Here is a 130,403-nt window from a genome sequence, read left to right on the forward strand (position 1 = left end):
GGCTTATTCCTTGAAATAATAGCTCATATTGAGACACAAGCAAAAGGTTATAGGTCACAGTCCTCTCAAATAAAACATGAAGTTGATCCTCAAAAGATTCAGACATGAAGACGTGCAGATAAGGCAAACCAAGGGGAAATTTAATTAAACCTGAGAATAAACTTAAGACACTGAAGGGTTCAAGAAGGAAAATCAACCAATGTCCAAAATGAATCCAAAAACTGACAACAAAAAATTAATTATTGGAAAGATATGCAGGGGAGGCTGGTGGACAGCAGATAAATTACCGACTGAAAATAAAAAGGAAAATAATTGTGAAAGAATACTCAGGTAAAATGAAATGCTGTGAGAGAGGGAATGTCAAAAACAGGAAAAATACACAAAAAAGAAATGAAATAAAACACGACAGAAAACAGGAAGAAGTACAAAGAACTGGGATACACAGGAATCACAGGAGACACAGGATAAAGTTAAACACACAGAAATATGAGGGTCTCCAACTTCCAGGGGGAAAAAAAAATCAACCAATAAAAACTACAAAAAGAAAAAAACAACAATATACATTTAAAATAAAAATATTTTTTGAATATTTGATCCTTTCAGTAAAACATTTAGAAACTCTATCATATGATTATTTTATTGTCTGTATGCAGGAGCCTCCGTCACGGATGCTCTCTACTGATGTGACTGGTTAGTTCATGAACATGCCTCTCTGTCAGGGGAGTTTCATTCAGAATAAAACTGTAAAATCTCTGTCAGCTGTGCCTGGGTTAAAATTTCATAAGAATGACAAACCAGCCAAGCGCTGTCTCTATGTCTCTTTTTCTGCCACTCACCAACCCCCCCCAATAAAAACATGCACAGTCATGCCCATGCACTGTACACATGTGTAAACACACACTAAAGTACACAAACACGCACAGACTTATAGAGAGACGATCTCTGTCTCACGAGAAATGTTATTAATACCTGGCAGCCTTTAAAATGTCAGCCGATCTCAAACAAGACCCAGGTTATTTATGGATCTATCGCTTCTCATGCCTTTCTGGACTCAGGATATTTTTACTTTCAAAGTGTGTCTTTAGAAGTAGGAGAAAGAGGAGGAGGAAAAGGAGGAGGAGGAGGAGGAAGGGGGAGATGAAGATGCAGTCAGACAGAACGGTCAAATGCTAGGAAAGGTGTGCGAGCCAGCAGCCAAAGAGATCAGCCAGTCAAACCCTGAGGAGGTGGTATTTTAGACAACACTCGGGGAAAAATGTCCCTTAAGATGATTCTTCCACTTCTGACACATGGCTGCGATCAAAGAGTTGCATTCAGAGATAAAAATACCACAAATGTGGGCTAATCACAAATCTGCATTCAGCCCTGATGGCTGCTCTCTAATATGAGCTGATAGGCTTTATTTACTCCTCCACCTCTTGTGTACTACTCTTGTCTTTGCACTCCCTGTCCTCCTTTCTTGGTATTCACCTCCAGTCAGACACACACACACACACACACACACACACACACACACACACACACACACACACACACACACACACACACACACACACACACACAAGCTCAATCTCCAGAGCCGTTTACTCATTGAGTGATGATTGCCTGTTTAAACATCTGTCTTCACCAGTGTACACAGCTACACACACATACAAAACACACACACACAACTGGTTGTCTATGTGGAGCCTTGTCATCCAATGGGCTCTATGGATTAAAGATATATACTTGAGATATTCTCTTTCAGTAAATCTAGTAAATCTTCAGTACAATTAGACACATAGTCGGGTATTTGATTCTTGAATGCAGCTGATCTGTTTATTGCTATAATTCTTCCATGTTGTGTTCCTATCTATCTCTCTCTCTCTCTATATATATATAAGTCAGATTGAAAAAAATATATATATAACAAGTGAATGCTTAATAAATGCACCGCTTATGACTTGAAATATTCCACAATGCTCCCTGCAGCTCTATGGGAATTTTCTTATCTGTTTAGTGTTACAGGGGTAGGACTCTCATTGGTAGTGACAGGCTGCAAGTAGAAAAGTTCAGATAATCTCATTATACAATACCTGCCCAACACAAGATGACAGAAAGTCGAAGGCACTGACTAATGGGAGAATGTTGAAAGTTTTAGGCTGCAAGTTGACAGTGTGCAGCCATTTTCGCACATGTAGCAAAGTCCCGAACTTTTCTACTATTGTTACCACATGTTGGTGCATGTGAGAGAGTACATTTCCAACTCAGTTGGACTGGATATTAAATGGTTCTTACCCAGCAGACCACCTACCACAAAAGTCAGTGGAATTTCTGATTTAGCTGTGAGAACAGCGCAAGTAATATCTGGTGAATCCACAGCCACAGAGTGAGCACCATGTGCGTCACTCTGACCTCATGTCTGAAAACAGCTTTGGTCACACTTGCTCACTCTGAGCTATCAGAGAGGGTTCATTTATTAAAATCAATTATTAATTCATTTTCAAAAATTCTTCATTTCACAGATTCAACAAGTACTGGAAATATTCATGACATCAACAAGGTATTTTCTCCCAAAGAACTGCCACTCATTGGAGATTTTCTCTTTTTCATACCACTCTTTGTTAACCCTTGATCAGCAGTTTTTGAAGGACTGCCTGAACCAACTTAAAAGCATTGTTAATTTTGACAGCAAATTGGTTTTAGTCACAGTCTTTTGACTAGAACGTTTTAGTTTTAGTCGTAGTTTAGGCATCTATAGACTTTTAGTTTTAGTCTTAAAGAGTCGCTTAGATATCTTAAGATTACAGCAGATTAAATCTCAAGTTGACTCAAATATAAAGCATAAAGGTTTGTCATGTTTTCAACATTTTATTTTCCTTGATGTCAGATGTGAAAGATGTGCCAACCTGATGCATGTCCACATGTCTACACTTCTCGTCCTCCCAAGAGTTGACATTTTGTTGTGTTTTTATGCAAAACAGGGAGTGAGGGAGCTAGTTGTGCTTTTCTAACCTGCAGATTAGTTCTGATTGGATCAATTCTTATCCTGCCTTAATTAGTTCTGATTGGATCTTGCCTCTCCAGAATATTTCTATCTCGTTTTTATTTGTTAACAAAAGTGTCTGTACATTTCATCATAGTTTTTGTCCTTGTGCATTAGGTCATTAACAAAAACTATGATGTAAATTGTTGGTCAGCTAAATTAAAACTGTTTCAAAGCAACTTAAATCACCTTTCTTCTTCATTCTGATGCAGGTTTGAAGTTCAGAAGATCATCTACATGCCTACTGGCATTGCTGCCCATATCACAGATTTGAAATTTGAGCTGAGCAGTTTAACAGGTGTACCTAATGAAGTGACCAGTGGGTGTAAATGCAAATAGTAAAGTGCTTTGGATATAAGTAGAAAAAGGAAGCCCATTCACAATTCTATCTAACTTTGAGGACGAGACTCCCAGTACTCCTAATTAAGAGTTGTTAATACTTCCATTCCTTCTGAATGTGAGTAACACACACTGTAAAAAAAAAAAAAAAAAGTAATATAAATGTATTTTACTGTGTATTTTACAGTTTTGTACTGTTTTTCTAGAATATCATTAAATTTACATAAATAGACTGTGATTTTACATTTCAAATGTAAATTAACGTAACATCACTGTAAATGTAATAAAACATAATTTTCTTGTTTTTTAAATGTATTTGTCTGTACATATGCATATTTAGATTGTTAAAAACATTCACAAATGTATCATAATTTCACAAATATTTGTCTGTTATTTGAAAGATTGAACTGTTAAATTAATTAATTAATTTTTGTAATAATTAATAAAATGATTGATTCGCCTTGTAATCAGAAGGTTGCCGGTTCGAGCCCCGGCTCGGACATGCTCGGTTGTTGTGTCCTTGGGCAAGACACTTCACCTTCCACCTACTGGTGTTGGCCAGAGGGGCCGATGGCGCGATATGGCAGCCTCGCCTCTGTCAGTCTGTCCCAGGGCAGCTGTGGCTACGACTGTAGCTTGTCTCCACCAGTGTGTGAATGTGAGAGTGAATGAATAGTAGAATTGTAAAGCGCTTTGAGGTTTCTCGAAAAGCGCTAAATGAATGCAATCCATTATTATTATTTAAACCAACTGTTAACTCTATATTTCTGTACATTTAAGTATTATTATTCATATTGCCACATTCATTGACCTTGTTTATAGGTAATTTCATTGTTTAATCACATTAAAATGTTCCTAATTTAATGTTTAAAAGCACATGAAAAAGGCAAAATCCCATGTAAAATTAGGGCAACAAACTGTATTGTCATTACTGAAAATAACCGTATTTTTACGAGAAAGGTTTTTTTTTTTTTTTTTACAGTGCAATCTATAGCTCCTAAGTGTGTGAAAGAAAGACAAAATAAACTTATAGCAAAGGAGGAAAATAAGCTTAACCTGAAACCCAACTAAAAGGAAACTAGCCTTTGGATCTGAGTAATTTGCAACAACTTGGAAGCGAAGTTTTCCTTTTCTTGTTGCAGTTTCATTTCAAATGTGATACTCATTTCTGAAATATTTGAGCATGCAATGTCATGCTATGAATAAAAATCACTAACTTGATAAATTCCACTCAGAAGCCTCTCCACACTCCTGAAACTGCTCTCATTAACGTTTCCAGAGATCTTCTGATTGCTGCTTAATCATTCAGTTTAATGCCACTGCTGCCCTTACAATCTACAAAACAACTGGCTGACCACACAGACTTTAACTTCTAGTGGACACATTTCTGTTAAAAAGCATTTTGACATGTGAGTTCTTCTCTTGCTCTGCTCGTCCTGTTATGTCTTTGTTCTACAGGGCTCTTTTTTGGGTTGCTTTCTTTTAATTTTGCATTTTTCCTTCAGGGCGCATAATTTGCAAGCATGATCATTTGTAAACGTAAAATTGCATCTAATTGCTATGCAGACGACACAGCTTTGTGTCTCAGTGGAACACAGAGATGCTGGCAACTTCACTGACACTGTGACCCGGATATTACTTCCTCCAGCAAAGCAAATTAAATTAAAGATTTAGATCACTTCTAACAACATTATCAGTACAAAGTATATGCGGCAGTCTCAATGGCAAAGGCTCTATTTTCATTCTAGTCTCGGAGCGGTGTTTTTTAATCATATTGGTATTTTTGCTTAGTCCACTTTTAGCTAAAACATCTCTGAAGGTTACTTGTGTTTCAGTCTTTAAACAGTTATTCTAACTCCTGCCATTTATTTTGCGCAAGCCGTTTCATCCTTGTGAAGTATTTATCTAAATTTGGGTGGATGACTGAATGTAGTGTAAAGCGCTTTGGGGTCCCTAGGGACTAAGTAAAGCGCTATTCAAATACAAGCCATTTACCATTTAAATTTATATAGATAATATTATCTGGTTTCGAGGTAGGTTTAGAGTCGAGAGTGGCTCAAGTTTAGCTGGTGGAGTATTATTGTAGTTCTTCATTTTTCCTCCAATTAAGTCATTTTAAAGTATATTTAGGTTTTTTTTTAAATTTACCCACATGTCTGTGGTGTTGTATTACTGTAGGCTTGTTATTATTACAAAACACTTCGCTGAGCTTTTTCAAGTTTTTAGCGCATAAGCTCCTACGCTTGAGGCTGTACTCAATTTGTAAAGGTATTTCTGTCTTTAATACAATGTTAAGTCTGAAAAGATTATTGATATGACAATAGCACACAGCAGAACAGTTAGTAGTGGGTGTCTTGGTGTTGACCTAATCACACCCTGAAGCATGAATGCAATCCTACGCACAGTAAGAGAGAGATTGAGTGATGATAACAGATGTCTTTCTCCCAAGACTACTGGAACATACATGAGGATGCTGATGGAGGTGGAGCTGATTAATGTTAAGCAAACAGCTAAGAGAAGTGGGGAGAGCAATGAGCGGTATCGGCAGAATACAGCAAGTTTTATGTCGCATTAGTCATTTGTTCAAATACTCGAAAGGACCGGTGCTTAAATTAACCTGACAAAGACTTGGCCACCTAAATTGTGCCTTTTGAATGCTTATATCTGCCTTATAAAGATGCAGGAAATTAGCTCGGTAGTTACATTAGACCCCAAATGACATTAGAGGTAAAAAAGGAAACTGCTTCATGCCACATCCCATTTGCAGATCTATACTCTGCTACATGTGCTGCCAGCAGTGCCGGCAATGTCGTCTTATTAGTATATATATTCAATCCAGTTCAGTTACATTTAAATAGCACCAAATCAAAACAACAGTTGGCTGAAGGTGCTTTATATTGTCAAGTAAAGACCCGTTAATAATACTGAGAAAACCCCAACAACAAACGATTGGCGCATTTGTCGCATTTGGCGACAGTGGTAAGGAAAAACTCCTGTTTAACAGAAAGAAACCTCCGACAGAACCAGGCTCAGGGAGGGACTGCCATCTGCCACGACCAGTTAGGGGTGATGGGAGGAAGACAGGACAAAAGACAGACTGGGAGAGAGTCAGTGGTTATTAATAACTAACGATTAAATGCAGAGTGGTGTAAACACAAACGGAAGTGAAAGAAGAAAATGCTCAGTAAATCACAGGTAGCCCACAGCAGGTTTGGCTTATTACAGCATAACTAAGAGAAGAATCAGAGGTTCAGAGAATTTCTAATATAACAGTGAAGTCTCACTCTGATGTTTTTGATAGAAGACAGTAGATACAATTCTACTCTTAGAAGGATTTTTTAGGAGTTTTGTTTGTAGTAGAATAGTAGAATACCTCTTTGCAAGTATGATGGCAATGATCTGTTTTCCTACACATAGATGTTTCTGTTTTGGTTTAACTACGCTTATATTAATTTAGTTATTGTATATAAATGGGTGCCACTGAAAAAAGTCCTTCCTCGTTTTAAATTCTTAATCAACCAATCAGCATGCATTAGTCAGATGCTAGTGTTTTATAGTGTTTTATTTATTCCATATAAGAAAAAAATAAAGAACACATTATTGATGCTTTACTTACAAAGTTGCTTTTTTATTGATACCAGTATAAATAATGATTTTAGCTTCATTCTCATGTGAGTGCCCAGTATTAGCTGGAAATATCAGCTAATCGATGTATCATTCAGGCTCAAGCAAAAACCCTAACAAAGTGTATGATTTTCGCAGGGAAACATATTTTTTGGAAGTACACTTATTAGCTTTTAGAGTTAAGTGGTGAATGGACTGGAAATTACATAATTCCTTTTTATTCTAACTGAGCACCCAATGTGCTTTTAACCAGAATTCATGTTCACCAAGCCACGCAGCTCTTTATACTATGCCTTTGAGTGCTTTATAACTATGATGCACACACTCGCATAGACGAATCAGGGATAATCTGGGGTTCACTGTCTTGCCGAAGGACACTTAAACATGGGCGTCCAAAACACAGACCTTTTGATTAGTAGATGGTCAGCTCTACTGGCAGAGAATGCTTGACTATTATCTGCTCGGCTGTTTCTTAAGCCAGTGCAATACTTTCAGCATTTTGGTGGTGTTTCAGGATCCACTTATCATGAGAAGGTGTACATGATGGTCTGGGTGGATAGTCCACATGTACAGTGGATATGTGCTGCAGATAGTAGAGTGTGTCATTTATGAAAGTAGCTCCACAGCTTGAGTTGAGTGCATCAAGTGACTCACAGGCTTGGCTCTATAACTAAATATCTATTCTGCTTTTTATAGAGCGTCATTGAAAAACAAGTTGCACAACTAACCCCCAAAACTGTTTGGCCTCCAGCACAAAAAGAAAATTTTCAGTGAAGACCCTGATTCACCAAACCTGCAGAGACCTTGGGATTGTTGCCCTTTTTCAGGTCTTTTTTTTAAGAGCGCTGTCCAAGGTGCTTCAGTGTTTTCTAGTTTTCTTTCAACATGATGACTACTACGGGTAAAGACATTTTCATAATGGTATGGATTCTCCTGGAAATTGCTGAAAACCAACAGACAGTGAAACTGTTCAATGAGCCTTTAAAATTATACAACAAACTATATTGCATATGGCCTTCTGATATGCTAACCCCTCCATCTATTTTCTTCTGCTTATCCAAGTTAGGCTTGCAGGCTAGACTCTTCTAGTTATCATAGGGAAAGAGATGGGGTACATCCTGGGCAGGTTGCCAGTCTGATGCACATTCACACCTATAGCCAATTTGGAATCACCAACTTACCTAACACCCATGTTTTTGCAGTATGGGGGTAAAAACCAGAGAGAACCTATTCAGATAAGGCGAGAATGTGCAGATTTGACAAAGAAAGGCCCCAGCCTGGATTTGAAAACAACAGTCTGATGTCACGGTGTTAACTGCATCACCATGCCACCCTATATCTATCCCATTGGTAAAAAAAAACAAAACTACCTGACAATAAAGTTCATGCAAGGTTTAAATCAGATTAAAACAGTTTTATTAATTATGACGAAAAAATATGTAAACGGTCTTTATTGCTGATAATTTGGCTCATGAGATTAATAATAATAATAATAACAGTACCTAAAGATGGCAGCTTATTTTCACCACTTATAGCCACAGTTGTTTTTCTTTCTGTCAGTACCCACTGCTCAGAGATTTACGCTTCACTCAGCATCCTCATCACTGTTGATACCACACCAATCCATCTGTCAGTCTCCAATTTCAACTCCGCTCACTCATGACCACAAGATACCTAAACTCCTCCACTTGGGGTAAAAGCTCATCCCCACTCCAAAGTGGGCACTCCACCTTTTTCTGGCTGAGAGACTTGGAGAGGCTAATTTTGATTCCTATCACTTCATACTCGACTGGAAACCACAGGAGTGATAAGGGGAAGTCGCCTTCTGGTAAAGCCAAAAAGCAGAGGTGATCCTCACGCCACCATAGCGGAGACCCTCTGTCTCTTGGCTACATGTAGAAACTGTGTCCATAAAAATTATGAGGAGAATCTGTGACAAAGGGCATCCCTGGCAGAGTCCAACTCCTACCGGGACCAAGTCTGACTTACTGCTGGTGATGCGAACTAATCTGTCACCATACAGGGAGAGAACAGCTTCAAACAACGGGCCAAGTACCCCATTCTCCCACAGAACGCCCCACAGGACACCCCAAGGGGACTTGGTTAAAGGCCCTTTCCGAGTACACAAAACACAAGTAGACTTGTTGTGCAAACTCCCACATTTCCTTTAAAATCTTCTGACAGATATAGAGCTTTAAATGATCTATGTTCATTTGATGAGCAAACTAGTGTATTCATGCCATTCCCAATCCCGGATAAGTGGGAGGTTTGCATCAGGAAGGGCATCCAGCATAAAAAAATGTGCCAAATCAAAAATGTGAATCCATCCACTGTGACGACCGTTTGGGAAATAACAGAGCAGTTGAAAGTACCACAATGAATTAATCTGTTACTAAAGAGTCTATATAATCGGTCTGTTGAGTACTGTATTAGAAAAAACTGCATATAACATAAATCCTCCATGGCAACACACCAAATAGTAGAATTAATTATTTGCTTTGTCAGCCAGCAAGCTTTTCTCTTTCAGTAAACACAATTTTGTTACTCACTGAATCAATCTGAGATAATCTGATGGCCTGATCAAGCTGCTGTCCAGAGAACATATGTTCCCAACTGGCTGGTTTACACACTGTCCAGCTGCTCACAGACAGACTATCCTTTAAAACATCTGTCAGCTATTGTCTCTTTCCATTTACCAGAGGTATCGCTGTATCTGCTACACACATCCCGAACAGATATAAACACCTCTGTCACCCGTCTTACATCTGAAGCACTCTATTTTAACACTTGTCTGTATTTATAGAGCAGAGTCGAAAGGCTTGTCACCTGACCAAGCTGCCGAGTGAGGAAAAAGAAGAAAACGGCTTTTATTAGAAGTGATGGTAACCTGCAGAAGACGGCACTCTGTAAAACTATGAAACGCCTGTCCCACAGCGTGAGTGAGAGAAGGGAGGCGGGGGCACAGTGAAATTGTTTCTCCTTCCTCTGCTGAAGTAATGTCAAAAGTAAGCCATGAAGAAGGGAAGACGTAAGAGGCAATCAGACTGTTTTCCCTCTATCTCTCCGGCCCTCAGCATTATTCACTACTTTCTCCTGTTGGCACAGCGAGACACACTTATGCGTGTCAACATGATTCCATTCAACATAACTTAAAGTGTTTTCCTCTAGCAGAACGAAAGGTCTGAGAATTATGATGGATTGATTTTTTTTTCTCTTTTCTCTTCTGCTTTTCAGTCTAATTGCAGGCAGATGATTGCCTTTGTAGCATGCTCTTTAATCTGCGAATGAGACGCACAGCAAATAATCCTGAAAACCATATTTGTATGGGTGTAGCACTTCCAGGTCCATTGTCCGATTTGGTGCGCCTCTTTTATTTTTACTGGCTTTTGTGTTTATCTATTGATGTGGATCAAAAATGATCAGACATCCATCTATTAATTGAAGTTTCAAGATGTGGTGGTGAAAAACAGAGCAACAAATGCAAAAACTACTGAGAGTATAACAGACACAAGTGAATGCTAAGAGTTTTGAGGAGAAACTAAAAATACATGCCAGTAATTAAGTGAAGCAATATCCAGCCCGTGCGTTATCATTCCCAAGGTATCAAATATAGCCTTTTTTTTGGCATCTCTAAATTACTAACAGAAGGTGTCCTTTGGCATCTGTGCGTGATGCACTCTCAACACATCACATATATGCAGTGTTGGGAAGGTTACTTTTAAAGTGTATTCCATTACAGAATACAGAATACATGCCCCAAAATGTATTCTGTAACGTATTCAGTTACGTTACTCAATGAGAGTAACGTATTCTGAATACTTTGGATTACTTAATATATTATCATGCTGTTTACAAATACATGAATGTACTATTGCTGTGATTTATTACTGTTACTGAAGGTCCGCGGCTCCGAACCGTAGTAAAGGGACCTCTGGCTAATACGTCGGGTTCGTGTCGGGCTCGTAGCCGAAAACTAGCTTTACTTTGTTGTCTGGGTCAACTTTGCTAGCAGAGACAGAGAGAGGCGTTGAAAGGCTGCTCCAACGGAACTTATTGTTTCGGAGGAAAACACGAACACGGTGTACAGTCGAGTCTTAATAGCTTACTTACAACTGGACTCGTCAGGCTCTCTTCTTGGCTGCAGTGGTTATTATTATATTTACATGCTTCCAGCTCCCGTTTTTGCTCGATGACAGCTCGTACTTTTCCTTTTTCTCCCTCCCTCGCTCACAGACACATAACGTGTATGGCAGTCCATTCTCCCTGCAGCACGGACTACACTGCCTATGATGCTACATTCTTTAGAGCTATACCGGTAGCATTCTGCCTATTAGCTTAGCACAACAACAACAGGCGCTCTCTCACCCAGGAAACACGCAGAGAGAGAGCGTCACCCTGTAACCATGGCAACCGTAACGCTGCCACCTGGAGCAACAGAACGTAGCTGTCAAACAAAACCCAAACAGTCCTGACCCGCCACATTATGAAACAGAGAAGTACCGCCGTGTAATCCATTTATTTCAACAAAGTAACTGTATTCTAAATACCACCTTTTTAAACGGTAACTGTAACGGAATACAGTTACTCATATTTTGTATTTTAAATTCGTAACGGCGGTACATGTATTCCGTTACTCCCCAACACTGCATATATGTGATAATAAAGGACTTCCTAACACAACATTTAAGCACACTGGGTAAACTACAGGTGCAGGGGACATATTTTAATCCAAAATTCAACTTTTCTAAACCTAACAAGCAAGTCAGAGTGAAAATAAAAAAACATGTGACAATGAAAAAAAAAAATCAGCAATCTTCCATCCATCTCTAAATGTTCAACATTGCTGCAGCAGGTCCGTCACTGCACGGACGCCGAATGACACCTTGCCTGTAATTCCACCTGACAGTGGTTATAAAGGTGAAGACGGAACATAAAAGTGGGAGAGGAAAGTAAACTGAGGGAAAATCTGACAGAAAGGCAGCTTTGACAGCCAACTCAAACTGAGCAATAGTAGCAAAACAATTTTTACTCAGGTGTGCACTTGTCAGATTTTGGAGCCTTTTAATGGTTTGCACATTTTCCAACAGCAGCCTGTCTGTATATGCAATGCGTTTGCAATACTAAGCAAATATATTTATGTAGTTGAATTCATAGATATATATTTTAAAGTTATATAAAAACATTTATCTGGGAACAAGTAGAAAAATGATATCCAAATGTTTTTCTTGGCCACTTCTTTTATTCAGTTAATATTGATAACAAGGAGCTGCTCCACACATTTGGGATAGTTATAAAAGGAAAAGCCCCAAACCGATAGCATCGTTCATTAAGGCGGGTTTGAAAGCTAAGAAAACAAATCCTTACTCTGCAGCTCTGTGAATTTACTTCATGAACATAATGAGATGGGAACACAAAACGCGAGATCCTGGAAGACAAAGCTGGATTCCCTGGTGGGTTCTGATATCAAAAACACTTCAGCCACCTACAGTGTGTCCATATGTTTCGAGCTAATGCCTGTACAGCTGGTTCATGAGTTGATTATACACAGACACAGACTATATTACAAAGCAAAGATTTGCTTTCTCTGCTACTTGGAATATTTGCATTCATTTAAATTTGCAGGACTCCAGACAGTTAAAAAAAACAAAACCCCTCTTTCAATTATTTTCACCACCTGAGCAGTACGGCTGGTAATTAAACTGAACAAATCTAAAATAGGTGCACAGTCCCTTTACTGGAGTATTTGCTTCAACACTTTATATGCTTGTTTAAAAGCTGCGAGCTTGTATGGTGGTCTGTTGGCTTATTGACATTTTAAAACTGTATTCCCACTGATAAACAACAGGCACAGGCTCTGGGCTCCTGACCAGGAAAACAAAACTGTGATGGGATTCATTTTGGACCTGTTGATGGTGGAAAACAGGGGGGGAAAGGCAAAAGGAGGGAGTGAAGTGACTGAGCTATACACTGAGGTGATTAGGGAAAAGACGACAGGATATGTGACAGGATGAAGGTGAATAATACCGAGAAAACGGGAGCAAAAGTGGGCTGGGAGAGGAGGAGGGGTTGGTCTGAAGTGAGCGAGAGGGAGGAGAGGAAGGGAGGCAGGCTAAATCCTCACACCATTATTATCAGGACTCACAGGCAGCCCCTCCTGTGATGGAGTGAGAAGAGATAGAGAGAGAGATACAGAAAAGATGGAGTTATAGAGGGAATGGAAAGCAGGATTACTGGTGTGGCAGCAAAGGCAGATGAGCGGCAGCACAACGCTGAGAGAGAGAAAGAGAGAGAGAGAAACTCTGGTGGGAAAAAAAAAAAATCAGTGCAACAGGATGAGGACCTGCTAGTGCACAGCCGGCCCGACCCCACAGACCTGCCATCTGCCCCGCTGTTCTCTCCGTGTTCCAGACGCTCCCATCAGCCAACATCTGGATCACCTCTCATCCATATGGCAAAGGGGGCGAGGGGGGGAGGCAAGCCAACACAAATCTTATCCTTCTTTCCTCACCCTTTCTGATCGCACAGGACCTGAGGAGAGTCATCATCACTCGGGAGGGGGATCCCTTACAGTGGAGTACCATCTCTGAGGGAATTGATAACTGGACCGGAGGAGGGAAAAACTTTTGCTTCAAAGATGCAGATGCGTGCACAGGACCCTACCTTATAAGTCTGTGAGATTTACTAACTTCCCGTGGATCTGTCATGTTTCTCACTCCTCAGCAGGGAGAGGGAAAAACAGAACGAGGAGGCGGAGGGGGGGAGGAAGGACAAGACGGCGGGGAAGCGTCACCGTCTCTTCTGCTGAAGTGTTACCGGCGTCTGTGCCCCTTTCACTGAAGAGGCATTTTATCACTCTCCCCCCTCCTCTTTTGCTTTTCTTCTCATCTGAACAGCGGGAAGCCTGAGGGATATAGACAGAGAGCTAAACACAGTGGGTTTATGCACATATGCACACAAACGCACGCACACACACAGGCTTGCTGCTCATCTAGGGGCTCCCACACCTCTCGTCTTCTTTCACCCTCCTTCTCCTTCACTTTCCTTTCCTGTCCCACTTTGATGTCCTGTCTTCACCTTCATGACCACTCGCGAATGCGTTGACTGTGACACATGCAGAACAGGAGAAGGAGAGAAGTGAGAGGAGAAGTCGAGCAGTTTCAAAGAGAGATTTTTGGAAAATTGGGGATATCACATACACTTACTGTCACGTTGTGAAGTCCTCCAGGGGAGTGTGCAGACATCCAAAGCTGCCAAATACACTCACAGACACAGAAGCACTGATAACCTGCTCTGGCTTGCACTCACACGGGGACTTGGTCTAAATGCATACTCCTACAGGTGCTGCGAGGAGAGAGAGGCAGGTGCAAAGCAGGTGAAAAGGAAAGCAACAGAAAAAGACACTTGGAGGAAAACATCTGGGAAAAGATGGAGCAGCAGGAGTTCACCCAGAGCAGAAAGCACAGGTAAGTCTGCAAGTCACACATACTCGCTGACACTCATGTCTCTTAATCTGATCCTCTGACAGAAAAATGGAAGTGGCAGGGATGTATGTGGGGCAACAGATAGATACATTGGAAGAAAGCTTGGAGCAAGTGAGAGTGTAGACACACTGCATGGATGCAGGAATACTATGATAAGTGAAGAGTTTCCTTGAGAGAAAGCTCCTGTTTGCTGCTGACAGAAACAGAGCAGCCAGTTGTTACTATAAGAAGAAATACTGTAAGAGGACTTATTAGCATTTTTCACTCTGGGGTTTGGCGGTTAGCAGCTTTGTAGATGTGCACGTGCGTGCGCATGTGTTTGTGTGTACTTGTGTGTGTGTGTGTGTGCAATTCCTCCCCACCTGTGTGCAAGCTTCCTCAAAATGACTCATTTACTTATGGATTATGAATGTTTCACTTGCAGAGTTTTGCTGCTGTGTCACTTATTTGGTAATGCTCATTGGTTTGTGTCATAAGCCGTAGGTAGAGACTCATTCTTCTACATTAGTGACAGAGGCTTTCTGCTCCAGTTTGCATTCAGTTTATCGTGGAGCAGCACAATCTAGCATAGTTTGTTTAAAACTACTTAGTCCACAGGCTAGTGGTTCCCCAAACAGGGGTTTGAGGCCCTCCGAAAGCTCACAAATTTAATCTGACGGCCACAAGATGTTTAATCGGACAATAAAATGGTTTTTTTTCCTGCTATTAATATTGATTCGCTGGGTCTATAAATACAATGCTGGCATATGGTTTTTGAGCTATATATATATATATATATATATATATATATACCTGTCCTCAGCATGGCATCTCTGAATTTGGAAGAGTTCTACAGACAAATTTAATGGATCACAAGCTCCTGGAAAGTAAATAAAATGTATGTTAATAATGTATTATCATGATTTTTACTCGACTGGTGGTACTCAGGGGTCTTTGACCAATCTGAGGACCACAGTGTGGCAAGAGACATTTTAAACAAGTACAAACAGAAGTAATAATAAAATAAAGTATTTCTGAAATACTATAATTCTTCTGAAAAAGGTTGGGTAAAACACTACATTACAAAGTTTGTGTTGCGAACAGTTACCGCTGTGGTTCCTTTTTGGGGGTTTGGGCCACAAGAGGACCCTAAAAGTTCCATACTACTGTAATATTTCTTGTGATTTTTGAAAAATCTTTTTATGTAAATATTAATATATACAATTTCATGTATGGTTTTGTGAGAGTGACAGTGTCTCTTTTAAGAAGGTGTGGCATGCAGATTGGGTGTCTCTGAGGTTTTGATTGCTATACATTTGAGCAGCTGAGGGCTAAGCAGATTTAGACGCGCTCTTAACATGTCAGCGTCAGTCACGTCTGCCGATACATCTGGCTTGCAACGATTTCCTTTTAAAGCTGTCAAATCTTTATGTGCGAAATCGGGAACCTACTGAGAAATGAGGCTCCGAAGCTAGCCGTTAAAATCCTTATTATGATAATTTTAAGTGGCAGACATGTGATGTGTTTTATAATAAGCTCAGAGGTTAAGCATGACACACTAATTTATTCATATTGTGAGCTTGGTTTGTATGTGGAAGGCTGATTGGCTGTAGTAACTGTATGCAAACATGAGGATGAGAGAGCTCATGTATCAACTTAACTTCTTTAAGTCATTCAGACGGAGGAATGAAGGGATAAGGGTAAGGATGTTGACAGAGTGGCTGTGCCCAGTGGACAGTTATTGGTCATATACATAGCTGTTACTTCAGGAAATGGTAATGGAAGTGCTTCATTGAGTGGATTTTCAATAATCTGCACATGACTGAGTCCCTCAAGTCTTTCCACTTGGCAGCCATGTTTTTGTTAACACTTCATTTCCCTTTCAGATTTACACAAAAGATGGAGAGTAACAAAACAAACCAATAAAAATCACCACATCACCCCACGAACAGTCTGATTTACTTTGTCTCTGCAGTCTGTTTCTGTGACATCAGTATTTCAGCCTTCACCTTGTCATTATCATGTGAACATGGTCCATTTCTTCCGTTTCTCTCAACACAGTTCCTCATGAAGTGGTACCTTATGAGTCAATTACTCCATAACATGTATTTCACTCGCTACTTTCAGCCATTTACAGGCTGATAACATTTTAAACAAATATGTGTCTTCTCTTGGCACAGTATTTTGCTATCTTACCTAACCACAACACCATATGTGACCATAGAATATCGTAACCCAGAATGTTGATAATAACCAAAAAATTTACATTTACCGCTCCAGCATGGTTGCGTTACTGATGTGTTTTCCCAACAGTGTTTTCTCCAACTACGTGATGATGTAGTAGATTGTTGTTTTCGCCATATGTGCAACTATTCAGAAATATTCATACCCATTTCTTTTTTCCATTTCTATTCAACATGAAGTGCTGCATCCCTTTTCTTTTCCATAACTCTTGATGTAATGTAGATATTGCCCAACATTGCTTGAATTGTAGACTTCTAATATGGTTGTAATTATGCCATTTTTCTCAAAACATTTATAAGAGGGACGCTTTACATCCCGCTTATAAAAATCTCTTAGTTGTACATATCTTAAAGGGTACTGGTTGTCTTATTACGTTACACACTGTTGTTATTCGGTTTGGTATCCATTGTTTCATGCTTTTGTCCAAAGTATTTGGAGTAAAATAATTGTCATAAGGTACCCATTGGAATTATTTCTCTAACTTATATTTTTTCTATTATAATTTTAGTGTAAATGATGTGAATCTTTTATCTTCTCCATTTTCAACTTTTACATTTTTACACCTTGGCTCATAATCCTGAGCACACCAACAGATTACAGGTGGAATTTGTGTGTCATCAAAATATTCCCTAAGTTTTAACAATGCCATACCTCTTATACAGTTTCAAAGCTGCAGAGTTTCAAATTGGCAGCCATCATGGGCTTGATATGCTTTCTGATTTAGGGGGATTGGGGATATGATGTGTGTCATGCTGCAAGCATCATTTTACCTATTTTACACTGGCTAATTCCTATCTGCCTAATCTAGAATTGGAAATACAGGGTTACTTGTTTCACGTGAGAAAACATAGCTTATCCAAATAAACTGTATGTGATGCAAACATGTAAAATCCACAACAGTACATAATGTCTTTCTGAGAGTGGGCATAGCCACTCTGTACACCACTGAAAAGCCATAACATCACGCCCCAAATATTTTCTAGATTGTCCTTTGATCGACCATTTGGGGCATGGCCATGGGAACTCTGGGAGTGTGCCGTGGTTTCTGGCACCAGGTTGTTGACAGAACATCCAGTGGGATGTCCTGTCCTGTGGGTTGCAGGACAGCGTCTCTGCGGATCGAGCTTTTTTGATCGGATTGGGATCTGAGGAGTTCAGGAGCTGGGTCAAAGCCTTGGGTCTCTGTTGTATTCCAGAGCACTTGTGTGATTGGGCGGGGGCATTGTCCCACTTAATGAGGCCAGTGCTGAGGTTGCAGAGATACTACCATGGCAGATATGCTTGGTCTACAGCAACACATAGTCAATGTCAGGACCCAAGGTTTTCTAGTATTTCATGTAACAAAAGTTTCGCGTTTATTAAGTTCACTTGTCAGTGGTGTTGCAATTAGAGCAATCAATATTGCATCTAAAATTCGTTGAATCAGGTATTCACTGGGAATTTCCACTGTCAGAATATCAGTATCAGGAAATGAAATAACTCTGCAGAATAAAGGCTCATTTTGGGATTTCTTGGACCCTAGCTCTGTATAAATGGGCTCTAGAGATTCCTAACGTTTCCTGCAGCTGTCAGAGCACCGTGCATGCTGTATGTTGATGAGAGGATGTTCGTTTTTACTACATCAATTTTACCCACTAATTCAGGCTCCCTAATTAGTGCCGTGGAACTTTTTCTTCAACAACACCGTTGAAACTAAGGCTTTTATTTTTATTTTATTTTTTTATAATTCTCACATACTAATCAGTAATGCTGTGTTCCAACAACACTGAAGTATCAGTTATCATAAGTGTTAACCACAAGCCAGTGTTCTCCTAGTTATGGTGTTGGTCCCAAGCCCAGATAACTGGGATGTTTGCATCACTAAGAACATCTGGTATAAAATCTTTGCCAAATCAAACATACAGATACAAATTGCTATGGAAGGTCCTGTAGAAGTAAGTGAACAGCTGAAAGTATCTTTATCCAATAACCACATTAGCTGTCAAGTTATCATTAGGCAGTGCCTGATGGCTGCGGCCAAAAACAAATGAGCTAGGCAAAAATGCTATCAGTGCTACCCACTGGTAACGTTAATTTAAAAAAATAATTTTTTTTTGCCCCTGTGGTATCAAAACATATTAAACATTGAATAATTTCCTGGGTATCAGTATTGAGCTTGGATTTCTTGTATTATGAGAACCCTCCAAACAAGGCATGCTGATAATTTTCTGATGATGATGATCCTCATCCCATCAACTAGTTCCAATCTGCTTATTCCCCTCGAGAATAGAGGGAGGCTGTCACATCCCAGCTGAGAGAGAGAAGTGACTTACACATCAGCTTAACATGTAGTCCAGTATTTGATTGATAATGTTAAAAACAAACATTACTGCAGACTGTGAAACAAGCCCACTTATAGGCTTATGAGAACTCAGATGTGTGTCAGTGTTTTCCCCATTGTTATAGAGAAATTACATAGAAAAATAACATTTTAATTTGTGATGACAGATTGTGCAGCAATTAATCGGCTAAAAGGCCACATGAGAGTTTTGATTGTTCCACTATTGTAGCATCAGCAGAGAGGTGAAAAGTTCAGTACAAAAAGTAGCTTCCTACTTTAGCTGTGATTAATTTGATCAGTTCTCAGAGGGCAGCAGGCTTGAAATATTCTGTACTTATTAGGCAAAGGTATTACAAAAAACAACAACAGTAAAAAAAACAAAAAAACAAAAAAAAACACCCCCAATGATTATTTTATATGAGACACTGTATATTAGGTATGTTGTTTGTTTTTGTTTGTTTGTTTAATAGTCAAATTAACCAGAAACCATTATTTTTATACTTCTCATTGTTCTTGTATTTTGCAGCTGTTTGATAGTTTTTTTTATTAACAGTGAATGGCAAGAGGAATTTGGATTCACGTTGTCGTGTTGATGCTGAAGCATGCCTACCTAAGTCCCAGTGAGAGAGTTTATCACACATGAAGAGCTGCACTCCATCTGGAAATTTCCATAATAATAAAAAAACCCCGTGCATGCACTACCATGCTTATTCGCTCAAACTGTGCATGTGAATATAAACCTTAAAAAAAAGGCAAAACATCCAAGGATTTGGGGGAAATGTGTGTACACACTTACTGACACTCTGACATCTTCACATTTTCACATTTATCTTTCAGTGACTGCATCTTCTCTAAAACAAGCCATGTGATTTTTATAATTCATTTAAAAAGACCACAAGTCAGTTGTTGTGTGTTAAGTTTAGACACATTGTGGCCTTCTCTTATGTTCACATCCTCTGTGTGTCATAATCATACCCTTGCTGCCAATCTAGAGCAGAGACACCCACTCCCTCAACTTCCTACCCACATGTACACACAGACACTCGCACACAAACACACTGCTAATCTCTTTTTCCAGAGATTACACTGGTAAATGAACACTTGACCTGCTCTCTAGTCATATGATCCAAACAGGCTATTTCCATCTTTTGCAGATATCCTCATGGTTTCCCCTCCACCACGTTTAACATTTTGAGGTATATTTACATTAAACCCATTACTGACTTTGTGTGTGTGAGCTTGAATTAATATCATTTCAAGCAAAATTCAGCAAGCATTGTGTAAACAGTTTATTATTCACTCTGGTAGAAGAAAATGAAAAAGTAAATTATGAAAGTTTATGACAGATTTGCAAGTTAATTTCACATTCATGCATAAAGCATTGAGTTATGGCAAAACTAAGAGTTAAAGAATTGTTAATTTTCACAACAAACAACCTTTATTTGTCATATACACAATTATACGGAGTACAACATGTAGTGAAATTCTTGTGTCCGAGCTGCGGACAGGCTGCAGGGCTTGTTTTGTTGTTGTTGTTTTTTGTTTTGCATGGGGGGTCTAGCCAGGACCCTTACTAGATACTGGGTGGGCATTGAACTTGTGACTCCCGCTCCGAAGGTGTGTAGTCTTACCAATACACTATCCAGCTGCACAATTTTACTTCTGATTTTCCCTTTTAATCCTCTAGAGATGCGGTGTAATTTCTTTTAGATGACAAATATGCGCCAGAATATGAATGTCTTTTGATCCACAGGCTTTAATAATGTTACGCAAAAAACAGCTCTTACCCTTGAAGATATAACATTTTCTCTCAGTACAATGTTAATCTTACTGTGTAACATCAAAATTGTAAAATGAACATTATGTGTGATAATTGGGAATGTTGCCTACATTTTCTGCTTCAGATATTAACGTAGGTCAGTATGTGTTTGTTTATTATATATATATATATATATATATATATATATATATATATATATATATTTTTTTTTTTTTTTTTTTTTTTTTTTTTTTTTTTTTTTCAGTTGAAGTATGCTGCTTGGGGGACTAAAGTGCTAGTTTTTAGTATCCAAATAACATAACAATTTACATTAACATATAATTATTCACTGGAAACAAAGGGCCCTTTTCTACTACTGCCTAATCGGATTGACTCGCCACTGATCGATTGCTTTTTCATTACAATCCACTGATACCTAACCTGCGTGGCTGTTGCGAAAGCAATGCGTCCCAGCCATTGACTCTACAGTCAATGGTCCCAGCCCCACCGACGTCATTAATATGCGACACGAACGCTACAAAAAAGGTGAACGTCAGGGCAAGAATATCCCTGCTGCTCGGTCTGTGGCTTTTCGTTAGACTCAGATGAACACTGCGTTGTTTTTTGTGGCTATTTCGCTTGTTGTTGGGCCTAAAAAAATTGTGAAGGAGAAGCTCTCATGACTTATCAAGTGAGGCTACTGTCCAACCAATCGGTGGCATGCAGCCTGACGACGTCACATTTTAATACCTGCTCTGATTGCTTGGAGCACACGGCGAGCAGGTACTAAGAAAGTACCTGGTGCCGGGTAATGGAAAACGCCCCAAACTGTGGCGAGCAGCACTGAGTTGATCCAAATAGTGTAGGGTTTTTTATGATAGAGAAAACAAATATGCTCCAATTATAAATATTCACATTTTATTTTAAAAATAAACGAATTTCAAATTCGTTTTTAATGGCGCCACGGACCTCAACTCTCTGGCAAAGAGATAAAAGGCTGCTGCGCCCAGGCGATAAGCACTTTTCTTTGCAGGCCATAGAAACTGAATGTTAACATGATTGGCTGAAAGATTTGAGGGTGGCTTTAGGTCTGATACCGGCTCATATTTCACCTCCTGTAGCTTTCTGGGCATCTCCAGAAAACTGGAGAGGTTGGATTTGTTAAATTGTTGACCTAGCTAAAATGAACTGACAAAATGTCACAATATGCAGATGACATTCGATAATAATTTTCTAATATGTGCTGCACAAATTAAAAACATGCAGCATCGCAGAGCTTTTGAAGCTTAGACAATGTCAGTAAAATGGCCAGTGTGGGACTGCTGACCATTACAATCAATAGAATAAAAGAAAACTGACAAATATAAAGCAAAACTTGAAGAAAAAAAGTCTCATTGTCCATCAGTCCCATTTTAAACACAATGGTTTATTTCTGGAATAAATCTAATAAGGATAAATTGCCTTTCAAGGGGTCAAACTGCATATTTATTGCTATGGGCACCTAAAACCCAGGAGCCAACAAACTTATTAAGATGAATGATTGATATGCCAGGAGCATAAAGTGTGTTGGAGAGATGGGACATATTTAACCCAGTGTTGCTTTGAATCAAAGCTGAGAGGTGCTGTTAATTATCAGGGTGTCTCTGATGGCCGCAGATGAAACCAACACACTATCTATTCTGTCCTACCTATTAAGTACTGGGTGAGTGTTTGTGTGGAGATCCTTATTTGCTATATGAAAGCCCACCTGGTTTAATCAAAGGCTCAATGTTATTGATTAAATAGGAAATGATCTTCAAACAGCAAATGCAAAGTTGAGTTGTACTGTGAATGCATGCCAAACCTTAGGCTTTAATTAAAGCGACGACCATTTTAGAAGACCAAGTGCAAAGAAATATAATGTTTTTTACATTTGTTTATTTTTTTTAATTTTTACTTTCAAAAAAGTTACACACCCCTTTGCCTTCCAAACATCCTTAATTCTTTGTGATTGCTCTGCACAGTTGTTCCCTGAGCCTGGAAGCGCCAGAGGTTTCTCCCTGTTAAAAGAGAGTTTTTCCTTCCTACTGTTGCCAAGAGTTTGCTCAAAGGGCATTGTTTGACCGCTGGAGTTTTCTCTCTATCATTATATGGTCTATACCTTACAATTTATAGATCATTGATGCGACTATTGTTGTGATTTAGTGCTATATAAATAAAACTTATTTGAACTGAATTGATTTGTGCATCCATAAGGTGACTCTCCTGTTCCATCACATCCCAAAGGTGCTCTTTGGGACTGTTCAAGAAGATGATGTGAAATTTGAGATTGGCTTGTTTTTCTGCTGTAACCAGTCATCGGAAGATGAGTACGCTATGTTCATAAAGAAATGGACAACAATCCTTAGGTAGGCTGTGGTGTTTAAACAATGTTCAGTTGTTACTAAGGAGCCCATCCTGTATCGAGAAAATCGAAGTTGAGAAAATCGAAAAATGCTGGTGTTAAACCAACAGCCTTTTAGCTTGAACTGTTCACACAAAGCAGGATGAATCATGTTTTTTGTCTCTAAGTTCTCACCCTGCTGTACCACTTAATGTCCTGGCAGAAATTGAGACTAATCATACCTAGCAATGTTTCTTCAATCTTCTATTGTCCAATTTTGTTGAGCTTGTGTGAACTATAGCCTAATTTTCCTGTTCTTAGCTGACAGGAGAGATGCTTCAAGGTTCGATATGTTGTGCATTCAGAGATGCTCTTCTGCATACCTTGGTTGTAACGAGTGGTTATTTGATTAACATTGATTATCTTATCAGCTCAAAGCAGTCTGACTCTGACATAGGCAATGTTTTTTTCAGCAAGAGAACCGCTGCTCACTGGATATTTTCTCTTTTTTGTACCATTCTCTGTCAACCCTTACGATGATTGTGTGGGACAATAAATTAAATCTGCACTTTCTATAATGATAAAAATCAGCCAGTCTGTCACCAACAACCATGCATTGTTCAAGGTAATTTAAATGACATTTCTTCCCCATTTTAAATCATGGTTTAGAATGGGAACGTCAACAGGCCACCTTGAGCATTTCTTCATACCTAAATGCACTGAGTTGCTGGCATGTGACTGAGCAGTTGAACAGATGTACCTAACAAAATGATGAATGAGTGTATTTCAACACTTTTGGATTATATTATATGTATTGCTTTTATTACTCTTCCTTGTAATGACAATATGCATAAATGAAGAGTTTGATGTAATTTCAGTTCTATGGCTTTATTTTATCAGTTCATTTTAGGCTAATATTGGACATAATTAAAAACAAAATGCCAGTTTTTGACTTTCTTATTTTTAATCTGCCTGTATCTTAATGGGAAGGGGGCAACATCCCACGTTTTCTGAATTAAAATCATATATCAATCCAGGTCAATGGTCAATATTTCAAACGTGCTTAGTGACGATGTGCTGTTGAAATAAGTGCATTATTTGAAATCCACTCAAGAGTTATTGTAGCAGTTTCACATCGTGCATTTCTGGGGTTAGTCTGATGACATCACACCACATGGAGAGAGGTTGGCTGAAGTAATGTGGTGCAACGTAATGTAATCCCAGTAATGAGAGTTGAGGACATGTGTGACAGTTTTGGAATCCTGCTTGCAGTGTGTGTGTGTGTGTGTGTGTGTGTCTGTGTGTCTGTGTTTATGTGTGTGCTCCAAATCAGAAATGTATAGAGATGGGGAGGTGATTACAGTCATGACACTGGGGATTGGATTTTGGAGGATTACATGCACGCACACTCTGACACACACAGACACAGTTTTCCTGACGACACAAGTCTAAATGCAGGGCTAATACTGTCATACAAAGGGGTCAGAGAGGGAGACAGACCAGGAGAGGGAAGTAAGGGATGGATATGTACTGAGGGATCATGAGGCATTATGTCAAAAGCTTCACAAAAGTAAAGCAGCTTGTATATTTGACTGCTGCTCTCTTCCCTTTCCTTTTCTCTTCTTCTCCCACCCTCCTTTCCAGGCAGTAGCCTGCCAGCATGGCCCTTCCCAGGGGACATCCTCCTCCTTCCCCCTGGCCCCCTCTCTTCCTCCTTCTCCTCTTCCTTCTCCTCCTTATCTCCTCCCCGCTTCCTCTGCAGGCTCGGCCGCTCCTCCTGCACCCGTCCATCAATGTCGCGGTGGTGTTCAGCGGCTCTAGCTACCAGAATGAGGTTAGAGGTCGTCTCAGTGGAGAGAATTTTGTCGACCTTCCCGTAGTGGTCAGCCCTGTAACGGTGCTGGTCAATGACACCAACCCTCGTGACCTGCTGACACGTCTCTGCGATACCATGGCTACGGAAAAACTGCACGGTGTGGTGTTTGAGGATGATGTGGGCTCGGGTACCGGCGCTCAGGTAAGAATAATTTATGCACTTTTGTGTTTTCTGATCCGACATCCTCTCCAGAGTCATGGTGTTCAGTCACCCAGATCCATTTCCTAAAGCTGCACGAGGCAAGACTTTATGTAAAAAAGCATGTGTCCTGTCCTAAATCACAAAGAGGAACAAATTGAGATGCCAAGCGCGTACTACATGCTTACTTTTACTTGCTGTCTTTGCAGAAATTAAATTATGGTGTCGGTAGGGTTTCAGATCGTAAAGGCGAAGAGATGTTGCATTAAATCAAAGCAGTATTTTAGAGGATTTATTAACCTGAAAAAGGCATTGTTCTCAGCTTAAATCAAGTCGTAGGAAAAAGTATAGCTAGCATAGAGTTACCAAAAACATCATCCAAAGATTTGTTTTATCACTGAAATCTCCTAAAAAGAATTTTGCTGAAAAAAGTGAAATGTTTCATGAGTACATTTAAACATTAGAAGTAAAACGCTTGAAACAGGTTTATTATTTGATATGCCTTTTAATGTTAATACCATAGAATTAAAGCTTGCATTTAATTGTTAGCACATATTCTTTTACTAATAAAGAGCAAGGTCTCTCATTTACCATTAAACTATTGCCATAACTCCAACAACAGCCAGTAAAAACCAGACACCTCAAAGAAAACTGTGGCAATAGAGAATCTACTATGGAAGCACGCATGGGTAGAAGTGGTACATGTAGGTTTTGGCTGCTACATGCTCTGTTTTGGATTTTGTTGCTGCTATTTTAATGCAACAATCCAAAACTGGAGCTCTACAAGTTTTGAAACCATTACCCTTTTAAAACATCTGAAAGAATTTATTTTTCATTTATTTTATTTTATTTTCATTTTATTATGTTTTATGTATTATGTTATTAATGCCTGTTCAGGTTTGCCTGACAAAATTGTTGCTTTTCAAATGCTGTTTTGATTTAAACAAAAAAAGGTGCTTAGTTTGCCATTAAACTGGCAATCGATCAGTTTCTGGATTGAATATGAATTTCACATCCTGGTCCTTCGACCACTACTAATTGGTAGAACTATATTAATGAATATGAGTTATTCTGGTGCAACACTTTCATCTTCTTTTATTCAGATATGAAATCTGTTTGTTTTAATCTTTCAGGTGGCAGAAGTAGCACAGATCTTGGACTTCCTCTCCACACAGACAGCTCTGCCAATTGTGGGCATCAGTGGTGGGTCTGCAGTCGTCATACCGTATAAGGTAATGTGAAAACAATGAGACTTTCAACCTTCTCAACGCTGTCCCACCACCAGGATCGAGCCTAAATTGGACGTTCGCACCACACTCGTTTCACTCAGAGGTATCAAAATAATACTAGTCACATATGTATAATGAGGGAAAAACAACTTCTTGATATAAGATGAACAACAACCTGCAATATAAATCCTGTCAGCAGCAGCACTCGCTCTTCACAGCCTCCTGTCTTAGTCAGAACTCTTTTGCACCGGCATCACTCAGCTTAAAACAACTTAAGTAGGTCAGAGCGGTGAAACCTACTTTGGCAAGCAACTCGCTGCATGCAAATATTTGGATATGAGCAATACAGATGGGTGAATTATCAGCGATGACTAGAGCCTTCGACCCTCATCATCTCGTCTAATCCGTGGCTGGGAAAAGTCTTGAGTTGTGGGAAAGGAAACTTCGTAAGGGGAGACAAGTGCTACGGGTGATCTGTGCTTCAATCAATCATGTCTACACAGTTGAACACCAGCAGGTTTTTCCTGCTATGATTTAGCATGTATCTCATTGATGAATAGAAATGGAGAGCAGCGAGCTGTGTAGTTAGATTGTAAAGAAGAGATTGATGTCGCCAGATGGATTCTTAATCTTTACTTTTTCTCCACTTTGTGGTGGGAATGTGGCTCCGTCTCTTCTTCCTTTCACACTCTAAGCTTTCGGCTCATCTCCCCTTCCTTCCTTTAATTGCTTAACTGCTATCTCCAACACCTTGTATTTATAGAAACAACTCTCAAACACATGCAAATGAATACTGTCACATATGAGAAGTACACACACACACACACACACAGAGTCAAATGGGTTCATTTCTACACCTATCAACCAATCAAAACTTGTATAGCCCTGTGGCTATAAATTCCACCCCCAGCAACATTTTGTAAACCACAGTAATTGTTTTTATCATCTTCCTGTTGATGTCACGTCATAGATAGGCATTAAACAGGAGGAGTTGTAACTGCAGGAGAGTGATTGATTTGCTGTATTTTGATGGCAGAGTGAGTGAATAAGAGACAGACAGAAGAGAAAGATGCCTCGATGAAGCTTGGCTGACAGGTGCCCAAAGGCAGTGTTTTACTGTCTCATAGCGGAGTCTCTTTTGTCAGTGAAATAGTCCTCCTTGTTTCCATAATTCTCTCTCTTCCTCCCCCCCCTGTTGGTTAGTTCACTTCTAACCCTGTCTCTTTCCCCCATGCATTTCATATTTTGCTTTGGTCTCTCTCCACCTTCACTGCTTTCTTCTCTTCCTCTATCACCTTCGCTCCTTGAATCTACTTTTTTTTTGCATGCTGGCAGAGTCTATTAAGACTGTGGCTTGAAGTAAGCCAGAGGCCTGTGTTCCTTTTTGCTCACTTGGAGCTCTAGGACAGCATTAAACTATTAATTAGAGCCTTCAGGAGGCTGAAGCACCCTGTAGCGCTTACCATTTATCCCCGAATCCAAACCATTCACTCATCTTTTCCCTCAATTTTTTTCTGTCTCTCTGAAAACTTCTCCAAGCCATTTACCTCAGATCTGCTTTTAACACACATCTCACACAGTTCTTCTGCTGCCTCCAGAATATTTTTGTCAAATTTCATCATCGATCACTGGTCTCTGGTTGGTAATTTGCAGAGCCAATCACAAAACCTGTCAACTTGACAGCGAGAAAACACAAACAAGCAGGTGTGACGTTGCCCCTGAGAAGTCCAAAGTGTTGAGTGGTGGTTCTCTGTAGAGCACAAAGAGATTTTCCTGTGGCCTGCATGTCGAAGGCATTATTTTACCCTTACCCTCATACTGCTCTTCAGTCTCTCTCTCTCTTATATGCTCCTTTGTTGTCCGGAAGAAAAAAAAGGCTTGTCAGAGGTGTCTGGCACAATGGGACAGGTGGGTTGGATGGAGAAAGACAAGCCCGTGAGTGCATGATTCTGTTAAGGGATAAAAGAGCTCAATAGTGCTTGATTATCAATAGGCCTGATGATGATGAATATCTTTGATAGTGGGTTTAAAAAGAAGCAGCAGCCACCCGAGCCGCCTATTTATGGTTCCTGTCTCACTGATCTTTCTATGGTGAACAACAAGGAAGGAGGGAATGAGACAAAGATGAAAAGATTGAAGGCTGGAGAGGAAGTGTGTCTTTTGTCATACGGCACATACATCAAGCAAAAGCAAAGAAGAGGAAATTAAAGCTTAAGGAAGCGCTGAAAAACAGCATAAAGGCTGTTCAATAGGGCCTGCGAGGGAAGGAGGGAAAAAAATGTAGTGACGCGTCTCGGAGGAGTTAGAAATAAGAGATTGAGCGTGTTTTCTGTTTGTGTGTTCTTGGCTGGCTGGTTGTCAGTCACTGCAGTGTGCTGGGCGATCATTAGAGGGTGCTACTTCCAGATGTCGAGTCGTGGGAGCAGTGGAGCAGGAGGCGACAGAGAGGAGAGAGAGGAGATGAGGATGGGGGGCAGGAGCACGGTGCTGACGAGGCTGCAGGGGGAACAACAAGAAACTTTAATAACAAAACTTTAATTCAGTTGGAATAAAATTCTAACATCTGATATATGAATATTCTAATTATGATGGCAGTGATTGCGATAATAACTGTATTCAGTCTGAGGAAAAGATGCATCTTCAGAGTTGATGGGTTTTATGTTTTCAGAAACGTCACTTGGCCAAAAGTATGCAGACAACACCAAATATCAGACAATCCAAGTGTTAAACACGGGTTTTGTTAAGGGTGTTTTATCAAAGTATGGTTATAAGTACCCCAAAACATAGGGTTGTGTGTAATGCATTACACATTAATCTTTTCTTAAAAGTAATGGAGTATGTCATTTAATTACTTACCAGAGAAAGCAATTTGTTAAACTATCTTTTACAGTGTAAAGCGTATGAACAAAAGGGCAACAAAGCAAAGATGAAAACTAGCTCAAAGAGAAGTTCAGGGTCTGGGTGCTGGGCCGCAGTCGGCATGCACTCAGCTTTACAATGGCTTTGAGCTCTCAGCTAGCTTTGCATTAGCATCCTGTCTGTGCAGATGGCTATAAAGAGCCAATGTGTTAGCAGTATAATGCAGTTGTTTCTGTTCTGGATGCAGTTTGCACGCTCTGATCCTTTTGGGCAATAGAAATAAAAGTAATGTCAGTATCTCCAATCCTCAATAGCTGCAAATGTCTGACTTTTTTCTCTTTCTATCTGCCCAGCATGCTGATAACTGATTAACTGATATGTAATTACTAAATTTAGTTCAGTAACGTTACTATGTTGCTAAAAATGTAATGTGATTACAGTATGTGTTACACCTAACACTGCCACTACATAAGAGTTGTATGTTAGCTGCAAATGTATATGCAACAGTAATCTGGTTTCTCCAGCTATACTCTTCAAATTTCCAGCAGCAAATTTCCATGTTTCTGAAATGCCCCCTTTGCAACAACGTGTCGTTGTTGAGAAGGGATCCACGTAAAAGCATTCTGTATTGATTATTCCACTGCAAACAATGGATCGGCTTCATAAAATAACTATTAATTGTATAGGTTAATTAATTAGCAGATCAGGAGATTAACTGTTTTGAGGATTTAGATAACATTTTGAAGCCTGGGGCAGAGGTTTGCTCCAATTGGCGTCAGTGTTACTGATGCCAGTAGAGTCTGTTGGGGGCCAAGGCAAAAATTCACAGGGGAGTCCTCCAACCATCGTCATTTGTGTTATAAATAAATACATAACTAAATAACTAACTAAATAAATAAAATAAATGTAAGGGATTTTTTTTGGCTTAACAGAAAATGACAAAAAAGCAGCATATCAGGTAATTTGGAATCTTCAGAGTGCACATATAGTATAATCAATCATTTGGAGGGGGCACCCTATCCTTCGCTTTTCCTGCTGGTGTTATAAATGTAATGATTCTGAGAAAAGATAACAAAGAGACACTGGATAAGATTCTTATACCAGTAACATATTAATACCATTAAATTATATTTGAGCACAAATTCAACTTTTGAATGTTGTTCTTGGGCACAGCATTCACAGTATAGCTCTACTTTTTGCATCTTTTTGATAGAACTGTAATAGTTCCAGTACAAAGGATACAAACTGCACTACAGATACAGAAAATACAATAATAGACACACACAACAATGTATATATATATATATAGCACTATAATTTACATGGCTAGACCTAGAAACTTACATGTCCAAATTTCTTTGCAAGTTCTGTCAAACCTTAACATTTAGCTCAAATGCAACTTTAATGTTAACTAAAAAAAGATTTCAGAAAATGTTCATTCTCCAAATCACTCAGTTACTGGTGTCCTACAGAAAAAGATGTAAAACATTACTCTACAAATGGCAGAGACCATCTTCAGTTCAGCAACAATGCCTAAGGCCAAGTTGAGTGGTTATATTGTTAGCGCTGTACTAGCGTCTATATTCTTTCACACATATTCCCATTTGGATTCAGGTGGGGCTCTATGGTGGCTCTGAACGTCATTCACTGCAAATGAAGAAGCTGCAAGCAGCTGAATGCTTTGCTGGTGGCATGCTGTGCCCCTCGTCGGAGCTCAATGCTGGCGTCTGGCTCTCAGCTGATGTTCTAGTACATCACAGAAGTGCTGGATAGGGTTGAGATCAGGGCTCAATGCCTGTTCACACTGTTGTCTATAATGAAGCAAAGCCTGCTAGCTAGGTCAGGCCGCCCGAGCTGCATTATGTCACAGACACGTAACATGCCTGACTCTCCCACTTTGGTGGTGAATTAAAGCTGCAAAATGTCCCATCCCTCTCTCTCCTGCTCCACATCACTACCTGCTATTTCAATCCCTCCACCACCCTGCAGCCACATGCAGGCACCAGGGGAGTATTTACTTACAACTCCCCAATTTCCTTCCTAATTTGCAGTAGGTATGTCACCAGAATCAGCCATTTTTATACTTGATACAATTTAATACCAAAATTCTAAAATCACAACTGTACATTTTTTAATCACCTGCCAGTGTTCTCGTCTGTCATCACTGCATTCACAAGAAATACTAGACGTAACCATAGCAAAATCCCCAGTGGAAGATTGTAACCAGCGTGCCATGATACACCGTAAAAACAAATCCTAAAAAAACAGTTATATTCCGGCAGCTGGGGCGCCAAAATAATACCAGAAAATAACTTTCTCATAAAAATACGGTTATTTTCAGTAATGACAATATAGTTTGTTGCCCTAATTTTACATGGGATTTTGCCTTTTCCAAGTGCTTTTAAACATTAAATTGGGAACATTTTAATGTGATTAAACAGTGAAATTACCTATAAACAAGGTCAATGAATGCGGCAATATGAATAATAATACTTAAATGTACAAAAATATACAGTTAACAGTTGGTTTAAATAATAATAATAATAATAATAATAATAATAATAATAATAATAACAACAATAATAACAGCAACAACAACAACAACAATAATAATAATAATGGATTGCATTTATATAGTGCTTTTGAGACCCTCAAAGCACTTTACAATTCCACCATTCATTCACTCTCACATTCACACACTGGTGGAGGCAGCTACAGTCGTAGCCACAGCTGCCCTGGGACAGACTGACAGAGCCGAGGCTGCCAAATCGCACCATCTGGCCATCACCAGTAGGTGATCCACTATTTCTGGTATCATCACATCTCTAACATTACTTTAATTATTATTTAATATTATTTCCTGTTATTTAATATTATTAAATCCCCATAATGTAATTTACTTAACCATTAATTCTCCAAGTTTCTTGAAATCTACTGAAAGGATGACACTGAAAAGATGATAGTAGAGCGCATGCAATAACAATATTCACTTTTAATCACTTACAGTTATTTATTCACCTTTCAGTCACTTTAATTTTAAAACTGTGTAATTTTAAAACTGTATATACTGTATATTCTGTGTATTTGTTATCTCACTCTCATTGCCTGTTCTTATTGTCCTTATCTTCAACGTTATGCTTCTCTGTTGTATGTTAATTGCCCCTTGGGGATAAATAAAGTCTTTCTGATTCTGATTCTGATAATAAGTCAGTTCAAAATCCACTATGGGTGTTAATGGGTTAGAATCTGGCTAATGTGTAGGCTACATATATGATTCACGTAATTTTCAGAACCTTTAAATTGATCCAAGAAGCAAACAAAAGACAATTACTTCTTACAAAGAAAAGACTTAAGCAGTTGAAGAGATAAAGATTAAAAAAAACATGAGGCATAGGAACATATTACGTCCACAGCAAAGTGGACATAATAGCAATGACGTGATAGAAAAACTACCTCATCACCTCACCTCATCTCAAAAAATGTCTTTCTGAAAAAAACAACAAAACAAATAGTTTTCACTTGACATAAATATAAAGAGCATCATTGCTTTTGTAAATTGGGTTGAGTTCACTCTTAAAATAATGACAGAGGATAGTAAATTATTTTAATAGCCGCCGTGAAACATTTTGGGAAAGGAGGAATTAATTAACTGCAGATGACAGCTCTTATCTGCTCTCGTGAAGCACTATTAAATCTCTCTGTTTTGCGCCATAAATGTTTGATCACTCACAAACAAGCTTTTGTTTGTTACAGTTACAAACATCAAATAATGAGCGACTGCGCTGGCAGGCGATGATACTGTCTGGAGTTTAAAAAAAAGGAAAAGCTGACAGCTTTATGTGGATGCCAGTAAACACGGACAAAAGTGCCTTTTAACTGTGAACATGATGGATTTTTGAAGCAAAGAAAGCGTTGAGTTCGAGCATTCGAGCATATAAGATCATCTATTACAATTTGAGGCTGTCAGTGGAAGATTATATTCAAGGGTTACCGTCTGAGGACTGGCTGCAGTCTAAGGTCACACGCTGGTCGTGATTTTGGTTCAAAGTGATGATGTGAGCCAGACAACTGTCACTGGATCACAGTGTACGTTTCTTTTTTAGGGGTTTGTTTCTGCTGCCAGACTGACCCGCTTTCTCTGTCTGTCCTTCTGCACCTCTGTTTCCTCTCTCCACCGCCTCCCTCCTGGCTCTCCCTCGGCCTCATGATCCAGAAACCACAGCACTCTATAAACAGGTCACGAGAAGCGCAGAGCTGCTGCATTCACGCTGGATACAGTTTCCCATTGCTGGGAATAAAATCACATTAATGGCCAAATTTAACGAGTATGACCCAATAATTTCTAAAAGGCAGTCGGTCAAAGTAGTAATAAAAGTATTTCAGTAGTTTAATACTTTTCCTGACATCATGAAGAGATAAATGTCACTATATAAAGGACAAGTAAGTCCCCTAAAAACATTTCCATCAACTTCCATCGAATGTGCTAACGGTGCTTGATTTCTTCCACCAACCCCAATGCACCAAAAGATAATCTGATTCTGTCTCTAATGCTCAAGTCATCACAACTACTTTTGAAATACTGCCTGAGATAATTTCTTTTGAAGATATAGTCCCTTTCAAGAGAGAAGCTGTCACCAAGACCATGTCTTCAAAAATATATCTGTGATTATCGTGGCTTTAATGTCGGATAACTTGATGAAAAAAAAAAATTGACGAGAGCCTCCTTTCTTTCCTTTTTTTGTTTGTGCATCGGCCTTAGCATATTTAGAAAGATGCATCAATTTTTACCTTCTTACAATAAACAATTTTTCAGTGTCAAAGACCCAAAGGTGTAGACTCAAATGATCATGGTTGAAAAACACATTTACGCTTTGTCAAAACTTTACACCCAGACAAGAGGGTGTTAAATGTTGCCACATTTTTTAACCAACTTCGAGCAAAAGTACCATGGTATGTATCATAAATTCAGGGAGTCAGGTAGGAACTAATTTTTCATGGAATGAAAAATGAAACAAAAAATGCGAAATCTTTGCAGTTTACTGGCGCGATTTGTGCCTGTTTGTCCTTTCATACGCACGGCTCACTCATTACAAAGTTGTCTGTTTTTTTGGTGATGAATGTTTTTTTAATCATTCTAGAGGGTATGAATTTCAGATTTCAGAAATAATGTAAATTATATGCCATTGTCTTTGGAGTCAACATGTTAGAAAGCACATTTTATCACTAATGCATCATTAAAATGCCAAAAGAGGGAATATCTCATACCCCCAGTGACACTGCAGAGACTTGGAGAATCATTGGATTGTGTGGAGCTGGTTGTTCACTAATTGCAGGGTTAGTGGTTAAATCCCAGGCCTCTCCATGTGCCAACGTAAGTGTCCTTGGGCTAGATATATAGGCCCATGTTGCTCCTGCTAACACGCAAGCACCTTTTATCACGGGCATGTTGTTATTGCCCTTTGAAAGGGTGGATGAGAATCACATTTTATAATCTAGCTAGGGTTTAAAGATGGTGTTTGACAGCGAACCATTTACAGAAACACCATTTTTGGGTTTTCCTGTTAAATTGTCACATTCAGTATATTACACATTTGGTGTACCTCCAGAAAAGTGCCTTTATTTTTACTGTAGTTTTTATATTGTTAAGCACTTTGTGCAGCATCGGCTGTTTGAATAAATAAATTTGACCTTTGACTTTGACCTTTAAAAAATATAGATTTTGTGGGGAGAGCTGGCTTTCATGCCTCATTTTTGTTAAGCTTTGCACTATACACTCACCGGCCACTTTATTAGATTCACCTTCAGTTCCTGGGTTGGACTGGGTTGTGCAATTTTGGTGAGGTATGTGAATTGCAGCCTCAGTTTCCTGTTTTTTTCTTTAGTTGACAGAAGTGGTCTTTTGCTGCTTCATGGTTTAAGCTGTTGTGCATTCAGCGATGCTCTTCTGCATACCTTGATTGTAATGCGTGGTTATTTGAGGTACTGTTGTCCTCCTTTTGGCTCAAAGTAGTCTGCCCTCGCTGGATATTTTCTCCTTTTTTTTTGGACCATTCTCTGTAAAGCCTAAAAATGTTTGTGTGGGAAAATCCCAAGAGACCAGCAGTTTCTAAAAGGTCAGCCTATGGAACACCAGGAACCAGGCCATGTTCAAAGTCAGTTAAATCCCATTTCTACCCCCATCTGAATTTCAGCAGATTGTCTTGACCATGTCTCGAGTCTCTGCTATGTGATTGGCTGATTAGATGTTTGCGTTAATGGGCAGTTGAACACATAATAAAGTGGCTTGTGAGTGTAAATACATGCTTAGAATATCATTATTTTTATACATATTGATGTAATTTGTGAACTAACTGTGGCCATCCGATCATTAAGGGATGCTAATATTTGGCTGTGATATGTGGTAGGGGGCTTTGCTAAGCAATTAAAATGGTAAATCTAGCAGACCTGTCTGGGTATTACTGTGTAATACATTTGTGTCCATATGTGAATGAGCGTCTGTGTGTGCTTGACTGACACCAGTCACTCCTCTGAGGGACGGTACAGTACAAAGTTCTCCCCCGTGGAAGGAGAGGAGTGTGTGAGCAGCCACCATGTCCACAGTCTCCCTGTCATATTACCATACGCTGCTGCAGTAGGACTTCTAATTACGCTTGTGTGTGACAGCCGCACTGCCAAGGTGGTGAGAACAAGACGGCTGGGAAGTGGAGGATGAAAAGAGGGAGGGTGAACTCTGTCTCTTTGTGTGGGTGTGTCAGAGAGTTAGTCGAGAAGAGGATTTTGTTGTAATTCTCATTTGATTTCACTATGGAGGAGAAAGTGAATGTCTTCAAACATGTTTGATTCTGATGTGACAAACTGAACAGTGATGAAGCACCGACTTGACCGAGGAGGTCACCGTGTTATTAGCTTGTTTAATAGCTCGGACACAACTAATTGTATTTTTCTCTTCTAATGATGCACCTCACCGCTGCATAGACATACTAGCTGAAGTGGGGCACTATAGCTAACCAGGACTGCCAATCCACAGCCATTTTTTATTCATTCACTGACAGCCTCAGTATTGCTATTTTTATAGCTATTTTGATGCCTAGCCCAGTCCCATGTCTGGTAGCATTTCAACTCTGGATAGAGGTGAGTTTCAAACAAGCACAGACAGAGATAAAACTGGTAGAAATTGAGTGAAAGAGTCTGGCTGTGATACTTCTGTGGTATTCCTCAGGCTGCAGAACTCTCTTGGGCTTTGCAGAGGCTCTGAGCTGTGAGAGAGGGAAAAGCAACAGGAAGGAGCGATGACAGTTAGTCACCTCTGAGACGAGAACAGACTGAAAAGATCTGAGACCTGGTCCCTAATGGCACTTGACAGTTTAACAGTAGCTCTTCTCTCTCTCATTCATTCTGTTTGCCTTCTTCTCTTGTGCGTTACATAGCATATGTACATGTACTATACCATGTACATATTTTAAAAAGACAATATTGCCCTGATCTGCGTTTCTTGCACCAACCTCCCCATCTCCACCCATTATTAAATTAAAACATATCACTACTTGTGTCAAGACCCTGCATATTCTTGCACCTGCTTACATCACAGGTCTGCTTATGCCCTGCAGCACCATTAGGCCCCTTAGATCTCCAACTTCTTTTAACTATCACAGATGCGGGTCTAAAAAAAGATAGGGGCACAGTGTCCAGACTGTGGAAATTTTTGGTTAACTCTTTTGTCTGGTTTGGCTGTTTGAATCAAAGTGCAGCCAATGCTTAGTCTGTGTATGAGTTCACTGCTAAGAGGGATTTTGTTCATTTGGAAGTAAACTTAAGTTACGTGTGAAAATGTATGCTAACGCCTAAAACATAAAGAGAGCAGCAGGACTGAATATTTCCACTTCAGAGCCAATTTGGGGAATCAAAGCCCTGGAAAAAACAAAAGCATTTTTTCCTTATAGAACATTTATTCCTATAGGGTGCAGGTATATTTGACAGCTATCTGGTGTTAAGGAGCTATTACTAACTAGTTGCTGTCATATGTGTAAAACTATAAAGGTGTGCTTCTGGTCACTTTTTAAACTGCCCAATTAAGGTTTTTTAAAGACACTGCTGAAATCTCTAAAGATCTTTTAATTCAAATGCAATCACCCGTGCATCACCCACTTAAAATGTAGTCCTGTCTTTGTCTTTATTGGCTCTTAATTAATTGGTTATGTAAGACTGTTCCATGGTGACTTTTAACATGGACCGTTTCACAGCTGAACAAGGGAACTAATTATTTAAATAGACTGTTCTGCAGCTGTAACAGTGTTAAGATGTTGCTAAAATGAGGACAAGCGAGCAAGTTCATGTGAATATCTTGTTAGTTTGGCTTCTGTTGTGACAGGTTCAGCACTGTACCAGGATTTTTTTGTGTGCTGATTTACTCAGAATATTTTAGGGTTTTTTTTCCCCATGGTGAAAATATTTCACAACACAAATGAAATGAAACCCGTCGGGTACTCGATCTCAACACTTTTTTAAACCTCTGTGACAGCAAGCATGGGCCCCGCTAAAGAAGTCTGCTCTGAGCTGCTGTTGCATCATCCACCTTCAGAACCATGACAACCACAAGCATTGAATGAAGCACTCTTTTTCATTGCAGGCGGAAGGATCCTCTTTCTTGCAGATGGGAGTCTCCCTGGAGCAGCAGGTCAACTGCATATTCAAGGTATGGAAGTGCATCATGTTAAAGCTGGCAAAAACTTAATTCTTTCAGTTTTGGGGAAAGAAAATTCTAGTTCATTAAATCATAAGAGGGATGAGGCTGACAAGTATATTTTTTGATTGATGTTGTCATTACTGTCTTGATGTCAAACCCAAAGTTAGGCTCGATACGTTTCTAAATAAAAAGAGGAATCACTTCTGCCGTACAATCAAAACCAATCTTGGTGTTTTGAAACCTGTAGACCTTATTTTCACCAGGTGACCTTAAAGTCGTGTGTTTACTAAGGTTACAGAGCAGGCATCTGAGGGCCGTTTTACCATAGACTTCTGTACACCCAGAAGTCAGATGACAACCTTTCTGCACCTCTGAAGCTTACTAGTTAACACTTTGTCTTAGTTGTTTAATCGAAATGGTAGTAAACTAAAGTTTTAGCCACAAGGAATAATTTCATAGGGAATGGAAACACTAGAAAAAAACAGGCGAAATCACAGGGAAGCATAGAGCAATGAGAAGTGAATACACGAACAAGAAGACTGAGGTAATGAGCCCAGGGGAAACAAGTACACAGCAGGAACAAATAAAAGAGACAAGTGAAGAAGAACTCAACAAAAAGCACGGGTGAAAACAGACTATCAAAAGAAAACACAGAAAGAACCAGAAACTGAAACATCGAGGAATCAAGATACTTAGTTTTTTCATTCTTGTTGCCACATTTCTGAAAACCAACATAATGTTAAACAACAACAACAACAAGAATTCAGAGTTCACAACAGAAAAACCTTTGTCCAAAAAACAGCTCCATGACACTTTGTGCAATCAATTGCCTTTACCCCTTGTAATCAGTGGTTGCTGAGGGTAAAAGAAAAAGCCTCCTTGTGATTGCTTTGGTCACTTGCAACTTGCAGCAGTTGCACCTATCATGCATAGATCATGTTTGCAGACACGCATAAGGTACTCGCCAAACAATATTGAGACTGAAAAATGAAAAACCAGAAACGGAGAATGTTTGTCTACAGAGCAAAAGTTGTGTTTTTGGAAACGTGTTGGCTGCAGCAGATTTTATTAACCTTTAGCCTTTCAAAAGTGTTTTCAGACATGTCAGCACCTTTATGCAAATTACAGCTGACTGCTGCAATCTGCTAGCGACTGAAGCAGCACCCTCTTTGTGACCCGTTTCACCTAGCAACAGCTCCAGGGCCCACTCACCAACTGTAACTGTACCTTTTTTCCCTTGTGATTGGTAGCTCAATGAGGAGAGATCATTTGGAAGAACTGAACATGATTTTTTAAGATGCAAAATTCAGACATTGATGACCCATAATAGCAGAACGGAATTCCAGGAATGGATATTAGGACAGTAGATATATTAATCTACTCTTTAAAAAATAATATATTTGTCTAAGTTAGGCTTTACCATTTACTCTACTTCTTTACTTTTACTGCACCTTAGAGGATGTGACAATATTTTTTCTTGCAGCAGATATTGATAATTCTGCATGCGTCTGTTTCAGATGATGGAGGAGTATGACTGGGGCGAATTTGCTGTGATCACCAGCCTAATGCCGGGCTACGACACTTTTGTGGATATAGTTCAGTCCTACACAGATACTTCCTACTTCTTGTGGAATGTGCAGGATATCCTGTCTCTGGAAATGTCCGTTGGAGCAAATAACATGAAGCTCAAACGCATGCTTCAGCAGGTACGACAAGTCACTTTGAAATGTTAAGGGATTATATTATCTGGGAGATTAAATCACAAGCTACTGTTTTTCTGTTTTAATGGGCAGTATGCATGAAACGCAGGGGCAGGAGGCAAGTAGCAATTTTAGGAAATTTAATAAATGTAGATGTAATATTTAGATCTCCATAAGGAAGAGAGAAATATAGTTTGATTACTGGGATTTTGGGGGGTTTGAGCCTATCCCAGGTGTCATAGGATGAGAGATGGGGTAGACCGTGGCCAGGTCACCAATCTGTTGTAAGGCTTTCACACAGAGATAGACTAAAATGTTATTAGCTTTGTCTGTTGGCAGACGGCTATGACATTTTGTCTCTGTTCAAAGTAATGGCACTGGTTCAGGGTGGGTACCATGAAGTATAATGGTGCAGCACTAATCTTTTTAACATTAACGTGTAATTTAACACAAAACACTATGTTTTTGGAGTCGTTTTCAGTGCTCAGAACTGACCAGATAGTGAGTAAAAAGTGAAAAGTACAAAATGAGTAAAAGGAAAGTAATCAGCCTGTGAGAACAAAGCAAAACACAAACCTCCCAAATGGGAAACAAGCTGTGTTCTGGTGGCAGACTTGGAAAAATTGCCACAGGCATCCCTCCTGCCTCCATATGTAGATCCTAATATTGCTTAAAACAGGGAAGTTAGCTCTAGGTGTTCAATATTGCAGCAGCTGGGGAGACGAGGCATCTTGTGGACACCGTGAGCTTTCCTCTTTAATGAGAGCTGCTTCTTTTGTTGTATGCAAACTTAGTAAACGTCTATGTTATCCAAGTTAGCTACTTCTGATGACTTAGTAGTGCAGCGTGCTCAGGATATTCTGATTTATCGTCCGTCTGCAGTTGGACTCCCAGGTTCTGCTGGCGTACTGCTCACACGAAGAGGCGCAGTACCTTTTTAAAAATGCCGCTGAGGTTGGTCTGTTGGGGCCAGGCTACATCTGGATCCTCCCCAGTCTGGCCGTGGGCAACCCTGACAGCTCTCCACCTGCCAGCTTTCCTATAGGTGTAATCGGTGTGATTACCGACCAGTGGAGGAAAAGCTTGCGGCAGAGAGTGAGGGAGGGTGTCGCCATCGTAGCCAAAGGGGCAGACAGTTTCAAGCGGCAATATGGTTTCATCCCCGAGGGACACGGTGACTGCAACAAGCCGGCTAAACACTCAGACAACTACACTCTGTTCAGGTGAAGCAACACTATGCAGGTGTTACTTGTTTTCCTTATGTTCCCAAAAGCTTCAATATGTATCATAGTAGTTATTTTTTTGTGATTGCAGATTTTAATAAGCAGAATTTAATCCGCTGATGATTGATGTAAAGCCTGTCTGTATGACTTTTTCATTAGTATTGCCCGGAATCTTTATAACGTTTAACTTATTTAACTTCTAGAGGAATTAACAGCTTTGTTACTCATTGAAATTTGTGCGCATACATCACGGACCGAGTATAGTGCCTCTTTAGCATGTGGTCTGAAATGCTAATTAATTTGGATTCCTTATAAACAGTCTAGTCTGTCATGGATTAATGTATTAAGAGACAGTGAAATCACTCAGTGGGAACACTAGGCTGTCAGACCAATCACCTGCCGCTATCATCGCCTAATGAGCTACTTCCAGTCTCCTACATTAGATTAAGCTCTCAGGGGAGCTTTAGATTTAATTAGCAGGTGATCATTGTATGTGCATGCATCCGTGTGAATGAATATGCATATTTTGATTTCTAGAAAGCAGAAGTCAAACTTCCTTGATTGCACATAAACACTGTTTATGTTTCTGTTGGGATTAGACACATGCTGAATGTGACTTGGGAGAGAAGAGATCTGTCGTTCAACAACCAAGGCTTCCTCTCAAACCCTTCTATGGTTATCATTTCTTTGGACCGGGACAGAATCTGGGACAAGGTACTGAGAAGCTTTAACTGAATTACACGCACTGGCACAGAAACACACCATGAGCAGGGCAAGACAAAATGCATTTAAAATAAAATCTGGGATTTTGTTTCTCCTTCAAAATGTTCGCACTTTTTAACAGACATCATAAGAGTTGGTGTGGGTATGTGTATCATGCCTGTGTGCTCAGGCTTGTCATGACATGAGAAGAGCACAGTTTTTTAGCAAAAATGATGGACATTACTTCCATAGGCTCAGAATCACAGCCTCTAAGTGTGAAAGCATCCAACTCAAACATCTAATCTGGATAAACGCTGATAGTTTACACCTGAAAAACTGCATCAGACTTGAAGTTTGACATCATTATTTCAGATCAATAGAAGTGTGCATCTTTGTTTCCTGGTGAGGATGGATCCTTCTTTCTGTTTCCTCATAACCATGCCTCGCAGCCTAGGGAGTGTTTTCAATCCCTTTTACGCACACAAGCGCACACACGCAGTCGAAGCCTGAGGGTGTATTGAAAAACAGAGAGACCTAAACGTAATCTCACAGCTACAGTTGAACTCATTTATTTCTGCCCTGGAAAGACCAACCTACTTTATCAATGTCACCTCCTGGCTGGTGTGTGCATGCGTGTATATGTGTATGAACATGGACATGTCATTGTGCTGAAGTGGGGTTAGGATCGTCTGTGCTTGTAGATCCTAAAATCACATATTCTCCCTCCCCATGTTAGTCCCCGAGCACAGGTATTGACATTCACACAAGTTACAGATAACAAGACATCTCACAAGATGCCATACAAGCATCTAAATTTTGCCTCTCCCTCCTTTTCAATCCCATCTCATTACAGCCCGATCTCTCACCGTTCTCCCTCTCCTCTTTGTGTCAGGTATCTCATCCGTTATAACGACATGTCGTGGAGTATTTGCTCTTTTCAAGCTTCTCTCTTTTCATTGTGACAGCCTGACAGTTTAACATGCTGTTATTCCTTATCATCATCTGAAGAGTGCTGCTGGGTGACATTTTGTCCCCTTTCACTGCCAGGATCCTCTCCCAGGTCTTATCTTGTATCAACTTTACACCTATAGACTTAACACAGTAAATACAAGGCAGCGATAATCAATAAAATTATATACATGGGAGATGTGAATTGTCACACAGCTCTGCCTTTTATTTTTATTAACAACAGAGCTGCAATGTTTAAAAGAAAAACAGACTTCTTGCCCAACCCCAAAGAGTAGACAAGAGGGGTATGAGTGAGGTAAGTCGAATATAAAGTGGAGGAGGATCTCTTTTCTTCCTCTTTCCTTTGTTTTAACATGGCTAGATCACCATGGTAACTTACAGCGAACACATAATCTGATCTGGAGCTGATTATCCTCAGAGTTTCAGTTTAAAATTGGCTGGGAGGCCAAAATTTTCCATATTGTTTCATTTACAGTATCCTGTTGGTATGATACTTGTCAAGGGAGTAGGGTTTTTTTTGTGCAACCTGTAGAGCTTAACCCCTCTGTTACAGTAGTGTAAACTGCTGGTATCCCAGTGTCTCAGGAATTTAAAGGACTTTGAATTAAAGGATTTACGTTTAGTCCTAAACTAATATTTTTCACATTGCTGCATCTGCAACTGAAATTGATCAGTTAGCTTTGTAGGCTATTTATCACTAAAAAAAAAAAAAAAAAAACCTATTCGATCAATAAAATAATTGATTTTTCTTTATTAACATATGGGACAATGTCAGAACTGAACACACCAAACAACATTCAGTGTTTAAATATATACTGTTTAGTTTTGCAGCTCTAAACTGCTGCAGCACAGAAAGCGGACACAGTAACTCACATTAATATATATATTTATTTAACTGCTCTGAAGTTTTGATTAATGATTTCCTGTAACTTTAATCTCACTTGCAGCAATAGTGTTGTATTCCTTAGAGAGCACCATCACCTTTTCCACTGATAATGTGTATGACTGGAACAGACTGTGCCCCATCAATCCATTTTGTGCATAGGAAGAGTCGAATGATGTATCGGACACCCTCATTTTATATGAGCACACAGAGCCTGAAGCTTGATAAAGGAAATTGCTATCCATTATCTCCAACTTGGGTTTTAGGTTTTGTGAAGCCAGCTATGCTGGGAAACCCTGACTACTGTATGGTGAATTTGTAGGGGTGAAGTGCCTCCTGAATATGACTTACTGGCAAAAACACAAGCTATGTGCAGTATAGCCTTTTCACTTCACCATTGTTCTGAAATTGACTCTAACTGACCTAAAGTGAGATTGTCCCACCAAAAAAAAAAACAGTTTTATGGTAGCAGAAAGTTGGAAATAAAAAACACAGGACCCAAGGCATCCAGAACCAAACCAAAAGAAACTTCTATTAAGCTAAATTTAAAACTCCACAAAGCAAACATAACAAAAGTCAACAAGCAATCATTCATCATTTGGCCAGGAAAGCAAAGCACACCCTGGGTGAGGTACACAAACAATAAAGGTAAGATGGGACTATTTATATACAGAGGGATGATTAGAGAAGTGGAAACAGGTGGGGAACAGGGTACAGGTGCACATAATCAAGATAATTAACAGAGTTAAATCAGGAAATATTTCCCAATTGACTGTGAAAATAAATGAGGAAATAACAAGAACATCGAAATTAAAATAAGACGCATGAAAAATGACAGTGAACAAGAAGATGACACAGAGGAGGCGAGAATAATAAACTACAAGGAAAACACAAGGAGCTAAACACAAATGCCAAACTCTATAACCGCGAAACAGTAACTACATTTAAATACAAGAAAGAACTAAAACACAGTTCATTTTCAGGCTCAATAAGTACCCTTTTATTTTGAAGGAACTGCAAAACAGGAAGCTCTAACAGTAGACATTTTACTGTTTAGTAGCGCCTTTTTTCTGAATTTGAAAAACTAAACAAGAAGCTTAGGATAGGGGAGAGTAATGAAAGTTTCTCTGGCTCTGTTGCAAAAAATTGAAGGATCTGTTATTCACAGCTTATTGTTATCACTCGCTCAGTGAATCCTAGAATCATGACTCTTTGGTTCTTGGCAGTGGTTTTGAATTAACAGAAGTCAGCAGAAAGGTCATTATTTGTCACTTTTCATAGACAATAAAATGTGTAAAAAAAAGAGAAAAAATAGCTGCAGAAACAGCCAAAAAGAGAGAGAAAAAAGCCACTTTTCATTGGGGTGGTGACTGACGTGTTTAAAAAAATGTATTTTCAAAGACAAAAGTAACTCCAAACATAAAGCTGCTAGTGCTGTTTTGGCATTGACAAAGAGACTCTTTTTTTTTTTTTAGCAAGGTAAATGCCTGACCGGATTGATAGAAAAGAGTGTGGCACATTCGATCATCACACCATATTTTAACCCAGTATTCAATGATTGGTCCAGTGAGTGCCCGAACGGCAGTGAAAGCACTTTGCTTAAGATGCTCAGACACACGAGGATCCCATAAATTCAAATGACTGATCTTCAAAACTGGCATTTCTGCCATTCTGTCATTCACAGATGGCGCACAGAAACAAATCACAGCCTTACGTGCTGCACCTTTATACAGATCCTTAAGTCGCCCATGTATGACGAAGGAAAACCATTAGTATGACTAAGGTGAAGAAAGAATCAAGAGTTGGTATGAAAAAGAGGTCTCATTAAATCTGTAAGGGAGTGAGTTTCATATGCAGTAAGTCAGCGCTGGCCAAGCTCAGCACGCCTCATTAGGTTGGCTGATGTGACAAACAGTCTTGCTCCTCATGGGGAGAGTTTCGTTGAGCTTAGCGCCGACATCTATGGGACTATCCATTGCGTGATGTGACATTGTACAGCAATTCTGGTGCAAAAGTGGCTTCCGTGACATTAAAATACGCAGTCTATTCCTTTCTTTCAGTAGCAATCTCGTTATCGAATCTGTCAGAATCTCAGTTTGTTCATTTATTTTCAGTTCAGTGAGCTTTACTTACACCGGCTCTACAAATGCAGCAAATCTTTTAAACACACAAAAGGCAGAAAAAACACACAAAATAAATAGCGGTAATCACTTGAACAGTTACCATTATGAATAGTGACATTTCGAAATGTTTATTAGTTTAAAAAAAGGGAGAATTATTAATTGAATAATCAGTCAACAAAATGAACACACAGCGAAAGCAGCACATGCTGGGCTGTATTATTAATGTGATACAGTTGGTTTACTCTTTAAGTTTCTGAGGGGTTTTTCCTCCCCAGTAAAAGTCTTTCTCAAACACTTTTAAGTCTCCTCAGCATGTGTTAATGAGCCCTACTCTCCTTTGATCTTCTTATCCTCTTCCTCCAGGTCAGCGCATGCATTTTTTCATTATAAAATTTTTATAAAAATTATTCATCCTGTGAAGTTAGGAATGGCAGGATAGGTGAAGAGGGAAGGTGTTGACACGAAGGTCGGGACTCACATGTGATACCAATGAGATCTTTGTCTCTCACGCTTCTTGCTCAGGTGGGTACGTATGCCCGGGGCGTCCTCCAAGTTCGCTACCCTATCTGGCCTCGGTATGGCAACTTCCTGGAGCATGTGTCTGATGATCGTCACCTGACCGTGGCTACGCTGGAGGAGCATCCGTTCGTCATGGTTGAGAATGTAGACCCAGGCACGGGTACCTGTGTCCGCAACACTGTGCCCTGCAGGCGTCAGTCCAATCACACAGATAGGTACACATGGCAACACAAACACACGCACAGCTTAATAAACACATAGATGTAAGCAAATACATGGCCACAGATGTTTATACCACAGCATTGTCTCATGAAATGTAGTGCTGTGGCTCTAAATAGATGAAAACTGTGCAATTCCAGTGACACAGTGTTGGTGGCGTTGTTTCAGTATGCGTTCAAAAAAACCCTCTGAAGCAGTGGTCTTGGCCAATGAAAAGAGGACAACATATGTCAGCATATGTTCATAAAATACAAAATAAATGGTCTAGTTTCATGTTTTTTGCTTATAGCAGAACTTTCCAGTAGTTTGACCCAGACTGAGACTGAGACACTGTGTCTCAATGTGCATGTTGGGCTACACAAGCAAAATACAACCAGCCATATGTTTTGATGACATGTTTATATATTTTATCTCCCATCTGTGAATACAAAGAATATTTCCATGTTCAAGAAACCACTTTGAGATTTGAGGTGATGCATTATTTTGCTGGTAAACTGGTGTCATAAAAGAATAGAGATTGTCAGCAACAGTTGGTACTAAAAGGCCCAAAGAGTTCCAGGAAAATATCCCCCAGACCATTGCACCGTCGGCAGCCTTAACCACTGAGATAAGGGGATGGCCCATACTTTCATGGTGTTTATGCCAAAATCTGACCCTACATCTAAGACTTGCAGCAAATACTGAGACTCGTTAGACCAGGCAATGTTTTCCCAGTCTTCACTTTTCCAATTTTGGTGAGTTATATCTCTGGTTTCCTGTTAGCTGTCAGGTGTGGCAACCAGTGTGGTCTTCTGCTGCTGTAGCCCAACATTCTTAAAGACGTTGTGTGTTCAGAGATGCTCATCTGTATATATTATCTGTAATCATGGGCTGTTTGAGTTATTTAGGGCTGGGTATCGTCACTGATTTTTAGAATCGATTCAATTCCGATTCACAAGGTCCAGAATCGATTCGATCCACGATTCGATTTAATTCGATTCGATTCGATTCACTTAGATTTGAATATGGGAAATTTTGACAGTCAGAAATATTATAATTCAGATTAGTACGTTTACATATTTTTGTATCTATAAAAAGGAAGCTGACACACGCAAGACTTTATCAAAGGTGTGAGCATCACAGCAGATGCCTTTGTGTCAAAGTAGCTGAAGATAAAACACAGAAACACATGAAGGTGATTTTTCCTGGCCTGGGATTTTATAAAAATATTCTGCAGTACATCAAAAACGAAAGAAAACCATTAATCAACATATGAACATTACCTCTGAAGTTACAGCGGTTTTATTAGAGACACGGCTAAGCATTTTGCATTTTGCATAATTTTAAAAAGTTTAAATTTGTTCAGCATTGAACGGCAGAAATTAGGTTTTCTTTTCGGAAGTATATAAAACAGAAAAAAAAAAAAAGTCGGCCGATAGCGCTGTAAACAACGGTAGACTTGTGCGTAACAAGCAAGCGAATAATGCAGAAAACCATACAGAGAGAGAGGGGGGGAGAGAGAGAGAGAGAGAGAGAGAGACAGAGAGCTGTGCATCGTGGTCGAAGCAAAACAGTAAAAGTAAGAGTGAATACATGACGATGTTTTTGTGAAGCGTAGTTTGGATCCTCTTTTGCTGCTGGTTCGGTCAATATTGTTTGGAGAGACATCAAACTAACAGCTTTAGAATCAGGGCATAAAGGGCGTGAACACAAAGCGCAGACCCGCGGACAGATCAGAATCAGCGGGCTGTCGGCTTTCAGACCCGACTGTGAGAAATTCGACATCTAACTGATTCTGATCCGCGGGCTGCGCTGTGTGTTTAAGTCTTTGTGCAGAATCCGTGTTCCTGCTCTCATTTACTGTTTTAGCTGTTTGGTGGTTGTTGAAATTTTGTGAGATTTCACCTGAGATTCTGGCATTTCGGGCAAAATAAATTTATATTAAAAAAATCGATTCAGGATTTTAATGAATCGATTTTACGTAATCCAAGCCAGAATCGATTTTAATCGATAAATCGATTATAAAAACCCACCCCTAGAGTTATTCTTCTCTTCCTTTCAGCTCAAAGCAGTCAGGTCATTCTGCTCTGCCATTAAGAAAGTATTTTAATACCAGCTTGTGAAATAGTCAGACCAGCCCAACAACCATGTCTCATTCAAAGTCCCTTAAATCACCTTACTTCCCCATTCTGGTTTAAACTTCAGCAGGCTGTCTACATGCTTATATGCATCGAGTTGATGTTGTGTGATTGGTTGATTAGATGTTTGCATTAACAAGCTATTGAAAAGCCGTACCTAAGTGTTCAATGACTCTAGATTTGAATTGATTATAGTTATGAACTTCCATCATCACATGCTCCTTTATAAAGTCATTAAATGGGCTCTTTTGTTATTGTTTTAATACTTAGTAAATAACAAAGGTATCATATTGGCACTATTTCTAGCAAATTTGCAGTCCCACACTCAGACATCTACACCCTCCCTCACTCCCTTTTCCTTTGCCCCAGTTTAGGTTTGAGTAGACACTGCATACCTCCACACTTCATTAAACTCAGAGTAATTGTGTGTGCTGAGTGTCTAAGCACTTTAAAATCACACACTCAGTGTCAAACACAGATCACAGCATGGCAGAAAACAGCCATTAAACAGCTATTACCTCTGAACTAGTGTTCATTAAGAATACACACTATCTTCATCATGTTCACACACAATAGAAATGAAACTATATCACGAGTTGTTGTTTTTTTTCACAGATATGTCTTGTAAGCAGCGTTTACCACTTTGTCATTTCACTTATCAAGTTGACAAGGGGAGAACTGAAACTATAAATATATTTACAAACACTATTTATTTTTATAAAAATCTTTCTGTGTGTCTTGGATTAGCTATTTTACACGAGCACCTATGCTACAGTGCTGGTAAATTTTATTAAGGGCCTTTGCTTGCTTACTTACCAGTTTTTCGTTGAATATAAAATTTACATCTAAGGAACATGTGTAACAGGAACAGATTATTTTTAGTTTGTTAGCTCTTAAAGTAAGATGTTTTGATTTGTTTTACTAAGTGCCAAAAAGAAAGAGAAAAAGGACTTTTTTTTCATGTTGGCTAAAAATTGGCAGGTCAATCTAATAATTCAAACCCAATAATTTAGCCATTTGGGGCATGGATGTGTTTGTGTCTTTGTTTCGTGTTCTGCTAATTCCTCTATTTCCTAAAGTTATGTTTTAATGACTAAACTGTATCTTGATCCAGCGTTTTTTCTCATAATCTGTCAGTGATGTTGATGTTTTTATTATGAGCCACAAGCATAGACTGCATTGATTGCATTTTGACTGTGGTGGGTACATAAACTGTAGGGATGCAACGGATAGATAGATATATGCTACTTAGTGCTGAACAACAAGATTAATAAAATATTAGAATTTCACCCATAAAAAACTGGAGCACAAACATCTGGACAGGCTGTATAATAAAGCAGGCTGTATTGGTGATAAGTTAATCACATTAAAAACATGCTCAGAAAGGTATAAACATATTTAGCGCACTTGTTCACTATCTATAGGTACCGACTTGCCTTTGGACTCATCTTTCACGCTACAGCCACATTTGGAAAACAGTAGCTAAAGACCACTGTACAGCCAAAGTATTGCAACTGTGTGCAATGAAGTTATGATTGATACATTTAAAAAGGTTGCCTCCCACCAGGCAACCTGTGATCAAACGTGGTTACCCAGAGATTTAAGGGGTTGCATGTCCTGCCTTTGGTTAACCAGTTTGTCATTGCAACTCCTCGCAGTTGGTCACTGACAGCAAAAATTATTTAATGCAATCATTGGGCAACCGCTGATTTGCTTTTATAGTTGTATAGCTGTTCTATTTTTACTCTGGTGGGACTGAGACAGTAGTGACAATTACATGAAGTGCAGTTTTTGGCACTTCTGCATTAGCTGTTCTGTCCTGGAAGTTATTAGTGTGTCATAAATGTCATGCTTGTTTTTGATTACAGGCATATTTATGTGTTTTCTTCAAGAATCTGCCACAATGAAACAAGTAAATAAAAACAATCTACTGAATTAAAGTCGCTTTGTTCATCATTGTTAAACTGAAATTGAAGTGTGAGACTTAAACAGCCAAACAATAGGTTAGATTATGAACTTCAAACTAAAAGGCACACAATATGCTGTTAATGTAATGACTTTTCCAGCTGCTTTCTGATATGACAGACAGAGCACCAGAGGAGAAGTGCTCGTTCAGAGGAATCTATTAATCATGTGATTTGGGGAGCATTTTGTTCAGCATACTAAAAGAATCAGGAAGCAAAGTGAGTGCAGACATCTGCTTCTGCTGGCTGTTTATTCTGCACCTTTTAATAACTAGTTCTGGCAGGATATTAAGTCAGATATTATGATGCACTATCCCAACTGACAGCAAACAAGCTACGTCAATGCATTGGTATGATAATGTATTAAAAGGATGTAACTGTAGTTTCCTTGATGTTCTTAGCCCTGTACTCTGGGAGTATTGTTATCGCTAACTGGAATCTCACTGCCTGTTATTGATTATGTTACAATTTATTCATTGTTGTATGTTTGCTTGCAGTGTTTGCTCAAGTGTAGAACCGTATTGATCGTAAGGTCTGCTCCATTTGGTAGAGGCTGACCATCAGACATGTGCTTGGTACATGGTTGAGTGCAAGAGTGCTATCCAGTTTTGAAATGATTTTCAAAACTGTATATATAGAGAGACAGAGAGAGATGGCATGGGCACGGGAGCTCTGGGTGTGTTGTGTGGCTTTTGGCATCAGGATCTTGGCAGTGGAGCTTTTGGGTCCTGCAGGTTATACGGTCGGATGTGCAGGGATTGGGCTCATTCTGGTGCATCCCATGGATGCTTAATCGGATTGGGATCTAGAGAGTTTAGAGAACAGGTCAACCCTCAGCCTCTTTGTCATGTTCCTCAAGCGGTTCCTTAGCAGTTTCTGCAGTGTGGCGGACATGATTGTCCTGCTCAGGAAGGCCACTACCATTGGGAGGTGTTATCACCGTGCTTGCATGTGTGCTTGGCCAGCCACAATGTTTAGTTGGATGGTACATGAAAGAACCCACAGTTTCCCAGCAGAAAATTGTGTTGTACCAACATCAACTTCGCCTGTCAGTGGTTTTAAGGTTTTGTTTGATCAGTTGTTTGTTTAATCTTTAAATATCCACTAAAACCAGCATTTGCTATGGTTTTAATGATGTTACGTGTCCAGCATTTACGTACTTCTTTATGCCAGTCTAAGCTAACTGGGTGCAGGTTGTAGCATAATATATACACATAAGAGCAGTGTGTATCTTCTCATCTAACTCTTAGTATTAAAGAGGAATCTGTATCTGTATATCACAGCCAAACGTGAAGATTTCTAGGTGTGATATTTGCAGTCTGCACAAACTGACCGGTCTTCAATCATCTGATTGTAAGCAGATAAACTATTTTAATTAATGCTGTGTTCATGCTCACTTCAATGACTCCACGTATGTGTGTACATGTGCCTGTGGTGCATGTATCATTTATGCAGATTGCAGATCTGGCTATGGCTGGCACATTAATTATAGAATGAGATATGTAGAGGCTGTTGTTGGGCACAATGGCACATTGATTGCTAGTAAAGAAGATTTATCTGTATAACATGGGGACATCTGTCATAGTGGGACAATGTTATCCCAGCCTACCCTCTTTCTGGTTCTCTTTCTCTACTTCTCTCTGGCTGGCGTGTCCCATTTGGACGGTGACCAAAAAATAGGGAGCAGGAAAGAGAGAGGGAGCGAGGCGACTGGTGCTCTATAAATCAGTTAATCTTGTTGTGTGGTCTGAGCGGCTTCCCTGCAGAGCAGATGTTTAGTGTGATTAAAACTTTTTGTCTTGCTCATTAAAAACCCTTTCTTTGGACAGATGATAGCTTCTTTTGCCAAAAGGCTAAGCCTACCTCTCCGGGCTGATTAAGAGTAGGAATTCCACACTAAAATCCAGCGTCTCAAATCTCAGCTGTCTGAAATAGTATGGTGTAACCCAATACTGAGCGACAAGCTGCTAATGGGAAGCAGGTCTTAAATTAGATAAGATCTGGGGCAGAAAATTAACAGATAGGAATTTAGATAATTTATTATTTAAGATAATTGATAAATAATTTAGACAACTGATTATTCAAAATTGACAAGAGTTGCTTATGTTATCTTAAGATATTTTTCTCTTATTGTATACTATATACACCTTTGAACTCTGATAGGTCACAATTTTTACAAAACGTACAAAAAAGTTGTTGTTTTTTGAAAACGCTATTTTCAAAGATTATTGTCTACAATGTCTTCACATGATGACTTCAAAGAGTCCTGTGAAAAACGGAGTACACCCTTACTGTTTCCATAGTAACTTGGAAGGTAAGTATTAGGAAGCTGGAAGGTAACTTTATGACAGTAATATCAGAAGAAGAAAGTATTAATTCTTTGGAAGGGTTGCAGAAAAGAACACGGTAGCAGGGGTTAGGTTTACAAATCTGCATCTAAATATTTCGGAACACTGTTCTTTGCAAAGATGACACCAAAGTGGAGATATTTGATCATATACACAACACAACCACCCCATACCAACTGTTAAGCCCAGTGATGGAGGCATAATCATTTTGGCTTGTTTTCTGGGCACCTAGCAGTCATTATGTCGACCATTACGTCCTCTGAATGCCAAAGTATTCTTGAGTCAAATATGAGGCCATCTGGCCTACAGCTAAAGCTTGGCCCAAAGTGGATCAGGACAGTGATCCCAAAGACAGCAGCAAATCTGCAACAGGATGGTTGAAAAATAAAGAACCAAGGTGTTGCAATGGCCCAATCAAAGTCCAGACCTCAACCTGATTGAAATGCTGTGGTGTGAGAGCTGTGCATCAACACACACCTCAATGAAATTTGGAAATATTGTAATTAAGAGGACCAGAAAAGAACTACAAGTTGTAAGAGACAGATGAAGTCATACGTGAGACTACCTCAAATTATTGCTGGTAAAAATCTACAAACTACTGAATCATAGGGTTTACTCGGTATTTCACCAGACTGCTCAGAGTACTCTGAAAACGTTCCTTTTCACATGACTGTTGGTTGTGTGCAGCAGAAGTATCTCATAATGAGGTCATTTGGAGGTGCTGGTCTTCCTCTACCTTGATGCATTTTTGCTCAAAGATAAACTGACAAATAACATTACTCTAGAATACAGGTTTTTTAGTAAACCATTCACATTTAAATTCATGGCAGCTGGCATTTACTATTATAGTACCACTCAAAGTTTAGTCCAGAAAGGAATGGTTTTCTGAGTTTGATATGAAAGAATTTACTTCTCTTGGCCTTGCGCCCATCTAACACTATAACCTGAACTGGAACATTATAGTAAACCAGTATCAGTGCAAGCTTAAAACCAGAAGAGTGAAGGCTATTACAGAGAGCCATGTCTGACTATTCCACCTCCCTCTTACTTTATGCATCCGTTCTGTCATTTGACACGTCTTTGATTTGTCTTTCTGAGAAAATGAATCCACTTTCCATTTCAAAGTTTATTAACGATTGCATAAAGAGCACACATAAAAGTACAGACGCCATCAAGACTCATAAGTAATGCGAAACAATGTTACCTCACTTGAAGTCCTTTAATTCCACATAACCTGTCAGTGCTTTTTCAGTGATACTCTGTACCTTCTAAAAAATGTTTAACCTGCAGTGACAGGGATATCAACCTGCTCCACATGCAAAAACCAGCTTCCCAAAGGGTCCAGTACTTACACCTTTTCAGTGTAAAAGAAAGCAAACATTTTTTAGGTGTTTCTTTTCTTAAAATTAAGTTATTATTCAATGTTTTTACACTTTTGAGCTCAAATTAGGCTCATTAACCAAAGCTAGTTAACAAGTCCTTGTGAGACACAGTGTTCATTGAATAGCTTTAGCTCTGCTTGAATATTCTTATATAAACGAGTAAAGTAATATAAGACAAATATTTTATTATTCATTTTAGATTAGGTCCAGCTTTCTATCCAAAGGTCTAAAATAGTAATAAAATGTTGAAGAATCACAAAGCTTTAGTATCCGTATACTTATGGTTACAAAGCGTGCCTCTGGAGTTTGACTGTTGGTTTGATAAAATATATTGTACTCTGCTTCAGGTAATCAATTAAAAGAAGACAAATGAAAAACAATGATGAGATTAATAATATAAGATTTATATTATCTGATGGAAATACAAACTTTAATAGTTTGTACTGAGCAGCAACAAGGACGATCAGTGTGGTGCAAGACTGTTGGTCATTAACTTTGTAGTGTTTTCCTCATCATTTCAATTGGATCACAGTGATGGTAATTTCACAATCTCTTCTCCTTCTTCCTCCTCCTCCATCTGTCCTCCTTTGCACTTGCCCTCATTTCCCTCAAAACTGAATCCGCTGCCCCATCGCTGCATCGTCTGGCTGTTGGTCCGTATGTTTCCTGTCTGCTGTTCAGCTGACAGTTTCCCTTTCTCTCACTCTCTCTGGTCTAACATGCTCCCCTCCACGCTGCACTAGTTTCTGGGCATTTGTGGAGACCGCACAGCACAGCACAACACAACTGCTGCTGCGCATCCCCAGGGGACATTGTACTGTATGCGTGCATATGTTCGCGTATGAAACGGAGAGAGACGGCCCAGTTTACGCGTGCTTTTGTGCGTGTTTGTGTGTGAATTGTTAGTGGAGTGTGTATAATGACGACAGGTGGCCAGCTCTTGAAGCAATTAATTAACACGGCGTTTATCAGAGCTAGACTCCCGTGAAAGAACCAAGCCCTCCAAATGCACTTAAAATGTTTCTAAAATGAACTCTTAAGATTTGGAAAATAATCACCTTGAATGTTAATTACTCACTTGACTTTTTTCATTCAATCACTTGCTCATTTATTCACTCACGTCGTCTCTTTATCGTTCTTCAGCTCGTATGCTGACTCATTGACGTGCCGAGGTTATCAGTCAGTTACGCACGCAGACAGACACACACACCGAGTGACTCAGCCCTCGTAGATTTTAGACCCTCTTCTTTGGCAGCTGAATAGATGAAAGAGTGGAGGGGGGAAAAAGAGAGTTTTTCTTTTCTCAGGAAGTGTGTCAACTCCATTTTCACTTTGTCTGATTTTAACTTTCCCTGTTTGGTGTCACTTTTTGAGGTTTCCATTATTTTTTATTCTATTATTTTTTTTCCCACAATTTCCTTTCCCTCTGTTCTCTTCTTCAACACCCCATTAAGTAGCAAGGCCACAGAGAGGAAGGGAGTGGACCCCACACATGCTACACACCTTAATGGGCTTTGATTAGAGGCCATCACAGTCAGTCAACCATTCACTGTGGCCTCTGTCACACAGTGTGCGAGTGTATTTGTGCTTGTTTGTCATTTTTAGCCGTCGCCTCCATCTCACTGAAAGACATGCTGTTAACCGACATTGATTCTAGCTAATGAAGCAGCCATTGCTTGCCCTTCACTTTGCTGCTGTAGACGATGGTGTCTGTCAGCATGAGAGCCTGCGACTATTTAGCACTCGCTCTCTGAAGCAAAGTAAGACAACAGCATTGGTCTTGATGCTAAAGATAGCAACTGTCCCAGCTGCCAGCGAGGATCTTTGATCACAGGATGGTTAAGCAAAATTGTACTAACCGTGTGTGCGACTCTGCTTTTTCTCACCCTTCTTGCAGCATTATTGGCTACTCAGAGTCCTACACAAAGCTGTGCTGTAAGGGCTTCTGCATAGACATCCTGAAGAAGCTGTCCCGCACCATCAAGTTCTCCTATGACCTTTACCTGGTTACCAATGGGAAACATGGCAAGCTGGTCCGCGGCGTTTGGAACGGGATGATTGGAGAGGTGAGACACATGGCTACTGAAACAACAAGAAGTCCCTGAATCCAGCAGACATTACAGCTTTCTTGAGCTGCCTGCTGCCGTTGAACAGACAATTATTATAAAAAAGGTGTATGAAGATGTTCAGCCACAGATCTAACCACAATAAATGGAGGTATTTAGGCTACAGCCTGCCCTAGTAACATAAATGTAAGTTATTTATGAGTAGCATATTAGACATCAGCCAAAAACAGCACTGAATATCAAATACAGCACACAGCAACAATCATTCTTTAGTTGTCTGCTCCTTTCAACCAAAGCAGTTCTGTTGAATTCAGAAATAGTCCAACTTTAAAAAGAGAGACTCCTGTATTTAGAAGCATGGCACACACAAAGTAACATTCATTTTAACCATTTAAATATGTATGAGGCTGATTTTAGGGTTACTTGCAGGAAGTGCAGAAAGCTGTAACTGACAATTATAAGTTTCCATGCCCTCCCAATACATCTAATTACAATACTCACTCTTCTTGTAGATCTACATTGATTTCTACCATCCTCCTCTTCGTTAGCTGCTAAAAAGCTGCTCCCTGGTGCACTTAGCGTATAGTGGTTATTATAAAAGCTTTTTCACTTAAAACCGGCGCTGCGTGCTAAAGCTGGAAACAAGGCTGATGAGAGTAATGAGAATAAAGTAAAAGGTTAAACCCGCAGGCTATAAAACCCGACGACTGAACCGAGACACTATAATACTCTGTGTAAGTGAATGAAAGCACAGAGAGGTTGACGATTCTTTGTGGGTTTTTCACCACAAGTCAGTCTTTTCATACTAAATACAATTTTTATTCACTGTTAATATAAAAAATAGAACTAAAAAGTGTCAAAGTATACATTTTCACTAAACAGGTACTTCAGAGTAAGTCCCATCAAGGAGAGCGGGATCAGAGTAATAATTTCCTTTCACATACTTGTCACATAATACAATTTGTGATGAAACTAAAACAAGACTGGAGAGTTTTAAATGTTTTTACACCAGGTACACTTTTTTAATATTAAAGACATTATATTTTATGTATTTTAAATTGGAAATTTTAACATTAGTCCAGCTAAAATGAAAAATGTCAGGGTAAAAGTACCTGAGAACAGTACTTGAGCATTTGTAGGCAGTGATTTCCTACTTTTGCACAAAGACAGTTTCAAGTAATGATAGTTGAGAGTCAAGAATAGTCAAGAGTTTTGGTTTTTTGGATGGGCTTTTTTTAGGTCAGTGATGTGATGTCATGCATATGCATACGGTGCTAATACATCATTTTCCCCGCACACACCAAGCCACGTCCAACACAGCTGCATCTGAAAGTGAAGCACCTGAACAGCTGTTCCTCAGGAGAGACTTTAGCTTGTGTTTTTGTGCCTGAAGGCGTCGTGCTTTGGAACTGTATAATTGCGCGCGCGTGTGTGTATGTGTGTAAAATATGCTTTACAGAAAAACTGGCTTGGATGTGAGAGCTCTTGAGATGCAGCATTTTCTCCTTGTGGATTCTGGAATGATGAAAGAAATGTTTTTCATTTATTGCTTGCTGCTTGTGGCTTCCCTGTTTTAAAAGGATTGCTTGTAAAATGTGTAAATATTTCTATTTTAAGCAGAGCACATGTAGGATAAAGACGGGGCAATTGTTGACCACTACAGCTGGCTCACTGTTGTGCTTCTGTGTTGGTTTTCTTTGCTTTCTGCTTATGTCTCTTCTCTCAGGTGCTGTACAGGCGGGCTGACATGGCCATTGGCTCTCTCACTATCAACGAGGAGCGTTCTGAAATCATCGACTTCTCCGTGCCATTTGTCGAGACGGGCATCAGCGTCATGGTTGCGCGCAGCAACGGAACAGTATCTCCGTCTGCTTTTCTTGGTGAGAAGCACATTCACATTTACAATTTCCTTTGTTCAAGCTGGTTGTATCATTTGTTATCTTTGGTGTGCGATGTTGCCATCTTTCAAACCACTTTCTTGCAGGGTGGCCTACTTAAACGAGTTCTGTCTCCGTAGACGCTTTAGGAAACTTCTCATTAAGCTTTTATCCCACCCATGACTGTAGCCTACAACTAAATCCCCTAATGCATGACACACACACACATAAATCTCTTTACCATACAACAAAATTCAGCTTCATTCTCCCTCTTGTTATCCTGTTATTACACACGTTGATCCCGCCTATTTCAGGCTGAGGTTTTGAAACAGAAGCACAAAAGAGACTCACGCCAACCCATGTTTGTTCCTTCACTTCTCCTCCTCCTCTTCCAGAGCCTTATAGCCCAGCAGTCTGGGTCATGATGTTTGTGATGTGCCTGACTGTGGTGGCTGTGACGGTGTTTGTGTTTGAATACTTCAGCCCAGCTGGCTACAATCGCAGTCTGGTGAGCGCCAAAGGTGAGTCTTACATCTTCTTACTGGAAGAATTTATGATGGAAAATACAGGACTCATAATTACTAGATTATCGTTAAAGCAGAGGCAAAGTCTGTTGTTTTCAGAGTGTAATGTGTCAAATGGAGTCAATTAGTATTTTCTTCTTTTAAAACTATCCACAGAATAGCTCAGAGCTATTCAATTTGAATCCACCAAGCATTTCAAAGTAAGCCTGCCTACAGGCCTCTAAATCCCGCCCCTCCCCGCTAGCATGTCCTGCAACCTCGAATTCCTTGACGAAATTTTGGGTTGGGTTTGGGAGGGCTAATCAATCCCAGAATTCAGCGCTGACAGAGCGTGCCTCGTCTCCAGGTCCGAAAGGTCATTTTCCTGTTTTAATTAGCATTCGTCGCTTCACTAATCGAAGTGTGATTGATGGCGGTGGCACCCTCCGTTGCTGCACATGAGCAATGGTGGCAGAGAGCGATGGAAACCGGCTGATGCTGTGAAATTGTTCTGTCATCTTGAAGTTTGTAGAAGGGCATGAGATGGCTGATGAATACTTACACAGTGAACAGTAGACATATTTTGTGTGAAGAAAGAACCCAGATAAAGAAAAAGGGCTGAACACTGTCATCAAATACTGCACTTAAAGAATCCATTCATCCACGTAAAAAGAAAACAAACAAAACTTAATTTCCCCTTAACTCTGGTGGTATTTTACCACGCAGATAATTTAGCTTTGCTTAGAGATTTCTTTTTTATATTATATTTTGGCTGAAGAAAGCCCCAATCCCCAGTGAAAACGAGACTGTTCTGCTGAGGAAATGACAGCCGCAGTGGGTTTTGTAACTGAAAAAAGCCTGGAAGCGACTGCAGGGAGTATTAGTTTCGTTTGTCAGGAGCAAAGAAGGAAAGAACATGGAAGGACAATGTCTGCAGTAAGAGGAGATCTGAAGATAGTGGCGTTTATTTGCAGCAACTGATCCAGGGACAGTTCCACAGTTTTCCCACTTTGCTGTTTATTTCTACAAATCCAATAAAGGAAGATGAGCTCAAGGTCCTACTAGTTTACTCTAAAAGAGAAAACATGCATGGTTAGATGATACTGTTTCCTGTTTCTATTTCAGCTCCCGGTGGTCCAACATTCACTATTGGGAAGTCAGTGTGGCTGCTGTGGGGCATCGTCTTCAACAACTCTGTCCCGATTGAAAACCCTAAAGGCACCACGAGTAAGATCATGGTCCTGGTGTGGGCCTTCTTTGCCGTCATCTTCCTGGCTTCTTACACCGCCAACCTGGCTGCTTTCATGATCCAGGAGCAATATATCGACACCGTGTCTGGGCTGTCAGACAAAAAGGTAAGACACTGAAAAAGTTTCACTTGGAGGAACAATGAGGTGGAACAGTTGCTCAAAACACAGAGAGCTTTTGTGGAGCTGTGAGATATGGAGAAAATCATGTATTTTTGTTCAAATCCAGCTTATACCACATCATCTGCTCGCTGTCACTCCGCATTGACTAATAAGCCGTGAATGGAGGAGAGACAAAAGACTCACAGAAAGCCTTTAAGATGAAGTCAAGTAAAAAGACATTCACTCTGATGTGAATGTCTCTGTCCTTTTCCTATCACTGGGGAGCCCAGTGGCATGAATGACTAATCAATTACTCCCTTCTGTCAATACAGATGGTGTCTGAGTCTCAACTTGTCCTGTCAGTGTTTTGGTCTGTCCATCAATATTCTCTGTGTGCCGTCTCCATCGCTCGTCTCGCTCACACTGTTAAAACAAGATCGGAAAATGTCAAATGATTTTTAAAAAAAACTAAACAGCAACAAAAAAGGGTCAATAGAAGAAAAGAACACCCACATACTTTACTTGAATGTGCATGCACATACTAAGACACACACACATGCACTCAACCTGGAAGCAGGTCCTCAGAGGAGCTTTACAAGAAAGCCTGTCTTCATACATAGCATAAACATCTCCCAGGCAGGGATCAGCAGAGCCACTTCAGTGATCTGTGGCTGTATTAACTGACTATATCAACTTTATGCAAATGCATTATGCTCCAGAACTGATATTAATTAGCCTGCACATCTTCCTTTAATTCAGCACAACAAAAGATTGGTCAGGTTTTTGATCGCACCCTCGCTAGGTTTACATGTTGCAGGTTTAAAGGACACACAATTATTTTAGATTTTTGTACAGGAGTCTTTGAAATATGTCTTGTTCTGAAAATAACATCATAATTTCCTAGAATTTCCAAAGAAAATTAATAGAAAGAAATCTGCTCTGTGGCACTAACTATGGACAAAATATGAATCTATCCAAAAGAAGAGCTTTATTTAAACCCAAATATATCTCAATATTTAGTTTCTTAGCATGCATAACTATATGATCATTCTTTATTATTTATTCTCTATCATGAGCCAATTAGACTAAATAGGGCTTAAGTTGGTCAAGTTACTTGAAAATAGTAATTAGTTACTAATTACTGATTACTTCTCCAAGAAAGTAATGCCATTACTTTACTGATTACTTATTTTCAAAAGTAATTAGTTACTTATTACTTAGTTACTTTTTAAAAACATGATACACAACCTGAATGCATAATAAAGCAATAGACGTAAATGTAATCAAATGTAATCAAATGTAATCAAATGAAAAAGTCTCTTTTTAAAACTTGTTTTATTAGTTTTAATCAATTAAATGATATGCAAATCGCTCTGACGTGAAGAAATTTGTTTAACATTTAAACCCATTTTTTTGATATTGCAACATATAAAATACACTAACTCTGAAATAGATGCAAGTAAAACACAGCAAAAAATAAATAAAATAGAAAATTCAGCAGCACCAATACTGGCGCTCTTAAATCTATTTTCACCTGTTTAGCAGGAGTGGGGCTGGTGGAGGTTTGTCACTCGGTAGATCCAGGGGTTTCTCTGTGAATTTCACAAAATTACAGTTTAGTAATGCAACATGTTAACGAAAAAGTAACAGTAATCTAATTACTGTTTTGCAATCATAATCCCTTACTTTACTTGTTACTTGAAACAAGTAATCAGATTACAGTTACTGTCCATCTCTGCTAATAGCCACAGGTGGGAAGTAATAAAGTGCAAATATTAAATAAAATTAAATAGAATTTCAGGTATCTGCACTTTATTTGAGTATTTATTTTTCAGATAACTTTTTACTGTTATTCCCTACATTTTTAAACAAATATGCGTACTTTCTACTTCTTACATTTTAAAAATGGACTTGTTACTTTTGGTTTAACTCTGGAGCTTAAGTGGGCCGGAAGAAGCGCAGGTGTCTTTTGCAGTACTCCAGAATCTAGCTAGCACTAAATTGCAGATTTAAAGCTTATGAGTAATGCCATAATTATCATCACATATTTGAATTGTATATGATGCATTTTGATAAAGTGTGTATTTTCATATTGTGAAACATCCTGCAAAACAAACTAAGCTGTAATAACTTTAAATGTTGTGTTATTTAGTGCATGATAAACAGGTTAGTTTGCAGTACTGTGGTGACTTCACAGTGATGAAAAAGATCACAAGAATTTTTTTTTTATTGAAAAATAAAGTTTTCAATTTTCTTAAACAGCTGGCTAATAATAATAAAGTGTAGCAACACTTACATAGCAGGTTTGTGGTCTTACTGTTCACTCAAAGCGCTTTACACAACAAGTCACTAAAGCCATTCATGCAGTGCTTTATCTATTACACATCTACAACTACAGTCAGTTTCGGATCACCAGTTAACCTAACAAGCATGTATTTGGACCATGGGAGGATACTGGCATCCTCAGAGAAAATCCACAGGCACAGGGAGCACAAACTACACAGAATATTTAAGGAGGACCCAGAACTTGCATGCTGTGAGGCAACAATGCTAATCACCGCACCACCTTACCACCCGTGAAGTTCTGAAATTTCTCAAATAGGATGAAATACTTTTTGGGGGGGATTATTTGTGAGCTGTGGATTTATTATACACATCACTGTAGTGTAGGTGTTTCATATTCAGGTTTGGAAAAATGTCTCCACCTCAGATGAAATGGGAATCTTCTGATGCTGAAATAAGAACAGATAATACATAAGGTAAAAGGATGATTATAATTGTGATGTGATTATAATCGCAATCATGAGGTTTTAAGTTTACCATGAGGCATTTGTACTTGATACTTGTGTGTACTTTTGATTTTTTTTTTTTAAAGGTTATAGGTTACACTGCTGAACGAGATTACTGGCTTAATCCTAATGATAGAAATTTATTTCCTAAAATTTAACCTAAAGAGTTTCCTCAGTAAGAGGACTTTTTGTACAGTCATTATGTACTAAAAAAAAAGTGTATTTTAATGCCCACATACAATATCAGACATGCATAACTGCCCTTTTTTTCTATTAAAGTAATTTCAAACTAATGGGAACAAACTCTGTAGTCCTTGATCTGTATAAAATTGCAGTAACCTTTCAAGTTCAGGAACTGTTGTGTGAAATTCTGCCCTTTGCTTCCACAGAAACTGTTTTCCAAAGCTGCAATTAGTCACTAAAAGGCTGTTGATGCTACATATTATTATTTTATTAACTTAAACACACTCTGCAATTTTGTACACAAGAAGAGCTCAGGACATCGCCGCCCCATCAATTACAATGAAATTGCTTTTAGAGGGAACCTCTTGATGGCCAGCATGGACGGGAGCAGCAATTACAGCAACCAATAATTCTTCAGTTGTATGTATGGGTGTCAAATTAAGATGTGAACCTATCCTGTAATTTCTAATCTTCTGGCTGTGATGTGGCCTTTTTTTTCCCAAATAGCTCATTATAACAAAAAGCCTCTCATCGAAAGCCATTGCAATGCAGCTAAAGCGTGATTATATGAACACACATAGACGCATCTACTCGTACGCTCACATTTTGATTGGCCCATTCATTCGTGCTCAGCGCAAAAGGTCAACGCTGTAACCAAGATGAATAGCTCTTTGCTGTTTACAGTCTAATTGAGCGTTAACAGACATATTTCGGCTTCATTCTGGTCTCTGCATCATCTAATCAAACGCGAACTTCGATCAGCCACAGATTGAACCACGCTAGGATCATCTCTGTGCAGTGAAATGATTCGAACTCATGCATGTTGATATCAGATTTTAATAACACCGAGGTGAGTGAGTGGCTTCCATTCCATTTATACAGCGTTACGTTTAGTCGCCGATAAGATCAGTTTTGGAAAAAGATGGAATGACTTTAAGATGGATTTCATTAGCAAGAACCTGACAGGCGCTAATTGAAGATGAGGCAGGGAGCTTGGGCAGAGGCTGTAGTTTGGAGAAGGCTTTACCAAGGATCGGTGGCTTCTGGGCCTAGCAAATTGCCATCATACCATTGAGAGACGTTGAGCCAGAGAAAATGACAGCAGAGACGTGGTGCCAGCAGGCATTTGTAGAAATTTAAGTGTTTGGGGTGTGGTCCAGCTCATCAAATTGAAATAGATTATTTTCAGTTCATCTAAGTAGTCCCTCATCCTTTTGACTCCTTTCTACCATGTTACTTCACACTTATGTCTGCTCTTTAGTTTATTTTTAATTCCCTCTCCATTTATTGATTCACAATTTCTTGCCTAAGATTCTTCCTAAGTTCCCTTTATGTTTCCTTTCCTCCTTTTTCCAAATTCTTCTTTTTTTCCTTTCTCCTTTCCTTCCTTTTTATTCTTTCCTCTGCACATCCTTCATCTTCTTTATCATTTTATTTCACCTGTTTCTTCTGCTCTTTCGTCTTTTGCCTCCTCTTTTCCACATCCTTTGGTCTTTCCTTTGTTTTTTGTTCTCTGACACTCCTTTAGGGCATTTATTCCCTTCAAGGACCTGAAGCTCCATAAAGCACCCCTCCAATAGCCAAACCCATCTGTTCTCTGATTGGATAGTTAAATTTATGATTGACATGACATTGACCAATCAGATGAAAGGAAGAAAAATAGGGTCAAAATTCGTACTTGCAACTTGCAGAGTTTCACACGTATTTTTTTTTTTGGCTAAGTCCACATACAAATCTTTTTTACACATACAAATCCTGATTTACAAGTACAGAATATTTATGACCACAATTTGAGCCCATACTCCTTTTTCATGTCTTCATTTTTCTTTACTCTCCTCAGTTTTCCCTGTCTACATTTTAAAATATCTTTTGCTCTTCTCCTCATCAGCATTTTTTTGTTCTCTCCCACTTCCATATTCTTCCCTGACTACCGTCAGTCTCTTGTCACTGCTTACTCCTTCTCTCTTTATGCTTTTCTCCTCACTGAAAGTCTCTTATTTCACTATGTCCCACTTATCTCATGCGTCTTCTCCCCTTTCCCTTTTCTCTCTTCCTCCGTCTCCCTGCAGTTCCAGAGACCACATGAGCATTATCCTCCTTTCCGCTTCGGGACCGTCCCAAATGGAAGCACAGAGAGAAACATCCGCAGCAACTACCCCGACATGCACACGTACATGATGAAATACAACCAGAAAGGGGTGGAGGAAGCCCTAGAAAGCCTCAAAAATGGGTAAAGTTTTAATTACATTTTAAATATATTACACATTTTGATAGAACATTATATTTAATTGGTCCTCATCCAAGTAAAAACATAGTAATAATTATTAGAATTTGTATAGTACAGTTGAGATTTCATGCTCTATGTATCTATTTCTAAATTAGGCCAATCTGATGGGTGTATTTTTAGGTTTAAAGTCATTTCTAGTAGAGCTTAATTTGTATAGAAAAGAGCTGTCGAGAATGCCAACTTCACAAAGGACCAGATCATTTTTGAAGAACCATACAGGTGACTTGGGACATTTTTTATAAACCAGTTGTGCGCTCTTTATATTTTTTTTTACTGATTTTCTTGGTTTCGCTCTGAAATAAAAATAGATTTTCAGACATCTGATCCAACATTTTCTTTCTTTCTTTCTTTCTTTCTTTCTTTTTTACCTTTAATTAGTAATGCACCTGATGGAGTGTGTTGTCAGTCAGTTCCAGATGTAAAAGGCCACCGACTTATGGACTGCTCTGAAATTCGGCAAAAGCATTTACGGTGGCGAGATGATGAAGTAATTGTATCAGATACTTTGGTGTCACGATCAAGTACAAGATAGATAGGAGGTTAATGTAGTGAGATAGATTCCATTAAATTTAGTGCAGGTATCCATGAGCCCAAGAGCATAAATCGTAACTATTGTGTTAATCCTTTGACTTTTTAATCTAATGCAATGTCCTAACTTTAAACTTTATCCAACCAACTCAATTTTGTTGCAGACAGTCACTGTCTGCAGGGAACAGATATTAGCCTGTGAATACTTGCCTGTCATTGTGAACCCGTTGACTTACCTCTTTGCCCAAAGTGTTTTTTTATCTTAATTCAGCCTCACAGAGCCTCTAGCTGTAGCTTTGGGTCCAACAATATCCTTGTATCCGACAGCCTGGGTTTCTGTTCGAGACTTTTCAGCGTGTTGTAAGAGAGAGGCTCTCAGCTGGTGCATTTAAATTTGGCATTATACTTTAAAAAAGCTGAGTAAAGCTTCTTTTTGATGAATTTCTACTATCAAGCAAGATTCAAACTAGATGATTGCTTTTTAAATTAACTGACAGTAATGTCGGACTAGAAGGCAGAATGTGGGCTGTAGTAAGTAAAATACCACATTCCTATTTGATAAGCTAAAATACCCCAAACTACACACAGAGTACACAACTCAGTAAGTACAAAAAAAATTCACTAAGGGAGAAATTCTATCGAAGCTGATGCTGGTGCTTTGTGAAAAAATACACCCAACTCTTGTTGGAACATGAATTAACTGCGATTAACCTTTTTTTGTTTTAATTTGAGTTAAATGTCACAAACCATTCTTAGGAATGATTACTGTTACACCTGTTGAAAAAGCATCATATTATGCCACCCTCTAATGACACTGAAGTCACACTGATGTCTATTACTCTGGAAAGCTTTACAAAGCAGTTTCTAAGGCTTTGATACTCCACTAAACCACAATGAGAGTGATTATCCACAAAAGGACAAAACTTGGAGCAGTGGCTGGTTTAGCAAAGTTATTCCAAGAGCCCAGAACAACAAGGGCCTCTAAGGGCCTTCAGAGACTGGGCAAAAATGATATTCATGGGAGAGCTCCAAGGCGAAAACCACTGTTGACCAAAAAGAACTCAACGCTCTTCTCACATTTGCCAAATCTTGATCATCCCTAAGAGTTTGGGGAAAATATTCAGTGGCCTGACAAGACAAACATTTTGGAAGCTCTGAGTCCTGACATGGTACCAGCAGTCAGACATGACTGTGGTAGTGCGATGGTCTGGGGCTGCTTTGCTGCTTCAAGATGCCGTCATCTATTCAATTCAATTCAATTCAAATAGCACAAAATTAATCTGTTGCCTCAAGGCGCTTTATTTATAAGATAAAGATCCTGCAATAATACAGCCAAAGACCACCGAGGAGAAAGCACTTGGCGATAGTGGGAAGGAAAAACTCATTTTAACAGGATATAAACTCCAGCAGAACCAGGCTCAAGGTGGGGCGGCCATCTGCTGCCATCAGTTGCCAGTTTTCACAAACACTTGATTGCAATTCTTGTCACAGCCAGGTTGTTAAGTTACTTACGTTTAGGATGTAACTGCTTTTCCACACAGGACCAGGTAGGTTTCGATAACTTTATTTGTTTGATAAAAGAAGTCATTATTAAAAAAAAACAACTACATTTTGTGTTTACTCTGTAATCTTTGTCTAATATTAAAATGTGTTCATGATCTAACACATGCAAATATGACAAATATGCAAAAAGGAAAAGAGAAATCAGAAGGAGGGCAAAGTTAGGCAGTGAAACACACGGTGCAGGGGATTCTGGAACAACTTCACCTACATCTGTGGTTCATGAGGACAGCTTACAGTCTGAAAAATCCAGCAGAACTTGTAATATATAGAATAACTTTATTGACTGACTGATGCATTTGGATTTGAAGCTTCATCAGGGTGGAAATAAAATCATACAGAGAACATTTTAAGTAATATATATATATATATATATATATATATTAGGGGTGGGGGAAAAAATCGATACTGTGTAGTATCATGATATTTTGTTTGCTAATAATGTATCGATACAGGGACAGCAGAAATCGATATTTTGTTACAAAAAAGGCTTTTGTGCTCTGACTTCAGAGCATGTTGATCCTTTTTCTGAGCAGGAATCCTGACATTCCTTCACTGTCCAAATGTGTTTAACTTTTTTTTGGCAGCAATAAACATGACAGTTTACTTATTTTAATTTAAGACATGTTTTATTTTAATTAAGTTTAAAACTTTTTTATTTAATGTAAAATTATATTTTGTTTTAATTTACTTTCAAATTCTTCAGTTGCTGAAGGGGCTGCATAGTTTTCATAAATTGCATAGTTCAGAATAGCTATAATTGTACCAGATGGTTGCATTCAGTTAAGTTGGACTAGACTGTAATACAAACCGTTCAGTTTGTCAACAATAAAACTGACTGAAATGAGAGAAAGACTGAGTGTGAGACTTTGATATTAGATAAAATGAATATTGATAAAGTTTACCTTTATGTACAGAATCTGAATATCGCAAAATATTTTTTGCAAAAATATCGTATCGTGCGTTAAGTATTGTGATAATATCGTATCGTGGATGTATGGTGATTCCCACCCCTAATATATATATATATATATTAGGGGTGCAACGATACAACAAAATTCACGGTTCGGTTCGGTTCGATACTTTGGTGTCACGGTTCGATATTTTTTCGATACACAAAAAAATGTTGATGCCTTTTTATTAATTTGTCATTTATTAAATTTTCACGGCTCATTCTGCACCACCTCTCTGTGCGTTCATCATTTGTTTGAAGCCAGCTCACCTCCTGCAATCACTTTTCCGAGAATACGCGCTTCTTTTGTGGTTCGGACTCCTGACATTTCTTTGGAGGTGGAGGAACACCAAAGTAATTGCTTAAAGGAGCTTCTTCGACATCTTTAAGAGTTCTAAACAAATGTCTGAAAATCTTATGTATGCAAACACGCGTTGCAACTTCTTATCTTGTGCGCGTTTTAGATTTTGACAGCGAATGCGCACCTGCGGACCACTTATGTGCAGCCCTGGTTATTTAGCTCGTCATATTGCAGCCACAGAAATTCTTTTGTCCATGAAACCATAAAGCTGCACTTTCTTTTTGCCTTATAGTCTGATTTGTCATAACTTTTCCGTTTTGTGGTAAGCTTTTCTTTGGCTGTCACGTCTTCACCCTGACTTGTCTTATTTGGCTCAGCAGGACTAAAATATATATCCTGCTGCTTTTACACACACACTCACATAACGCTCAGCGATTCTCTGCGCGATCAACCTCTCACATGTTTAAGCTGCGGGAGATTTCACTTGTCATGTTTGCATAGTAACGATTGATAAGACGACGTCAGAGGAATTGGTGCGCAAATTATCATCACTCACCAATCAGTGCTGTCGCTCTCTATACACAGTTCGCGCGATTGCAAAGTGAAAGCAAAAAACAAGCACAAATTCAAACGCTATTTCAATATGTCACATATTGACAGTGGCTCACCGATGCCAATGACATAATTACCCAGCTACATTTCCGAAAGAATGCAAAAGCATTGACATATATTTTTCCTTCGTACGATAGCCCGACGAGCAGAGCAGGGCAGCCCGACTGGAAAAATCGCTAGCCCCGGGACGTCGGGCTAGCGATTTTGCGAGCCCTGTATCTGATTGAGGAATCACTCATCTTTGGAAAAGAGAGTTTATTACAGAGAAATGTCTCTTTCCAAAATAAAAGCTATACTATACGCTTCTTCTGGGCTATATTCTCAGCAGCATATTAAACATATCAGGTCCCCATAAGGAGAATCATGTGCTAACGGCTGTCTAAATGACTCGGGTAACGTTTGTATGCGTGCTTGTTGTTTTTGTCTGCTTCCACTTGTCTTTGCACTAGGATGCTATCGGGTAAATGTGCAGTCATATTCGTTGTGTTCCCACTAGTGCTGTCAGCCTTAATCTGAAATGAGGTTAACGCCACAACACGGCAAATCTCTGTTAACGAGCTACCGTGGATCGCCCCGTGCGTGGGGCTGGACAGCGTCAACACATTAACGAGCTAACTGCGCTAACACACTAGTTCCCACTCATGTAATTGAGCATTGCTGGCACATCCAACATACTGTTTTACTTTAGTCCATGACGCGCTTACCTTCAGGGTCATACGTCACATGAAGACCAAAATAGTTCCAGACACCAGATCTGAATGAGGGTGGGGGAGGTTCAATTTGCCATGTTGCAACAAGCTTAACTTCTGTCTTGCTAGCTTGCCCTGCACTCAGTGAATCTGTGTTCGACTACTCCGCCTAGGCTGCACTGTCGAGCGCAGATCCACTGAGCGCTCAACACAGACAGCATCGTCAGAAGGAAAGTTGATAAAATAAATAAAAAATTTAGTATTGTTCGATACATATGCGTACCGAACCGAAAGCACTGTATCGAACGGTTCAATATCGATACGAGTATCGTTGCACCCCTAATATATATATATATATATAATATAAAAAACATCAAACAGCCACTACACTTAAGATACTCCATTTGCATGCAGGAAGCTGGACGCCTTCATTTATGATGCTGCTGTTTTAAACTACATGGCCGGGAAGGATGAGGGCTGCAAACTGGTGACCATCGGCAGTGGGAAAGTGTTTGCCACCACGGGGTATGGCATCGCTCTGGAGAAAGACTCACGCTGGAAACGACCTATTGATCTAGCACTGTTGCAGTTCCTTGGAGATGGTAGGCACAGATCCAAATCTTTCATTTTAAAAAGTACATCTCGTACCTGCACACACTTTTAGATTTTCCTCAACTGTAAACGTCTGTGTTTATTTCTGTCTCTGTGGCACACTGTATGTGCACCATGGATCTGGAGTCAGTCCAGTTCAGTGTGTGCTGTATCAGCAGGGAAGTGGGCTTACAGGGAAGAGTTAATATCCTGCAGAACAGCAGGAAATGTTAGGGATATGATTATCTCTGTGACACACTCACACACACATATAAATACACGTCCTACCTACACATACACACAAACACATTCACCATGGTGGCTGCCGCCGGTGTGGAGTTAATATCCTCCCTCCTCTGAGAGCTTAAGAGCATCCTCCCCACATACGCACACACTCACACTCACTCCGAGTTTTCCGTGATGATGTAACTAACAGTGTGTTTATGGTCAACATACGGTAACTGATGATAAAATGGGCCGTGCTCCCTGGAGGCCACTGGGGAGAGCTCAGCTCAAGAGGTGGCCACCTGTTCAGAGGCCTAGAGGGGTGGCTTATGTGGTAATGATATTTAATGGAGATATGTTCTGGGGACCTTACATTCTCTGATATAAAGGGTGCTGTATTGGAACAGGGGGATGCATTAACATGACCAAAAAAACAAAGAAGACAGAATATGCATATGTATAAAGCTTTTGTGTATACCTTATGCATACATATCTTTGAGTTTTGGTCCAAAACTTTGTTGAATTTCAAAAACATTAATAATTACCTAAATATACAGTATAATATGCACTTAGTATCTCCCTTTATAATTCACATTAAAGCTATACAGTATCTCCACAGATGGAAATAGGTTAGACATACCTGTGTTCCAGCCACACAGATCTCCACTAACAAAGAATGAAGTTGCACCACCAAATGAATAAGGATTACCACAGGTTAATTAAACTTAATAATAATCGTGATGAGTGTAAATTCATATCAGTGGTGTGAAGCAGTGCATGGATGAGCTGGCAAGTGTGTGGCATATGATGTGTGTGCAAAAAGAACAATAAACCAAATTAAACACACGCCAATCTGAGCACATTTCTCCCCAATATGTAGGGTTAATTTAATAGAAGGAAATCATCAAAATGTAATAACCCTTTGCCCTGTGACTGGGCCATTAATGTGGCCAGGGAAAATGGAAAGACAAGTGCAAATCATACAGTCCACAAAACCAACAACTAGACTATATTTATTCACATTTTCCCAAAATTAAAGGTGGGAATATTGGACGAGCCCCCAATTGTTACGATTCCTAGGCCGCAATACAGAATGAGTCATGCAAACTGAATAATAATTATCATAAGTTTATTATGAGAAATTGAAACCTATGACATTTGAATATTTTGTTTTTATAAATAAAACTGTTTTGTAAACCAAAGCAAAACAAAACAAAAACTTTTTCTCTACTCCAAAAACTTAAATCACCTTAAAAACTTCATCTATCCAGAATAATTGTTTGCTTTGTTTACAACAAGCATTCACACTATGGAACTCAGAGTTGCCTGAAGTTAGCTCTAGAGTCATACAGCTCTCGTCCTGTGTGAGTCACAAGCACTGTCCAGACTGTCCAACTACAGTGTAAAAAACCTCTAAAACATATGACATGTTCATTATGGAAATGGTTATCTTCAGGTTACTATAAAGCTGTCATGTCTCTGACTAACTCCCATAAACCTTCATCCCTTTTAGGAGACACCGAGCGCTTAGAGACAGTTTGGTTGTCAGGCATCTGCCAGAATGAGAAGAACGAAGTAATGAGCAGCAAGTTGGACATCGACAACATGGCAGGTGTATTCTACATGCTACTGGTGGCTATGGGCCTCAGCTTGCTGGTCTTTGCCTGGGAACACCTGCTTTACTGGAAACTAAGACACTCCCTTCACAAGTCTCACAAACTCGACTTCCTGTTGGCCATCAGCAGGGTGAGATTTGCAAGTTTGTTCACAGATTTTTGTTGTTTTATTGCCTTCGTGGAAATAGGAGCGACAAAAACAGGCAGGATAGAAAGAAAAAATCAAGCGGGAATTGGGATGGGATCACTGCTGATGGCATTTGTGCACATCTGGTATGTTCCAGGGTTGCACTGTGGTCCAGTGAGGACACAGAAAATGCAAAAAAGATTTAGACATACATATTGATTTTAATATATATAATGAATATATTACATATATTGGATTAAATCTTATTTTTTAACAATTGATATGGCTCTTTGGTACAAAGGTTAACGCTGGGTTCTGACCTGCTGGTTGGCTGGGGCCTTTATTTGTGGACTTTGAATGATTTCCCTGTGCCCACCTGGCTTTTTTCTGGGTGCTTAGGCTTCCTGCCTCAGGTTAATTGGCCGTATGTGTTGATGTTAGCTCGAACACCTGTCTATCTCTGTGTTAGACCTGAGACGGACTGGTGACCTATCTGGAGTACACCCCACCTCTTGGCCAGTGTCAGCTGGGATTGGCTCCAGCCTCACTCTGACCCTGGCTGGATAAGCGATGAAGAAAATGGATGGATGGCTGTTATGTGCTCTAACCTCTCAGCTATCAGGTTGCCTCTTGTCAGTTGATTAAGTTGTTTTTGTGAGAGAGCTGGGTTGTTTATGCGTCCTCGGTTGGTTTGATAACTGATTGCATGATTTACAGAAGGGGGATTGAGAAATTGCCTCGCTGATTTTTGCATTGATCATTTAGTTAAGTGACTGATTGGCCCCCTGTAATTTGATTAGTTGTATAACAGCTTGCTGGAGAGATTGAAAGACTGGCTGGTATATTATTTTGGCTCTAAGTGGTTGGTTGGTTTTTTCTTCATTTAACATGTTGTTTTACACGAAGTGGCTTTTATGTGATGATAAATTAATGCAAATGGCTGTGTATTTGCATGCAATTACATTGCGTTATTGAAAGGCCTTGTTATAATGTTAGCTAAAATGGTACAGTATTCTTATTAAGAATGAGAGGGGAGGGGAGAGACAAAAAAGGATGAAAAGCAGCTCTAATTCTGATGTTTACTCAGCATTTAACTTTGATTGCCTAATGTTCAATTAGCCTAAATCACTACCCAGTTTGTTGATGCAGTTGTTTTGGAATGTGGTTATTGAGGCAAAATGCTCTGGCCTCAGTTACAGGCAGGAAAATGTCTATGGACTCCAGCCTCCTCTACTGTGTAATCATACCATTGTGCCTGGATCTGGGTTTTATCAGATTAACGGCTAAATGACTATCTGATCATTAATCCATATGGGGCGGCCCCAAGGACCAAATTAAATTTGGCTCTTTCAGGATGTCTCAGCTAACTGTAAGCAGAGAACAGTCATGGGATTTGGCTCTTTGTTTGTCCATGCAGTTAGAGACAGTTTGCTCTGTAAGGGACTTTAGGCATGTGTCCCCATGTGCCTCTATTGGTTCAATCCTCTCAGCTTAAACAGTTTTTCTTTGGGTTCGGGGAGAATGCATAATTTACTGGTGACTAAGACTTGCCTCGGTGACAAGATAAGATATTAATGAAATCTATTTTTATGCCAATGGGATGTTTAGTATATAAGAGGTGGGTCATCACTTTAAGATGGGAGGAATCTCATCTGTCAAATTGTTCCCACTAGGACGATTCAAAGTTAAACAGTTTGTGGCTAACCAGTGATTTCTTGATTTATTCCTAAATTCTGTTTTCTTGTCTTTTGAGTCATTCTTGTCTGTGGTAATTGAGAGAAGTATTGCAGTACAGACAGTAGACATCTGGATGTGAGCAGAACGGTAGCTTCTCTTCCTGCTGTGACAGATGAAGCTCTGGCTGGATATGTGCCGTTGGTTCAATCTGTGAAAGATATATCCAGCTAGAATAGGACTAGTATTATTTGAACCTGTTGTGCTTCCCTCAGATATATGCAACCAACATATGTCAACTTAACAACCAATGCACAGCAACAGCCAGAATCACTGACATCATTAAGAGGAGAAAGCTGAGATGGAGGTGGGTTGCAAAGTTGCTTGCAGACACACCACAGCTGAGAGTAGCCTAAAGCAGCTTCAGTAGTGTGGCCTATGTGAGATTTACCAATTCCATCGGAGAAGCTTATCAGTGGATCAGCTAAGACTGTTGCAGAGATTGACTTCTTGAACCCTGCCTGAACCACCACTATGTTCACTGTTTCTTCCTAATATTAGAAACACAGACAGCAGCTATAAATAAGGATTCACCAACTCTCACTGTAGTTATAACCAGCAGTGGTCTATTATAACACACAACATTGTATTGTGATGCAGCTCAGCCTTTCTCAATAGATCAGATGAAATACAAACATATAAAAGAAACAAAACAGTATTTCAAGGTAATGCCAAAGTAGTCCTTAAAAAGATCCTTGGGGGCAAAGAATTTTTCTCACGTCTTGTCTTCATTCTTTATTTGTTTTTTTTGTCCCTCTCGTTTATCTTTCAGGGTATTTACAGTTGCTTCAATGGAGTGGAGGATACTGGGCGTTCGTCTGGTTTGGCCAAACCTGATTTGACCTCCAATTACGCGCAAGCAAATATGCTTAAGATGCTTCGAACTGCAAAGGATTTGGTCTCCACCGCTAATGTAGAGAGCTCCCTGGACAACGCCACCAAGACCATTGAACAGCTGAGTCGACATGGTGGCAGCTTGCCTGTTCGTGTTCCACAAGTTGCCACAGAAGCTGTACCAGCAGGGTTTGCTTATATTACAGAGAATCATTGCTCTCTTCCTCAGAGGTCTCTAACCCCACCTCTGACTGCTGTAACCTCTCTGAAACAGCAGAGGGGTATGAGCAGGCCCACACCACTGCGCTACACGCTACCAACACGCTCTACTTCATGTCTGTATGACAGACCACTTCCTGTTTCCAGCCTCAGCAGTCCCCACTTGGCCGTTGGAGAGCCACTCCCTCATCAACATCCACACCACTACCAAACCACCGGGAGACTCTATGTAGACACCCACTCACACTCGTCCTTCATTCCCTGCACCGATCTCCAGCTACCTGACATCTACACCTCTCACCCAGCCTCCTCACCCCAAAACCAGCATGTTCAACTGGGGTTTTCCCGACGGAAAAGGAGGTCCAAGAGTTTTCAGTTTGATGATGGGGATGTGGAGAGGAGAATACACGGGGAGCAGGAAAAGAGTGACAAAAGTCCCGTGTGTCTGAGTGAGCTTAAAGTCAACCACCTCCAAGACAACCACATGTCGTCCCCGAGCGTTGACAATATTTACACAGGGGAGACGATGCCTCCGCCTGTAGAGAACTACGGCTCTTGGCCACCGGAGGACCTTGTTCTGAGAGGCAGACGCAGGCACAGACGCCCCTCTTTTCTCAAAGCAACATGGGGTAGCGAGCAGATCCACCAGCTTGATGAATCCCAGTCTTCCCTGTCCAGTCAATCACCTTCAACCCTTCCAGACCTCTTCCCATGTATTCTTACTCAAACCACACCTGCTAAGGCATACAATCCTGCACATCTTCGAAACAACCTGTGCCTCCCAAGGAACCAGGCCTACCTCCATATAAGGGAGGACCAAAGGAAGCCCAATGGGCGTAAGGGCCAGCGGCTGCGCTACTCGCACTCCACCCACCTACCAACATATGGAGAAGCAGTGCAACATGGGACTGGGATAGGGCGGGGCGTGGTACGGAGAGCCACCAGCTTGCTCAGCAGACAGTATGCGCATTACCTGAACTCATACCCTGGACTCCCCCTCTACCATGGTCCCCTGGACTTGCAGCACCACAGCCAGACTGCTAGCAATCACCCAGGATCCAGCCCAGTTTGCCAGCTGTTGGCTTGTGGTGGTGGGGGGTGTGGGGGGCAGCGGGGTCTGTTGTACCAGGACAGTGTGTATGGAGCCTACGGGGTTTATCAGGGGTCCCAGACTGGATCAGAGGCTCAGGTAGGTCAGGGAGCAGGGGGGCAGCCTGTGGGGAGCCCCTGTGTACTTAGGCCCTGGCGACGGGTGTCCAGCTTGGAATCTGAAGTTTGATTGGACACCTCTAGGACCTCAAAAGGTGAAAATTGTGGTTATACAGTTGACAGGACATTAAAACATTACCACTGTGGAGAGAGTTTATTGGTTAGATTAACGTAAAAGGGTAAAGTGTGTGACTTGAAGTAACTGTTGATTTTCGATGTGACTTTTTATGTGGTAAAGAAAAAAAGTTTTGGCTCGCCAGATTTTACGGATATGTTGAACTGACGCGATAATCAGTACAGAAAGAAGACTGCACTGTTACCAATATATCCTCAAGAAAGCTACCGAAATCTGACGTTGGCAGGTTTAACCCACTTGCTGCTTTCTTATGAACAACGCTTGTGTGTTTTCTGTGCTTCAATGTGCACCAAAATTTACAGCAGTCTATGGTGTTGGCGCATGGTTAAACTATAACCAGAGTTTTCATGCTGTGTGTGTTGTGTATATTTTATTGTGGATGGTTGGGATTTAGTCTTGGGTGTCGAATAGATGGACTATCTTTAAACACAACCACCAAAAACAAGCAGCCATTGTAGCAAGATATTTTAAGAGAGATGCAAAGCAGACGTGGAGAGTTTTATTCCAACATGAAAAATTCAGTATTAAAATGCTTGTATTCCAGAAACACAAAGCAGCAGCAGTTTTCTAAACTGAAGTAATAATCATTTTGAGACATCTGTTATTTTCAGGTAACTTAATTAAATATTCATAATGTTTTGGAGCTAAAATCTTCATGTTTTCATTTAGTGATGAGGCAGACAAGGGATTGACTATGTGAAAGCAGTCCATGTGAACACAATCTGCAAACTGGTGAAAGCGACAGGACAGGATTGACCAGCACTAGGTGTCTTAAACTATGGACTCTCGTTCCTCGCTGTGTCTCACTGTGAGGCTACAGTACAGCACAACATCGCACAGGGCCTGACATTAAATCAATTCTATATCCTAAATACTATATCAATATAGAGAAATGTGTTAATTGAGGCTGTTAGTGTCATATTCATGTATTCTACATATGATAGGAATTTATAATCACTCTTTTTCTAAATACACCTCTGGCACATTCTGAGTTTTTCTTTTTGTAAAGCTGTCGCTGATTTATTGAAACATTTGTTATTACTGTATTAACTCTACAGTTTGCCTATATTACGATTTTCATCACTCCCTCTTTTCCACTCTTTTATATTCCCTCATTGTCCCTATTTCCCATTTCCTCTAACTGTTTAATGATCAAATTTAAATGAGGTAATTGAAAGCTATTCTAGTATCTATATTACCTGGCTCCCTCACCCTGTAATTAATCACTTAGACCAATTAAAGAGCCTTTTTGAAAGAATATGCATGTGTACTTCTTCTTTGTTGCTCCTATTTTGTTGAGGAACATTTGTATTCTAATAGAATACAAAGCCATATTACTGGGTAGCCTGATACTTGATTCCATGACCTTAGTTCTTCACAGCATAGAAAGTTTCATAGTACAAGTTGCTGGAAACATTCCTTAGAGATTTTGGCAAATCTTATTCAGCCCTGGGGTCAAATCAAAAGCAATATCATACGGATCCTTCAGGTTACACAAAATACATTGTTCACTATTATGTTGAGGTGGACAGACTGTGAACCAAAGCCTTTTTTTTATGCATCAAATATTTATTCAAGCGTTTTGCACTCAATTATTTAAAACGGGCATTGTCTCAGGAAAGTTGGTTGGTGGACAGGAATGCTGGGAAATGTATCGCTTGTACTTCTTGATTTAGCTTCCTGTCATTTGTAGAAAATGCTCATGAACCGGTTGACGTCAACGATGCAATAATTTGTTTATAGTAAATGTCGTCAGCACAGTGGCATTATAAATTATGTGTAGCAGGTAAAGTAATATAATAGTGCAACGGTCCCCAACCTTTTTTGCACCACGGACCGTTTTATGTCCAACAATATTTTCACGGACCAACCTTTAAGGTGTCGCAGAGATTTTGTGGTAGATTATGAGGCAATGCTAAGTGCCTGCTGTTCAGTGTCTTAAGTCAGACTTCTCTGTAAATACACATCTGTTAATACATACATGACTTTTGAACTAGCTTCTCTATTTGGAACTTGCCAAACCTCTGATCACATATCAAAAATCAACACATATGTGTAGAAAATACAGTTAAACATACTTAAATATCAAACAATGGCACAACAGTGATATCTGATAACTAAGAACTAAGAAAATATACAAGTTAGAAAGGACAGGAAAAGACAGTCCAGCGGACGAAGATGAGGATCTGGTCACAGATCAAAGCCTCCTTCGCTGATCTTGTCATATGGAGGTCAATCATCTGCTGCAGCATCCGGGAGGAATATCCTTTTGGTGTTTGGGTCACATGTCAGCTGGTGACACAAATACAAGGCAGAAAAAAAGATACCGTCAACTGGCAGTGATGTTCTTCTGTCACTTCTAATCTGCTGTCAACTTTTCAACTTTTGACATAATTTCTGTCAGCGTTTACCAAACCTGACAGAGCGGCGATCATGGCACGCTGTTAACTCTCCAGTAACCCCTGCCTGAAGCAAATTCAAGCAAAGATAACATACCTCAGTCCAAGGTGACCTTTTACTCCATGCTGTTGTCATAACGAGATAAGACTCCATTGAGGAAGCAGGATGAGTAATGTTCGGGAGCAAAAACATTGAGCACTATGATTTTTCCATTACTTTCTTCTTTGTTATTGGAGCATTGCCTTAGATTGGACCATAATATTGATTTAATCCTCTTCTCTGCTGCTGATCCCATATTTTTAGCATTTGAGGTAATTGGACTGCTTTTCATCCTAGAAGATCAGAAAGAGGCTCAGCGGGCTTTGGTAATTATGTAATTAAGACATGCTTTTTGGCCCAAGATAAAAAGCCTGGATTTGAACAGGTGAAGGTGGATTTTATCTTTTTGGGTACAACTATCTGATAGCATTGTTGTGCAAAAGGAAAGTATAGTTAGAAGAGATGCCCATCTCTATATCATAAAGCATCTATGTCATTTTCTTTTGTTGGTGAGAAGGAAAAAATGGATGCTTCTGAATTTGAACTTGTAATCTATGAAGGAGCAATGTATACAGTGGAGAATGATGTACTTATGCTAATAAAAACATAATCTAAATATAGAATAATCTAAAATAACCTTCTTCAGATGGAGGTTTTAAGAACTGCACGTTTCACTTCTTTGTTACACATTAACATCTGGAAGAGCTTCTCCATTCTGCTGTGGGGAAAGTAATTCATCCCAGCCATCAGTAAACACCCTCTACATGCTATCAGGCCATCTGGGGCTCTGTGACCAGATCTCTCCACATTTATGTAACTGTAACACATCAGCACCATTTCTTTTTTCCTTTTTTTGCCATTCTTTAACTCTTGCATATTGTTTTTATATTAATCATATGTTAAATTACAGTTCACATTATTTTCACAACTATTGCATGAATATAACTAATAACTAACCTTAAGATGACTCATAAAAACTCTTTGTCAAAACTTTGTTTTTCATTGAGTCTGAACTGTAAATTGTCCTGATCTCTATGGATCTATGGATTGTTATGCATGTATGGATCTAAAAAAAATCAAAAGTCACAGCGAGAAACACGGGTGAACCTTTGTAAAATTAATTGGACCACCAAAATTGCTCCAAGAGCCCACCACATCCAAGAGGTCACAGAAGAACCCGGAACAACATTTGAAGATCTGAACGTCACACTTGCCCAAATAAAATGAACACATCATTTTATTAAAAGAACATCATACTAACAGTTAAACGTGGTGGAGGTGGTGTGGCGGTCTAGGGCTGCTTTGCTGTTTCAGGACCTGGACGACTTGTTATAATTGATGGAATCATGATTTCCGTTGTCTACTAGAAAATCCTGAATGAAATACTTTGAAGCGTAGCCTTACTTGTGTTATTCAGTAAGACAATGGCCAGAAACATAAAGGCAAGTCTCCTCTGAGTGGTTAAAAACAGTGGTCTCCAACCTTTTTTGCGCCACGGACCGGTTTATGCCCGACAATATTTTCACGGACCGGCCTTTAAGGTGTCGCAGATAAACATAACAAAATACAACTAGTACCGGTACCGAAAAAAATAAGATTTATTCATAACACACGTGAAAAGACCAAGGAAAACCGATTTAACGATAAAAACTATAACAAAATAACGCTGAAAACCGATAAAACCCTGAAAACCATACATTTCACACCTGAGCCTCAACTCTCGCGGCCCGGTACCAAACGACTCACGGACCGGTACCGGTCCGAGGCCCGGGGGTTGGGGACCGCTGGTTAAAAAGACAAAATGAAGATTTTGGTGTGGCTGTGGCCTAGTCTGGACTTAAATTTGTTGGTTTGAATAGCTTCTCCCCCCTAATAACTAAAACAATTTTAAAACTGCATTTGTATTTGTTACTTGCATGTGGAAAAGAAAATCTTCACTGGACTCTTTGGATTCGAAGTAAAACTAAGTAATCCCATGATTAGGTCATTTGCAGAACCACCTTTAGCAACAATAACCAATAAGCGCACTCTTCTTACAGTTTATTGAGGTTTTCAGACATTTGTTTATAGACATTTTTCTAAAGGTCCTGCATAGCATTTCAATCAGACTGAGATCTGGACTTCGGCTGAACTATGCACATTATGGCCAAAAAATGTTTTAAACAGATTAAGATTTTTCCTGGAAATCCTTCACAAAAGAAAACAAACCTATATGTTTTTAGTCTTTTTATAACTGCACTGTTATTCATTTTAACATTTAACATACTAACTGAAGCCTGCAGAGTCTCAGATGTAGCCCAGTATCGCATGGGCTAATCTCAGGGTGTATATGCTGGGGCCTTCACTGCCGCGAAGATTGTGTCATTGCGTTAACACTGTGAAAACCACAGCTTTCACAGAGATGGTCACACTTGTTGATGATCAGTCATTTGATTATTTTTAATTCCAACAAGTCTCTTCTTTTTAACAAGTCATATGTCTTTGTATACACAAACTGAGCAGGCTGCGACACTTGCTCGATGAACCACTGTGCCTAAGGACAGCAAAAACGGCTGCAGACTCTGTTTTGTTGTTGTTGCACAGCATGAAAAGGCTGGCACAGCTAGCAGATAATGGTAATAGCCACAGAATAACTGTGAGAGACACTGTACAGAAAATCATTTCAGTGTTTTACTTGAGTGCTCTGAATTTAAAAACACAGTCATTTGCATTCCTTGAGGTGACTAAATGCCTGGAAACCTGGATGTATTCCAGTGTATGTGTGTGTCTCTCTGTGAGCCTGTGTCTTGATTACATGTGTGTAGAGGCTCCATCAGTACTGATGAAGGACCTGTCCTGCCAAATGATGAAAGATGTGACTCATGCATATGAAAACATCAATGGAGCACCTGGGACAGGCTGCCGACGTCACACACAGAGACCAACACATTGACATGTTTTTAATATGAAGTACTTGCACAACATTTACACATTCAAATCATTTTTTTCCATCTATAAATACATACCGACACACATAAACATATGGCATCTCAATCCCAGCTACAGATGAAAGGGGAGGGAAGCACATGAAGAAATGAAGACCAATTAGGCACCTTTAACAGCTTGCTGATTTAATTTTCATGTCAGGACACAGTAGTCTATAAAGACCACCCTTGAAGGTAAAACATTATTCATCCATTCATCTTGTCATTTGCACTGACACACCTCACTTCACACTGGGATGTTCAACTCGTTCATCCAGTGTGTAAATCTGCTTGTTTATGACCTCTTTTTAAATAAAATTAATGCCAAGAAGCACAAACTGAATCTGGTAGCCCAGTTAATTTTTAATTATGCATATGCTTTTCTTTTTTTTTTAATATACCGATATAAACAAGCAGCAACCTTGACAGGGTCGACGGCCACAACGTCTGGAGTCACCAGAGAGCCGGAGTCCGGTCTCCTCACACCTCCCGCTTGCGAATAAATTGCTTCACATATCGCGGCAACAGCTCCAGATGCTCTGAGTCACCTTGAGACAAAAGGCTGGCCTGCCCTCCCTGATAGGTGAGAAGAAGGAAAAGGAAAGAGGAAGAGGGGATGAGATGAGAGGACAAAATGTGTGGGTAGAAATGAAGAGAAGAAAAATATTTGGAACAAGAGTCGAGGGGAGGAAAAAAGAGGGTCGAGGGAAACTAGAGATGGCAAAGGAGATGGCTGAGAATTGTCACAGGAGGAGAGACAGAAAGCGAGGAGGGCACGAGATGAGGTGGCTCGGCGAGGAGATGGAGAGAATAAGGTAGGGGAGGTGCAGGGAATGAGGAGAGAGAGAGTAAAAGAGGAGAAGGATAAGAGAAAAATATTAAGACAGCTGATATGAGAACAGGTGGGAAGTGTGCAGGAGAGCAAAGAGAGGTAAGGAGAGATGTATTTCTCTGTGTCTGACAGAGGAAGGATTATCATTTGAATTGCAGGACGACAATGTGGAAAACCAGGAAATGTGGAAAACCTTCCAGTGAAAAGATGCCAAGCATCTTCAAATCTTGGGTGAAATTACAGCTGCGTGAAGGAGTACAATTTTGTAATGATGGCCTTATTAAAATTAAAGAGAGATACACAAGCACTGAAAAACAACATCATTGCTATTTCACTGGCAGACGTACATGCAAGAACGTGCTGTAGATGACAGACGCTCTGGTTGTTTTGACTTTCGCTTTCATATTAACTAAATCATCAAAGCAGTGCAGCTTTCTGAGTGTGACAGCTGTCTGTGCATATGAGGACATATTTTATTGTGCTACAGTATGCAATTAAACTTTGAATTTGAGACTCCACGTGCATGTCTGTGCGTGCTCGTGTGCGTGAATGTGCGGGCATGCAGCAGCTCCCGCTGTATCCGAGACGAGACGATTGGATCTGCCAGCCGGCAGGAACGTTAATTACTTCAGCAATCTTCAGGCTCACTCCCCGCAATCACTCCCATCTTTGGGAGGGGAATGAGCTCGGCCATTCAGGAAGGCCGAGGCTGTGATTCAAATCTGTTTTGAGGGAGAAGGAAATCAAATAAGCAGAACAATACAGATGGAGGCCAGAGCAGTTTCGTTTTGGCTTTAAAAATGTATATTTGCTTCTACTTTCTGTAACAGCTGGTACAATCATAGACAATAAATGCTTTGGTGTAAAAGTAGCTCTACTGTTTGTTAAGTTGAGATCAATTTTGGTCAGGGAATTTTAAACACAGAGATATGTAACTGAATTAGACCAGTGTCAACCTAACTAACAGATCAATTATCTAGTGTTTAAACAAACTACTGAAATGCATTTTTTCTCTGCTCTGCATTTTTAATCAAAGTAGGCTGCTTGTCCTTTTTTTTCTTCAGACTACGACAGACTCTTGTAAAGTGAGTCTAACCATGTTAAAATAGCTAGATCTGCAGCAGCCCAGCATTACTGCAGCTAAACGTCCCCTCCATCACAACTACACAGGGCAGTGATTTCTTCAATGTAATTTCCAATCTGTTTTAAAGCTTAAAGTTTTGCATTGTTAGAGACATGGCTGCTCTGAGGGACAGGCGGAGTATATGCAGACACTGCTGTAGCTGTAACCGGATGATAAGGAAAACATGAAACCCACAGCAACAAGCATGATGACAAAGACAAGGGAACACATCAGATACTATGAAGCCAAAATGCTACCCAAGGCTTTAAAATGTAAGCTCACTCCACAGTGGCTACGTCTCTTAGGTTACAACTAGGGATGCAACGATACCAATTTTTTCAAACTGATACGATACCGATACTTGGATCTGAGTACTTGCCGATACAGAGTACAAAAAACGACACTTCTACCACACACACACACACACACAAATACAATTAATTGGAAGACAGGTTTTATTATATTCCCTGTCGATAAAAAATAAAATCTTAATAAAAATGACCACAAAAAAATTTCAAGTGAAAAATAAGCACTTCTGTTAAATTATTGTAGAGTCTCCACATTGTAATTTTACAAAATATCACTGAACTATTGGCACTGTCTCGAGCTTTCAGAATAATAAATAAACACAAATTAGGTTTGAGAATAAAATAAACTTTTAAATTATTGCAGAGTGTCCATATTGTAAACAAACAAACAAAATAATTATTATTAAATAAATAATAAAATAAAATAAATTATAAAATAAATAATAAGCTACAATATTAAAAACACACCCACACTTTCTTTGCAGGATGTAAAAATCTTTTGCTGTTTATTTTAACCCCATTAACGCCAGACTCCTTGTTACCACTGCTCATGAGAGCAAAAACAACGCAAAAAAGTGTTGCCTGTAAACATAATCTGGGCAACAGTTATACTTCCTACCAACCCAAATGAGTACTAGATAAGAAATAAGTACTTTCTAGGAGACACGGTGGAAAAATGGGAGTGTGGTACCATGTCTTGCACCTCACACGGCATTTTCCTCAGCTTCTTATTGATCAGCTGGATTTTTCATCCCTCCCAAACTGTCACCAGTATCTATTAGACCAGAAGCCCCAATCCTGAGGCACACCAGTTTCTCAATGAGTTTTTTGGGGAGTAATTTCAGTGTAGCACATCAACGTCTGGCCTGTGTGTACACAGCCTATATATCATCAAATGCGACCTCACCAAGAACCACAGAGGTAAACAACGAAGCTCTGCTCCACCTTGTCTGACGAATAAATCATCTCTGTGGAAGATCTTGATTTCCTCACATGAAAGTGGCAGCTGTGATTAGCAAGTGTCACGCTGCTGACATCCTGTGAACAACAGTATAAAGCACACACTGTCGCCTCTCCTCTTGTCCTTCCAAGGTGACAGCTCCTGGGGTGTTTTGGCAGCGATTACTTCAGCAAATTAACAAAGCCTCACCATGAGCCGCCAATGGCACAGCCAAGGAACGAGGCCCCACATCCTGCCAGGAAGACACATAACTACACATGCACACACACACTGCAGAAGCCCAAACCATAGCCCTCTAATTAACCAGTCCCACCCTCCTGACCTAGTAGCTGTGAGCAGCCTTATTATCTTCAACATCTTTTTCCCTCTATGAGTCTTTCCCTCCTCCACTAATATGAGGTAAAGTCCTATGCTCTCCTGGTGGAGGAGCCCAGAATAAGAAGTAAAGATATCGATCAGGGTGTTGTTAACGATGGGATGATGGTTTTCAGAGCTGGAAATGGGACAGAACAGAGTTCCTTTCTTTGACATCCACTCAAAAACTCAGCTTGTTTCTATCTTTTTTTTCATACTTTGTTTAGTGATGTTGTGCGTGTCACTCCTTCTGCTGTCTTGTACAGTAAATGCGATGGAAGGCGACAGGAAATGAGAGGATCATCGGCAAATGTAGCTTAGCTGGGTTTTCTCCCTCTAAAATCAACGTGTCCGTTCCCTGCATTCCATCCTACATTTGGTGGTTGTGTTTTTGTTTATTATTTTTAATTCATACTTGTTGGACCTTGGCTCCATTTTTCTACCAGCGACAGCACCAGAGCTGTTCATAACTGTAGTTTCACCAACAATCATGACAATGGTCTGAAGTGTCCCTCCATCAAAGAGCTCTAAAAACAAGTGTTTGTTTGTTTGTTTGTTTCTTCTTTCTTTTCTCATAGAAAAAAAAAATACACACACACACACATATATATGCTAGAAGGTGGTTGTTAAGCAATGTAATGTTGTCATAACATCTAAATATTCAGTCTTTATGGATATAAATTAGATGTTATTGTCATGAAAGTGACAATGATAATGATATTTTTTAATAAAATTTTAATAAAATGTGGTTCCTAGGCAACGTGACGACATCGTGATATCAGACTTAGATTAAAAAAAACCCTCAGGAAGCGGTTTCCATGAACAGCATTTTCATTCTACTTTCATACTATTCGATTGATTACTAATAATATATTCATTGTAGTCTATTTAACAAAACAGCAACCCATATTTTCTAACCAGAACATATGACTTTTGTGTAAAGGGATAAAAAAAAAAATCACACCAGCAAGAGGAAATGGAAAAAACATATGATGTATCCTGAGTTGAGAAAAGTCCATTTCAGTTTGCACCCCTGAGGAAATCACCCGAGATGCGGCAACTATTAGAAATTTGGAACGATGATTCCGGCCCAGTGGGTACAGGGACACAGCGACCTTTCTCAGGACTACGTAAACAGTCTGTCATCACATGGATTCACTCTCGCCCTAACTCGTATGTTTTGTTGATAGAAATTGTTTTTAGGCATGATTCAATAGACGGCTGGGGCAACTTGTGTGATTGTTGGTGAAATGAACACAGCCTTGTTGGCCACTCAGGATTCAGACTTTGAGTCAGCTGTCTTCCACAGAGGCTTAATGTTGTCACAATCTGAAAGCAGGGACTCAAGCGCAGAACAGGTTGACGTCTCAGTGCACCGTTTATTTACACACCAGTGCGATAATATATACAGTGACGGGGAAAATCCAGGGTTCCAAGGGATTAGGGGAAGGTTCTCTCTCTCACGCTCGCTCACGTCCTCACATCCAACTCACACACGTTTGTACAGCTGGGAGGTCACAGGTCCGGGAAGGTAAACTAGAACAAGAAAGGGAAAAATCACTCACAAGTCACGAAGGTAGGGCGTAAAGGTACAAGACCACGGGAGCTGGGAAGAGAGACTAACGTTAGTAGCACAATCATCCAGCGATGAGAAGATCTGTGTTAAACCAGGAAAGTTAAACTTGTAATTTTTAAGAAAGTCAAGTTCTTTATGCATCACTGTAAGAGTACATAGAGTTCATCACAAAGGTCAACAAGCAAACAACAAGCTGCTGTAGAGTTGCTACTTGTTACCTTCCAGTTATATTCTCAGAAGCTTCTTTACTCAGTTGATTTATTACATGAAAACCACAGAAGCAGAAGTAGCCATGCAAAGATGAAAGGTGTACCTCACATTCAGTCCCCTGTATTATTAAACACTTTGTTGTTGGGGTCCAAGTAAGTCACCTGCAAAGGTGAAATTTTGACTAGGTGAACTGTATGCACCGCAGCATTATCAACTGTGCATGCACAAAAAAGTAAACATGCCATCAACACATTTGTAATTCTGCTACAGCCCAAAAATGTCATCCTAAGTTGTCATTAGATTGAAGAAAGTTTGTTTTGTAAGCTGTACAGGTGCAACATTCAGATTAATAAGTAAGTACTAGACTAAAAAAAATAGAGCTTCAATTACCTAAATTTGAGAACAGAATTAATGGACGATCTGTATCACACAGTAGGTTATTTCAGTACTTTCGTATTTTAGTCACCTTAATCACTTTACGTTTTTTTCAGTAATGTGCTAAACTCAGAAATCACATATAATTTGTGTTGTTAATGCTGTTAATATTTATTACAAAGACTGATAGAAAGAAAATGATCAAATGTTCCTGTTCTATGGTCTAAAACACCTGATAATCGTGAGATATGAATATTACTTTTATTTATTTATTTTTTGCGTGAAAGGCCAAGAGCATTGTGGTAACATGTAAACTGGGTCCAGGACAGAAACAACCGCAGTATACTGCTAAGACAGCAGCTCTTTGAAAACATCTGCACGCACAGCATGCTAACCTAAAGCTAGCCATGAACAGTGAGGTTAAAGCTGAGTGGATGCCGAATCAAGCCCAGCTGCCAGAGCTGGATCTTCAACAGGTAATGAAGGCAGTAATGAACAGTGAGCCCCTTAGCGATTTAGCATCCATTTCTATCTGCACCTACACTTGTAGAATTGCAGTGGTGATCATTTTGAAGTCTCTTTAGGCTGGATTTTACACTAAAATAAAGATAGTGTCACGGTCTGAGTGAGTGGTGGATGTGCCTGGAGGCTGGCAGCAGTTTCTCTGAGGTGGAGGCAGGCGATCTCTCGTACCTGACCCCGGTCAGCAGCAATCAGGAGGCGGTTCTTAAACCTGGCGTGATCAGCTACTCCTGGTGATAACAGGCCCTATTCCTTTGTGTCTCCTTCGTGTAGATTTCTTGCCTAACAAGTTTCTCTCCGTGTCAACAGCTTACCACAAACCTTCACACCGTCTTTCCACCAGCAGCCTCCAGCCAGGAACCCCTAATCACCTCTGCAACCCCGCTCTGTAAAAGGACCTATCAGTATCATTCACCCTGCCTGCTGCCTGTTTCCCCTCATGGAAATCCTGCCACTAAGCTTCCCACTTGGACCTACAGCTTCCCCCAAGATTCACTGCACCTTTGCTACAAGTAAGCAGTCACGCCTTACACAACCTCCCTCTGATATTCTGCCCTGCTCTGCCACTAACTGAACCTGTGTCCTAGACACTTTGTGCTAATCGTGCCCTGGAGTAACCACCTCCTGAGTCCCCCTTAGTGAAGGTGACGCCTAGTATTGCGACAGGTGTCTGTGTCGGCACACCTGTCAGTCAGCGCGGCCACAGGATTAGCTTTGAGTCTTAACAAAATCAATACACGAAGAAAAAAACACTCAAAAAACAATTAATACTTTACTTTAGTACATGTAATTAAGTTGTATTTACAAAAAAAATCTTAGTAGATATAATTAGTTTTTTTTAGGATATCTTCTGTCTCGCTTCCTTTTCCCCAAACAGGAAACCAACAATTCTACCCCTTCATAATGATTTATGCCTAACACATCAGCCTTTACCAGCTGATAATATGCAGTGACATCAGACAGGAGAGCTCTCAATACGTAAGAGGTTATCAGAAAAACCTTGGGAAGGTCATGTCTTACATAAGAATGTGCGTGTGTGCTCAGAGCTGAGGAGAGCAGATGACTGTCGACAAGTTTGCACTTTAAGGGAGATGGTGAGATAGGAGCTGAGTCAGCACAATCCACCTCTGACCAACAGAGGTTGGGTTTGGGGAACAATTTAAGTTTCGAGAATTGAGAATATATTTGGACAGCAAATCCTTACTTTGGAACAGTCCTTTAGACAGCTGTTTGAGGGTCAGGATTTGGTTTTGTGTACAGATTCCCTGAGCAGCTCTCTCTGTGTCTGTGTGTCACACACTCACTCACATACTAATTCAGGTCAGTTTTGCTGATACTGCATCCACCCTAAGTCCCTCTACCTCATCATCATCTCTGTTGATTTGCATGCAAAAACTGTATTTCTAGTCATTTTTTTCCCCGCTGTTAGTCAAAAGATTGTAAAACAAGAAGATGATTGTGTCACCATTTATGAGCTACTCAAAAGCAGGGCAGCAAGTTGTTTTTGACAAACAGTAACTCCTGTTACACTGAGTCACTGAGTTATATCATATATACAGTATACTATAACAAACTGGATGTTTCAGACTGTGATAAACACTCTGTTTCAGACAGTTTTTTCTTTATTTGTAGCTTCATGATGTCATACAGAGTGTAGATATTAGGCACACAGCTGTTGCTATGCAGCAGCCCCACCCATATGCTGCTTAAACCACCTTTAAACTAAAAACTAAAACTACGTGTGGAAAAAAACAAATATTTTACTTTTAACTAATGTAAAAAAATAAATACTAGACTTTTGAAAAAAGTAAACTAACTGAAAGATTTCTGCGAATTTTGTGAGTGCTTCGTTTTAGTATCTGTTTGGTAAAAATGCTATCACAATGTGCCCGATGAGACACTGATAGACATATTTCTTGAGACTTTTGGGTGTCTACAACTTTCAAAAAGTTTTTATTGCATTACCTGTACTGATTTTCTTAAATATTGCCTCTGACATATGCCACTGATACAATAATAATTAAAAAGACTAAAACTAACACCAGGTGGGAGAAAATAATGTTAGAAGGGTCAAGGATTGTATGTACTCGAACAAAATAAGACATAATAATTCCCCCAAACAAATCTGCATACCTTGTAGTAAATTTGATTCAGTGGTAACAGAAATTACTGACTGCTGTAATTTTGCTTTTACTTGTTTTTTACCAGCTTTTATGCCCCTCGGCTCTCTAACACTTGCATGCATGCAGGCAAACACGCTTGTACATGTTTCCTTTGTACCTGTTTTCCTGTCTGCGCCTGCACTTCCCTATTCCATTTTCACTCTCCATGTATCTGAGCACATTCATTTACGGAGGAAGGAACATTGCACTTTAAGAAGCCCCCTTCTTGAGTCATCTGGGCGCCGAGCCGAGGATGTGAAGCCTATCCTACCTGTCAGCGCTCAGGGAGAGGAATCACCATCAGCCAGAGATCAAACCAGACTCACTGTTTTGGACATAATGAGAGAATGGGAATGGAAAAGAAAGCAGGATCGGGAAAAAGAGAGCGGATACCAAAAATGAAATTGGAGGACAGGAGGAGAAGTGTAATGGAACAGAAAAGAGAAGTGTGAAAATAGAGGACAATGATTTAAAGTGCCAGAAAATTTATAAGAAAGGTTAGTGTATATAGGCAAAGGATGAAAAGATATGGGGATAAACAAGGGATGAGCTGCATAACAACAGGAAAAGAGAGAAGAAGATAAAGTGTGTGTGGTAAGAAATGAAAGAAGACGAGATAGAAAATGATAAAAAGGAAACTGAAAAAGAAGCTAAAGGAAAGGAGAAAAGGTGGAAAGAAGACAAGTAAGAGATGAGCCTGAGGTCGAGACAGATGTACACACTTGGTCAGTTCTCCCTGAAGCACTGACAGGTGAACATACGCATGCCCCAGTGGAGAGCTGCAAACTTGCCAGCCTTTTTATATCTCTAATGTGAGTCGGTGTCTCTCAGCTGGTGTGTATGTGTTGGCACATGTGTGCCTGTCTGAGTTCAGATGTGCAGGGACTCTGTCTGCGCTGTCTGGCCAGCTACGCTTCATTACTTTCTTTGTGTGCTTTTGAATCTGTTTATGCCTGAATTAGCTCTGCCAGTGATCCATGCGCAAAATGCCAGATTAGCCCACAGAGCCCAGTCAGGGCTCCATTCATCTTTACCTGCCTGTTGTCACCTTATGCCATGAAATCCTCACCTGATATAACAAAACTGTGACAACAGTGACCGAACAGCACGAGGGAGCAGGAGGGAGGCAGCTGTTAAATGGGTCAAAGCAGGCAAAACACGAACAAATAGAAGAAAATTAAAAACAAAATTCTAATTAAATTAAAGAAGAGGAAGAAAAAGAGAAAAATACTCACAATTTAATGAGACCGAATGCAAAACTGGGACACAAAGTTTTAGAAAGAACAATCAGAAATCATTCTGCTGTCCTCCTCTTGTTAAACAATGCCGGATCGAAGATGAAAACTGCTGCTATCGATTAATACCCAGTGAGCACACGTTTCTCATCAACACAGAGCCGGCTGTTCTTGTTTACTTATTTATTCATGCTGATTTCATTTCTGATGTGAGAGACGTTCGCCTTGCTTGCGTTTAAATAAACCCTGATGTATTCATCTGTTACAAAAGCTCACACAGTAAGGGAGTAATTGCAGTGGAGCATTAAACACTCTTTAATTCACTGTAATCATATTAGGTGCTGCTGGTATGTCTGTGTCTGTTTGTCTTGACCTGTCTGTTGGGAAAAATTGCTAAACACAGGGTTCCTCCCACTCTGCAGAGCAATTTAGTCTCCTTTGGCTCATTGTGTTGGGTTTCAAAACTGCAGCTTTATCATTTCTGTTAAGTTTCCAATCATAAACAATAAGCATTAAGCAGGTGGATGTGACTCCTAGATAGGAAAGACGTTTTGCCAGACTATTCACTAGAAAAATCAAATGCCTTTAATACTCTAATACCCATTCCCCTCCTGCAATGAACAGCAAAAAATCCCATATACCTTCTTAAAAAGGTGATAAGTATTGTGACCACCTACATGAAACATTTGATTGACTTTTATCTACCTCAGTAAAAATATTAGATTTTGATGAAAAGATTCAGTAACACAGAATAGTCCACCTGAATCACGTTCCAGATTAAGATAATCAAGAACACCCGCTTCTAATTGATGTAAAAACGTTTGTCTATTACTGTTGCAAGAAATATGTCACGTGCTTCACTTTCAAGGCAGACTCACAGAAGGATCATATAATGGCTGAATCTGTGAAACACAAGCATGCGTACATACAGGAGGGACAGTTTGTGTTTCTAGGAGCATCTAGATAGGAGCAGGGGAGGTAATGAACATCTGAGGTTTCTAGCTTGTCAATGTGACTTCGAAACCCACTTACTTACGTCTTCACGCTCTACATCCCTTCCCATCTCTCATGCCCTACAACCTCACGAAAAGAGAGAAAAAAAATGGGTGTATGCAATAGCTTGAAAATGAAAGTCAAACTAAACTCTGCCCAATGGAGGTTTCCCCTTGATATACCTGGACATTTCACTTGTCTCTCTGTGTGTGCTTTCTGGGGTAATTTTGAGCAACGGACTCAGGGAGAGTGCGTCTAATTAGGGACCAAAATTGATGTCCTCATTTGAGTTTTACCCCAGCGTTCAGCAGATGTAAAGTGATTTCTGTCTTAATTGTTAAGGTTAAGGTTAGTAATTGAGGTTAAGGTAAGGCTGATCCTCCAGGGAAAGAATTTAAATCAGTGCCCTTAAATTAAAGTATGCTACACTAAGGTGCGATTGCAGGTACAGCTGTGGTCAGAAGTGTACGTACGCTCATCACGGACGTGGATGCCATTGTAATGTTGGGCTTCTAATGATTTCTTTAAATTATTCGTTCATATTTGAATTTATTTTGCATGTTCTCTAGCCCACACAGGCTCAAAAGTATACATACATTCACTTATACCTTAATAAGTTGTGCTGAAGGTTCTAACTTAATAAGGTAAACGTCTGTTAACTTCTCATTTGTGGTCATGATTGACTACAGCTAGCAGTAAAAGGCTTTTATTTGACAACACTCACTGGATTGACGAGTAATCAGAGCATTGGGAAGGTTTAAAGAACTCAATGATGATCTAAGAAGAAGACAGATTACAGATAACTGCTTCTTTCTTAATGTTCATGCACAATTTCAACATCTCACGTGTCCATATGTTTTGAAATATTTCTGCTGAATACCCTTTAGTCTCTTTGTAAACAGCTTTTACTCCTGAGCCTTTATTAATTTATACCTTGACAAGGCCATGAAAGTCTAACGCAGAATAGCTCTACTTACTATAAACAGAGACAAATACAAGGGCATAATTGCCTCTAAAAATAATCAGACGATTGAAACTGTCTGACCCTCAGAACTGCAGCTTTAAAGGTGCCGTCTTCTCCAGTGACTGACATGAAACACCTTCCACATCCTTTTTTATGAAAAGCAATCTGCGCTAAATGAACATCGGTGTCTATCAAAAGCCACGTGTCGAGCCAGTCGGAGAGTCTGTATCTTTGGAGCCATCATCTACCATGTGAAGTTTCATCTTTATTCAAGTCATGCATCATTATGCAAAACCAGAGATGTGAAGAAAATGTTATTAATTGTTCACCCGCAGGAGATTTAGATCAAACTAAATCAGCATAATATAAAAAACTATAAATTCCCACGCCTTCCTGAGAGCACACTCTGTGCATGATGTGTGTGAGGATTGTAATATCACTCCTGCTTTCTAATGTTTCTTTCCTGTAGGTAGACACAGACTGATAATATTCAGACTCCACTCGTCTGTCCAGAAATGTACAGTGTCTATTACAGCTCGGTGTCTCTTTTGTTTTTCCTCCAGGGCTCAAATGAACAGAGCAGTAATGGGAAAGGGAACATCACTCGTCCATCTTTCTCTTCCTCTCCTCTTCGCCATCGCTCTTACACTTCGCTTGTTGGGAAGCTGAAAACTAAGAGGTTAACAAGGAGGAGGAAGTGTCATCATGAGCACACAAACACACACATAAATCAACACACACCACACTTCATCCTCCAGCTTAAAACTAAAAACGAGATCGTTTTTTCTTCTTTTTTTCTGAAATGAGAGAAAAATTGTAGATGTAAATTAAAATGTTATTAATTTCAAGCAAAATGTCAAAGCTGCAACTATGACAAATCATATGTCACCATGACCAGCTATTAAGGACTCAGATTGTCCTTTTTCTTATCAAACCTAATCCAAAACTATAAAAAAAAGAATCTTCTGTGGAAACTTTATTGTCATTTGTCCAGCGTGGTTATGGGATGGAGAACTGCACCTGCTGAAGCGCCTGCTGTTGTTTTAACAGATGCAGTAGCCGTGAAAGTCAGGCTTTACAAGCACTGTCAGTTTTTTTCACCTTTTTTGTCTTTTTTTCTAAAAGTTCCTGTGACCAGCAGAGATGGGCAGTAACGCGTTACTTGTAACGCGTTACTGTAATCCGATTACTTTTTTCAAGTAACGAGTAAAGTAAGGGATTAGTATTGCAAAAACGGTAATTAGATTACCGTTACTTTCCCGTAGGAACGCTGCGTTACTGCGTTACTAAAACCGTGATTTTCTTGCGAGAATGTCTCATGACAGTGAGGTAAGCGAGTGCAACGTTCATGACAACAGCTGTGTGCAGATCAACAATGGATAATATATCGAGTGCAGGGAGAGTATGAGCGTGCAGCGTTTAAAGCGTGGAAGTACTGACCTTACTTTGAGTTTGATTCCATAAAAAGTGACAAAAACATTAGTGTCCGCTGTGCGTGGGAAGAAAACTTCTTTTTACAGCGAAAAAAAAAACCCCTAAACTTCCAAGCAAGCACCGAGTAGCTACGACGTAATGGGAAACTCACAGAGAAACTGCGGTATCCTTCCACTGACCGCTGCGGCACACCTGCACCAGGATAAACCTCCGCCTACTCTACTCCTGCTTTACAGGTGAAAATAGAGCAAAAGGACCGCTAGTCTTTGACTTTATTTATTTCCTGCTGTGTTTTACTTGCATCTGAAAGAGTGAGTGTAAACACACAAAAAAAAATTATATAATTATATATATATATATATATATATATATATATATATATATATATATATTATGTGCTGGAATGTGCAGAAAATAGGTTTAAATGTTAAACAAATTTCTTCCAGTCAGAGAATGGTGCATATAATTAAAATTTTGCTTCATGCATAAAGTTAAAAGATTAAAACTAACAAAACAAGTTTTAAAAAGAGACTTTTCCATTTGATTACATTTTGTATGATGGATTATGTAGAAAACGTAGAATTGGGCTGAAAGATCTATCACTTTATCACCTATTCAGGTTGTAAATCATGTTTTTAAAAAGTAACTAAGTAACTAAGTAACTAATTACTTTTGAAAATAAGTAATCAGTAAAGTAACGAGATTACTTTTTTGGGGAAGTAATCAGTAATTAATTACTGATTACTTTTTTCAAGTAACTTGACCAACACTGGTGACCAGTGATGATTTTTCATTTCCTAATGATTATGAGCAGCATGAAGCAAGTCCTCCTTCATAACTGTTCACATGCAGTTGAAGTTAAACTGTCACGGTACTGGGCCATGAGGCCCAGGGTTTAAGTTCTAATGCATATTTTTGTATCTACATGTGTAGTTTAACACATCTAGTTGTTTTCTAGTTTGCAGTTTAGTCCTTGGTTTCTTAGTCCCTTTTGTCATCTCTCCCTGGTCCGTGTGTCTACCTGTCATGTTTCATGTCTCTGGTTAGGTTAAGTTCATGTTCTATCTCTATGTCTCTGCGTTTCCTGTTTTATTTTGAAAGAGTATGGTGTTCTTTGTTCATTGTAGTTAGTGTTACTCTCCCCTGTATTACCATTATGTTTCCTTCTAGTCAGCTGTGTTCTCATGTGTCTCCACTTCCCCTGATCACCTCATGTCTTCCTTTGTTCGTCGCCGCGTCGTCTGTTCAACTTCCCCCATGTTACGCCAGGCTTCAGGACTCTGTGCTGGTCATGTCCATGTTACTTACGTATATACGTTTCATAGTTCCTTGTTGTTCCAGCACAGAGTCCTGTTCACAGTTGCCTCCGTCATGTGCATCATTGTCACCCTGTCCTAGCCTTCCCTGCTGTCTGAGTTAAGTGTCAGTTCTTAGTTTTCCCAGTTCAGTTTCTAGTTTAGTTTTGTGCTTTCTGTTGTTTGCCACGTTAATCAGCCCAAATAAAGGCTTGCTTTTTGTTTCAAGTTCAGTACTGTCTCCTCGTCTGTGTCTGCACCTGGAACCTCACACTCCTACACTCGGTCCGCCCACCGCAGACCGTGACATTAAACATTGTTTGTCTTGCGTGATTAATAATGACATTTGCAGTTTTACATTTAGGAGAGGTAATTTTTTTAAAGTGTATTACTGTATTTATCTGTTTTCACAGATGTATTGCTATGTTATTGTGTACAGACACAGAGGATGAGTTCAAATAATGTAGAAGAATGCCTTTTCCTTTTCCTATAGCCGAGTGTGAACCCACGCAGGCACAGGAGAACATGCAAACTCCACACAGAAAAGCCACAACTCCATGAAACCAGGACTCTGTTGCTGTGAGCAAGACCGAGCAATGCAATACTCTACCCCAATGTCCAGTGCTTGCTAACACAGTGAACTTGTTATATATTGGAAACATAACTACTAACAGTAGTTATCTGTTTTGAAGCAGTGCCTAGATGTCTGCCTTTTCAAATGTTCACTGTTTTTGTCCTTGAACATAGTAGCATGCCAAAACTGACCTATGACCCCTTAAATTATATATATTATTCTCAATAGTAACACTTTTTTTTTTAGGAAAAGCCTACTTGCTATAATTAGATGATATAAAGACCTTTTGTATTAAGTGCGCATGGAAAAAGTTGCAAATGCAGAAACTGACTGGGATCGTCTGCATAAATTACAAAAATAGCAAAATGAAGGAAAGCAGAAAATATTGGGAAAGCAAATGTTTTCTTGTTGCCTCCTGTTACCCACTGTCCAGGGACAATTTGACCTTGAAACAAATGCTGCATGTCTGGTTAGAAGAGACTTTTGTGTGTGTGTGTGTGTGTGTGTGTGTGTGTGTGTGTGTGTGTGTGTGTGTGTGGCAGGAGTGGTATGAGAGGATATGACAGGTCAGTGCAGTACTGTGCTGTGTAGAAGGGGAGAATCGACCTTGTCTGTTTTATTGAATTAAAGTTTTCGTTTCAGAATAAAACATGAGGGAGAAGAAAAGGTCAGTAGCATTTTCATGAGCTTAATCTGGTACTACAACTTGCACTTTATATTGTTAATACAGGCAAACTGAGGCCAATTACGTGTTGTCATAGTACAGCCTTGTTTAAACAGTAGTAAGAGTTGTAGAGTTTCTGTTAAAGCTGGTGCCAGTGTTACGTTCAGGGAAATGTTAGAGGTGTTTCTGCATTGTTCACGTTGTTATCACACAATTTAATTTATGAAACAAGTAATTCTTGTTTTTTTCTACCACCTGAGCTATTTTAGTTGTACGTTTTTCTAGCATACTTACTCATGTGAAAACACCACAATACCATCAATTCCCCAAAGGAAAACATGTAGCACTCTCTCTCTCCTCCACACTGTGTGCATATGTACTAACAAGCTGCTACCTTGAAAACACTACAGTATAAAAGGGGCTTGAAACGGGAACAAACTAAGACTAAAGCATTTGCATTGGTAAAAATGCCACAGCGATACAATTGAAGGGTGTTGTTTAAGGCTACACAGAGGGTCAAACACATTTGTAATGTGTGGATGAGCTGCCACAGAGCAGCACTACCGGGAGACTGGCTATATTTGCAGGAACAGGAGTCAAGCGAGATCACAGGGTGATCACAGGCTGGCAAGGGGGATGTGAGAGTGGAGCAGAGGAAAAGCTGCAGGGTAGGGGATTGGAGAGAAAATAGACTTTTAGACCTAACTGATTCAGCTGCTTTTTATTTAATAGATATTAAATAAAAAAAAGGCAAACATTGTGACAGTGTTACTTGTGTCAACTTAAATATTAATATTGAACTATCATTAAAACCCCTGGTGAGCTCTAGAAGTAAACGCTGGGGGATAAATAGCTTATCATTTAGATCGCTAGTACTCTGACAATGTATTTAATGCAGAAAGTGGTTATGTACATATGCAGCTGACATTAACTGACTTAGTATGTGATACTCATACAGCACCACAGACAAGCTTTTCATGTTTGTGCAAGTTTCAAGTTCCTTTTTTCCCTTTTTAGAACATGAAGTGTTTGCACACAGGGGTACAAATAACACCATCTTCACCACGCTGCCGAAGCCAGCTGAGATGTGGCAGTGTATTCAGCTGCTTATCTGTGGCAGTTCTGCCTTCTTCGGGCTGCTCGCAGCCAAAACATTTCCAAAACTGTCAAATATTAGAACTCTGAGCCTGATCACACACTCGCACAAATATGTGTGGAATGGCGTCAGTATTCCCTCGAGGTGAGAGAAGTCAGCTTATCAACAGCTGAGGTGACTTTATGTGCTGGAAGTTTGGAGAAACTGCCACTGTAAAAGTTCCTACAACATAAGATGCAGAAGTGTGTCTTTACATCGCAGCATGAATGTGACGAAGGGCGCTATTGATTTTCACTACTGTACCTGTTGATTCAGCCTGGAAAGAAAGAAAGAAAGAAAGAAAGAAAGAAAGAAAGAAAGAAAGAAAACTGGGCTTGTAAATGAAACCGAAAGAGTGTTTAGACTTAAAGAAATGGATGTTGTAAAGTTGGTTTTCTTAACCATGGAAATAATTCTGTCATCATCCACATTAACTGTCTTCTGGGGTCTTTACTGAGTTACTGAGCTCCCCAGAGCCCTGAGCTGTAATTCTTCTCTTTTAACCCTCTCAGGCTCAAATTGAACTTTTTGTTGCTAATGCACAATCAAGTCCTGCAGTGGTACTTCTGAGTAAAAAAAACTTATAAAATATGTATGTGGGGTAATCAGGTTGCTAGTTTTTAACTGTTGCAAATCAGCAACGCCTGCCTTGAGAGGGTTAAGAATGCACTCATAAAGTTTTTGTAATCTCTCATGCAAGTTTTGTTTTTGATTTTTCAGCCTAATGATGGCCTGCTTAACTTGCATAGGCATTTCTTTGGACCTCACAATTAGCGTTCTAGTCAAAAGCTATAAAACACAAGCTAAAAACTTAGAAACACAACAAGTCTTTTATTTATTGAATCTGTTATGGAATAATCAGGAAACAGACTCACATGTGCATAGGACTAATAATCAAACTAGTCAACTGTCCGATTACTTTTAAAACCTCTGAAAATGGGGGGATCAATCTTGAAATCTTCTTCTGTATTCACATGGTCACTGATTTATTTAAAAGAGAAAAAAAAATACAAAAGCTGTGTAACTGTCCAAAAAATTATTGTGCGTTTCCATTAACTGCCTTCAGACTGTGGTGGCTGATCAGTTTTCTGGACAGTGTCACTTCACCTGCTCTCAGTCAGACAAACAAACACAACTGGTTCATGGTAAAAACGCCCAAAGGTTCCCTTTAATCTCAACAAATATTCTGAAAATGTCACATGAAATATTTGTATTTAAGAAGGCAAAAGAAAAAAACAAAAATAGTCAGAATGTAAAAAAGGCACATTTTGGGGAGAAGAATATGCACATTGTCTCTGCTTTAGGTAGAAATTTTGCCACTGAAGACACAGCGTTCTCTTACTGGGGACAACAAACAGCCAACAAATAGCCAAAATGACTGACAGGCTTTCAAAAACTACATCAGAAATTGCAAAAAATAAAATAAAATGTCTAATAACATAGCGGGAGTGTTAAACAGTAGCTCCTCTCGCCAGATGACCCTTGAGTGTTTTTCGTCCATGTAAAAACACATCATAGCAAACACAAAGCAGAACTGGAAGATCTACATAGCGGGCTTGACTACTCAGACTCTCTCTCACACACAAACATAGTCACAGGCAGCTCATTTTCTACAGGCCTGCCCCACAGTGGCCTCAACTCAGACGTTCTCTGCATTCACTCTCTGTTCACTCACGATCTTCTAAAAAACTGTCATTTTAATGTCAGCAACTTTACAAACTGATGAATAGAACTGTGGCTTGTCTAACATGAGAATAAATATATTCTTTTTTCTCATTTTCAGGGTGACGAGTAGTTATGTCATTTTTTTCCCCAGTGCATTTACTTCTCTTAACAATATTATAAAATGTAATTAAAAAATTAGGGAACTCACATCCACTGAACACATCGTTCACTGAGTAATATAAAGAGTTTCAGTTTGCTACACGGGTTTTATCTTTCGCAGCACATCTCAGCCTTTGATGCTTTAAAGTCATTCAGCTATTTCAGCTTTTTCCCCCCACTACATTTTTCCTTCTTGCAGCATGAAGTAACTTAACATTTCATCTCTGAAATCACTGTACAGTTTGGAGAGATTTCTGCACTCCATTACAATCAAACTGAAGCTCTGAAATTGCAGTTTTATGCTGGAAAGCTCTCTGAGACCGACGTCAGAATTCTTTGGTGGAAAAAGAAGCATGTTACAAAAGAGGATATGTAGCTTACTGCACAGACTTTTTGCTTTCTATGGCCTGAATCAGATTTTAGGTTATGTTTACAGATTATGGGACACATTAATTCCATTCACTGCCAGACAGATGGGAACCCAGAAGGGGGGGTCTTCCAAAAACAAAATCCTCCCACCTGTCCGGAGACATGACCTCCAACCTGGAGTCCACCACAGAGCTGTTGACTGATTGAAGCAGATGGGGGAGTTTTAGATGATCATACTGCTCTTTTAGTAAGTTTTAGCTCAAGAATCACAAATAGCACAATGACTTCTTCCAGGCTTTCTGTGACATTACAGGTAACAGCCTGCATAAGAATTATTCCAGAGTTGTTAAAAGTGAGGAAGCTTCTCTTTTTTATAATTTGAAAATCTGGATCAATTTTCTAGCTTTAATATTAATTAACAAACTACAGTATCACAAGAAATAAGTGCAAAAAAATCAAAGCCTTCCAAAAATACATATATATATATATATATATATATATATATATATATATATATATATATATATATATATATATATATATTTAGATGGCACTTGCAGATTATGCATTTTAGTTTAACATGAACTGGTTTATCTACATGTGTTTCCTTTAGAGGTCCAGTGTAGTTTATAGAAATTTAAGCCTAAGTTTGAGGCTCAGTCACTTGATCAACCAAATCATTAGGACTCTTGGGAAAAGTCTTTTTTAACTGCCAGTCTAGTAGATGTAAACAGTTTTAAATGGGGCTTAGGGACTAGGCTGGGGATTGTCACAGTCAGTAGGATTCTTCTAGGGATGCCTGTACCAAATTTTTGTCTGTCCAATTGTTGAGACATTCTTGTCTGGTTCATCGACATCCCCCGAGCCAACTGATGTCACTTCAAATAAAATGATTCTTTCGTTTGATCTTTAGATTTCAATTGCACATCAGTTTGCCGGCTCCTTTAACAATCTTTACAATGTCTGCTCCTACTGAGACGTGACATCCAGCATGTGTTATCCACCAACACTGATTTCTGCAGTGAGTGTGACCCAGAAGAATGGACACGGTAAATCTTTTCCTGACCCTGCCTGTCCCACTTGAGGAATGGCTGCGCAGACACAGATAAAGTAAAGCTATCCTTCTCTCCCCCTTTACAATAAATGTAAACGTAAGTGCCAATGAATAAAGTCTTTGCAACAAGAGAAAAAAACTAATAAAATGATGAAATATTTCATCATTTTATTATCAGGCCTTTTTCACCTGTCAGTCATGTGAAAAAGAAAGGAAGATTAAGTGCACCCTTATTCCCTCAGTAGGAATTTAAAAAATTGATTCCTTTTTAAAAAGGCAGGTTTTCCTCCCTTTGTAGAAAAAGAAGTTTTGGCAGTTTTGCTGGTCTGGAGCATTGTCACTATCTTCCCAGAATGGGGTGTCCTAGCCCATTTACCCCAAGGTCAGGCTGTGCAATGCAAAAATCTTCAGTTAACATGTTAAAGTTTGTGGCAGCATTATCAAGAAAGGAATGAACAAGTATGATTGGTTTAGAAGGGCTGCTGGGAGAAAGTCTTAGCTCATTAAAAAGAACATGGCAGCACAGCTTAGGTTAGAATAGTTGCATCTGAGCAAACCTCATCACCTCTGGAATAATGTCCAGCGAACAGACGAGACCAAAGTTGATGGTGGGATGATGATTTTGTCTCAGTTGTCAGCCACAGGATCTGGGCAACTTGCAGTCACTGAGTCAACCATGAACTCCTCTGTATACCAAAGTATTCTAGAGTCAAATGTGAAGCCATCTGTCCAACAACTAAAGCTTGGATGAAACTAGGTCATGAAACAGGATCCCAAGCAGAGCAGCAACTCTACATCAGAATGGCTGAAAATGAAAACCCTGAGCCGTGCAGGTGTCATGTGTCCAGATTTCCTATAAAAAGCAGCTTGTATGTTTTTATTGGCCAGCAGTGTAAATGTACAGCAAACGGCCTAAGAAACGAGGAAACGAAAGTATCTCAACAAGGGCTGAGAATACAAAATATTTCAAATATGGATTCAAATCCAGCAGGGCTCTGTGGTGCATGTCTGGCTCTGGGTTTTATTTGTGGGCTGACGTTTAAAAGCTGATGCACAGAGTGAAAACTGAAAAGCTAATCATAAAAAAGCTCCTTGTGAAAGGGACTGGGAGGATTGGAGGCTTTCTTTGCAACCTGTCATTTCAGCGGTGACACAACCCTGGTTTTAGTGCATAACAGCAACTCTAACAGATAAACTTCAGGGTGCAGTTCACCTGATGAGTCACTATATCAGACCTCTACAGACAGAAACGGGCAGAGGTGGACTCCAGTGATGGAGTGGCAAAGCAGTAAAGAAAGAAGAAGCATGTTTGCATAATTTAGAGCATACTTTTGGCTTTTTATGAAATTTACCTTCTAAGCACTTCACACCAGCGTGAACATCAGCTTGATCTGAAAGCCACTTTAGAGGTCACCTTGCATTATTATTATTATATAGTATTATTTCTTCTTCTGCTCTAGTAATGTTGTGAAACTCCAATTCCAGGCAGGGCTGTTTCTTTGCCGTATTCATGGAAGCTGTGACATTAAATATTTAAAGCATCATTATTTGACTTTCGACCAGAAGCTGACATGTACATGGCTTCTTTCAAATCCGGACTTATATAGAGTTGTTATGATCAACATGCTCGGTAACACACGCAGCAGGTAGGGAGCAACATTAGCATTCAATATGAGTCGCATTCCTCAGCACTGTCAGTTGAATATCGATCATTCTTTGAGTTTTTTATGCTTTACCAACTACAGAGGAAAATAACAGCATCTTTAGTAACTAAATGTTCTATTATGTTCAACACAATGTTATTCTACAACTTTGTGCATCACCTGCTTGGTCGTGTAAAGATCGTAGACTGGGCTGCGGGAAATTGTGCTTTGTGTTTTTGTTTGATTTTGGGATTATTTAGAGCTATTAGATATTAAATTGCTGTTAGGTTTTTTTTTTTCGCGACCTTAGTCTTTCAAGACTTTCTCATATAAGTGTTCTCACCTTTCCCAGAGTGTCCCTTAGTGTAAAATGGCTTTGTATATGTGTGTCGAACTTCTGCATTTAAATGTTTCTTCCTTTTTCATTTAATTTGTCTCCTGTTTGTTTAGTTTTACTTCCCATGGGTCATTAGTCTTATTGGGTTCACCTTGTGCCTCGTTACCATCCTGTTCCCAATTTCTCCAATTACCCTCTGATGATTTCCTTTCTCACTTTCTTTTAAATTTATCAGTGTGTTACCCGCCCATCTTTGATTTTTGGTTAGCTTGTGTATGGTCCTTCCTCTGTGTTCATGTGGTTTCTTTTCTTTTTTTTTTACCTTTTTGACTTTGTGTGTTGTAGACTTTGCAAACAGCCACATTAAAGAGTTTACTTTCTGTTTAATCCTGCCTGCCTTTTGAGCCCGTGTTTGGGTCCTTAACCTGCAAACCGTGACAGATACAGCTGCCTGCTGCTGCTGGATTAAGGACTGATAAGAGTTTGATCAGTTTACACTGATAAGCTATACAGGATACCATGAGGAAACATAAACCTGCAGAAAAAAAAAGATTATGTTGAAGCTACTGACTTAAGAGTATTTCTTTTGTTATTTTTGAGCGTTATGTTTTGTCACATACACTCCCATTCATTCGGTACACCCTGCTTGTATTAAGTTGAACTATCTTTGTATTTAGAAGAGTCTTAATTTCTCATGGCATAGATTAAACAAGCTGCTGGAAACATACTTTTGTGATTTTAGTCCATATTGATGTGATGGCATCACAATGTAGTGTTTAATGTCCACTTTAAGGTTCACATAACAAAAGGCTCGAAAATGACATCTTTCACAGTAAATTTCATCATTCTTTCCCGTGTAAAACAAAACTCCTAATACACTTTATTTATGCTGGTTCTCAATTTTTAAGCAGATGACTTTACGACAATAACTTGATAAGGTTGTGCAATTACTGTCATGACCTGGGTCTAGGGACCCAGGGCTCATGTATTTTAGTGTATGTTTATCATTTCCGTGTGGTGTTTTGGTTTTCTCTCCTTTTTCTCCATGTTTCTCCATGTGAGCTTCCGGAGGTTTTGGTGTGCTGAGGAGACCGCAAACCCGGAAGTGTGTCTGCTCTAGAGACAGCCACACCTGCCGCTCGTCGTCCTCTGCCAGCTGCAGCAGATTACGCTCGTCAAGGGAGCAGCATTTAAGACTGTAGCTGAGCTGAGGCCGACGCTGGATCCTTGAGTCAGAACTTGTGTTTTCCACCCGCTGTCAATAAATCCACTGTCCTTCACTAAGAGTCTCGCGTTTGGGCCCTACTTTCACTGCAACTCCACGGTCTGCCATCGCAGCCCGTGACAATTACGAGGAAGCTTTTTAAACACTTATTTCACCACCAGATGTTACAGACATTTGAAGTGCTGTTTACCTCTTAGTGCAACTTTCAAACTCCCCTCCCCATTTATTCCCGTAAGCGGTACATGACGAACACAATCTGAAAGTTACAGCAGAGATGCTGCTGTTAACTTGCTCTTGGTCTTACTGTTAATGTGCACAAGCTGCTGCTGCATGTCTACAGTACATACCCACTAGTATTCTGCATATGGCTATAACATCACCGTAGGGTATGGCACTGTTGCATAATGCTTTTTCCACATGAATATTCTACACCCAACATATGCTTACGACTGCACAAAGGAGCGTGTTTTCTCTTCGCCATTAATAATGTGCTGTTGTTAGAGATTTGCATCTGCCTCAGGTGAGCTTTGCGTTGTGTTGAGCAGCTTTAAAAACAGATTTTTTTTTTTACGCGTATCATTGCTATTATTAATGCAACATAGCACATCCCTCCCCAGCGTGCGCACACACACAAACACATTCCCATAAAAGTTGCTGAAAGTTCTGAATTTCTTTGATCAGTTGTTCCAAAGCAATTTTACACTGAAATTACTCCTTTTCAGAAACCATGCTGACTAAATTTCTCTCAGAGAGTTACCAAGAAACAATCAATAATGTGTAAACTCTAAAGCTTGATCTTCGGAATGCATTTTTTACAAACACACTTAAAAAAAACAACTGGGAAAAAAAATTGAGCATTAATATTTGAAAAATGTGTTTCTCAACAACATAGAAAAATCACAAATATTACACATCTCAGAAAATAATATTCAGAGTATAAATATGTATTAGCTAGTCAGTCTGGTTTGTCGCAGTACTCACTGCAATGTTTTATCCCCACTGACTCAGATTTAGATACAAAAGACACATTTGCAAATCAGAATCCAACTCTTCTCGTTCCACAAACACAGACACGTTTCATTGGCTCAAAAAACACTTTCTCTCAGTCATACTATAGATATGAGTTATTTCAGTCATTGCAGGTATTATGTTTCTGCGCCTTAGGCAGTCCGCTGTGATTGATAACTCAGATGATTACACTTTGCCAATGGGAGATGGGGGAAGAGCAGGATGGGTGAGAGGAGGAAGAGAGGAAAGGAAGGGACATAATGATGCTAATGATAATTACAGAATTGCTAATACCTGAAACTTCAGCAAAGTAGCTTTGCCTGCAGTCTTAGCCACAGCAAGATATAATGAACCCACCATATCATCACATTTAGCCAGTGCGTAATATCAGTATAAAGGTAATAGCATACAGTATATATTTCACTAAGACTGATGTGGAATTACCACTGGTGATTTTCAAATCAATTAGAAGCCAGATGAATCAGTGTCATCCAGCTCCCATAAACCATTGCGAACCATTTTTGCAGCGTTTTGCTTTAATTGTTTGTGCATGCAGCCTTCATTAGGAGGCCACGCTGACCTCATATATGCGTTTGACCCCATATGTCACAGAAACATATGGGCATTAATTTATGGAGAGTGACATTTTAATGAAGACGACCCTTTTATCACCTGTGGATTGAGTGGATATGCATGTGTGGGCGTAGTGTTTGTCCAACCAAAAATAGAGCACATAGTACTCACCTGTCTTTCACCTGTTATTGCTGTTAGTTGAAAAACTGCTTTGCCTTTCTGCCTTCTTCTTCTTTTAAATGTATTTTTATTTAATTACTTCCTGTGTGAAATCATTATGTCACACCAAAGGGTGACATAAAATGTGAGGACACACATGTAATCATATCTTTACAAAATAGCCTCACTGTCATGTGGCATACTGACAGTTCTTTTGATATTATAGTCAGACAAAGTCATTTTGACAGCACATTTCTATTTTCTGAACCTACCAGGACACCTGCAATTGTTTTAGCTTTGACGTACCTGGTCCTAGCAGACAATTTTCCAGCATCTGGTTGAGATCTAGAACTCTTTTGAAGCACTTTTTCTCCCAAAAGTGATGTTTGGTTTTCGAATGCCTTCTCAGCTTGCTTGGTACCATATTCTCCCAACCTGACAGCTTCAGACATCTCGGGTAAAGCTGAAGCCATAAAACCTGTAGCTTTTGCAATATTGCCTCACATTCATTTTCCTTCTTTGCTTGAGGCGATGGGTCGTCTGCACTGATGCTCACATGTTCTTTTCTGTGATCTGTTTTCCCCTCTTATTAACCTTCTCACTGTCAATCAGAGCCTTTGATGTGTTGTGTCATCTCATACCATCTGGCTGCTGTGTATAAGACGGGATCGTTTTGAGTGTGCTGCTGCACTGGGAACCATTGGACTGATTTGTGTTTTTAATAAGATAATCTGAATTTTAAAACTCCCTACTGTCCAAAGATATCAAATAAAAAAGATTAAGTAAAAAAAAAAAAAACGAGCAATAGATACAAGAAAGGATGTGAAAAGATTTCAAAAATGCAAATATAAATGTAAGCGTCAAGGCATGCATACTCTCCCCTCTAGTGCCACTCTTTAAATTTGCTGCTACAGCTGCTGTGTATTACTCAAGGCTCAAAACAAACACCAGCAGCCCAACAAATTAGTTTTCCCTGAATTTTTGCTGTGTCACTTTGGCAGCCCTGTCCCGACACCGTGCTTCTATAGCAGCTTGCTAATTACTGGACAGGGGCCTGGTTCTCCCAAACCAGACCTGACAGTGTTCTGTGGCACCGTCATAATGTCACAGCAGCTAAATGAAGAAAGTGAAGTCAGTGAAAAGTCCCTACGGCGTTCCCAGGTGGACAGTCCTGCTGAAAGCAACATGGTCTGTGTGTATGTTGGCCCTTGCGGCTGCTGTCAACATATCCTGCAAAGTCTGGACATCCTCACCCTCAATGAACTTAGCTTCTGCAAGAAAATTACTTTCAGCATGGCTGAAAAAAGTCACAGGAAGCACACACACACATAAGCAGAATAATGTATCTGAGCATGGCAGCATGTGTGCCCTGTGTGTATATTAGCTTGTGTGTTTGTTTCTTTTGATGGGATCTGGCTGTGTTCTCTGTTACTACATGTTTGTGTTTGTTGTTGTGTGAATGACTCACTGCGACCTGGTGTCAGTCACACTCCAGCAGCAGCAACAGGCTGATAAACATCTTCCAATTACCAAGTCTGAGGTCGGGCAAACCAAGAAACATGCATACAAACACAAAACAACCACATATTGGGCTTAATCAAAGCTTTTTTTAATATTGTTGCATCCAAATGACCCGTCCCTGCTATTGGCACGTCTTAATTTGTGCAGCAGAGGTCAAATTAGCATCCTGCAGGGTTAGAATATGCAGTGGAAAGACTTTAAATCTGCAGGTATAATGCAATACCAAGCGGTGAGCGAAAATATCTATGGCAGTCTGTTTTTCAGTGAGATAAATCAATAGGAATACTCTGTTAATCCACCCACCTATTTCGTACAGGGTGTAGGTGGGATAGATATGAGGCGGGATTTAATACAAAAATTAAATATAAGACAGATTTCTGTTGAAAGTGTGATTAATATACATTTTATATAGTCAGTAGAAAAAGCTCATCAGTTTAACTGAGACAAGATGAGGCTTAAAGAGAGCTGGATAACTCGGCTCTCAAAGAAAGGGGACGAATCAAAGACAGCACAGGGTCGGATAAAGGAGAATAATAACGGTGCGAAAGCAGGCGAGGATGACAGAGAGAAGATGAGGCTTATTAACGGAAGGTGGAGAGGAGCTGTTTTTGTGCCACTCTGTGCCAGAACCGCTCCGACCAGTCCCCCTGTTTTGGCTGGCAGATGGGTCTTGTCATGGTGCCGCCTGAAGGATGGTGTGCCATGCCGACGCCTTCCCGGGTAACACACACACATTCACACACACTTTCACAATGTTGTCTGGCAATTTCACTTCCTTTTTTGCCAGAATGGCCACAGCCCTGACAGATTGAGAGCAAACAGGCAGGCAGGCAATCAGCTCAGACACCTGAGAGCGCCCTGAGGACCCTCACTCTCGCTGGCAGCCAGAAGGAACTGCTGGCTACGCTGCAAAACACCAATTAGGTTCTTAAAAAAAAGTGCCAATAATAGACCAATTAAAGGACTATTACTGAGTAATGAGAGGAATGATACCTGTTAGGTCTGAACCAGCCAGAATCAATAGAGATAAAGCAGACGCATCATGTGAGCACTGCTGTTTTATAGCACAGCCACATGTTGCTCAGCCACTGAGGTTGTACTGACAGGGCACAATGACAATACAAAGAGCTGTGGCAGCTTATTATGATATCTATTTCTACTAATTCGCTTTTATAAGCTAAACCTCCCACCAACCCGAACCCGCACACACACAGGCGAAGCAGATCTGCCAGAAAATAAACCTTAAACGAAGGCGTTCTTGTGACATAAAGTGAACCACAGTTGCAGTGGAGCACATCCAGGGAATGAAGAAAAACAGTGTCGTGCAGAGCAGTGATGAAGTGAGCTGCCACTGAATTCCCCTTTCTGTCGTTAAAATACGGTGGACTTCAGAAGGGCACGAAAAAGAACGACTCGTAGAGCGAAGACTGCGAAACTAAAATTGTTGTGTAATCACTTAACTGTGTGATTACTTTCCATTTCTATCCACTCATGCGGCCTCTCTAGACGGGTGCCTGAGTGAGTGTGTGTGTGTCAGACAAAGAGAGAGTGAAACGACAGACAGAGACAAGTGTCCTTCTGCTTGATATCTCATCCTCCATCAGGACCAATCAATACAATCTCTCAGAATTACTGTCACAACAGAATGAATTGCCCTGCCATGCAGAGAATACTTACACACACACGCTCTCACTCTTGCTCTCTCTCTCACACACACACTCAAATTCTGTATGTTGCTCATTTGTCCCTGAACACAATCTGACATTTACTGCATGTGTATTGAAGCAAGACATTGTATAGACCTGTTTGTTCATTTGATGCAACCCTGGTCTTTAGAAGAAGAAGAAGAGATGTGCAATGTGCTCCCACCTCCTCCACCTACGTAAGCGAGAGCAGAAACTGCTGCCATCTTGTACCAGTCGTGTCATCCACCTGCTCAGCAGTGACTGTCATCGTGGTCCTGCCTTTGATGTTCTTATACATGCTTTCTTTATTAGCCAAATAAACCAGAATTGATAAGAACAGTACGTGCTATGACAGAAGCTCTTCTTTTCCTTCTTCTTCTTTTCTCTTTTTAGCGGTCACCACACCAGATCATCCTCCTCCTTCTTAGTGAGGATCTGCATGTTTGTTATGGGAACGATTTTACGCTAAATGCCCTCACTGACACAACTCTCCCAATTTATCCAGGCTCTCAACTGAGACTAGTCGTACCATGGCCTGTCGACCCCTGTGATATAACGGAGCAGAAACCATGTTAGCAAACGTGGAAGAGATGGGGTTCTTAACCTTACTGATTACCCAAACTGTCAGTCAGTGTTTACCAATGTTTACTGAAACTTGAAGTGTGTAGTAACTGTCTCAGAGGTGAAGCCAGAGAGGTCAAGAATCGATATACAGTAGCTGTAGGTGGGATTGTAGCAAGTCTGAATGAGGGCCTTATCTGGGAATCTGGAGGACGTGGAATTACTGGGTCCATAACTTGGAAAAATGAGACTAGAAACTGTTAGGTTCAATATTGAGGAGGGGTAGAGGAGGTAATCTACTTCCATAATAACAACACTGGTCCGGCCGGGTGGAGTCAAACGATGATTTTAATGCACACGCGTGGGAAGATCGCCCGCTGTACGCAGACAGCGCCGATCCCCAACTTACAGAGCATAAGCAGGTGTTTTATACCTTTCAGGGCTTAAATTTACTGCCGCCCCTAAACGTCACTCGGATACAGTTCATACAGTGGGGCAAAAAAGTATTTAGTCAGCCACCGATTGTGCAAGTTCCCCCACTTAAAATGATGACAGAGGTCAGTAATTTGCACCAGAGGTACACTTCAACTGTGAGAGACAGAATGTGAAAAAAAAATCCATGAATTCACATGGTAGGATTTGTAAAGAATTTATTCGTAAATCAGGGTGGAAAATAAGTACAGTGGGGCAAAAAAGTATTTAGTCAGCCACTGATTGTGCAAGTTCCCCCACTTAAAATGATGACAGAGGTCAGTAATTTGCACCAGAGGTACACTTCAACTGTGAGAGACAGAATGTGAAAAAAAAATCCATGAATTCACATGGTAGGATTTGTAAAGAATTTATTCGTAAATCAGGGTGGAAAATAAGTATTTGGTCAATAACAAAAATACAACTCAATACTTTGTAACATAACCTTTGTTGGCAATAACAGAGGTCAAACGTTTACTATAGGTCTTTACCAGGTTTGCACACACAGTAGCTGGTATTTTGGCCCATTCCTCCATGCAGATCTTCTCAAGAGCAGTGATTTTTTGGGGCTGTCGCCGAGCAACACGGACTTTCAACTCCCGCCACAGATTTTCTATGGGGTTGAGGTCTGGAGACTGGCTAGGCCACTCCAGGACTTTCAAATGCTTCTTACGGAGCCACTCCTTTGTTGCCCGGGCGGTGTGTTTTGGATCATTGTCATGTTGGAAGACCCAGCCTCGTTTCATCTTCAAAGTTCTCACTGATGGAAGGAGGTTTTGGCTCAAAATCTCACGATACTTGGCCCCATTCATTCTGTCCTTAACACGGATCAGTCGTCCTGTCCCCTTGGCAGAAAAACAGCCCCATAGCATGATGTTTCCACCCCCATGCTTCACAGTAGGTATGGTGTTCTTGGGATGCAACTCAGTATTCTTCTTCCTCCAAACACGACGAGTTGAGTTTATACCAAAAAGTTCTACTTTGGTTTCATCTGACCACATGACATTCTCCCAATCCTCTGCTGTATCATCCATGTGCTCTCTGGCAAACTTCAGACGGGCCTGGACATGCACTGGCTTCAGCAGCGGAACACGTCTGGCACTGCGGGATTTGATTCCCTGCCGTTGTAGTGTGTTACTGATGGTGACCTTTGTTACTTTGGTCCCAGCTCTCTGCAGGTCATTCACCAGGTCCCCCCGTGTGGTTCTGGGATCTTTGCTCACCGTTCTCATGATCATTTTGACCCCACGGGATGAGATCTTGCGTGGAGCCCCAGATCGAGGGAGATTATCAGTGGTCTTGTATGTCTTCCATTTTCTGATGATTGCTCCCACAGTTGATTTTTTCACACCAAGCTGCTTGCCTATTGTAGATTCACTCTTCCCAGTCTGGTGCAGGTCTACAATTCTTTTCCTGGTGTCCTTCGAAAGCTCTTTGGTCTTGGCCATGGCGGAGTTTGGAGTCTGACTGGTTGAGGCTGTGGACAGGTGTCTTTTATACAGATGATGAGGTCAAACAGGTGCCATTCATACAGGTAACGAGTGGGGGACAGAAAAGCTTCTTACAGAAGACGTTACAGGTCTGTGAGAGCCAGGGATTTTCCTTGTTTGAGGTGACCAAATACTTATTTTCCACCCTGATTTACGAATAAATTCTTTACAAATCCTACCATGTGAATTCATGGATTTTTTTTTCACATTCTGTCTCTCACAGTTGAAGTGTACCTCTGGTGCAAATTACTGACCTCTGTCATCATTTTAAGTGGGGGAACTTGCACAATCGGTGGCTGACTAAATACTTTTTTGCCCCACTGTATTTGGTCACCTCAAACAAGGAAAATCCCTGGCTCTCACAGACCTGTAACGTCTTCTGTAAGAAGCTTTTCTGTCCCCCACTCGTTACCTGTATGAATGGCACCTGTTTGACCTCATCATCTGTATAAAAGACACCTGTCCACAGCCTCAACCAGTCAGACTCCAAACTCCGCCATGGCCAAGACCAAAGAGCTTTCGAAGGACACCAGGAAAAGAATTGTAGACCTGCACCAGACTGGGAAGAGTGAATCTACAATAGGCAAGCAGCTTGGTGTGAAAAAATCAACTGTGGGAGCAATCATCAGAAAATGGAAGACATACAAGACCACTGATAATCTCCCTCGATCTGGGGCTCCACGCAAGATCTCATCCCGTGGGGTCAAAATGATCATGAGAACGGTGAGCAAAGATCCCAGAACCACACGGGGGGGACCTGGTGAATGACCTGCAGAGAGCTGGGACCAAAGTAACAAAGGTCACCATCAGTAACACACTACAACGGCAGGGAATCAAATCCCGCAGTGCCAGATGTGTTCCGCTGCTGAAGCCAGTGCATGTCCAGGCCCGTCTGAAGTTTGCCAGAGAGCACATGGATGATACAGCAGAGGATTGGGAGAATGTCATGTGGTCAGATGAAACCAAAGTAGAACTTTTTGGTATAAACTCAACTCGTCGTGTTTGGAGGAAGAAGAATACTGAGTTGCATCCCAAGAACACCATACCTACTGTGAAGCATGGGGGTGGAAACATCATGCTATGGGGCTGTTTTTCTGCCAAGGGGACAGGACGACTGATCCGTGTTAAGGACAGAATGAATGGGGCCAAGTATCGTGAGATTTTGAGCCAAAACCTCCTTCCATCAGTGAGAACTTTGAAGATGAAACGAGGCTGGGTCTTCCAACATGACAATGATCCAAAACACACCGCCCGGGCAACAAAGGAGTGGCTCCGTAAGAAGCATTTGAAAGTCCTGGAGTGGCCTAGCCAGTCTCCAGACCTCAACCCCATAGAAAATCTGTGGCGGGAGTTGAAAGTCCGTGTTGCTCGGCGACAGCCCCAAAACATCACTGCTCTTGAGAAGATCTGCATGGAGGAATGGGCCAAAATACCAGCTACTGTGTGTGCAAACTTGGTAAAGACCTATAGTAAACGTTTGACCTCTGTTATTGCCAACAAAGGTTATGTTACAAAGTATTGAGTTGTATTTTTGTTATTGACCAAATACTTATTTTCCACCCTGATTTACGAATAAATTCTTTACAAATCCTACCATGTGAATTCATGGATTTTTTTTTCACATTCTGTCTCTCACAGTTGAAGTGTACCTCTGGTGCAAATTACTGACCTCTGTCATCATTTTAAGTGGGGGAACTTGCACAATCGGTGGCTGACTAAATACTTTTTTGCCCCACTGTAGTAAAGATACTACACTGAATACTCTTGGGACAGTTTAAAGGTTTAAATGGTGTGAAAGAAATCCGCTGGTGGACTCTGGTGGAATCAATAAAACGTCACATTAGAAGAACCTTTCTTGCAATATGGCATCTATTCATAGAAACAAGCACATGGTTTGACCTTTTAATGGTTATTTTTAGAAATTCACAAAACCTTTTCTTGTCTTTCTCTTCCTACATGCACAGCTTTGGGGGAGGACGGGTGTGTAGCGATTGCCATTAGTTATCGGCATCTGTCTCCCCAACGCATCCCTCCACAGATCCCAGAGAAGCAGCCCTGCGCTGACATTGAGGCCAGCTGTTTCTACAAATTCTCGTGTGATTAAATCTAGAGGAGAGGTGGGATGGCATTTCCTCGGTGAGGAAAATATGATCACAGAAGAGACGGCTGTCAGTACTCATGGGGCTAACACAATACTTTAATCAACTCACACTCTCCTCCTATCCCAGATGCCCAACGCAGCCGGCCAACATCTGAAGATCATTTTTTATCTCTCCAGCTTTCCCTCCATTTTCTCTTGTCCTTCTGTGTCCTGTTTCCCTGTATGTGTCTTCCTTTTCCCGTCCTTCACTCTGTTTCCATCTTGTAGTCTTCTCCATTCATTGCTTATTGACCATCTCTGTGTCACTCTGTGTGTCTCGTACCCTCTTTCGGTGTCTCAACACGGTATCTATGAAGACAAATGCGACCCCAAGGATACATGATGTCTATTTTCCAGCAAAAGTCAATATGCCACCATGTAACAAGGACAGATCCTCCCCTCAAATGGGGAGAGAGGTGGAGACAGACAACAGGGAAGATGTGAGAGTGTCCGTATCTCAAAGGACAAAACAATCTTATTAAAAGTTGTGTCTTTGGATTATAGCATCAAAATCACATCAACAAATTGGTCAGTGGGATTCATTTAAGTCAGATACAATAGTAAATGTATTTCAGATGTCAGTAATAATACTGTGCTGAAGAGGAAACATCTGTATAGAGAATTCAACTGATGCAATACAAGCAAAGTATTCCTATAAAAACGATTATTTTTCCCTCTTACATTGATGCAATTCACTTTTGGCAATGTTTAATTTACTCTTCGTGATATGAACACCAAGAAATGATAGAGTCAACAGTGACAAGCTAAAGTTTTTTATTGTCATCCTTCCTGGCTGCATGTAGTGATACTTCAGTGTATGACTTGCATACAAAAGTAAACGCTATCACAGTAACGAGTGCAAGGCAATTACATTTGTTCTCATTAGACAAACATGAGTCACAATATGTTTACAAATGAACCCAACTGAATTGTTGGTTGTGCGAGTGTACTGTGACGCAGTGCTGTGCAAAAGTCTTGAGCCACATCTCATTTCTTAATGTTTTGCGAGAAGAATGTAAAATAGGTGGAGCAGTTTATTTCAGCGTGCAACACAGGGCGTGACTCTCATAAAAATACCGCAAAACTATTAGTTTCAATATATATTACAAATGCGTGCAGTTTGCTCATACAACATGTGTGGCCTGCTAAAATTGTTTTTGTGGTCAAACTTACAAGAATTTAACGCATAATGTAATTATTCTATTATATTTTGACTCCCTTATACAGATGCATTAAGTTTTAACGGGAACTTGGAATTTGCCCTTCAGCAGCACAATTTTGTGCATCCCTGACCAGTTAGCATGGATTACCTGCTTTCTTTAAGAATTTGGTAGGACAATGCGACGTCATTGACACATTGTCACAGCACAGGCACTCACTCGTTAGCTAGCTCTTGACTGAGTGTGGCCACTTCAAGTGCTGCTGAAACATTGAGGTTGTTTATTAAAAGATCAATTTTTAAGGCAGGTGCTGTAGTTTTTGTTTTGTTTTTTTTTTTTACAAATATCTGCACTCTCTACTCCTTACATTTTCAAATCAGACTCGTTACGTTTGAGGGGGAGTTACTATTTCATGTCACTGCGAGCCTTCAAACATCAAGCCCATTTGGTCCTAAACAGTAACACGTGAAAGTCAATCCTGCTCATGTATTAATCATCAGGGGATGTTGCATAAAAAGAAATTAAAGAGGGGGGGAAAGTGTGCCATAGTCAGGGATTAAAGTAGGCCGGTGTTAACAGTAGAGTGACCAGACTAGGAGAATGAACCCAAATGCAGACACTCAAATATTGTTGAGTTGTGATTCTTTTTCTTTTCCTGCACTGAGCCACTACAACTGTTTTTAGGGTTACCCCATTTGCTGTGCTCATTTTCCTGTTTAGAGGCAAAGTCACCCTCTACAATGTAGGCAACAGAAAACAAACTTATTTTTTATTTTCCTTTTTCTCTGCTCTACTTAACTGATTCAACCTGAGTACATTTGTTAGAATTAATATTTAGACTGAAACAAGTTTGTATTCCTACTAATATTATTTTATTATTAAATTAATGTAGCACAAGTTTCAGTTAGCTTTGCATTAAAACTGATGGTAGAAATGTTCTTCTAGGACTTTCTTACTCTGAGTACATTTCATAGCTGGTACTTTTTCACTTTCACTCGAGTAAAGAAGTTGAACTTTTACTGGAGCATTTTTAACACTAGTATCTTTACTTGTGCTTAAGTACAGAATGCCTGTACTTTTGCCAACTCTCATGACTGAATATTTCTTGTGTGTTTTACTATCCAGGGATACTTTGGGGTTATGCTATGCTATGTAGAAAAACAAATCGTTATGCATGAATGATTCATAGATTAGCGTTAAGTGGATTAACAAATAGAGAAAACATTCCTCTGAAAATGTTCGGGCTCAAGAACTGGATTGAAAATGAATGAAAAAGCAGAAAGAAAAACTTTCTCCAGAAAGAAATATACATTTTTAAGACGGAGAAACTAATGACACTGCACACTTATATGGCAGCAACTTGACAATCAAAAATTAGCCACATGCAAAGTATGTTTCGCTTTGTTGTCCATTATGCTGCATGTAAGATTTGAAACTGGTGAATGAGACCACCATCAGAAATCCTTACTGAGATCATGCATCAAGTAAGCAGAGTCATTTAGACCTTTTTTGCAACTAGAAAGAATCCAGGTTAAAGCCAATTGTGCACTGATTTCACTTTTGTGTTCATGTTATATATTTTATACTTTAATTGTGGTTGTCTTATATAAATAAAGGTGACCTGGCTTGATTTCATTAAATATACAGTCGTCTTTTTCATCCCAGCACATCCAACCTGGAAACAAACAAAATACCCTCCACAACGCACACACTCACACTGAGACACAAACATTATCTGATGTATACACAGACACAACAAGGTCACTTTGGGCTTCTGTGTGACCAGCGGTGTTGAATATTTTGACTGTGTTTGGACTGAAAACTGGATTTGATGCCACTTCAAATAACCAAACAATTGTCATCTGTATTTGCTTTGCAGTTATTTTTATTCACTCAGTCACTCGTGGTCAGAAGAGTTGCTTTTATTGGCTGAGGACTTGTGGGAAAAGTGACCAGCAGTGTGTTGTCTGTGTTTATTTGACGATGCTGAAAGTGGTTATTGACAAAGCACACAAAGAAGAGGGATGTAATCCAGGAGAAGTGAGGAGGGGAGGGCCATTTTTGGTGAAGACAGAAAATACTAAGAACAAATGGGGATAAAGAAAACGGCATTCAGAGTACAGTCAGCAAAATGTGTTCACAATCACTTCTTACAAAAGCTGACATGTGTCTTGATTATGTATTCAAACTCTGCCTAATTGTGCTGCAACACTTTGAAAACCCCATTCAGACGTATTCAGTGGGTTCTCCATTGAAGTGCACTGGGATTGGACTACATTATAATTAGCATTTAATATGTCCTCCGATTTCATTTAAAGTCCATGTGCCATTTATAGATGGATGTAAGTACATGGCACCTATTTAGAATTGAGATGAAAGAGGATAAGGAATAATTAACAGGCAGACGACAGGGAAGAATAAAATGTAACTGTCGTTTTTACATACTTATTCGCCACCATGAGCACTGACATGAACAAGCCCGTCACATCTGTTTAGCTGACCATCAATCTTCCCTGACACATTATTAACCATGATAGCTCTGGTGGGTGTATCTATATTGAGAAAGGCTCTCTTTATTTACACAGAACTAATCACACGTGCTGATAAGCACACACATGTGTACCTCCCTTGTACTGTTGTGTTTTTCAAATCTCTTGCAGCTATCTGTCATGCTTTGAGGGGGGAAAACACATTTATAACTTCACATCTCCATCTGACTGCCTCAGTCTAAATGGAAGTCGCCTTGGAGGAGCATACCACAGGCATTGCCAAAGATGTCATTTGTCAGACTTCACCAGCATATAATCCCAGTGAGAGTTATTACCTGGAAACAAAAATGTGGTACTCCAATTCAAATTAGATGCCTTTTTTTCTCTCCTTTTCCTTTTTTTTAAATGAAGATGAAGCTGATGTGTTACAGCTTAACAGCAAGAGCTTTTTTGTGTTTGTTATTAGTTAAGGTAGTGCCAGGTTGGACGCCCTTTTTGCTTCAGAATGGCCTTAATTATTTATGACACAAAGTACTGAAAAGATTCCTTAAATATTTTGATCCAGCTGACGTGACACAGTTCTTGCATTTCCATGATGAGAATCTCCCATTCCATCATATCCCAAAGCTGTTTTATTGAATTAAGATCTGGTGACTGTGGTGGCCATTTGAGTACAGTGAACTTCCTGTCATGTCCAAGAAGCCAGTGTGATTTGATTTGAGATTTGTGACATGGCCTGTTATCCTGCTGTAAGATCTCCAAGGCATTTTTGTCCAGATAACTGCCACTCACTGGATATTTTCTCTCTTTCAGACCATTCTCTATAAACCACAGAGATGGTTTCTGGGGAAAATGCCAGAAAATGACCACTTTCTCAAATACAAAGATACTCAGATCATCCCAGCCTGACACTGGCAACACTGTGACATTCAAAATCTCCTTCCTTCTTATTTGTGTTGCTCTTTTTGGACTTTAACAGGTCAACTGAGCCATATCGAGTTGCTGTCATGTAATTGGCTGATTGGATATTTATGTTAACGAAAAGGTGGAAAAGGTGTACTGCCCATGCCACCGTCGCTGATTCACCATTATTCCTTCCTTGGACCTCTTTTGATAAATACTGACCACTGCAGGCTGGAAACACCCCACGAGAGCTGCAGTTTTGGAGATGCTCCGACCTTCGACTAGCCATCACAATTTGGCCCTTGTCAAACCGGACAAAATGTTCACTTACTGCCTAATGTATCCCACCTGCTAACAGGAGCCCTGATGAAAAGATGTCGGTCACTGATTCAATGGTCATAATGTTATGTTATGTATCACTTTAGAAAGCTTGACAGTCACAGACACATTTAAGACCCATCTTAAAACACCTTCCATCATGTCTGTGTTTGCCTTGAATGTTGTCTATTTATTATTTCATACTGCACAACAGCAGTACTGTAATCGCTATGCTACATGATCAGTTTTAGTCTATTTTTAGGTTAATATAACATTCTAAATTTAGCATTCTGTCTTATCTTTAGCACTTTGAATTGTCTTTTTCTTGAAACGTGCAATGAAATTTAAATGCATTCGCTTTGCTGTCGGTAGAAGAAACGCAAAAAAACAAAGACTGCGAGCCAGATTTTGTTAGGTCAACACATACCACTCCACTCCACTTGTGACTAATAGTAATCGTGCTTTAAAAACACAATGCCTTTTACACCTACTCGAAATGTGTCTAGGAAACAAACCATGGGACTGCAAGTGATCTCACGGTTCCATTTACACTCGACTGTCGGTAATGAATTGCAATCTAATCTGCCAAAATATTTGAAGAAGCTACTTGAATTTTAAATATTACATCTGTGGTTGGCTTGTTGCAAATCACCTCTTGAAAAATGTTTATGGGCTTGGCAACCGTGACGAGAGCTACTCCTCTACTTCCTGAAGGCAAGCATGTTTTTGTCACTTTTGCAACAAAGTTACGTTTCTACTTTGTTAGCAAAAGTCATTGCTGAAGCGGAAATTAATGCAACACTTGTTCCATGTCTATGATAGATAGAGCATTTGTCTTTTCTGTGTTTCATTTGCTTTTACTTGTCTATATTTCAGACTATCTACAAGATATTTTACATTCTTGTGTTTTAGATAAGACAAATGCAAACACTATTGTTTCACCAGGGGGGGAAATGTAGTTCAGGGGGCAGAGTGTGCTAAATCAGATTAAAGCAAAGAGACATGGTGCAACTTGAAGGTCAAACCTCATCCTGACTATTAAAACTCGCATTACAACCACTCACAGCAATGCCAACATCCACATGTGAAGGGAGACTCCTTAATCTGTACAATATATTCTCCTCATGCTTCCCCTATTTCAGGAGACAAGGGGCCTCTCTTCATTTGCAGTGTGACGGGTGTGTTGCAGGGGGTGTCCCTGCCGGCTACAGATGACGGCCGCGTAGAGGCAGTGGAGTGACTGACGACTCAGAGATAGTCCGTCTGTCAGACAGAGTGATGGCTGGGAGACGCTCGGTGACAGATCAGGCGAGACGAGAGGAAATAAGAGAAGAGGAGGAGGAGGGAAGCCTGGCAGCTTTGTTTTTCATTCTGGGGAGATATGGGGAATGGGGCAAGAAGGAAAAAAAAAATCACAAACAGTGGGTGTGTTGCTTTTAGATGATCAGCAGGCACCTGTACTTGTTGACGTGTTCAAAAGGGATAAAAGGCTAAAAGTGTGCTCTATTAAGCTCCATTAAGCTTGTATCTGATGTTGTTCAATGTGATATCAACGTGAAAGCTGTCATCAGCCAAGTCTCTAATCAGCCAAGTATCTTAATTAGGCTTGGGAGGGTTGCTAGAGAGCAGCCCTGTGCCTGACTTTAATCAGTCAGACCTCAACTGGCAGCAGCTTTGGGGGGGAAATGTAGTGATAATGCGTTTTGATTAGCCTGAACACAGATGGGTTCTTCCTTGAAACTCTTTTGTTTGTTTCAATGGTGCCATTTGCTGTTGATGTTTTTCACTAACAGCACTATTACCCAAACTTGCTAAAACTCAGGGGATGGCAATGTCAGTTTGAGGTAATTTATTCATAATTTTACATTTTTAATGAAATGCATCATCAATAATTGGACACATTGGCACAAAAATTGAACACAAATCTTTCTTAAGCCCAGAGGATGACTTCTAATGTTTTTTGTAGCCTCCTGAGTTTAAAAAATTGCATAGTCCCCACACAATAATTTACTTTGACTTTGACAATTCTGAAACTTTTACTACTGCCACAGTTATGCCAACATTTGCACTTTTTTGAGTGCAATCAGTGGACGGCACAGACCTTCGTTCTCTAATCGGAATTAATTTCAAGACCTTTAAAACGTTTGGCTGTGACTGTGTTTTAAATATATTGAGGTTTAAAGTTATTTGAGCGTCACAGTCAATTGCAAATTCACCACCTTGTTAACCAACTGATATGCTGAGCTTGAGGTTGTAAGCAAAGCGATTCTCTTGCTTGAGGTTTAATAATATAAAAGTGGAGCAAAGGTTGCCATATTGCCCAACAGGTATGACAATAATATACTTTTCTCTCTTATGTTTAATTTTATTTTCTCAGTTAATATTCACTTTTTGCCAATCGTCCATGCATCGCTGCTAAATCTGAACCTCGCTCCTTGGGAAAGTTGAACACATTTGCATAACCCTTTCTGCAGAGCAGCCACTCCTCCCGGTGTCACACAAAGTGCTTCTCTAGGGGTCACATGTAGATTGCACTCCCAGGTTTTGCTGCCTCTCGGCCCCGATATTTTCCGGGACAGGAGCAGTACTAAGACACACATTAGCATAAACCCTTCCCTCTCCTTGCTTCTTTTTCTCCTTTAGTCTGCCCTTCGCAAACTCCCTGACAAGTCCTATTTCCTCAGTGTTGAAACTAATTGGCCTGCTTCAGAACTGAGCTTTTACAACTCAATTACTTTCTTTTTTCCTGTTTGGGCTCTAGGCAGTTCAATCAGGAGCTTGAGTAGCATTTGTATTCAGAGCCATTGTACCTGAAAGATCCTTCAGTTTAAATAAAACACTGAAAGTTTGTTTTGTGGGGATAAGAGCCTCGAGCTTAACCGCTAAACTCCTGCTGAGTCACACGTACCAGGGAAGCCTTAATGCTTCTAAAAGTGACGTGTTTCAACACTTCTTGCTATCTGCTGTTTCTGCCACCGCATGAGCATATGTTTGCAGTGGGAAGTGTTTGTGAGGAGTGAAAAAGAGTTGTCCAAGGTATTGCCTGTCAGGGTAGCTGTAGTCATTATGAAAGAAAGTGATAGCCGTGCTGACTAACACTGTCATCGTTATTCAGCAGAATGACAGCAATACACGCCATAATGCAGACCTGCAGGCTAATGGTGAGTGAGACTTTCACTGACTCAGGAAGGAGAAAAAAAATGAGATGGAAAAAAGGATGGTTGACAAGAAAGTCAGAGGACTATTGTGATGTTTTGTCAAAGTCGACTCTCTAGTTTCCTTTTTTGTCTGATTGTTGCTGCTATATTTTCCTGTATGCGTTTCGTGTCATCTTCCATTCTGCCTCTTTGTCCTTCGTTCTTTTCTTGTTTTTCTGAGCACTGATTAAAATAACTTGTCAGAGGTCTCAGTAATAATAAGCTCCTAAAACTGTTTAAGTCAGCTTGGAGCTCAGCACACAGAGAAACACATTTACAGTCCTCCATGATTCAGTTTGTCATATTTTGTATTCACAAAGGGGCGTACTGGTCATTTTGGCCTATAATCTCTCTCACCTCTCAAGGTTGGGACTCTGAGTGCTCAGCTCTAAATATCATGATCAAATATAACTAATTTTGATTGGTCCTCCAACTGTCTGAGTGTCGCTGTCCCCTCCTCTAATTGACTTCCTGGTGTTTCCTCCCACAGTGATAATCTCCAATCAACCATCTGCCGTGTCATCTCTGTGCGCCACTCCACTGCCCTTCCCTCCATCTCTTGTTCATGTTCCCACTTTCCCCTGCTGGTAATGTCAAGATGCAATATTCTTTCAAAATAGCCATTAATAATAAAACCCCCCATATGAAACCAAATACAGAATTAGTCTGTTCTTGTTCCTTTTTTTTTTTTTTATACACAATTTATGTTTCACAGTATGAGGTTGAGTGTGTCTTATGGACATAATAGGCCAGGACAGATGGCCTCCCCTCCCACCAATCCACTACGACACACACACACATTTACATGCGCAGACACAAGCCTCAAGCTCAGCCTCAGTGTTTGGTCGTGGTTGTTGTTGCCTGTTCCAGTACTAGCCTTATTCTGTCGCTCAGAGCAGCAGGAGAGAGCTACATCTGTGCCGCGTTCGCTTGTGATGTCAGTACAGAAATAGAAGTGAAGGAGCCGGCGTTTGAGCCGACCATTCAGCACTCTGACATCCCCGGGTAAAAATAAGCTGCCTGGGACGCGGTAGGCTCTTTGGTGCTTGGTGTTCAGTTTAACATCTGCCTGTCATAACCCGGTAGAGCTTTATAGTGTGACACGGCAGCAACAGGTGTGCCATCTGAGACTGGATGAAATTTCAATTTGCTGTTTTCACTGTTATCACAACAAGTCAAGTTCAGTTTAATTTTCCCCTTTAGTATCAAGTTTGTCATCTTTTGATTAAAATTTTGGCATCTGAGTGACTCCATGCGTTGTAATAAAAGGAAAGATTTAATAAAAAATGCTGTAAAATTAAAACCTTTTGTCATGTAGTTGCTGTTGTGTTATAAGTGAAATGACACTGACATGTTTCCAGTGCAGGTACTGAAGCTGGGAGCGGGCTGGTGAGTTATTCAGCTTTTCATTAATGCAAACATCTAATCAGCCAATGAGAGCAACTCAGTGCATTTAGGTATATAGACCAGGGGAAGTTCAAACCAAGCATTAGAATGGGCAGGAATAGGAAGGCAACAGTAATTCATCAAAACCATGTCATGCAGAAGAGCATCTTTGAATTGACAACATGTCTAACTTTGCAGACCACACTAGGTGCCACTCTTTTCAGCTAAGAACAGGAAACTGACTCACAGACTCACCAAAATTGGATAGATTATTGGCAGGAAAAAAAATCCCCAGTCTGGTGAATCTCAATTTTTGCTACAAAATTTGAATGCTAGGGCCTGTATTTGATGTAAACAACATGAAAACATTGATCCATCCTGCCTTGTTCTTGCTCATTTTCTTGGGAGCCTTAGTACCAATTCGTGGCTCAAGAGTTGGGAGTTCACCTTGTAATCGGAAGGTTGCCGGTTCGAGCCCCGGCTTGGTCAGTCTCTGTCGTTGTGTCTTTGGGCAAGACACTTCACCCGTTGCCTACTGGTGGTGGTCAGAGGGTGGCGCCAGTGTCCGGCAGCCTCGCCTCTGTCAGTGCGCCCCAGGTTAGGCTGTGGCTACAATGTAGCTTGCCATCACCAGTGTGTGAATGGGTGGGTGACTGGATGTGTAAAGCGCTTTGGGGTCCTTAGGGACTAGTAAAGCGCTATAAAAACAGGCCCATTTACCAATTAACCATCACTGAAATGCTACAGCCTAAGTATTGATGCTGACCATGTCCAGGTCTTTATAACCACATTGTCCAGTAGGAGTGTGCTATGTCACAAATTTCAAATCAGCTACTTGAGCATGACAATGACTTCACTGTACTCAAATGGTCTCCACAGTCACCAACAGACAACCTCTGGGATGTGATGGAATAGGAAATTCAAATGATGGATGCAAAGGTGTGATGCTATCATGTCAATACAGATCAAAATCTCAGAGCAATGTTGAATCTGTAAATAATACAGAGGCTGTATTTTTAAAATTGTTTATGTAAAAAATAAAACTTGAAACTAGAGACTCAATCTGACAAAGGTCAGAACCCCTATCAATTTTAGGATTCAAAACATAGTATGTTCTTTATTTTTGAGGACAGACTCCTCAGCAGGGAGGATACCAGAAGTTTATATATTTCTGGAGAGATGTTTAAGGAGTTGTGTTGTTCTTTAGTTCTCTGAAGTCCAGCAACAGTCCTTGCCAGGGCAGTTCCCCCTACCATCAATCCTCTTTTTTCTTCAGAAACTCTTGTGTGATTTTTTTTTTTCTTTTTTTTTTTTTACACAGGTGCTTGGATCATTATCATGTCAGAATTTTTCCGTGAGGCTCCGGGAGACTGGGTGTCATCTTGTCAGCCAGTATTTTGGGTGATTTTATCTCTTCTCTTTCATCTCCCCAATACTTTTTCCACTCATGTAGCCACGTATCATCACACTCAGCTCAGTGCTTCACTGACAACACTATGCATTCACTGCGGTATCCCTGGCCAGGTTCATGCCAAAACATGCTGAATCTTAGCTGAGCACATTCATTTTGGTCTCATCTAACTTAACAATGAGCTGTCGATATTCATCACATTTTAGCAAGTTTTGTCGAGCATTTTTTGTACTTATTAGCAAGTTTTCTTTCCCACTTTTTGGATACTGTCTATAGACATTGAGTTCTGCAACTTGTTGTACAAATTGTAATTTCATTGTCAACCCCAGTGCCAAGTGTAAAGCATTTTGCTGTTCAGTTTTCAGAACTAGATAGTGCAAATAGTATCTTCGCTGTCAAGTTAGTAGCATTGGCACTGTGTCTGAGTGCCGACACAATGGTGCATTTTTGTTGCTGCAACTGTGTTTAGAGTCATTTTTATTTGGCAACAATCTTCCAGTTTCTTCACCGAGCAGCTTTATAATGTAATTTTTCATATTGTCTGGTCAAACTGCAGTTGGCCTCAGTTTGGATGCAGTGATCTTAGTTGTTCTTGCTTGCGTGTCAGTAATCATAGGTGTTGTCACTTGTCATAATGAGTCTCTACAGTTCTGACTTTTTAAAGTATCTTGATTATTCATAACAGGAAGTACTCTAATTGTCAGCTTATGAATAATTCAACAATAAGCGGTGATACAATTTTGAATCACTTAACAGTGAAGTGATATGTATGTTTAAAAATCAGTCCCGTCAAAACTACACAGCATCACTTGAAGAAATGAGTTGTAGTTGTTATAGTGACTCTACCCAATATTGTACAAGTTCTAGAAAAACTGTGTGCCTGTTGCATTTTTTTGATCTTCCTCTCCCAGTCGATCTGTGTCGATGTCACTTTTCCCTAGCTTTAGGTTTAAACCTATTCTCAGACCTCTTGTCTAACTTTTCTGCTAACTCCGAGTTCAGTAAGGTGCACAATACAGCCAAAAACTCTCTTGGACTTGTCAGAGGAATCGATTGGGTAATGCTAATCTGGACTCTATGCTGATGAGAGTTGTCATCGACCTGTCACAAAGGTCCATAAGTGAGAATTTGCCTGACTGAAAAGGCAGCAGGGTGTCAGAGAGGGGGAGAATTTTGTTTTCTTGTCTGCTTGACAATCAAACCTGTTATATTTAAAGACAAGGAGCAATCCCCCGAGGAAAGCTCTATCAAAGTGATTTGACCCATTGAGTGGCGGATTGACACCCAAGCATCGTGTATATGTGTTGATGTGTGTATGTATGCAGATGTTTTGTTGGTTTGGTTTTGCTTGTTAGTTTTCTGTAGTTATTTGTAGTTTGTCCGTATCAAATGAATGATGTGTGTGGAGTCAGTCAGCAAGCTGTGTCACTGTATCTATCCCTTAAGAGTACTATAGGCCAACAATAACAAGGGCCACGAGAGGGAAATGAAAAAAGCCATAATTAGAGGCACAATGAAATCCTAATGCAATTACACGGAGTTCTTTCTGCAGAAAACAACAGGATTAAAGTTTAAATGACTTATTTGCAAAGACAAGCAATATAACAGTCTTCAGCCATGTTATCGGGGTTTGAGGGCACAGAATGCAAAATTCATCATGCATTATTAATAAGTTTTATATTAAAAATAATATATGCACGCTTCTAGCATCTCCCATTACAGAGTGGAATTGGAGCTATTGATTAAACATTTCATGTGTGCAGCTCATCATATGTTTGTTCAAAGACAAAAACAAGAACTAGGAAAACAGATCTTGACAATAGTGTGGCAGAAAGTCAGTTTTTACTGCTGTTATCCTGTGGCATATGGAAGACTAAAGTGCTAAAAATTACACAAGTAGAAACACTTTTTCAGAGATATTTTTTATCTTCTGCCACTTGTCCGGCAGAAGATGGATCTGGTCTCTCTGTGACCTGCAGGGACAGCAGTCTAAGCAGAGAAGCCCAAACCTCCCTCTACCCGGACTACCTCTTTGTCCTCTCCCGAGGAGACAACAAGGCATTTCTTGCCAGCTGAGACATATAATCATCTCTCCAGTGTGTCCTGGGTCTGCCCCATGGCCTCCTCCCAGTAGAACATGCTCAAAACACCTCAGTTAGGAGGTGTCCCAGGAGGCATCCTAGCCATACCTAAACCACCTCAACTGGCCACCTTTTGACATGGAGGAGTAGCGGCTCTACTCCAGGCAAATTCTTAGGCTGAGCCCAGAGACTATTAACCTCTTAAGCCCCAACGCCACCTGATACGGGGGCAAAAGGCAGGAGATCAGGTAGGCTTGGGGCTTAAGAGGTTAAGAAGAAGCTCACAAACTCATTATTTCAGTCACTACAGTCTGTAGAAAACATTTATTCAGTCATTGGTCACTACCCACAGCTTGTGACCGCAGGTGAAGTGTCATAAAGTCAGTCCCAACCAGTCACAAGCTTTGATCATATTTAGCTCAACAGCTGCCACCAAATTTACTAAAAAAGTTACTTTTAGCTAAGAGTAATTGTGAATTATCCAGCTATCACAGAACACAGAAAGCAAAAATGACATATGTTTAACTTACCTGTGCGCTATAGTTTGCATGTAGTACTGGTTTGCCTGCCAGTTTTTTGTGAGCACACAGGTTTGTCTGCTAGACACTGACTGCAAAGCACCAGCTACGCATTTAAGGCAAACATTAAACACACTCAAAAGAGAACAAGAAGAATGAGCAGTCTCCTGCTGGTCTCTGTTTCATTCTTCGTTCAGGTATAATCCAAAGAATTCAAAGGACCAGGGCTCTCTGACAACTGCCAGTGTTCCTAGCTATAGCTTGTTACAGTTGGCCAAAAAGACCACAAAAAAGGAAATGTGTCTCTTTCTGAGGCCATCTTTCTAAACTATCTAATAAAGCATATGGAAACAGAGTAACTAACCACTAAAGACATACTGTATGCTAACTAAGCAGGGCTGTCCATGAACCTTTCACTGTAGCTAACAGCTAAAATTACCACAGATGTTTCATTGGGTCCTGCATTTTTCAGAGGAGATCTTTTTACAGAGATGAATTAACTTGCAATCCACAGCTTATGTTGGGCCCTTACTTTGATGCTGGTTGCTAATTAACCCCAAATCTTTACATCTAATCTAATTTTTTTTTAAATATATAGCCTGCTCAGCGAGCTTTAAAAAATCTAGAGGGTTGTTTACAAAACCTTCTACTGTTTGAAAGTTTTTGCAAGTGTCCTCTAGCCAAAAAGATTGCCATTATTATTTTTTCAACCAATTTGTTGTGTTGCAGTGTGCAGAATGCTTTTGGCTGAAAGCCACAAAAACGGCACGCTGACAGAATTCACCAAGTAAAGAAGGCAGTCTTCTGCTTTAAATGAAATCCTTTTAACCTAGTTAAAACTTCTCAACCTTGAGGCCCTGATTCCTCAGACATAACTTGATCAAGTGTCTTTAGGTTTAGACAGGCAATCACGAGGTAATTATCCTAAGCAATGAGAATTCATAAATGGTAGCCTGTGTGTTATCCTGTGTTCTTACGTAAATATCCATTTCATTCCCCTAAACAAGACGTCAGCTAAGCGTTTTTCACCAGAGGGCGATCAAGACAGTCGTTAGTAACAGGTATGTGCAACTCTTGTCTACCTGTAAATAATTCCAAGGCTCATCTCATCGCACATCAAATATTTAAGTGGTTCCCAGAGTAATAAAGTTAGGATTGATTAGAGGACGTGCCCCTGCGTTAGAACGCCTCAGGCGGGATGAAACCAATAAGAGAGGTAATTATAAGAAGAGAAATGGGAGAAAGATCGAGAAGCAAGATACACTTGACTACTCTTATGTCTATCCTTGTGTTGGTATTTCTAGTTAACAAATGTGCAAGCAAGGGATAAGCATTCAGTTTAACTTAGGTACTGTCCCAAACTGCTTTCATATCTGCAAAGCAAGGCAGACTAATTGAATCTATGTAAATATCTTTGCATACCTGGTGAGGTGTGCAGTCAAGCGGCTTGTCATTATTAAATTCAATCCATGTGTGAAGGCGTGTGTTCAAAGTCACAAACTGCCTTTAAATTTATTCTATATTTAGACTATATGAATACTATATGGGTAACTCCAAAGCACATGTCTGCCATCTAGTGTTAAGCTCTAGTAATCACACTGTTTCTGAGAGGCTGCACATGGCTGTTTCAGTGTGGTAGTTGGTTTCCCAGACATTTCCCCTGAACTTTAAAAGCTGCTTAAAATATATTAATAGTCCAGGAGCAGATATAGTGTCCCTGTAGTTTAAAGCTAAAAGGGTGAAAATACAGGGTAGGTGATATGGTGCTGGAAATCCTCAGTAATGTTGAAACAATGAACACATGGCAGAGTGGGTGAGAGAAAAAAGAAGAAAGCCTAAATATGCAGGTGTTAGACATATCATCGTACTTACAGGAAACATGACCAGGACGCACGAATGGGGAAGAAAGTGTATTTAAGTGACTTTGAACATGGTGTGGTTGTTGGCACAAGACACACTCTCCCACATACTTCAGAAACTGCAGGTCTACTGGGATTTTCCGGTTTACAGAGAATAGTCTGAAAAGATAAAACATCAAGTGAGTACCAATTCTCTTGCTGATAAGAGGTCAGAAGAGTGCGAGATTGTGGCCAGCTTATAGAAGCTGATAGAAGGGCAATATTAACTCAAATAACCACTCATTGCAACCAATTTGTGCAGAAGAGCATGACTGAAAGCACAGCTCTGAAGCAGATGGGCTTGAGCAGCAGAAGACCAAACCAGGTGTCACAGCTAACATGAAACTGAGACTATAATTCACACAAACTCACCAAAATTAAAGAGTAGGAATGAGGACTCAATTTGTGC

The 130,403-nt window shown here is 40.0% G+C and overlaps 1 protein-coding gene across 1 annotated transcript; it reads left to right on the top strand.

Annotated features, from left to right (window-relative positions):
• Positions 1–14,247: 14,247 nt before the first annotated feature.
• LOC102795367 (glutamate receptor ionotropic, NMDA 2C-like) lies at positions 14,248–77,712 on the top strand. Its single transcript, XM_035907913.2, has 16 exons — positions 14,248–14,451; positions 24,778–25,150; positions 26,281–26,379; positions 37,862–37,927; positions 39,436–39,624; positions 40,501–40,841; positions 41,441–41,555; positions 46,041–46,252; positions 55,965–56,133; positions 57,860–58,013; positions 58,406–58,531; positions 59,639–59,868; positions 64,904–65,064; positions 70,178–70,365; positions 72,093–72,325; positions 74,829–77,712. The coding sequence occupies exons 2-16, from the start codon at positions 24,794–24,796 to the stop codon at positions 76,386–76,388; spliced, it is 4,200 nt and encodes a 1,399-aa protein (XP_035763806.1). The 5' UTR covers positions 14,248–14,451; positions 24,778–24,793; the 3' UTR covers positions 76,389–77,712.
• The last annotated feature ends 52,691 nt before the right edge of the window (positions 77,713–130,403 follow it).

This window comes from Neolamprologus brichardi, chromosome 8, assembly GCF_056152115.1.
Source record: "Neolamprologus brichardi isolate AB-2024 chromosome 8, ASM5615211v1, whole genome shotgun sequence".
Lineage (NCBI taxonomy): Eukaryota > Metazoa > Chordata > Actinopteri > Cichliformes > Cichlidae > Neolamprologus > Neolamprologus brichardi.

Excerpts from the sequence above, each read along its gene's own strand:
- LOC102795367 (XM_035907913.2), top strand. The coding sequence starts at position 24,794 with ATGGCCCTTCCCAGGGGACATCCTCCTCCTTCCCCCTGGCCCCCTCTC. Across the intron at positions 26,380-37,861 it reads CAGTCGTCATACCGTATAAG|GCGGAAGGATCCTCTTTCTT; the intron begins GTAATGTGAAAA and ends TTTTCATTGCAG. Across the intron at positions 70,366-72,092 it reads GTTGCAGTTCCTTGGAGATG|GAGACACCGAGCGCTTAGAG; the intron begins GTAGGCACAGAT and ends CATCCCTTTTAG.